Below are 115,169 nucleotides of genomic sequence, written 5' to 3' on the forward strand. Positions count from 1 at the left end.
TCGGCAGCTGGGAGAAACCATAAAGAAACTTCTGCTCTCACAAGGAGAAAAGGTAAGAAGAGGTGTTTTGGAGTTTGTTTTTTCTTTCTCACGCTCTGTGTGTTTAGAAAAATGAGATCAGAACACACCCTTTTCAATCCTTCCGGGAAGGTTTTGCTTGCTCACCCGTACCCTGTTTTGATTTCAGATAGCCCTTAACATTTCCACCCAGCTACAAGCCCCCCTTCCTTCTGCCATGCCTCCTCAGCTGCACACTGGCCTGAACTGCACTGCTGACGTCGTCCAGGGAAGCATGGATGGCTTGCCTCCATCAGTGAGGGACTTCGTTGAGAGCAGTGCTCAGCTGTGCCAACCTGACAAGATCCATATCTGTGATGGCTCCGAGGAAGAGAATGAGAAAATCCTTGACTGTATGCTGGAACAGGGCATGATCAAGAAACTCAAAAAATATGACAACTGGTAAGTGAAAAATCTAGTGCTGAGAAGACGTTTGAAGGTTTGGCAGCCTAACGAGCCATTTGCTTAATAATCACTGCTGCCTTTGGAGACTTAGAAAAATTTAAACCAAGAGTTTTTAATAATAAATGATATCTGTTTGATAGAGGCACTTTGAAAAAGAAATGATTAATGGTATTTTTTGATATAATTAGATATTTCATGCAGTATAGTGAATCTTAGGGCTCTTGCGTGGATGTTGTTCAGGAAATTACCTGCAATAATGAGCAACACACTTTCACACAGTGTGAAAGTGTACTCTGTAACTAACTATATATATATAGGACCCTGTGCATAAATATGTTTTTTATGTCTTCATCTTGTTTTGCAATATCATCTCATAAATTCTTGTATTTTACTAGCTGGTTGGCTCTCACTGATCCCAGAGACGTGGCCAGGATCGAAAGCAAAACCGTAATTATCACCCAGGAACAAAGAGACACAGTACCGATTCCCAAAGTAGGAATTAGCCAGCTGGGCTGCTGGATGTCTGAAGAAGATTTTGAGAAAGCTTTTAATGCTAGGTTTCCAGGATGTATGAAAGGTGAGTGAGAAAAGCAAACAGAAAAAAATTGGCATTCGTAGTTTCTCACACGTTAAGTAAACTTTTTGCTGAAGGTATAACTGTTTCAGAGCAATCAAGATGTCTTTAAACCAATAAATCCCAATTTTACTTAAAATGGAAACTGCAATTTGGATAGGTATATATAAACGCAATATGCGTAAAACCGAAGTACATTTTTATGATGGCTATTTAGTTTCATCTTAAAATGGAGTCATTGTAAAGCATTTTCCCACATCAGAAGGGGTTCTAAATAGTGGGAAAAGAAAGTCCTAAGAGGGAAAGTGACAAAGTGAGAAACATTGCTTCCCTAGCCATTTAATCCCGGCTCTTCCAAGGGAAGCTCCTAAGCCTGCTCTAGTGTCCCTGGATTTGGTCTCACCTTCTCTGCGTCATTTATCTCCTACAGGTAGAACGATGTACGTTATTCCCTTCAGCATGGGACCCATTGGCTCTCCTCTGTCTAAGATTGGCATCGAGCTATCCGATTCACCCTATGTGGTGGCCAGCATGCGGATCATGACCAGAATGGGAACTCCGGTCCTGGAAGCTCTGGGCAGCGGCGAGTTTGTAAAATGCCTTCACTCCGTTGGGTGTCCTTTACCCTTAAAAAGTAAGAGATCCTAAAGTCACTTGAACTCACCCTATGCTCATGCTAACACGAAACACAGGCATTTGTACTCAAGGGCTTTTGTTGTCGTTCCCCCCCAACTCTTTTTTTGGTAGAACCTCTGGTCAATAACTGGCCCTGTAATCCAGATATGACTCTCATCGCTCATATCCCTGATCGTAGAGAGATTATTTCATTCGGAAGTGGATATGGCGGGAACTCTCTCCTGGGAAAGAAGTGCTTTGCACTCAGGATAGCGAGTAGAATTGCCAAGGAAGAAGGCTGGCTTGCTGAGCACATGCTGGTAAGGAGAGATAAGATCCTGAATAAGTGTTTTAAAGACTATAGGAATCCTCTGTAACTCTTAGAAATTGGATACAGATTAAAATGTTGGAAACTACAAAATCAGGATGATTATTATGAGGTCTGAATGTGTCGACCCAGTGCTCATGTAAAGTTACAGAGAAGCAAAGACTTTTCTACTGAGCAATTTGATTCTTGTTAAAATAGCTACTGAGCATATTTTAAGGGTCCCAGCAATTATGTAGAGGACTCTTCTAACTGAATATTCTGACAAGTTTCTTCATGTTTAAGTATTTTTTAAAAAGTATATTCAGCTAGAGGTATGGCCATCACACCTAAATTTAAATACTAAACTTTGACTTGTAGAAATGCTGATGGGGAGAAGGGGTGCCTCCCATGGAAAGGCCCCATTTCAATCAAGGATTTGATTTTCCAACAGATTTTGGGTATCACAAACCCTGAGGGTCAGAAAAAGTACTTTGCAGCAGCTTTTCCCAGTGCTTGTGGAAAGACCAACTTGGCTATGATGAACCCAACCCTGCCAGGGTGGAAAATTGAGTGTGTTGGCGATGATATTGCCTGGATGAAATTTGATGAACATGGTAACTATTTTAGGATGCAAATGTTGATGTTTATGGGTCATGGTTGAAACAGGGAAGCAGGTTGGCTTAGTGGAAAGAACATGGGCCTGGGAGTCAGAGCTCCTGGGTTCTATTCCTGGCTCCACCGCTTATCAGTTGTGTGACCTTGGGCAAGTCACTTCTCTTCTGTGTGCCTCAGTTCCTTCATCTGCAAAAGGGGGATTCAATACCTATTCTCCCTCCTGCTTACTCTGGTCCCTATGTGGAACCTCATTATCCCGTATCTACCCCAGCACATAGTACAGTGCTCGGAGAATAGTAAGCGCTTAATAAATACTAATGTTAGTACTACTCTTAACATTTTAGCTTCAACACACTTTAAAAATGATTTTTTGCTGTAAGTACTTCCCTTACTTTATAAATCTAAATTGCAATCCATATGTTTCTGATTTATTAACACTTAGTTCTTCAAATGATTGTGATGTGGGAATTGTCTGAGAATAAAGTTTCATAGATTTGTCTAACGTTTCACCCCAGAGATTAAACAAACACAGATTCCAGACAGTTAGGGCCTGATATCAATTACAGAATCCACAAAACTCAAGATCCTCTCCCGTTTAACTTAGAGTATTGATTTAAAAATAGGAAGCCCACATAGTCGAATTGTTGATATTCACCTCTAGTCTGTTGCTTTCACATTTCAGGCAATTTAAGAGCTATCAATCCAGAAAATGGATTTTTTGGAGTTGCTCCTGGGACCTCAGTGAAAACAAATCCCAATGCAATTAAGACTATTCAGAAGAACACTGTCTTTACTAACGTAGCAGAAACGAGTGATGGAGGCATTTACTGGGAAGGCATCGATGAGCCTCTAGGACCTGGTGTTACTCTGACTTCCTGGAAAAACAAAGAGTGGACACCAGAGGATGGTAAATAAAGCTTTTTAGAGATGAAAATGATCTTTTCCTCTTGCAACAGAATTCAACATCTCACTCATGAACTAATTTTATTCACACAGGGGAACCTTGCGCTCATGCAAATTCTCGATTCTGCACACCAGCCAGCCAATGCCCAATTATTGACCCAGCCTGGGAGTCCCCAGAAGGAGTGGCCATTGAAGGTATCATCTTTGGAGGCCGCAGACCAACTGGTGAGAATCGAATTCCTCACCTTGAGAAATGGAAAGGATTGTTTTTATTTAGCCGTGAAACCCGCTGAGTCCTGAGGGGACTAATTTCCTAAATTCTAAAATTCCAGGATTATGTTACCAAGAGAGAAACAACTCTCTCCCTGAAGAGAACTACTCTCAGAAAGCCTGTTCTCCTAATCTCGATTGAAAGTAGATGTTCAAAACATTTCTTCAGGGTTCCACTTTCATGGTAGACTTTGCCAGCAACTCCCCAATAATCCCCCATGATAATAATCACAATTGCTAGTTTATTTTATACAGCTCAAGATTTTAGTAAGAAAAGAGCGAAAAACAGTAAGTGAAGTCACATAGGGTAATCAATCCGTGGAATTTATTTAGCACTTACTGTGTGCAGAGCACTGTCCCACGTGCATGGGTGAGTAAAAGACTGAAGAGAGTTGGTAGACTGGGCATATGGTCCCCGCACACAGTGAGCATTCTAGTCTAGAGCAATAGGGCAGTACTTGGTAGTTGCACTTAAGTCAAAGTTCCAAAGCCTTAACGTATGTTGGCATTTCCTTCTGAAGGTGTACCTCTGGTGTATGAATCTTTGAACTGGCAGCATGGAGTGTTTATTGGGGCAGCGATGAGATCTGAAGCCACAGCAGCAGCTGAGCACCAAGGTAAATTCAAATCTAACTTGAAAGGTTGGTTTACCGGAAATAATCATGGACAAGGCCCAATGACAACTTTTCCTACTGAAGAATAATAGTAAAAATACTGTGTTTACACACAGTGCAAAGCACTTTGGAATCAATGGTGGAATTACGCTACTTATGATCTCAGTTCCAAGCCCAGCTTCCCAATTAAGTTCATTAGCATTCCTTGTAAGCATGCCAAATTCACTCCAAAATATTGGAATTTGTCACGAATGCGAGGTGATGTTCAAGATGACAACGCCCAAGCTGGCCTATCCCCAACTGATGGAAGTTGTTAGAAGGTGCATTTCTAACCCTGTAGTTCTATGGCGTATTGGACTGGCTAGACTATTGATCTGACCCAGTATGGCACTTATGTTCTTAGTGCTGTTGTTATTGCAAAGTAATGTACTTTGCATATGAAATCTCTGTTTCTGTTTGTTCAACAGGCAAAATTATTATGCACGATCCTTTTGCCATGAGGCCTTTCTTTGGCTACAACTTTGGTAAATACCTTGCCCACTGGCTCAGCATGGCCCACCGCCCAGCAGCTAAGCTGCCTAAGATCTTCCATGTCAACTGGTTCCGGAAAGACAAGGAAGGGAAATTCCTGTGGCCTGGGTTTGGTGAGAACTCCCGTGTGCTGGAATGGATGTTCAATCGAATTAATGGGGAAAACTGTGCCAAAGTCACTGCCATTGGCTATATTCCTTCTGACAATGCTTTAAACCTGAAGGGCCTGAAGGACGTGAACATGACAGAACTCTTCAGCATCTCCAAGGAATTCTGGGAGAAGGAGGTGGAGGATATTCAGAAATATCTTGATGAGCAAGTCAATGCTGACCTCCCTTATGAAATTGAAAGAGAAATCCATGCATTGAAGCAAAGAATAAGCCAGTTGTAATCCAAAGATTTTAAGAAAATGATGAGTTTTCTATCCATGAGCAACATAAACGATCTAATGAAGAGGTGGATTTTATGGAATCGTCACTGCCAGTAGCACAGTAATGAATGCAGTGATAAGCAGATAGTAACGGAAACAAATGATTTAATTTTTCCGATAAGAGGCCTAGCGTTCAGAAAGTTAACTTGCTAGATTGGGAGAAGAAATCTAAAACAAATCTCCAGTATTTGATGTAAGACAAACTTATTATTTTATTGAACATAAAGACACTCAGACATTTGCCTTTTTTAAGCTGAGCTATATTAGAACAATAGCTACCGAATTCAGAGAGGAAAATACATGAGATGTATATTTATATGTTTATATATATTGTTACTTAAAATGTATTTAATGTCCATTGAAAATTCTCGGGAAAGATTACCTGTTAGTCTTTACTAGAAGGAATGTCACTCTTACTAATGTGTTTTTAAATTATTTTTATACACCATCTATTCCTCATTTGATATAATTTTCAATTGTTTTGCATGATGTCATGTTTGGTAAAACTATTCAATAAACTTTTGTAGAAAACATTTTTAATCTCCCCATTCTTATCCTCTGTATGATCAAAATAAAATTAATCATATTGACAGGTTGGAAAGGGATTACACTTAAATTCCACATTATCTGAAGCAAATTCCCAGTAAAGATAGAAGTATAGCTGGCACATCTTTCCAATCTAAGAATGAAGGGAAGAGAGGAAATGGATATTGGAGAGGGAAAGTGTTCAAGAATATGTCTAAAAGAAGCTCTGGGGAAAGTTTTTGGTTTTAAAAAAATAAATAGACCAGCAATAATGCCAATGATGGTGTTTATTAAGCACTCACTCTGTGTCCAGTGCTAGAGTAGAAACAAGATAATCAGATCAGAGACAGTTGCTAACCCACCACAGGTCTCACAGTCTAGGAGGGAAGAACAGCTATTTTATCCTCATTTTGTATATAAGGAAACAGATGCGGAGAGGGTAAGTGACTTGCTCAAGGTCAAAAAGAAGACAAATGACAGAGATGGGAATAGATACCAAGTCTCCTGCCATCCAGCCCCATGCTCTTTCCATTAGGCCACACTACTTCTGCAGCCCACAGAACTCAAAATATTAAAGTAGGCTTCATTTCTATCCATAGGACAGAGGAATTAGAACAGATAAAATTTCTTAGGGGTATAAATCTGTATGTAGATGGAGTTTTACACTTCCTTTCTGACACTCATGTTTATTAGAGGACCTTAGATCTAATTTAATAATGGCATTTTGTTAAGTGCTTATTGTGTGCCAAACACTAGTAAGTACTGAGGTAGATATAAGATCATCAGGTTGGACACGGTCCCTGCCCACATAGGCTCACTATCTAAGTAGAAGGAAGAAGGATTTAATTTCCATTTTAAAGATGAGGAAATCAAGGCATACAGAAGTTAAATGACTTGCCCAAGGTCACACAGCAGAAAAGCGGCTGAGCCTGAATTGGAACCCAGATCCTTTGGCTCCCAGGCCTGTGCTCTTTCCACTAGCCCAACCGGTTTCTGTTATAACATTCCTTTCAAGAACCAACATCTCTAATCACCAGATCTTTACCTTAGTGATTTACTTTCTATCATGAAAATTCACAGATGTTAAGGATAATTTGTATATGAATAGTTTTGTAACTACTGGGCAACTCTTGGGCAAAGAGGTCAAACGATTGTATTTATTGAGCACTTATTGTGGGCAGGAACACTGTACTAGGAGGTTGGGAAGATTTAGTAAAGTTGGTAGACACAGTCACTGACCACAAGGAGCTTCAACAGTAAGGGAGACTGATACTAAACTAGTTTACAGAGGAAGATGGAAAGTGGATAATTAGGTGAGTGAGTGTCTAATAAGGTATGTGATAATATCAAGTGCACTGAATACTTCAGCTGCATTCAAAAGGGACAAGTGTATTTGCTATTTGACATTTCTTGTAATGTCTGTATTTTGTTTACCATTCAGATTCTAAGATACAATGAAGTTTACCTCTAGGTATAGAAGTAGCTGAGAAAGCCTATGTGGGATCGACTCTCCTAACCAAACCATTGCACACACAATGTTTGTCCTCTTCTGTGCTGTCATGTTTGTTGTTTTCAGGGCCTACTGCTGATTTTGATTTGGCATCTTTGTCTCGGCTTCATCTTGAGACAAATTGCTCCTTTCTTTACTGCAGAGTTTCAAGCCATTCTGTCTCTCATAGGTATTTCCCAAATTTTCAGCTCTGTTGGTGTCTTATCAAAGAGATGAGATCTTGGTCTGGGAAGACTTCCTGGAGGAGGCATGATTTTGGTAGGGCTTTGAAGATGGGGGAGAGGGCTCTTCCCTCAGATACGAAAAGGGAGGGAGTTCCAGGCAATCAATCATATGGGTTGAGCTCTTAATGTGTCCAGAGAACTGTACAAAACACTTGGGAGAGTGCAATATGCAGAGTTAGTAGATATGCTCCCTACCCACAAGGAGTTTATAGTCTAGTTGGGGAAAAAGACATTAATATAAATTACAGATTTGCACATGAGTGTTGTGGGGCTGAGGTTTGGTCTAATAAAGAGAGGTCGGAGAATGTGAGCAAGGGATCTCATGGGCAGAGGATGTGTCTACCAACTTTCTTAAGTTGTACCCTCCCAAGCGCTTGAAAAAAGGGACAGTGGTGGGTGATGCAAGAGCTAGGGACAGTAAGTAGGTTGGCGTGGGTATTTTTAGTTGGGTCCTTTTGTGGCTCACATCATTGGCTCAGCATTTCTCTCTGTGTGACCCAAGAGAGAACGTGAAGTTGTCGGCTGGAATTGGCAGTGTCTTTGTTATGATCTTCATGGTCCAGGTGGTGTCCTGGCTCCTCTGGGTAAATGGAAAACGAGGAGCAGGTCCAAAGGACAGACTCCAGACGTAATGGGATATCTCAGAGCCTGGGTGGTGCGTCAGCCCCTAGATGATGTTGCATAAGGTGTCTGTGCATTAGACTGTGGCAGCAGGGGCTGTCCGTGGGGCCCTGCTGTTAATCTTTGAGCTCAGGAGGAATTGGTTTCGATGGGGGACCAGGTTTTTAAAATATTATGCTACTCTCTTGTCATAAATACCCATCCTGAGGCAACTGGTTGGTTCAGAATGCAGAGCTGATTTGCAGAGGAAGCATAGGAACATTCCAAACTAATCAGATCTATGCTGCTCTAATATACCATAGTTAAGAGGATGTTTCTCCATCTATGTGTTTCTACAGACAATATTGCAGCTGGGCCTCGAGCTCAGACCAAAAGGCCTGCCTCCAAGCAAGGGTGGTAGAATTTCAACTTGAGCTGGAGAGGCAAGAACACTCTATATCTCCACAAAGTGTGTTTTCATTACATAATTTGGATAGGACACTTTTAAAGAAATAGACTGTGAGCCCATCGTTGGGTAGGGGTTGTCTCTGTTACCCAATTGTACTTTCCAAGTGCTTAGTACAGTGCTCTGCACTCAGTAAGCACTCAAAAAATGTGATTGAATGAAAAAGGGAGCATTTTTCCTACAAGACACATCTATAATAATAATATTAATAATAATAATGTTGGTATTTGTTAAGCGCTTACTATGTACATGCTGCTTCTCTATCTGAATGGAATGTGGTAGAATCTAACAATGGCAATACTTATTAATTATTGACTGTGCTAAGCACTGGGTGAAGGACAAGGTCATGAGATCAGACATAGACCCTGACCCGCAGGGGGCTCACCATCTACCTTGTGGAAGCAGCATGGTTCAGGGGAAGCAGCATGGCTCAGTGGAAAGAGCCTGGGCTTCGGAGTCAGAGGTCATGGGTTCGACTCCCGGCTCTGCCACTGGTCAGCTGTGTGACTGTGGGCAAGTCACTTAACTTCTCTGTGCCTCAGTTACCTCATCTGTAAAATGGGGATTAACTGTGAGCCTCACGTGGGACAACCTGATTACCCTGTATCTATCCCAGTGCTTAGAACAGTGCTCTGCACATAGTAAGCGCTTAACAAATCCCAACATTATTATTATCTTGCCCCCATTTAATAGATGAGGAAAACAGAGGTCCAAAAAAGTGATTCATCCAAGGTCACACAGCAGACCAGTGGCAGAGTGAGAACTCAGATCTGGGTCTCCTGACTCCCCAGTCCTGTGATCTTACCACTAGGCTGAATGACATAAGAAATGGTTGTGCACATGTGTGCAGTGTCAGTCAGGGAGCAAACGTTATAATGTGAATATTCCTTAATGCAGACTTCATCAGACACATAATCTCTGAGTTATAGGAGAACATAGCAGAAGCCTGTGGGCAACATCTTCCATGGTATGTTCCCATATGCCTACAACAGCGTTCTCTGCAAAATAAGTGCTTGATGAGGATGAGGAAGAAGGAATTGGGGGTAAAAAATACCATTTCTCTCCTCCCCGACCCCCCACCGCCTCCTCTGCTAGCTGCAATTGCTCCAAGGCAGTTGATGCTGCAAGGTATTCAGCATGGCAGCAGAGAGTCAGTCATTCAGTCAATCATATTTATTAAGCACTTAGTCTGTGCAGGACACTGTACTAAGGGCTTGGGAGAGTACAATACAAGAGACACATTACAGCTTAGAGGGAGCAAACGGGCCTGGGAGTCAGGAGCTGGATTCTAATTCTGGTCCTGCCATTTGCCTCTCCTGTGTGACCTCAAGAGAATCACTTAACTTCTCTGTGCCTGAGTGTCCTCATCTGTAAAAATGGGGATTCAATACATGTTTTCAGTTGCAGCCCTTCCCCTGAAGTGATCGCCTCCACTGCTTATTGTTTGACACCAAACAATAAGGGGGGTGACTTATGGTATTTATACTGATAAACTATTTTAGATCTGTGATTCCTTTCTTTTTCTTTTAGTGATTTATTCCAAATTTGTGGAATTGCTGTTTAAATAGTTTTATAATTGTCTACGGGAATGTGTGTGTGTGTGTGTGTATGTATTTATGTATATACATATGCACACACATAAACACATATTTCCCTATTGATAGGAATTATTGGGTGTAACCTGCAGCAGGGAGGGCTGCAGAGTTAGATATTGCCTAACATTTAAAGGACTGAGATCTGGATAAACAATAAAATAATAAACACTGTTTTATCTACAGGCAAAAGATCAAACTTCTGAAATGGAAAAAACATCCTATTTACTGAAACTTGCAAATGCTCTTCTTCTTTGACTTTTATTCCCAATAGATTGTGAACATGCCACCTGGTAGTGTGGATCAGCCACTGTCTTCAGCTATTTAAACCAGACACCATTCTGTCTACAGCCCTTCTTGGTAATGGCTGTGTAAATTTACGAACATTCGACATGTTTTGGATGTTGGAGTCAATGGCGGATATCTTCTGCAGGCAAAGTAATTTGTGAAATATGTTGTAAATATTTGTTTAGCCAAAGGAAATTACTTAAATTACATAATTAAACCCTTTATAGACTCTGCTTCCTTGTAAAATGAGGGAGAAGAATCGGTCAACAGATGTCCTTCAGCTTTAGCTGAAACTGGGAACTATTTGAAAAGCCTTTTTACTCTCTTCTGGCAACTCCGTAGCTTTAGCCGCATTTCTGAAGCCAATGGAGAAAGCGAAATAACCCAAATGAGCCAACACTGGAAGTCAGAGGGAAACTGTGACTGGAGCCGGAGTGCAAATTTAAAAGCCAAGCTGAGGCAAAGCCACTAGCTCGCTTTGGAGTTGGAATTTAGTACACTGCTCTTTAGATGGATCTCTGGGCATGAAACAGCCCTAAGCCTGTTAGCAGAGTTGGCCTAGCGTTGTCAGCCAAGAGATAGCAACTGTGATGCAGCAGGCACATCTAGAGATACTGTGTCTTACCGAAGTTTGATGAGCGAGAGTCAGGGAGAAGGAGCCAATGGGCCTTTTTCCCCTTAAAAGAAGTCTAACAACTATCAACTACTGGGTTCCTGGCTGGCTCTAAGACTGGAGGCACAGGAGAGGGTGGGTTTGGAGAGATTCCTCAGTACTGCTGGTCTTCAGAAAAACTACTCAATCCATTGAAAAAGTCCTAGCCCAGGTGGTGGATTTCCTGCCCGCCTTCCTCTCTTGGCATTATCTGAAAAACTTCCTTGTGGTTAGCTCCTCTATCATTAATGGAGGTACCAGCGTGGCTCAGTGGAAAGAGCCCGGGCCTAGGAGTCAGAGGTCATGGGTTCTAATCCCGTCTCCGCCAAGTTACTTCACTTCTTGGTGCCTCAGTTACCTCAGCTGTAAAATGGGGATTAAGGCTGTGAATCTCACATGGGACAACCTGATTACCCTCTATCTACCCCTGTGCTTAGAGCTCAGTTCCAATCTGTTTCTTTGAACTTTTAGAGCTGATGACTGTGATGTTGGTGATAATTATATTTTCCCCAGGATCACTCAGGACAGAGAAAGTGGTCAGAGCCACGAAAACTGACCTGTGGTTCATTATTTCTTCTCCTCTCTGTTCCTGAAGAAGAGATGGAGAAGGCTCTAAAGCCTTATAGACAAAGAACGTTCTTTCATGCAGGCAAAGAGTACGGAGACCCGTTTCTCTTATGATGATAACCATGGTATCGTCCCATACTTACTTGATGTATGGACCACAGAAACTCAGTCATAACAGAGTGCAGCAAAAGAGTCCTCAAACTCCAAAGCTGATAGAGGCGAAAGACATCAGTGCCAAGCTCTTGCGTGACTCTAGTCAGTGTTATTCGGCGCAGTTCTACTCCTCGCAAGTTTGTACTCTTTGCCCCACCTAAGCTTCCCTTCTAACTGCACCTTGCTGTTAACTCAATATTTCTGGCTGTCTCCTCAGGCTGGAACTCCCTCTCCCCCCAAATCAGCAGGCCACAGCTCTCCCCGTCTTCAAAGCTCTCCAAAAATCTCACCTTTTCCAGGAATTCTTCCCCATTTTATCTGTGGCACTGTAAGTTGTATCCACCTACCTGAAAGGGAATGTGTCTACCAACTTTGTTGCACTTCACTCAAGCGCTCAGTGCAGCGCCTGCACCCAGGAAGCGTTCAATACTTACCGTTAACTGATATTTATGCTTCTCCCTAGCATTCATGCCTATATGCATATTCAAACTGTGTATTAAATTATTCAGCTATTTCATCTTTATGTAATGTCTCCCTTTTATATTCTTCTTCCCCCTACTTCCATTCTTTGTAAATACTTTTCATCTCTCTCCTGTGTTAGATTGTAAACTACTTGAGGGCAGGTAATGTGTCTTTTTCTTCTGTTGTACTTTCCCAAACAGTTAAGTGCTTCACACTTGAGAGGCACTCAATAAATACTATTGATTGATTGATTGATCACATGACCCGGGCCCCTCTTTCCAAAATAATGTGATTCCCTAGGTGAACAGGACACCAGTCACTCACAGTTTTCTAGCCCTGTTGTTATCCTTGCCAAGAAGGCAGGCAGTGTCTGATTAAGTAATGAGAACACTCCTAGCATCATTAAGGAAAGGAACAAGAAAATGTCATTTGTACATGGCTCATTCAGCAGTGTTTGTTATGTAAATATAGCACGTCCATTAGCCTCAGTGGGGAATGCAATTTACATTTTGAATGAACTTGAATGATCAAAATGTTCATTTCTGACACAAGAAAATTTAAAAATAAAGTTAAAGAAAGCTCTGGTTGGAAGTGTAGGCACTTAGCCAATCATGTCAGATGTGGATTTTACTTTCTTCTCTCCAACCAGCAACAAGGAAAGAAAAAGTTCATGAAGTCAGCTGAAAGAAATCCAACTGGACAATCCCTCAAGCTAAATTGGCATTTAGATAGTTCTAGGGAAAAAGTAAGAAGACAAGACAGGTCAATAAATCTAGATAAAGTAGTAACAAACTATGTGGTGTCATTAAGTTCCCTACTAAATTACAACATATTGAAACACCATATGTAGACATATTTTTCCATTTTCACTGAGGTCATTCAAGGTCAGTGCTCGGAAGGTCCTGTTTTATTTTTTGGCTCATTTGTTAGGGAGACGTTACCAATACTCTTTAAATAATAAAATATCCTGGCTCCCACCAGTCCACACTAGTTATGTTGTTTGTAATGGAATTCATTCACATTTCATCTTTTATTATATTAGGGTTGGTGATTATTCAGTGACTCATAACAGCAGGGTTTTTACAAACCTTCCGAGGTATACACTTTCCAACCCACCTCTTGGATAATACAGAGGTAAATCCTGAAGTGCTGTTCTCCAACCTGACTTCCTCCACTAGGACATTCTCTAGTATTTTTGGAATCAGCTGTGTCAAGGGGAATAATGAACTGAGGGAGAATTGTTTCACTTGGTGGCATCCAAACACTGGAAGATTGAGCTTGTTTTATCTTCGGTATAGTAGTAAATCCAGGGAAGGTATATTCCCCTCAGACTTCATGATTCGAGAGACAAATTCACAAATTAGATTTCTGGTGCCTGGGGGCACCAAGATTCCCCTGACCATATCTAAGATGACTGGAGTTTGGGGTGATGTCTTTTTAAGGAACCTAGCCTGGACAAACCTTAAGATTCGGATTGCATTGTGCAGGCAAGATGAATATTTTTGGAACCACTTGGTACTGAAGTTGTAAGCAAGGAGACCCAGAGCTCAGGCTTCTGAGAGAGATGTCGACAAAAGCGTGCTGCACCAACCATAGCACACAGCAGTCTAGGAGGCTCTGCGCTAGGACCTGCTCCCTTTAAAGGTCTCAGGGCTGAACTCTGGCAGGTCCTGGCACCAGCTAAGAAGTGAACCAGGAACCACCAGCTCCCTGCCGCAGAATTCCTGGTCAGCATACCTGCCAAATCCACACAGTGTACCAACCTTTCCCTTTCCCAGTCCTGTTTTCCCACCCTACACTCCGAAGTAGTTTGCAAGGTCAGCGGGGAGGGCTCCACCACCCTCAGGCCACAGCTGCCAACCAGACAGACTCCCAGGACACAATCTCCAGATATGAGCTCCATCTTTTCAATCTAACCATAATGAATTATGATGAAAAAAATAATTAGCAAATCTCTCTAGTAAAGTGGACACTTACTCCACCTGCCCCATGTAGCCAGAGCCACTCTGTGCCATGGTAATTGGACTTGATTTAGTTCTTTTTCTCATACAAAAGTGAATGAATGAATGAATGAATGAATGAAAAGTCTTGCAACAGACCGAATTGCTCTCATCCTTAATAATAATAATAATAATAATGTTGGTATTTGTTAAGCGCTTACTATGTGCCGAGCACTGTTCTAAGCGCTGGGGTAGATACAGGGTAATCAGGTTGTCCCACGTGAGGCTCACAGTTAATCCCCATTTTATAGATGAGGTAACTGAGGCACAGAGAAGTTAGGTGACTTGCCCACAGTCACACAGCTGACAAGTGGCAGAGCCAGGATTCAAACCCATGACCTCTGATTCCGAAGCCCGTGCCCTTTCTACTGAGCCGTGCTTCTTGAAAACTCAAAGTGAGATCTAAATTAAAATAGCATCCCCCAACCCAGAGAAAAGAGGAGCACCATTAGAAAAGTAGAACCTGGTTACAATCACATTCCAAATCCTAGAAATGCATGGTGCAATTGTTAAATATGGCTTTTTGGTATGTCTTAAACACTTACTTTGTGCCAGACAATGTAGTAAGCAATGGGTTAGATACAAGCTAAGCAGTATTTACACAGTCCCTGTCCCACATGGGGCTCACGGTCTCAATCCCCATTTTACAGATGAGGTAACTGAGGCAAGAGAAGTGAAGTGACTTACCCAAGCTCACACAGCAGACAAGTGGCGGAGATGGAATTAGAACACAAGTCCTTATGACTTTCAGGCTTGTGCTCTCCCCACTTGGCCATGCTGCTCTTCCACGCTGAACAGAGAGATGTTGCTGCTAACTTTTGGGGAATTCTTTCTCTAGCTCCAGGTAGTCTGAGCTGCTTTAACAAGATCAGCTATCCAAGGGGTTACATTATAGCCCGATTATGCTAAATTTTTTGAACCTCACCTTTTCCAAAAATGAAAACTTCTTTCCCTTTAAATTCAACTATTTTCTCTAAAGTAGAATTTTTAAAATAATTCCTTGATTTATTACTCATCTCCATTCTCCGAGGATTTATACAGAAAAATAATGCTCCCCTTGTCTTTTTTTATTGTTTGCCTAGTATTTGCATAGTTTCTCTGTCAACATCCTCAAACTGCCCAAGAAACACCTGCTGGACCATTCAGTTGCTTTTGCTTTTCTTCTGTTTTTCTCCCATGGGTTGCACTTGTTATTCTTTTGCCATTATCAGCTGAATCAATGGAAAGAGCACAGGCTTGGGGGTCAGAGGTCATGGGTTCTAATCCCCGCTCCACCACTTGTCAGCTGCATGATTTTAAGCAAGTCACTTAACTTGTCTGTGCCTCAGTTGCCTCATCTGTAAAAAGAGGATTAAGTCTGTGAGCCTCAGGTGGGACAACCTGATTACTTTTTATCTCCCCTAGAGTTTAGAACAGTGCTTGGCACATAGTAAGTGCTTAACAAAATCCATTATTATTATCATACGGTGGAAGGTTCCTCTGAAATGTGCTGCTGATATAGAAGAGGAGGTGAAGGAAGACTTGGTCCATCCTCCTACCAAAGTGTTTTATCATTTGGAGGAGAGAGTATTTATGACTCCCTGCATTTGGTTCTGCAGTTACCTTGGTATTAGATTGACTTTAAGTTTAAGCTCCTGGGTCCAAGCATTTTTCCTGAGTTTCAGTTATGCCCTTAGCCTGGTGAGTGTAGTTCAGCAGGAGTTGTGGGGACAGAGAACACATGTAAAGTGAGGAATCCTCAGCCAGTACAGACAACAACGAAGCATTTAGGTAACAAGCAGGTGAGCCCCATAGAGGGAAGAGATGCTAGACACAACGTGGGGACAGCTCAATCTACTGGGAACAGCATGGATTTGTGGATTAAGAATTCTGGGTTCTAGTAACAACTGTGCTACTGGCCAATTGTTTGACTTTGGACAAGTCATTTAATTTATCTGCCTTAATTTCCTCATACATAAAAAAATGGGGTTAAATAGCCATTTTCCATCCCACTTAGATTGAAGAGACCCAGGTGGAATAGGGATTGAATCTGATCTGATTATTTTATACCTACCCCAGAGCTTAACGGAGTGCGTGATACATACTAAATTCTTAATAAATGCCACTATTATTATTATTAGATAGCATTATTATTATAATTTGCCTCAGCATCTTTGTCTCTACACTGCCCAGTGCAGTAGCAATAGAGTTCAAAAATCACACCCGAAAGAGAAATAAATCTAATCCCCCAAAGGTGCTTGGGCAGAAGAGTTATTTTATCAGGATGAAATGAAAGGGTTTCATTTGCAGTAGCCTTGACCTGGGAAAACCTGATTATCTTTTGGAGGTGTCAATTCTTTCAGGACTTGAAACATTGGTTATCCAATAACTGACCTTTACTGATAACTTCTGCACCTTTCAGTGTACTACCTGCTGGATAGTCAGTGTGACCTTAGGGACACTGTATAGGTTAAATGCTTTGGGCCCCGTCAGATACGGTGGAAGAGGCCCAGAGAAGACGGGTGGGGACCTTTCCAGCATCCATGATCTGTTGAAGAAGGAGTTTTCTGCCAAGGAGGCCATCCCAGCAGCAAGCTGGGATTCTCAACACAGACATTCAGAGCAATTCTAGATAAATCCAAAGTGGGTCACGCTGCCAGAGAAACTGTTTGAGTCACCTGTTTCTATGCAAGCAGTAAGTATTGTTACTCTTCAAAGCCAGCTGCCAGGACTCAGTGATCAATTGCCAGAGCAAAGGCATAATTGATTCATTGTCATTGCTGAGTTTAGCTCTGAAAAGTGTTCCAGGAAGGAGGTAAAAGGAAGAAGATGAAAAAGTAACACTCAAAGAAACCATCATCATTACACGTTCCAAAGAGACAGACACATACACAGGCTAAGAGCAACTGGTTCTTTTCTCTGTGATTATTAGCATGGATATATGGATGCAAAAACCTTGTCAGTGCAGTTTTCCTCAAGTTGAATAAAGTATGTGGAAGAGGAGTGTAAGGAGGAAGAGGAAGATGCCTTTCAAATATTTGTTTCCTCCTTTGGAATGAGTTGGTAGGAGACTTGGGAGCTCTATTATCCCACCAGTGGAGCAATGAGCAAGTTGTGAAAACCTATACCTGATAGGGGCTATCTGGAACAAATGTTTTACAACTCCCGCTCTCCAGCTTCTGGGCCCGATCAGGGGGGCATGGCAGTATTGCTCAAGCTGTGGTCTTTGAGGATGATCCAGGGGTGCCCCCACTTCCTTTCACACCTTCGCTTCCTCATTTACTGTTTCTCTGAGACCTAAGGGAACCTGTACTCTGCCTCTTGTCTGCTGTGTAAGCTTGGGCAAATCACTTAACTTCTCTGTGCCTCAGTTAACTGATCTCTAATATGAGCTTTAAGTCAGAGAGCCCCATGTTGGACAGGGACTGTGTCCAACTTAAATTACTTGTACCTACTCCAGAGCTTAATATAGTGCCTGGCACATAGTAAGTACTTCACAAATACCAGAGAAAAATACAAAAAACAGAGTGGAAAGAGCACAGGCTTGGTAGTCAGAAGACCAGAGTTCTAATTCTGCCTCCACCACTGGTCTGCTCTGTGATCTGGGGCAAGTCACAACTTCTCTGTGCCTCAGTTTCCTCATCTGTAAAATGGGACTTAAATTCTACTGCCTCAACTGTGAGCCCCATGTGGGACAGGGACTGTGTCCAACCTTCTTATCTTGTATCTACCCCAGTGCTTAGTACAACGCTTGGCATTTAGTAGCACTTGATAAATATCATTAAAAATAGGATGGCTTGCTTTATAACAATAAATAGTGCTGAAGAAAAGGGCACCAAAGAGGGAACAAATAAATAAGCTCAAGAAAATGATAGTCTACTCTATCAATGTCTAAAACACAAACAGGTAGAATTTGCACACTTGGCAGCCAGAAAGGACCTTGATTTAATTACTTCTCTGAGATGTGGTGAAGTGATGAACAAAAAAGCATAAGAAATGCTGTTGTAGGTCCATGCACCAGAATATTCTGTTTTTGACCATCACAGTAAGGTCCTTAGAGGCATTATGGAGTGCTCATCTTCCCACACATCTTTCCCCATGATGAGGAATGGCTCATCTACCAACCCTTCCTTTTCCCTTAAGGAACTCACCATCAAACTCCCATCTATAAATTTGCCCACACTCCTCTTAAAACTACTGTTACTTTTTATCCTGGACGACTTCATGTGGTAGTAGCTTTAGTGCCATTGTTCTTGTCTGTCCGTCTCCCCCGATTAGACTGTAAGCCCGTCAAACGGCAGGGACTGTCTCTATCTGTTGCCGACTTGTTCATCCCAAGCGCTTAGTACAGTGCTCTGCACATAGTAAGCGCTCAATAAATACTATTGAATGAATGAATGAATTTGCTAACTCACTTGCTTACTTGGTAAGAGCTAGAGAAGGAGCCGATCACAGGCATATTAGCCCTGGATGAATGAGAGCTGGGGAGATTGGGCTGGGACTGGGTGAGAGTTGAAAGAGAACAGGAGGGCCATGGGATCCAGACAGAAAGCAGGAAACGCTCAAGGCCCAGGGCACAAGAGTAGAACAGGAGGGGAAAGGTCCATGAGGGGAGTGACTAAACAGGACTCTGAAAGGGGGCCTGAGGAAAGAAATCCAGGAGGAGAACTGCCAAAGAGAGGAAAGGTGAATTTACAGAGGAGAGGTCCAATGTGCTCTGATTTTGGCTTTTTCTGCCTCTATTTCAATCAATCAAACATATTTATTGAGTGCTTACTGTGTGCGGGGCACTGTACTCAGCTCTTGGGAGAGTACAACACAAAGCAGCGTGGCTCAGTGGAAAGATCCCGGGCTTGGGAGTCAGAGGTCATGGGTTCTAATCCCGGCTCCGCCGCTTGCCAGCTGTGTGACTTTGGGCAAGTCATTTCACTTCTCTGTGCCCCAGTTACCTCATCTGTAAAATGGGGATTGAAACTGTGAGCCCCACATGGGACAACCTGATCACCTTGTATCCTCCAGCGCTTAGAACAGTGCTTTGCACATAGTAAGCTCTTAACAAATACCAACATTATTAATAATATAACCGACACATTCCCTGCCCACAGAGAGCAAAGACGGTCTTCCTTTTTTGCTCTTTTCTCCCCAATCTCTATTTCTACCTGTGTTTGGACCACTGTCAGTCAGTCAATCATATTTACTGAGTGCTTACTGTGTGAAGAGCACTGAACTAAGTGCTAGGGAGAGTACTATAAAACAGACACGTTCCCTGCCCACAACGAGCTTACAATCTAGAGGGAGAGTTTAGGTGAGGTAGAGAGAGGAGTCCCTCTCTCCCAGAAGATCAAAGTCTGGAAGTGAAAGACAAATGTCTTCTTCCCTCAGGTCTCTCCCAGAGCCCACTGGGACACTACCTAAGAGGCAGCGGTGCTTTAAACAACCCAACCCTAACTCCTGTTTCCTCAAATCATATGATCAAGTCAGGGAACTCACTCTGCCACAAGAAGGATATGGAATCGAAATAGGGAAAGCTCCCTGCAATGGAGGGCCCTGCATCTCTTTCCCCAGAGGCCTATAAATTGGGATAGGTTGATTGGCTAAGGTGCATCTTCTTGGAGGTAGGGTCCTGGCCTGGATGACCTGTTAGGAATCCAGGAAGCCCAAGGATTAGCGTGAGCACATCCCAGCTACGCAGAAGACCGCTCACCTTTGCTGATCCCAGAGTTGATCATTCACTGCAGGGGTCAGAAATCTGAGCAAAGGGAGAAATGTTAAAAATGGATTTACAGTTTAAAGTCCAGAGGAAGCCAACCAATATGATCAATGCGTTATCCAAATTCTTTCAACCACAGTGCAAAAGGGGTGGAGAGAAGCAGCCCTATTTCCCTTGACTGCTTGTGGGGAAAAGAGTCTTTGCTGTGGCAAGCATAAGTGCTAGCCTGCTGTTTGGATAAAATTTCTCTCTCAGAAAACTTTCAGGCTAATTTCAGGGGGGAAAAATTAGATAAAAAGTGGCTTTTAAACACTGAGGAATCTTGTGCTTAAAAACTTAGTTACTATGGCAACATTTTCTTCTACACTTACTTGCTGCAATATCATAAATTTAGCTCTCTAACTGAAACATAATTAAGGTAATTGGAGACACTGCTATTGAAAAACTACAGCAATTCTGTTTAGGAGATCATTGGAATTCAGTTTACAGAACTCAGCTGTGGGATTTCTTGATCTAGGGTATGACTTCAAGGAATAACAATAATGGTGCTATTTGTCAAGCACTTCCTATTCGTCAAGCACTCTCCTAGTCTTAATCTAGCCCCGTCCTAATCTAGTGCTAGAATAGATACAAGGGAATCAGGTCAGACACAGTCCCTATGCCATATGGGGCTCACAGTCTAAGTAGGAGAAAGAACAGTTTGGAATCCCCATTTTCCAGATGAGGAAACTGAGGCATAGAGCAGTTAGGTGACTTGCCCAAGGTAACACAGGAGACACTAGCAGAGCAGGAATTAGAACCCAAGTCTTCTGAAAAGAGTATGCTTGGGGAGGGAAGATAAGGCAAGAAAATAACTCCAGAAAGGGAATCTGACAAAGCTGTTTTTCTCTATCAAGAGACCTGGGTCAACAGATGGGCTTGAAGAAGATTTGAGGGGCTTATGGAGGGAAGACTCTCAGATGTTTTCATAGCTGTTTGTAATGCCTGAAGGGAACTATGGGTTGTAGGAATAAGGTGATTTGGCTCCAGTTTTAGGACACTGCTCCAGGGCTCCTTTACTTCTTCCTTCCTCGCCTTCCTCCAGTTTTGAAGATCTGCTGAGAAACCGAGAGGGAGACAAGTTCTGAGTACTTTTTTTTTTCCTTTTAAAGGTGGAAGATAATAGAAAGTGGAGATTCAGTGACCAGAAACTTTTTCATCTTCGGAGGGTCAAGGCAGGGTCAAAAGCAAGTGGGGTCAGAGGGACCAGAGAGAGAGAGAGAGGACAGGAGCAGAGAATGGGGAGGGAAAAGGGAAAGGGAGGAGAAATGAAAGGCAGGATTAGGGAAAGTGGGGAAAGGAACTTAGGAGAGGGAAAGGACCAAAGAAGGGAGGAGGAGAAGTGGGGAGACAGGAGAAAGGAGTAATTCAGGTGCCTAAAGTCAGTGTCTTCCATGGGTGGTCCTTCCAAGGAGTCCTGCCTCCATATTTTGGGTGATGGAGAGGCCCCGTTCACAGCCACCAACCTGAGTGGCCAAACAGGCCCTAGTAGGGGAGACTCCTTTGCCTGCAGTGGTGAAGCAGTATCACCTAGTGGCTAGAGCTTGGGCCTAGGAGTCAGAAGGACCTGGGTTCTAATTTCTACTCTACTGTCTGCTGTGTGACCTTAGGCAAGTCACTTAACTTCTCTCTGCCTCAGTTATCTGTAAAATGGGTTTAAGACTGTGAGCCCGATGTGGGACATGGACCTGGTCCAACAAGACTAGCTTGTACCCCAGTGCTTAGTACAGTGTCTGGCACATAGTAAGTGCTTAAGAAATGCCATTAAAAAAAAAAGTCCTCACTGCCAGGACTCAACCCACAGTGAGGGGACTTTTCTTTAGGGCTGCTGCTCAAGGTAACTTCCTGAGCCCCAGATCTTAGTACAGTGCTCTGCACACAGTAAGCATTTAATAAATACTATTGAATGAATGAAACCCAAATTTGGGACCCAGTCGCCTCAGCTGGCTGTGTTCTTTTTTTGAGGATTAACAGGATGTGGTTGCTTTTTCTTAATGGTAAGGCACTGCACTGAGCAGTAGGGTAGATGCGAGCTAATCAGGTTGGACACAGTCCATGTCCCATATGGGGCTCACAGTTTTAAACCCCATTTTACAGATGTGGTAACTGAGGCACAGAGAAGTTAAGTAACTTGCCCAAGGTCATGCAGCAGACAAGTAGAAAAGCTGGCATTAGAACTCAGATCTTTCTGACTCCCAGTCCTATGCTCTTTACACTAGGCCATGCTGTCTCTGATTTTGCCCTGGAGGCCCTGATTTGAGAGGCAGAACAGGTGCTGAAACTTCAAGATAGTCTCTTTTAAATTGGGACACTCTAGAGGCTGTACCAACTGGGTCTGGTCAATCAATCTATTAATGAATGGTATTTATTGAACACTTACTGTGTGCAGAGCACTGTACTAAGCCCTTGGGAGTGTATATTACAATAGATTCAATATAATCTCTACACTCAAGGATCTTAAAGGGATTTACAATCTAGTGGTCATCCTAGATAGGGAGGAATGCAGACAGGGATACGAGACTCAGTGCCATTTAGGTTTCTCTGCCACTTTTAAGTGTTTTGTAGAAGAAAACATCACTTTCAGGCCGGGCCTTGCTTAAATGTTTCAAGTAAATATACTGTAATTGGAAGACAATTGAAATCCTAATTGGAATCCAGAAGTGGCTGTAGATTAGTGCTGCCTATAAAGTCTTTTTAAGCTGATCCATGAATAGGGTTGTAGGAGTCCACATTGAAAAACAGTTACTGAATCCCTCTGGGAAATGGCGTGATTATAGTGGAATTGCAAGGCTGTTGTTGTACATTAGTGTTCATTCATTCATTCAATAGTATTTATTGAGCGCTTACTATGTGCAGAGCACTGTACGAAGCGCTTGGGATGAACAAGTCAGCAACAGATAAAGACAGTCCCTGCCATTTGACGGGCTTACAGTCTAATCGGGGGAGACGGACAGACAAGAACAATGGCAATAAACAGCGTCAAGGGAGCTTGAGCTCAGATTTGAGGTCATACTTCATCCAAAGAGTTGCATAGATGCTGCAAGGTGATGTTGGTTAACTTTAAAAAACAAACTGCATATGACATAGTGAGAGAAAAGAGATATGGTTGCCTTTATCTGTTTGTCAAGCAGTCTTAAGAATGGTTGCAGAGAACACAGATATCTGACCTCCTATTTCCTTGTCTGTCCCTGTAGACTGTAAGCTCTCTGTGGGCTGGGATATATTGGAATTTCCCAAGTGCTTAGTACAGTGCTCTGCACACAGTAAAAACTCAATAAATACCATTGATTAATTGATTGTTTGACTACATGAGGGAAGTGGGGATTGAGGTGTCCAGAGGTAGTGCTAAATCCTGGGTTCACATCAATCATTCATTCATTCAATCGTATTTATTGAGCACTTACTGTGTGAAGAACACTGTACTAAGCGCTTGGGAGAATACAGTGCAACAATAAACAGACACATTCCCTGCCCACAATGAGCTTACAATTAGGAGCAGGTCAAGCCCAAATCTCTGAGGCCAAGGACACACGCACTGTGTGTGGACAAGTGAAGTTTAAGACATGACTGTAGGCTCTTAGAGGGGAGGGAACAGGTCTACCAACTCTGTTGCATTGTACTCTTCCAAGTGCTTAGCACAGTGCTCTTCACTCAGTAAACACTCAATAAATACCACTGATGATGGTGAGTGAACTGTGTTGCAACCTAGGGTCGCCCAACCTCAAGGACCTCTCCAAATATTCAATGACCACCCCAGCAATTTTCTTATCTCCCCCTAACTCATTCTTTCCTCCACCTCCACCAGATTATGGGCTAAAATAGTACTCCAGGAAAGAAGGGAAGAAGCAAACCTTAGTTTGGGGGGCTCCTGGACCCAGTGCCCCAGTCCACTGGAATGTTAAACTAACCCCTGGACGGCTATTGGAGGCAGCTAATCCAGGATCCATCAAGAATAAAAATTTGCTTCAAATGGGTTGGCTCGATCTCGAGTTGTTTGCTCTCCTCCCGTAGGGGTACAAGGTGGAGATCAACTGCACGTCCAGAGCCAAAGGCCCAAATAATAAACCATCAATATCAAGGGCCTGAGGGGTGGTAAGAGATATATCCGTCATCTACTACTTAGTCATTGACAATCCAGTTATTGACAAAATCAGCCCTTAATCACTATCCATCCCTAAGTCCCAGTGCCATCTAGTCCAGATATTGTAGTTGTTGATTGATTTTGATTTTTGGAAACATGTATGATTGGATTTTGTTGACTACTGGATTCTAGGCCTTTGGTTTTATATAATGTGCAGTTTCCATGGGCCAGAGTCCCCTTTTCTCAGTGTGCACACAAGGGCTTTCAGTTTCTTACTGTGGAGTAAATACTTCCAACGTGTTGGAGCTGAAGCCAAGGTTGAAAAGTCCACTGGTTGAAATTCTCACTGGTGGAGGATTTACTAGAGTTATTTGTTTGTTATTTTCCCTCCAGACCTCCAGGACTTTTACCTTTCCCCCACTGAAACTGATTGCAGGCGTTAGGATTCGGGAGACTGCCCTTTTTTTTTTCTCTTTCGAAAGTGTCCACTCCTTAGACTAACAAAGGAAGGTCAGAAAGGATAAGGCAACAGCAGAATTATTCTGCCTTCCCATTATCCCTCTCAGGCTGTCTTCACTCACCTCCCAGCATTCTCCATTCTTTAAACCCAAAAGACTTTCAGGTGGGGCTGGTGAGCCGAGAGGTACCATTATGTTTTTCCTGAATAATACCCCTTCTTCCTGGATGTTAAGGACATCTGGAATAGAGATCTAGATCAGTCCTGGTAGGAAGGGAAGAGATGGGGATGAGAAAACCAAGAAATGGGAACCTGAAAGATAAAAATAGTAAATAGAGTGCACAGTCTCTATAGTTTCATAAAGCAGAATGCAAATACATTTGTAACCCTCCTACTATTTCTCCCTGAGAAAATTTCAAGACTCCTAAACAAGAAAAACATCTGAATTCTGTGGAAAGTCTGCCCTTAAACAGTGTTCTTCTTGGAAAGCAGGATTCATGTTCCCTTCGATGAAATATTCTATGCATGAGGTTGTGTGTCCATGGGATTACCTTACTTTGTTTTTGAAGTTTTTCCATGAGTTTGTGTGTGCGTGGCCTTCTGGTGTTAATGGAGGTGTGTGTATTCCCTAAAATGATTTGCGAAATGCGAATGTAGCCAAAAATGAGCAGGGGAAAAGTTTTACTCTTTGCTCTCTATCCTTACCACTAAGGAGAAGTCGTAAACACTGACAGGTCAGAATCTTATCTGGGCTGTGTCAATAGAAAGGTTGTCCCCTTGGATTCTCCTAAAACAACAGGACCTTGAGGCCAGGCCCTCACTATCCACACCAAACACATTGCATTTCCCTGTGTGCCTCAAGGGCTGTAGTTGTTTGAAAACTTTCTTTTCCTTGTGAGTTCTGTGGGGAAAGGTTCTGGGAGTATTCAGAAAATCCTGAATCCAACACTGAACTTGACTTATCGGGTAGCCAAGGGCCTAAACAAAGACATGGGGACTCCAGGGGATTTGAGAAGCAGTGTGGCCTAGTGGAAGTCAGGAGACTGGAGGTCTAATTCCAGCTCTGTCTCTTGCCGACCATGGGACCTTGGGCAAGGTACTTAACTCCTCTGTGCCTCAGTTTCTTCATCTGTAAAATGGAGATTAAAAACTCACCATCCCTTCCTCTTTGAAGGCGCATGTGGGACAAGGACTGTGTGTGGCCTGGCTTAATTGTATCCACCTCTCGGCTTGCCATATAGTAAAACCCTTAACAAACACCATAATTATTATTACTATTTAGTTTCCAGTTCAGGTTCCTGGTTGATTCCCCAAGTGCTAATTCTTCATTATGTAAAAGTTTTCCCAGTGCTTCAGAACATAGGGCCATTCCAAGGAATATGAAACGGTGTTTGATCACTTTCAGAACCTGCATGAAAGATGAAATATCAGACTGTTGCATGTGTAGTTATTTCAAGGACAAAGGTAGGGTAACTAACCCCCTCAGAAATCCGCCACTTAAATTTCAGTACCTCACTGCATGTGCTAACTGGTGGTCCTGGATACCTGTCATTCTACACGTGATGATATTATTTTGAGGCTTGGATTTCTTTTCTTACAAATGCAGAGAGTGAACTGGTGTTCAGAGACCCCCACAGATAACTGGCCTGTGTGCTATGGACAAATTCTGCCAGAATAAAGGCTGAAAACAATGTCAGAAGTCAAGCATATCCGGTTCTTTCATTCAGTTTCAGCTAATGGATTAGTGCATTGTTTTGCAACCTACTATGTGAATAGGCCAGGAACAGAACAGAGCCAAGGGCCCTAAACAGAGCTCTAGTGTGATCCAGGTGTCCCAACAGGAGCCATGGGGAAAACAATAAAGCTCAGATGCCTGGAACAGCTTCCAGGCAACGTTCAGCTCTCCTCCTCCGACATCCAGCTGCTGGTTGATGGGTTGAGTTACACAGCGCCTCAATAACCTTGTTCTTCAGAGCCCATGATAACAGCTTGCTCAGCTCAAGCCTCTTTCCCTGTCAGCCAGAGATTCCTGGACAAGATTCCCTCGCTTTGGACTTTGTGCCGCCGTGGACCAGCAGAGAAATGGGAACCGATGCTTTGGGAATCGGCAGCCTGTGCCTGGCAAACGTAGAACTTGATTGTGACAGATAATAGGTCTGTAAATATGAATTGAGGGTGCTTAGATTATGAGCCCCTTGAGGGGCAGGGATCATGTCTAATTCCCACCTGTGGTTTCTCTCTCAGCGCTTAGTACAGTGCTCTGTACACAGTGAGCACTTAATAAGCACTATTATTACTACTGGGAGAATAGGCCCACCAAGAGAGAGCACGACCCAAGAGAGTCAATGGGGGCCTAAGGAATTTTGGTGGTCCCATTCCTGGAGAATCCCTCTAAAACCTCCTCTTTCCACAGACACTTTTACTAAGAAGCTATTCATATTCTAAAAAGAACAGAAAGGCAAGGGAAAAATCCACCTCCTTAATTCACAAATTACCAGCTGAAGCACAATCTCAGTCCAAGAGATGAATGATGGAATTACAGATTGATGGGGGATTCATAAAGCTGCCAGGACGAGTGGTAGGATAAATCAGATGAATATTAAAGATTTAGCTAGAGTGATGATCCTGACATCAATAATGAAATGAATGCATCAGGGCAGGCAGAGACACCAAGTTGTACCTTGGGCTCTCAACTGCTTTGAAATAGCTCTTCTTTGTCCTCTCTTCTCACTAACCACCCCTTACTACTGCATACTGCTAACAAAGAAAATTTGATTTGTTTCTGTATCCATGCCCAAAGCATATCTCTTTCTGACCCATTTTAAATCCTGCACTGATTAAAAATCCCCACCAGAAACAAGTCTCATGAATGGTGTTTTGGAAATATTCAGGTTATTCCTCCAAGTAGATTAGCAAACAAAGATGCTTGAAGCAGCGTGGCTTAGTGGAAAAGAGCACGGGCTTGGGAGTCAGAGGTCATAGGTTCTAATCCTGGCTCTGCCACTTGTCAGCTGTCTGACTCTGGGCAAGTCACAACTTTTCTGTCCCTCAGTTACCTCATCTGTAAAATGGGGATTAAGACTGTGAGCCCCATGTGGGACAACCTTATTACCTTGTATCTACACCAGTGTTTAGAATAGGGCTTGGCATATAGTAAGTGCTTAACAAATACCATCATTGTTGTTATTATTATTATTCCAGAGGCTTCTCAAGTGGCCAAAGAAATGGCTACACAAATGGTGAATTCTGGTGAATGGTGAATTGGTTCCCTTGCAAAGCAGAGTTGATTTTGAGCTCTGTAAATTGGGCTTCCCAATACAATTTGGGAAGACCTGAATGCAGGGCCATGCTCTCATTTCCCCACCCTATTTCCCTCCCAACTACATCATCTATGCACTTGCATTCTAATCCCCTCAGCACTTAGATATTCATCCAGCCCCCAAGCCCCAGTTACCTTCATACTCTGTTACTTTCCATAAATAATGTATTTTAATGTCTGTCTCTCCTGCTAGATTACAAGCCTCTTGAGAGCAGGAATCATGACTACTTAGTCTATTGTACTCTTCCAGAAGCTTGGTACAGTGCTCTACATAGAGTAAGGACTCAATAAACACCAATGATTGATTGACACTCACACACACTGTCCACAAGGAGCTTACAGTCTATAGGGGGAGACAGACATTAACAGAAACTAATAAATTAGGGATATGTACATAAGTGCTGTGGGGCTGATGGAGGGGTGAATAAAGGGTGCAAATCCAAGAGCAAGGGTGATGCAGAAGGAAGTGGGAGGAGACCAAATGAGGGTTTAGTGTCAATAATTAATTTGTATTCATGTCTGTCTCCTCCTCTAGACTGTAAACTCGTTGTGGGCAGGGAGCATGTCTGCTAACTCTGTTATACTGTTCTCTCCCAAGCTGCGCAACCAGTAATCACGCAGTGAAAATGACTGATTGATTATTATCCTCTCATCAAGTACTCTGTTTAGAGTAGGAACTCAATAAATACTACTGATTAACTGACTGATTAATTGCAGCATGGGAGAGTCCAGCTCATCAGGATTAAAGTGAGTTCATTAATTAATCAATCAATCATATTTATCAATACATATCAACGTAGACAGTACGCTCACTGTGGGCAGGGAATGTGTCTGTTATATTGTTATATTGTACTCTCCCAAGTATGATTTATTTATTTATTGAGCACTTATTGTGTGCAGAGCACTGTACTAAACATGTGGGAGAGTTCAACATAAACAGCTCGTAGAGGAGATGTGCTTTTAAAAAGGTTTTGAAGGTGGGGTAAGTGATCATCTGTCGGATATGAAGAGGGAGAGTTTCCTAGGCCAGTGGCAGGATGTGGGTGAGAGGTTGGTGGTGAGATGAATAATAATAATAATAATGATATTTGTTAAGCACTTACTATGTGTCAAGTATGGTTCTAAGCAGTGGGATAGATACTAGGTAATCAGGTTGTCCCATGTGGTGCTCACAGTCGTAATCTGAGAAATGGCTTGGCTCAGTGGAAAGAGCACGGGCTTGGGAGTCAGAGATCATGGGTTCTAATGCCGGCTCCACTGCTTGTCAGCAGTGTGACTTTGGGCAAGTCACTTAACATAACTTTTCTGTGCCTCAGTTACCTCATCTGTAAAATGGGGATTAAGACGTGAGCCCCACGTGGGGCAACCTGATCACCTTGCATTTTCCCCCCAGGGCTTAGAACCGTACTTTGCACATAGTAAGCGCTTAACAAATACCATCATTATTAATCTCCATTTTACAGATGAGGTAAATGAGGCACAGAGAAGTTAAGTGACTGGCCTAAAGTCACACAGCTGATAAATGGTGGAGCTGGGATTAGAACACATGACCTCTGACTCCCAAGCCCATGCTCCTTTCACTAAGCCACACTGCTTCTCATGAGTTTGGGGTACATTGAGTAGGCTGGCATTAGAGGAGCCTGGTTGTAGTAGGAAATCAAGGAGATAAAGTGGGAGGGGGCAAGGTGATTGAGTGCTTTAAAGCCAATGGTAAGGAATTTCTGTTTGATGAGGAGGTGGATGGGCAACCACTGGAGTGTCCTGAGGAGTGTGGAAACATGACCTGAACAGATTTTTAGAAAAAAGATCTGGACAGCTGAGTGAAAAATGCACCAGAGCAGGGAGGGACAAGAGGCAGGGAGGTTAACAAGGAGGCTGATGCAATAATCTAGGCTTGATAGGATAAGTGTTTGGATTAATTAACATGGTAGCAGTTTGGATGGAGAGGACAGGGCTTATTTCAGCGATGTTGTAAAGTCTGAGCTGACAGGATGTGATGACAGACTAAGTATGCAGATTGAATGAGAGAGATGAGCTGAGGATAACACCAAGATATAAGTTTATGAGACAGGAAGATGGTGGTGTTGTCTACAATGATGGGAAAGTCATGGGGAAGATGGAGCTTGGGTGTGAGGGTAAGGAACTCAGTTTTGGGCATGTTAGGTTTGAGGTGTCAGTGGGACATCCAAATAGAGGTGTCTTGAAGGCAGAAGGAAATCCGAGATTGCAGAGACGAGAGAGATCAGGGTTGGAGACGTAGACTTGGGAATCATCTGTATAGAGACGGTAGTTGAAACCATGGGAGCGAAAGAGTTCTCCGAGGGAGTGTGTGTAGATGGGGGACAGAAGCGGAGTCAGAACTGAGGTTGAGGGATTCCACACTTAAGGGGGGAGAGGCAGAGAAAGAGCCCGTGAAAGAGATTGAGAAGGAGCCTCCAGAGAGATAGGAGGAGATCCAGGAGAGGACAGCATCAGTGAAGCTGAGATTGGATAATGCTTTCAGGAGAAGGGGGTGGTCCACAGTGTCGAAGGCAGCTGAGAAGTCAAGGAGGATTAGGATGGAATAAAGGGCATTAGAAGCACTCTTGGACTTGGACTGCTCCATTAGTACGGTCATAAGACCTTGAATTTGTATTTTTCCACAGGGCTTTTCCTTATCTCATTTTGTCCTGACAACATCCCTGTGAGATAGGAAGAAGCATGTACTATTTGATCCCTTTCACATATAAGTAACCTGAGGCACGGAGGCATAAAGGGACTTGCCTGCGATCACACAGAAAGTCATCAGTAGACATTCAGTACTCCTGAATGGATACTCCTACTCCTTATTTAAGATCACACTGTCCAGGATTCCACAGCCACCTCCAATCTGTGGACCTGGTTTCTGCTATGAAAGTGAGGTCTACAATGGGCGGCTGAAAATCATACAATATCCATAATCTCACTCGAGTGATTCATTTCTATTCCTCCCCTGCCTAACCTTGACCAGAATGACTAATGAGTGGCAAAATTGACTTTCCATTCCATTTCCCCTACTTCCCCTAAGTTACCGTTTGAGATGAATACTAATGTCTTTAGGACGAGGCAACCAGAGAGTTAAAAAAATAGGCCTGGATAATCCACAAAATCATATTCTTATTGTTCAGATGCAGGACACTGTTCATTCAGAGTCAGACTGTGTTCCCATAGATCTTTTTAGGGGGCCATACTTATTGTCAGTTCTTTCCCTTTCTCCTATTTTTAAAATTTGTTTCTTACCCTTTAGTAGTTGCATTTTCTCTTCATCCTATGTGTGGAGGACTATTTATCTAATATGTCAAAATCATTTGAATTGAATTTGAAAAGTAAATTCAATTCTATTACAAAATGTTAGCTACCCAGCCCAACTTAATTTCACCTGCAGTGTTAATGAGTATATTTTCAATTCCATTATCCAGGTAATTGATAAATATATCAAATAACATATGACTCCTTGGGACATCACTCCATCTTTCTGTCCCTCCGTGCTGATTCTGATCCATGATAGCTCTGTTAGGGGGTGACCTTCCAGTCATCCTGTGATCCTTTCTTTCCTTTCTAGGCATTTGTAGAGCTTGTGTCCTGAGCTCACAGGACTGTTTATAGCATCTATCATTGCTCCTTCATCATTTTAGGGCATATGATAGGAAAGAAAATCCATTCTCTTCAAGTTCATTTTTCCCTCCCTCCCCACTTCCATCCCTCCCTCCATTCTTCACTCCTTCCTCCACTCCCTCCCTCCCTCCTATCTCTCATCACCCAACACCTAGACTTTTCCCTTACCTCCTCCTCCTCCTCCCTGCTGGTTAAAAGCTTACTATTCAGTTCCTGCATGGAAAGGAACACTCTACCACTGAAACCTCCTACTGTGTTCAAAAGTTCTTCATATTCCAACTCAGATTCAGGAATCAAGCTGCACTCAGGCCTGGACTTTGGGGCTTGTTAGGACTGGGATAAACTTTGCTCCCGGAATTGACACATATTCCTGTCCTGGGGAGGTTGTTGTTCTGGTTGCTGTTTACAGAGTTCATGAAATGCTACATACACACACGCACACACATACTGACCCCTGAAATGACCTCTGAAATTCTTCCTGTGAAAACTCAGAGAACTGAACAGTGGTGTCCATCAAAACCCTTCTGAGCTACCCACAAATGGTATCAGGTTGGAACTCTGCCTAGGGCTTGAGTCTCTTGCCAGTGTCCAGTGGGGTTTGTCTCAAACAGATTTAAATCGGTCAATCGCAGGGAATAAAGAACATTATCTATGAGAGAAGGGCATTCTGGGAACTGCTGTTGGCCAAGGTTCTAGAATTAGCGGATCAGCAAGGCACAAGGTAGAATGAGTATGTTTGTACATAATGGAAGCATAAGAGAAGTTTTAGCAAGAACCTGTGATGCTTGCCCTTCAAGGTAGCAATTTTCCAAGGCTATCTCTGCTCATTAGGACAATGGTGGAATCACAAAGATAAAAGAAACACCAAGAGATAATCTAGACCAAGGAAAACAGCTCAGTGACTATGACTTCCTTTCCACCAAGGGTACTAAGCAGTTTTACAGATTAATATCAGTCAATCAATCAATGGTATTTATTGAGCACTTACTCTGTGCAGAGCACTATACTAAATGCTTGAGAGGGTACAAAGGAATTAGTGGACCTAATCCTTGGCATTAATATCTTACAAATTCATTCATTCATTCATTCATTCAATAGTATTTATTGAGCGCTTACTATGTGCAGAGCACTGTACTAAGCGCTTGGGATGAACAAGTCGGCAACAGATAGAGACAGTCCCTGCCGTTTGACGGGCTTACAGTCTAATCGGGGGAGACGGACAGACAAGAACAATGGCACTAAACAGCGTCAAGGGGAAGAACATCTCGTAAAAACAATGGCAACTAAATAGAATCAAGGCGATGTACAATTCATTAACAAAATAAATAGGGTAACGAAAATATATACAGTTGAGCGGACGAGTACAGTGCTGTGGGGATGGGAAGGGAGAGGTGGAGGAGCAGAGGGAAAAGGGGAAAAGGAGGCTTTAGCTGCGGAGAGGTAAAGGGGGGATGGCAGAGGGAGTAGAGGGGGAAGAGGAGCTCAGTCTGGGAACGCCTCTTGGAGGAGGTGAGTTTTAAGTAGGGTTTTGAAGAGGGGAAGAGAATCAGTTTGGCGGAGGTGAGGAGGGAGGGCGTTCCAGGACCGCGGGAGGACGTGACCCAGGGGTCGACGGCGGGATAGGCGAGACCGAGGGACGGCGAGGAGGTGGGCGGCAGAGGAGCGGAGCGTGCGGGGTGGGCGGTAGAAAGAGAGAAGGGAGGAGAGGTAGGAAGGGGCAAGGTGATGGAGAGCCTTGAAGCCTAGAGTGAGGAGTTTTTGTTTGGAGCGGAGGTCGATAGGCAACCACTGGAGTTGTTTAAGAAGGGGAGTGACATGCCCAGATCGTTTCTGCAGGAAGATGAGCCGGGCAGCGGAGTGAAGAATAGACCGGAGCGGGGCGAGAGAGGAGGAAGGGAGGTCAGAGAGAAGGCTGACACAGTAGTCTAGCCGGGATATAACGAGAGCCCGTAATAGTAAGGTAGCCGTTTGGGTGGAGAGGAAAGGGCGGATCTTGGCGATATTGTAGAGGTGAAACCGGCAGGTCTTGGTAACGGATAGGATGTGTGGGGTGAACGAGAGGGACGAGTCAAGGATGACACCGAGATTGCGGGCCTGCGGGACGGGAAGGATGGTCGTGCCATCCACGGTGATGGAGAAGTCTGGGAGCGGACCGGGCTTGGGAGGGAAGATGAGGAGCTCAGTCTTGCTCATGTTGAGTTTTAGGTGGCGGGCCGACATCCAGGTGGAGACGTCCCGGAGGCAGGAGGAGATGCGAGCCTGAAGGGAGGGGGAGAGGACAGGGGCGGAGAGGTAGATCTGCGTGTCATCTGCGTAGAGATGGTAGTCAAAGCCGTGAGAGCGGATGAGTTCACCGAGGGAGTGAGTGTAAATGGAGAACAGAAGAGGGCCAAGAACTGACCCTTGAGGAACTCCAACAGTTAAAGGATGGGAGGGGGAGGAGGCTCCAGCGTAGGAGACCGAGAATGATCGGCCAGAGAGGTAAGAGGAGAACCAGGAGAGGACAGAGTCCGTGAAGCCAAGGTGAGATAAGATATGGAGGAGGAGGGGATGGTCGACAGTGTCAAAGGCAGCAGAGAGGTCAAGGAGGATCAGAATGGAGTAGGAGCCATTGGATCTGGCAAGAAGGAGGTCACGGGTGACCTTAGAGAGAGCAGTCTCGGTAGAGTGGAGGGGACGGAAGCCAGATTGGAGGGGGTCTAGGAGAGAATGGGAGTTAAGGAATTCTAGGCATCGATTGTAGACGACTCGTTCTAAGATTTTGGAAAGGAAGGGTAGTAGGGAGATAGGACGATAACTGGAGGGGGAAGTGGGGTCAAGAGCGGGTTTTTTTTTGTAGGGGATTTGTATTCAAATTTGTAGGGGAGACAGATACTAAAATAAATTAGAGGTAGGGGAAGCTCTCCCATGTGAAGATAGGTACATAGTGCTGTGGGGATAATATATAATCTCATTTACCCATTTCATGTTTTTCTTTGTTCAGGAGATTGCAGTCCTACTCTCCAAGTGAAAATATCTATCTTTTTCAGTTTGGGAAGAAGAAATGAATTTAATTTATTCTATAGCCTCTGTCCTCTTATGAAAAACACCGAATTTCTTCAATTCATCGATGCAAAGTCAAAAACTATTGATAAAGGGCTTCCCAAGAGAAAGAATTACCCTTTATCTTGGGCCACCCTGTATCAAAAGGGTAAATTCACACTCCTGGGGTAGCAACAGTTGTGAATAATGTTTGGGGGCTGGGCAAAAATATTTGCCTTAGTTGATCAGGGCTAAGTTAATTCAGCCAGATTGGAAAGGTCCTGGTTCAAAGGTGGATTTACAATCTGATGAACAAACATGTTTCGCCATTGGAGACTAGCTGGCAGTGCATTCCTGGGTGTTTTTGCCAAACTGCGAGGTCCAATTGGGAGAGGAAAGAGTGAGCCACAAACTGGGAATGCAGATGTGGGGAACAAACCTAGAAGTGGGACGGGAGTTGACTTCAGGACTTTGCCTTGCCCTTTCACTCATTTTATATTTGAAGGGGAAGGTGGATGTGGGAGGGGACAGGAATGTGCTGGGCTGCTGGTGAGCCACAATCTTATCACAAAATGGTAGCTCTTGAGCATAAATCTGACTCTGACCAATCTGGTCAACCAGATTCCAGTGACCATAAGGGATTAAGGAATCAAGGCTGGCACTGGGGGCCAGAGGCCAGCTGAAAGAGTTAGGCTCCCTTCAGTTTACGAGTGTGATGAGAAGCTTAAAGAAAAGCATTTCTTGAGAAGCAGCGTGACCTAGCAGAAAGAGTACTGACGCAGCTCTGCCACTTGTCTGCTGTATGACCTTGGGCAAGCCACTTAACTTCTCTGTGTCTCAGTTTCCTCATCTGCCAAACAGGTATTCATTACCTATGCTTCCTCCTTATTTCAACTGTGAGCCCTGTGTTGGGCAGGGACTGTGTCCAACCTGATTATCTTGTAACCACCTCAGCACTTAGTACAGTATTTAGCCCACTAATTCATTCATTCATTTAATCGTATTTATTGAGCACTTACTATGTGCAAAGCACTGTACTAAGCACTTGGGAGAGTACAATACAACAACAGACCCATTTAAATATTATTACTGTTTTATTATTATTATTTATCCCACCAGTTGGACCATCCTTCACTTGCAGGAGTAATCAGGGCAAACATGCATTGGAAATTCTTAATGTGGGCACTTCTCATGAGATCCCAAAAGTCAGTTTGGCACTCTTGGCCTGAGGTAGGCTGAGATAGAAAAGTCCCAACAGCCTTCAGAGAAGCTCGCCTGAAGAATTTTAACTTAACCTTTCATTTCTATGTATGTGCCTGACAAGGATACATTCTTAACTCTTTCCTAGCTCTATCCATGCTCCAGGGCAGACTGCAAGCCTAACCCAATGGCTAAGTCAAGGTGTCAAAGCTGGGCCCCAGGCTAGGTAGGTCCTCAGTGACCCCAGACCAATCTGGGTTAACGTGCAGAGAAGCTCTGTTGCTAAATTACCCAGCTGGTGGTTTACTTTTTGTAATAATTTATCTTTGCAGCCACTTGTCACCTCTTCTAGGGTGTGTGTGTGTGTGTGTGTGTGTGTGTGTGTGTGCATGTGCACATGTCTACTATTCAACTTTTCTTCCTCAGAGTCCACAAATGCTAGTTATCAGGGAAGATGATCTTTCCACAGGTGAGACAAAAAACCTTTGAAAAGTGAGGCTTCTCTCTGATGAATTATTTTGGGAGACAAGCACTGTAAGTGGAGAGACTTTCAGCTCCCCCTTTCCCCCTTTCTGTCTTCATCATCCTCAAGGAGCAAGTGGCTAGACACAGGGGAGGACGGTGGGGAAGTGGGGAGAAGCAGGTCAGGAGGGACTAAGAATCCAGGAATGGACCTATCTCTGTGACCCAAGAGAAAGATTAAAGTAAAATGTTTGGGGTGACATAGATCTAAATCTGTTTCCAATGAAGCCAGGGTTGCTAAGGAATCTCTTCAAAGGTGACTCGTGGAACTTGGTTCTTTCACACCACTTTGCCTTGGCCGGCCTTGTGGTGGGGCCCAAGGCACTTATTTGCCATTTGACTTTGCGGTAAGCCTGTCTTTTGAGGAGGTGATTGGATTTTACAGATCTAGTGAAGGAAGAACACAGCCCAGAACACAGGGAACGCTGTGCTTTGAAACCAGCCCCCTAGGGAACGTCTGCAGGGAGGCAGCTTGTCTTGTTGGTTCATAATAATAATACTGGTACTTATTAAGCCCTTACTATGTGCCAAGCACTGTTCTAAGCACTGGGGTAGATACAAGGTAATTAGGTTGTCCCACACAGGGTTCACAGTCTTCATCCCCATTTTATAGATGAGGTAACTGAAGCACAGAGAAGTTAAGTGACTTGCCCAAAGTCATAAAGCTGACAAGCAGCTGAGCCTGGATTTGAACCCATGACCTCTGACTCCCAAGCCCATGCTCTTTCCCCTGAGCCACACTGCTTCTCTGGTTCATGAGTTCAACTTGGTGTTGGAGCGTGGGTAAGAGACAGAGGACTGTATTTTTAGCAAGCATCATGGAGGAAAAAGAATATGCTAAGGTCCTTGGCTGTTTTGGCCAGACTTTTTATCACTCTCTGAACAGTGGGCTGTCTCTTCCTGTTTTGAATGCATCATTAGGATCTTAGGTGCTGAAGGCCTATTGGATTCAACCCACCTCCTGATTCAACCCGACTAGCCAAACCTTTCTATTTCATTCATTCATTCAATAGTATTTACTGAGCACTTACTATGTGCAGAGCACTGTACTAAGCGCTTGAGATGAACAAGTCGGCAACAGATAGAGACGGTCCCTGCCGTTTGACGGGCTTACAGTCTAATTGATGTCCCCCGCCTCTGGGTGTCCTTGCTGCTCTTTTCATTTGCTCTGGCTCTACCATTACTTATCACCAGTGAAGCATCTTCTCTTCCTGGCCTAAGGTCTTTGGTCCAAGGGTTTCCTTAAATCTGCAAGAGTTAAGCTTCCGTCCTATGGCCTCCTCTCCTCCCGCCCATCCGGTCATTGATTGATTAAGTGATTCATTATGGTACTTGTTAAGCATTTACCATGTGCAAACACTGTTCTAAACACTGGAATAGGTACCAGTTAATTAGGTCAGACACAGTCCCTGTCCCACCTGGGGCTCACAGGCTAAGAGGGAGAACAGCTTTCCCCATTTTACAGTTGAGGAAACTGAGGTAGAGAGATGTTAAGTGACTGGCCCAAGGTCACATAGAAAACAATTGGCAGATCTGGGATTAGAACTCAGGTCCTTCTGACTCCCAGGCCCGTGCTCTATCCACTAGGCCATGCTGCTTGGGTTAAATCCTCTGCTTTTTTAGAAGAGAACAATTGATACCCTTTATATCTGGCTTCCTTGGACTTGCCTTCTTTCTCGATCACTATTAGTTACGGTAACATCACTAATACTTTCTTTTGTTTTTTAGGAGCTTGGAGAGGCACGTTCAAATGAAGTCTTATTCTAGAGATCCCTAATACCAACCTATGTACTATGCCTTGACCTTGTTTCTCTCACCGTTGACCCCTTGTTTTCAATCTCTCCTCTGCTTGGACCTGCCCAAGGTCACACAGCCGAGTGGTGGAGCTGGGATTAGAATCCTGGCCCTCTGACTCCCAGACCCGTTCTCTTTCCACTAGGCCACGCTGCTTCACTGTTATTGGCAGCTCACTGGGGTGCAGAGGACAAGTTATATTCTAAAAGCGAGCTCAGCCCTTCTCAACTCTCAGGACGGTCCAGGGGCAGGGGAAGCCCAGGACAAGTCAACCGGCCGGAGCAGGGCTGTCACAACCGGACTTGGGCTGGGGAGGTGAGGCTGGGAGAGGGATTAGAAGCCTGGACTGAGAAGTAGAACTACCTCCAGGCGCAATACCTCCTTCCCTCCACCCCGCTGGACCAAGGCTGGGAGATCTGGCTTCCACAGGCCCAGCTGGTCCCACACAGCTAGTTCCCCGAAACTAGCAAGGGGAGGGAGGTGGGACCTCCTGCGGATCGGAGTCCGGGACAATGACCCCAATTTGAGGTAGGACCTTATCTGTCTACTGGAGATTAGCATTAATTTCCCAGGGCTGACAGGTTGTTCCTGGAAGGATTTGTGGCCCAGTGTGGGAACAGTTAGTAGCACTGGAATAATAATAATGATAATAACAATGGTACTTGTTAAGTGCTTAATATATGCTAAGCACTGTTCTAAGCACCGGGATAGATTCGGGTTAATGAGGTTGGACACGGTTCCTGTTTTACACGGGACTCACAGTCTAATCCTCATTTGACAGATGAGGTAACTGAAGACCAGAGAAGTGACTTGCCCAAAGTCACACAGCAGACATACGGCGGAGCTGGAATTAGAGCCCAGGTCCTTCTGACTCACGAGTCATGTTGCCGCTCTATAAGCAGCATAAATAAGCATCCATAGTTTAGGAAGGGACGACAGCAGGCTGCCTAGGTGGAGGCAGTGTCAATACACAGAGGGCAGTCAGGACTTGAGTTCAGAACCTAACACCTTCTGCTCCTTTCCCTGCTCTGGGTTGGCCTCAGTGGTCAAACTGGACTAGGTGTGTGTCTGGGGGAGTGATGAAAAGCACTGTTGTCTCCCAGGGCCCTGATCTCCATGGGAAAGGGAGTCCTTTACAAAAATATGGTGTCTTCCATTAATCCATCAATGGTATTTATTGAGCATTTACTCTGTGCAGAGCACAGGACTAAGACTTGGAAAAGTACCATACCACAGAGTTGGTAGACATGTTACCTGCCCATCAGAAATCTATGCCCTTCACTAAGGACTTGGGAAAGCACAATAGAGAAAGATGGCACATTTACTGCCTTTGAGGAGTTTACAGTTTAGCCCGGAGATTAGGTCTTTTTGAGAGGGATTTCTCAGCTTGGATGTGATTTGTGACTTACCCCCCCACGCTGTGCTTTCCAGAGACTTTTCTGCCTCTCTCTTTTCATGAGTTAATTTAATAAATTTAATCGAATTTATACAGCATTTTCATTTTTCCATTGCTTTCACATCTTTTCTTTGTCCTTGCAATGCGCCTGTGAGATAGGGAGAGGCTGGTAACATCATCTCCATTTTATGGATGAGGAAACTCAGCTACAGAGAGGGTAAGTGACTTGCCCAAGGTGTCTCGACAGTCCAGTGGCAAAGTTAGGAGTAGAACTCAAATCTCCCAACTCCCAGACCTGTTCTCTTGCCAGTCAACCGCACTCGGTGCTGATCATGGAAAGCGAACCCAGGAACTGGGCTGCCTCGAGACCTGGGACCTGTGATTCTTGGAGAAGAAAATACTTGAGAAGGTCAGTCAAATAACAGCTCACTACCCCTCCCTTTTTGTGACCGTTTTTGGCCTCTAGTACCGATTGCCCCCTTCCACTGTTAACTCAAATCTTTCAGCCTGTATGGTGGGGATCCAGTACAGTAGGCAAAGACACGAAAATGGCACCCCGTTTCACTTTATTTCCCAATAGATATGTATCAGCTGTGGGCAGGTTCCAAGTGTCCTGGTTTTCAGTCTATCACTCTACTCACTGAATCCGAACTACCCAATTGGCCACAGTATCCCAAGTCTCTCCTCTTTGGAAGTTAAATTCGATCACAATCACTGAATGATTGATTGATCGACTGATTTAAGCTCCCTACAAAGGTGTAACAACGGTCAAATGAGACCCTATGTCTTCTTTAAAATCCTACGGACCTTTTGTTGGGTTTGGAATAGTATTCAGGGCTATGAGATAATGTGATGGGAAATGAGAGAGAGAGAGAGAGAGAGAGAGAGATATGAATGGAACACACTATCTACCCAGAGTTGGCTGCCCCGCACTACGCATTGCTGCTCAATTTGTTCCTGACTCTCTCTCCAACACTTACATACTTATATATTTATATCTCCTCTCAGCACTTCTGTCCCTTTGTATGACCAATTTTATCATAAATGTATTTATTTGGATTGCCCAGTTGTAAATATTTTTATGCCAGTCTCCTGTGTTAGAGGGCAAGCTCCTTGTGGGAAGGAGTTATGTGTTACACTTCTACTGTGCTCTCTAAAGCACATAGTACAGTGACTGCACCCAGTGAGTGCTCAATATATTCCCTTACTACTTCTACTTACTACTACTGTTATTTAGATATAAATTCCACCTGAGGATTTGCTCCCAGCACTAGTACAGGGCTCTGCACACAGTAAGAACTTAATGAATACTATTACAACTGCTGCTCCTATTACTTCCACTACTTGTCTTGTCTTAGGCTGTTGAGTCATTTCTGATCCATAGTGACTCCATGGACACGTCTGTCCCAGGATACCCCACCTAAACCTGCAGTTCTGGTAGTGGACCCATAGAACTACTAGTATTACAAGATGGGATTTTTCAATTCACATTCAGACCGTTTGGACAGTTTGGCCAGGTTCTGGATCTGGCTGGTGGAAGAATGAATAGAGACAAATAAGTTAAAAGAGAAAAAAAAAAAACCACCTCTCCCTGCTGGGCTCCGACCACTCTCTGGACAGTTTTCCCCAACCCCATTGTCCAGGAGGAGAGATTATATCTTGATGAGGAATGGTGAGTTTTCTCCTAACACTGACCTTCATAGTCATCTGGCTTTGTTGTCTGAGGCCTGATTTGATTTGGGAGTAAATAGAACAAGTTATATGCTCTGCCTACCCCGATTCCCCCATGGGGCTTATCTTCACCTTCTCAAAGGGAGAATCAGGCACTCTTGCAAAATGAATGTGAGCTGTATGTTGTTTGTTTTTTTTTTGTTTGGTTTTCTTTAAATGGGGCATTGAAAGGCCAACACAGCATTTTCCAAGTACATCCTGTACTCTTCCAACAAATGGCCCACCAGAGCTTTATCCTCTTCTATTTATTCCTCCAGGCTAGCCTTCCATCCTCCCCTCCCCCAGCACATTCTGCATTTTCATTCTAAGAAATGTGAGAAGAAATAAGCTATCAGAAGCAGAGTCTATTGTGGAGATAACATTGGCCAAGACAAGGCCCCCAGAAGTCAATATCCTTTGGCTGAGAAAGACCATCAGGTGACAGAGAGAAGGAAGAGCTCAGGCTAACAGAGGAGAAACAGCCTAGAGGGTCTGAAGCCTGAAGGCAAGGCATGGAGCAGAGCCCTGGTCCTAGGACCTGGCCCTCCAAAGGGCCTGCTGCTAAGGGGTACCCTCTGGGCAAATGGTGGGGCCTGGGTTTTGCCTGATGACAGGGTTCTCCATCATAGAGGTTTTTTGGGGTAGGGAGGCCGGGGACCCTGAAGAGCCAGGGACAGGAAACACCCAGTCCTCTCACGCCGGCACTTGGCATGTCCCTGGAATTGGCCCTGTTTCTCTCCAGAGAGGAGAGTGCTGATCCAGCACAATCCATTTAATACAAATCAATGTTTAACTCACTGACTTCATGCAAGTGTTTTCAGGCCACAACAGAGTCAGAGCCAGAGCCAGAGCCAGGCATTAGTAAATACTTAAACCTTGGGTCTAGTTAAACAGTGGAGAGGAGGTAGGTCCAGCCAGTAGTTTGAAGCAGTCAGGGTATAACTGTTGGTTTGAATTTGCACCCATGGTGGTGCAGACCCACTTTGGTCTGTGAGGCCCACATGCTCTCTGTACCCACATACTACACCTTGTCCTGAGTAATGCCCACGAGGTCAGGCTTAGCCCAAGACAGGTAGTCGACCGAGGGCCTACAAAGAGTTGACTTTGCCTTTGGGCAGGGCCTTAAGCAGCTTTGGCATAGGCCGTGGGCATCCTGGATCCTCCCATCAACAATCCGCCGGGAGCAGGTGGAGGTGGTTGATCTTTCTGTCCTGCCGAGAACAAAGCTTATTTTTAATGGGACGTAACAAGTAAGAATAACATCCTGTGGCAAAGGCAAGAAATCATTAGTGACTTGCATAATTTCTGAGCTAGGGTCCCCACATTGTCTTTGAGCCTGTTGGCTAGAAACAGTGGTTGGCCTTAGGGAAATATCATTTAGGGAAAACGTCCCTGAGGTGGTAAGAGCCTACCTCAAAATGCTGTTAGAGTTGTCGATTCAAGATAAATGCTTAAATTCAGCCCACCTTTTGAATGATGATGGGATGAAGACTGACCACAAACAAGAATCAAAGAATATAAGGAATTCCATCACCCTGAGGAATTATTAAATACCCCAATCCCCACCATTTTATTATTACCACTAATAATTAATTAATTACTACTAATTATTATCAATAATAATAATAATTAAAGACTTACTATGTGTTATGCATCCTTCTAAGCACTGGGGAAGATACAGGTTAGACACAGTCCCTGTCCCACATGGGGTTCACAATTTAAGTAGGAGGGAGAACGGGCATTAAATCTCCATTTTACAGATGAGGAAACCGAGGCTCAGAGAAAGTAAGTGACTTACCCAAGGTCACACAGCATGTAAGGTGGTGGAGCTGGATACACTGAGCAGCTTTCTTGCTTGTTCCAGAAAGGTCTGGAGGTGCCTTCTGAAGTGAATCTCCAACAGTCTAGAAGTATGATATAATTTAGGCATTTATTAAGCACTTCCTATGTGCCAAGCACTGAGGTAGGCACAACACAATCAGATAATAATAATGATAATGGTATTTGTTAAGCTCCTACTACGTGCCAGGCACGGTACTAAGTGCTGGGGGGGATACAAACAAAAAAGGTTGGCCGCACTCCTGTCCCACATCAGACATACTCTGGGCCCCATATGGGGCTCCCAGTCCAAAGGGGAGAGAGAACAGGTATTTAATCTTCATTTTACAAGTGAGGAAACTAGAACATAGAGAATTCAAGCAAACTTGTCCAAGGTTACACAACAGAAAAATGGCAGAGTCAAGATTAGAACTGATCTAACTGCCTGGCCTGTGCTCTTTCCACTTGGCAACACTCTTTGGATCAGACTTTAGATTTCATAAGTAATCATTCAAGCAGTCAGTTGTATTTATTGAACACATACTGTGTGCAAAGCGCTGTACTAAGTGCTTGGGAGAGTACAATATAACAGAGTTGGTAGACGCATTCCCTTCCCACAAGAAGCTTACAAGTCAAGAGACTTGAAATGTGAAGTCAACCCAGGCAGCTGGAGAATGAGGCATAAGACTAGGAAATCCTTCACAGACCTTCTTGGTAAGGGAAGGGGGTGGTACCCAGCTTGAGGTCATTAAGAAGGACCACTTTCCAGCTGGTCTTATAGAACCCAGGTGCACGGAGCAGCTTCCTTGTTTGTTCCAGTAAGGTCTGGAGGTGCCTTCTGAAGTGAATCTTCAACAGCAGATGTTTCCCTCAGCTTTCTGAACTCAACCTCAAATCCCCTCCACTTGGCCTAGGGCCCTCTAAATGCTGGACCCAAAAGGAAGTGGTCTCCTCTGGGTCCTTTCTGAATGACTGGTTCCTGTCCTGCTCTGTGAGGTCACTTCTCAGGAGATTGAAAGAGCTGAAAAAGAAGTGAGAAGGGGAAAATGAAGAGAAATGTAGAAGTAAGTGAAGGCTTGTGTTGATACCATTTGACAGACGAATAATGCCAAACTAATTGATGTTGTAGGCCTTTTGTGGTCTTTTTGTGTAGCTATATACTTGCTGTGGCTTGATGTCCCTCACCTGGAGCTCCTGGGAGGCAGGTCTTGTGTGTATGTTTTCTGAACAGCATCTAGTACGATGTTTGTGCTCAATTAATATTCAGCAGTAACATGTGGGAGTGGTGTGGGTCCCTCCCCAGATTTCAGCCATGAGATGAACCAAGTTAAAGGGACTGGGTGAAATGGATCACTCTGGAAATTCCAGCTTATACTTCCACTTTAGGCTTTTCATTTTTACCCCAAACTCAACTCTACTTAATGGTTTACTCCCATCCCTCCTTTGATTCTGAGCCAGAGACTGCCTTCCCAGCCTGGGATTTTAGAGTTTTGGTCTTTTTATCCAGGAAGCTAGTGTCTCCTGGAGGAGTAGAGAAGGGTTTACCTTCAGGGTTTAGCAAGGAGAAACCATTGTCAATGAGGGGAACTGATTGTTTTCTTCTGAGTAGGACCTGAGGGAAACTGCAGTGCAGACTGTAGGTCTCTGTGTCAAGAAGGCTGGATTATCTTCTGTGGGTTTGTTTTTCCTCTGGACTCCACACAGATGGCTATTTCCTTCCAAATTTCTCTTCTCCCCTAAGCTTTGATTCCGAAGAACATGCTAATTTCTGTGCGTCTTAGAACAGGATGAGATTGACTTGGCTCACACTATTTATGGCCAAATACTAAAAAAAGAGATACTGTGGCCATATGCCCACAGGGTACATGGAAAAATCTGAGTAATTCATCTGTTGATGACAGATTTCTTATTTTGGGCAAAAAATGAAGAGTGAAACGTGCAAATCACCCAAGAAAAATCCACCTTTGTGTTTTCCTTTGGTGATGGTGGGTTGCCAAAACCTTGCCCTTGTAGAGAAGCTGTTCCAAACATTGCCTTTCCCTCCTTCTGGTCAGGCAACCTCAGTCAGCCTGCAAATATTTTTGGCGGAGTGTGCAATCAGGCAAGGCACAATTATTTCACTTCAAATCCAGAATCTTCATATCTCATAATGGTGCACATAGGGTGAGCTTAAACCATCAGGGGTATGACTACCCCACTCGTTTGGCCACCATAGTTCAATCTGGCTAAAAGATGTATTTGAGCTTGTTTTAGCACCGGATTTCTGGCTGTGAGATTGCAGTCCGTTGGGCCCCCTGATTTGTGTGAGACAACCAGATTGACAGTCGGGGCCTGGGAACTGCCTGTCTGCAGGCTGTTTGACTTCCAGGACTCTGGACACTTCTTTCATTAATTTAGACTTGATTGTGCAAGTCAAGAACTGATGTGTTTGGGGTACAGTAAACTGAATATATGGTGGATAAATGCGGTTTCTTGCTTAACTCACCCAGCTAGCCAGAGGATCTATCAGGTAGAGCCAGCTAGAGGAAGGGCTCTAGTGACTACAGGTGCAGTATGTGTGCTGGAAGGGAGGGGAGAAGGGAGAACTGGTAAAAAAAAAAAAAAAAGGGGAGGGAGAGGCAGCTGAAAGTGAGAGAGTCCAGAGGTTGAGGGAGACCAGACCTAATCTCCCCTGCCTGGCTTTATTTCAAAAATGAATATCAATGTGAAATCTTGTCTTATGTTGTCGAATTGTCTCTGAACCATAGCGATACCATAGACACATCTCTCCCAGAATCTCCCCTCCGCCCCCCCCGCCCCCAACCATCTGCAATTGTTCTGGTAGTGTATCCATAGAGTTTTCTTGGTTTAAATGATACAGAAGTGGTTTTCCATTGCCTCCTTCCAAGCAGCAAACCCGAGTCTCTGCCCTTGGCTCTCTCTCAAGGCGCTGCTGCCCAGCACTGGTGAGTTTTGACTTGGAACAGATTGCCTTCCACTTGTTATCCACTACCCAACTTAGGAATGGAATGAATATGTCTCTGCTTGACTCTCCCTCTCAGGTTGAGGCTGGTAAAGTACTGGAAACTCTCCAGGTACGACCCTGAGAGGGGCAATGTAAAATATTGTCCTATGATTTCAATCTAAGGAAAATCTGACCTGCCTCTATAAAACCAAGAAAGATTGTATGTTGAGGATAGTGATCACTTCCCCTTCATTTCTGCTGTGCAAAGAACAAGAAATAAAATGTAATCACAGCAAGAGGAACTGAGGTCAGATATGAGGAAGGACTTCCTAAGGGTGAAGGTTAATGGACATTAGAATAGGCTCTTGGAAGGTCATTAAACTAGAAACCTGTGTAGCTGGGCCACAGAATAGTAGGGACGGGTCAGCAGCCTGCCACACTTTTTTTTTGAGGTGGGGGACTTCCTCTGGCTGGGTGTGATGTCAGCTTTCCGAAAGCTCTGAGGAGGCCAAGCGAGAAACTCGCCTATTTGGGAAGGGCATGTGCTCTTTCTGAAAGTCCCTTTTGCCTGCAGAAAAGCTGCATAGTCTACTCACACTCAACCCTGCCTCCACCTAGATGGGAAGCTACTGCAGCCTTTGGTCTAATGGGGCTATTGGCCCACACTTCTGGACTTTATGGGGTCTGGGCCTCTTTTTAAAACGCAGTTTAGATGCTAGTTTTTCCGGGAGAGTTTTGCGCAGAGGCAAGGGGATGGGGCAAGGGGATGGTCCCTCTCAAGCCCCCTTCTGAAGCGTCTTAATCTACAAATTTAGTTCCTTCTCTTGCCAAAAGGATTGTAGAGCAGATCGCCATCTTGTGGACAACTGAATCCCCTCCAACTGTGGAGAATTTTAGTTGGGAAGGAATAGGTTTTCCTTCCGACCCATAAAAATATATAGTTCATTTAAATATGTTTAGAAAATTTCATTTAAATACATAGTCACTTAAAATACAACCTTTCCCCAATGAAAGCTGGGCTTCAGGAGGGTTCTCCTCCTTGGTGGAAAAGGTGATTTGAGAAGCATTCCCAATTGTAACCATAATGTTCAAATGACATTGGGAGAATGAAGGTTCTTCAGGCTATGGACAAGGACACACATTAAAACAAGGGAGAATTTTTAAAAATGGTTTGAGACAACCCAAATCATGGTTTTTAAACCTAGAGACAATCCTCCATTTTGAGACCCTCCAGACCAAGGCATGAATTAGAGATGGGCCATCTTCAATCAACCGACCGATAGTATTTGAGTGCCAGCTCTGTGCAGACTACTGTACTGTCTGTCTCCAATCCCTTCTCCCTACTTAAAATCTTAGATGGTGAACCCCCAGGGGGTAAGGACCATGTCTAATTCTCCTGTGTATTCTATCCCAGTGCTTAGTACATTGCTTTGCCCACAGTAAGCACTGTCAGTCAACAGTGCTTATTGAGCACTTACCAAGAGTACATTATAGAAGACACATTCTCTGCCCACAGCGAGCTTACAGTTTAGAAGGATGAGAAGGAAAGTGTGTGGGATTGGGGCAGGAAGGCTTGTGTTTGGTCTAGCAAAGGTCTCCTCTGTCTTAAAGCTCAGGGACTTTAAGAATTGGACCAGTCCAATTCTGGTAAGGGCTAAACTAGGTTAGGGGAATAGAAGTCATAACTCAGTTAGGTTTTCTGTTTAACTGACAATTACATTAATGCTGCATCCCTGGCCTTGGGAGAGGGGAAAATAGCCTTCTGATCATGAGACTCAATCCCGGCAGGAACCACCAAAGAATTGGGAATGATGCAGTGCAATTTGAAGTTGATGCCCCAGGTTCATTCTTCTATAGTTACTTACTGAATACTAGTACCATATTTGAATTCATAGACATGATCCCTGGCCTCCAGAAGCTTATAATCTAGGAGAGGAGATCGTCACTAACATAAATTTCAGGTAGGAGAAGATAAGAGACTTTAAAGATAGGGACATAAGTGTCATGGGGGGGGGGGGGTGTGAGCAACCAAATGCTTAGGGAGAGAGTCTCCAAGCATCTCAACCTTGCCTAACTCCCACACAAATTCAGCGGAAATCTGGTTGCATTTATTTGTAAAAATGCTCGGCCCTGAGACCACCATTAATCATTCATTTATTGAGCACTTACTATATGCAGAGCACTATACTAAGCACTTGGAAGTGTACTGTATAACAGAGTTAGCAGGCACGTTCCCTACTCACAACAAACTTACGGTCTAGAGCGAGTCTGGGTGGTATTGTCACGGCTTAGCCTGGCCGTTGCTGGTTCCTGGAAGACCACATCTCCATCTTTCAGAGGTTGAGTCAGTAAGCCATCGATGAAAAAATTGTCAGAAAATAATTACTGGAGTTTTAGGCCAAGTATATCTTGTTGTTAGGTGCTTGGGATTCCTGTTCAAGGCCAGATGTGATCCTTGCCTTCAAACAGTTTGCAGTTAGAGGGGAAACAAAGGAGATCTGTAATCAACATAAATATGCACAGAGATCTAATAAGTAGCAGAGCAGAGTAGCATGGAGAGAAATCTAGATTCCTTCCAAAAAGTATGCTCCCTCTCCCTTTGTCCTGGCGAATTTAGGGTCCTCATTTTGATCTAGAAATTCTGTTAGATACGGAGGGCTTTGCTCTCAGCTTGTTTTTCTAATGTCGAAAGAGCAGCTCACTGAGGGGGCAAGTGGCTTTTTTAAAAAAAGTTTTCTTTCCCCTGTCTGGCAGGTCTGTGTTTGTTATTAAAACTCTTGAGATTATGGCTGTCTGAGACTCTAAGGATGACAGCAAAGGACCAGATGCTGCAGACTGATAAGTGACAAAGGCATTCTGCAATGCCAGCTGTGCCATAGAAAAGCTCTGTTTTTATACTGCACCATGATTTTCCAAGTGGCATTGTGTGTTTCCAGCATCTGGATGCTGCTGTCAATGACTCCCATATATTTTGCTGAGCACTGGCATTATGATAATGAAGAAACTGCTGTAGAAATTTGTTGTAGTTCATCCCAGTGTGTGTCGGGGCGGGGAGGCAGGGGGGCAGGGAGGCTAGCTGGTAGTCTGTGCAGCTGGAGCCCAAGGGTCTCTGAGGTCTATGTCAAGGATAAGAGAGCCGGTTTGTTACTTCGTAATAACAATAACTACTAATACCTAGGATTTGTACCTAACAACTCAAAGGTCTTTCACATCTATTATCTACCAATCCAGTAGAATAATTGGGCATTTAGTCTGGGCAGAGTACTGTTCTAAGTACTTAGCAGAGTAAAGTAGTGAGAAGACTATCCTTTTCCTCAGAGATCTTATGTTCTAGCAAGGGAGAGAGAGAGACATTAAATTACCAGTAAGAAGAAGCATCTGAGTTGTCTTCCCTGTGACTCTGCTTCTTAATCTCCAGTGTTCCTTAGTGGGTGGGAAGGAGATGGGGTGAATACTTTGTGCTCAGGACCATGGGGACTCAAGTGCATAAGAGAAGCAGCGTGGCTCAGTGGAAAGAGCCCAGGCTTGGGAGTCAGAGGTCATGGGTTCGAATCCTGCTCTGCCACTTGTCAGCTGTGTGACTGTGGGCAAGTCACTTAACTTCTCTGTGCCTCAGTTACCTCATCTGTAACATGGGGATTAACTGTGAGCCTCATGTGGGACAACCTGATTAACCTGTATTTACCCCAGCGCTTAGAACAGTGCTCTGCACATAGTAAGTGCTTAACAAATCTCTTCCCCACCCATGCCCCATCCCAGTCCTCTTGTCCCACCGCCACCCCTCATCCCCCTCTCCTCGTCCAGGGCCCCGCCACCTCCTTCCCATCCAAACCCTCCCCTCCCCCCGCCCTTCCCCCCCTCCTCCCCTTGCACCCACAGCTACTTTCAAGTGTGGCCTCTGGAACCCCCGCTCTGTTACAGGCAAGCTACCTTTCATCCATGACCTTTTCCTCTCCCGCTCTCTCCTCCTCCTCGCCCTTTCGGAAACGTGGCTCTCTCCCGAAGACACGGTCTCCGCCGCCGCTCTCTCCAGCGGAGGCCTCTCCTTCTCCCACTCCCCCAGACTCACCGGTAAGGGAGGAGGCGTCGGCTTCCTCCTCTCGCCCCGATGCCGCTTCCGCACTATCCCTCCTCCCCCTCCCTCTCCTTCCCCTCCTTCGAAGCCCATATCATTCGCCTCTACCACCCACTCCAGTTACTTGTCGCCGTCATCTACCGCCCTCCCGGTCCCACCTCCGACTTCTTCAACCACCTTGACCCCTTTCTCACCTTCCTCCTCTCCTTCTCTCTGCCCACTCTGATCCTTGGAGACTTCAACATCCATACGGATGTACCCGACGACTCCTCTGCCGCCCGCCTGCTATCCCTCCTCGACTCTGCCGACCTCCTCCTCCACCATACCGCGCCCACTCACCGACTCGGTCACACCCTCGATCTCGTCATCTCCTACCGCTGCACTATCTCCTCACTCACCAACTCTGAAATCCCTCTCTCTGACCATAACCTTCTCACCTGCCTCATCTCTCACACTCCCTCCCCCTGCAAATCTTCGCTACTGCCCCACAGAGACCTCCGCTCTCTCGATCCCATCCGTCTTTCCAATAGCATCTCTCCTCACCTTGCCTCCCTGTCCTCTCTTCCCACTCTCGACGATCAGGTCTCCGCTCTCAACTCCACCCTCTCTACTCATCTCGTCTCTCTCGCCCCCCTTTCCCTCCGCCGCTCTCGCTCCACTAACCCACAGCCCTGGATCACCTCCTCCGTCCGCCTTCTACGCTCCTATGCCCGAGCTGCTGAGCGCTGCTGGCGAAAGTCCAAGCACCAAGCCGACCTCACACACTTCAAATTTATCCTTTCCTGCCTTAACTCTGCCCTCTCCTCCGCCAGGCAAAGCTTCTTCTCCTCCCTCATCGACACCCATGCCCGTCACCCCCGCCGATTGTTCCGGACCTTTAACTCTCTCCTTAGGCCCCCTGTTCCTCCCCCTCCCCCATCTCTCACCCCTAATGATCTGGCCACCTACTTCCTCACGAAAATCAACACGATCAGGTCTGAGCTCCCCAAAGTCACCCCTCCGCCTCTCCCCTCCCCCCCAACAACCCCCTCCCCTACTTTCCCATCCTTCCCTGCAGTATCCTCAGAGGAGATCTCCTCCCTCCTCGCAAGTGCCACCCCCTCCACCTGCGCCTCGGACCCCATTCCCTCTCACCTTCTTAAAACCATCGCCCCTGCCCTCCTCCCTTCCTTAACTTCTATTTTTAACCACTCAATCTCCAAGGGCTCCTTCCCCTCTGCCTTCAAACATGCCCACGTCTCCCCCATCCTAAAAAACCCGCTCTTGACCCCACTTCCCCCTCCAGTTATCGTCCTATCTCCCTACTACCCTTCCTTTCCAAAATCTTAGAACGAGTCGTCTACAATCGATGCCTAGAATTCCTTAACTCCCATTCTCTCCTAGACCCCCTCCAATCTGGCTTCCGTCCCCTCCACTCTACCGAGACTGCTCTCTCTAAGGTCACCCATGACCTCCTTCTTGCCAAATCCAATGGCTCCTACTCCATTCTGATCCTCCTTGACCTCTCTGCTGCCTTTGACACTGTCGACCATCCCCTCCTCCTCCATACCTTATCTCACCTTGGCTTCACGGACTCTGTCCTCTCCTGGTTCTCCTCTTACCTCTCTGGCCGATCATTCTCGGTCTCCTACGCTGGAGCCTCCTCCCCCTCCCATCCTTTAACTGTTGGAGTTCCTCAAGGGTCAGTTCTTGGCCCTCTTCTGTTCTCCATTTACACTCACTCCCTCGGTGAACTCATCCGCTCTCACGGCTTTGACTACCATCTCTACGCAGATGACACGCAGATCTACCATCTCCGCCCCTGTCCTCTCCCCCTCCCTTCAGGCTCACATCTCCTCCTGCCTCCGGGACGTCTCCACCTGGATGTCGGCCCGCCACCTAAAACTCAACATGAGCAAGACTGAGCTCCTCATCTTCCCTCCCAAGCCCGGTCCGCTCCCAGACTTCTCCATCACCGTGGATGGCACGACCATCCTTCCCGTCCCGCAGGCCCGCAATCTCGGTGTCATCCTTGACTCGTCCCTCTCGTTCACCCCACACATCCTATCCGTTACCAAGACCTGCCGGTTTCACCTCTACAATATCGCCAAGATCCGCCCTTTCCTCTCCACCCAAATGGCTACCTTACTATTACGGGCTCTCGTTATATCCCGGCTAGACTACTGTGTCAGCCTTCTCTCTGACCTCCCTTCCTCCTCTCTCGCCCCGCTCCGGTCTATTCTTCACTCCGCTGCCCGGCTCATCTTCCTGCAGAAACGATCTGGGCATTTCACTCCCCTTCTTAAACAACTCCAGTGGTTGCCTATCGACCTCCGCTCCAAACAAAAACTCCTCACTCTAGGCTTCAAGGCTCTCCATCACCTTGCCCCTTCCTACCTCTCCTCCCTTCTCTCTTTCTACCGCCCACCCCGCACGCTCCGCTCCTCTGCCGCCCACCTCCTCGCCGTCCCTCGGTCTCGCCTATCCCGCCGTCGACCCCTGGGTCACGTCCTCCCGCGGTCCTGGAACGCCCTCCCTCCTCACCTCCGCCAAACTGATTCTCTTTCCCTCTTCGAAACCTTACTTAAAAATCACCTCCTCCAAGAGGCGTTCCCAGACTGAGCTCCTCTTCCCCCTCTACTCCCTCTGCCATCCCCCCTTTACCTCTCCGCAGCTAAAGCCTCCTTTTCCCCTTTTCCCTCTGCTCCTCCACCTCTCCCTTCCCATCCCCACAGCACTGTACTCGTCCGCTCAACTGTATATATTTTCGTTACCCTATTTATTTTGTTAATGAATTGTACATCGCCTTGATTCTATTTAGTTGCCATTGTTTTTACGAGATGTTCTTCCCCTTGACGCTGTTTAGTGCCATTGTTCTTGTCTGTCCGTCTCCCCCGATTAGACTGTAAGCCCGTCAAACGGCAGGGACTGTCTCTATCTGTTGCCGACTTGTTCATCCCAAGCGCTTAGTACAGTGCTCTGCACATAGTAAGCGCTCAATAAATACTATTGAATGAATGAACAAATACCAACATTATTATAAGTGATACAGTGGGGAGAAGGGGTATGGGGTAGGGAGCTGAGATTAGTCCTGGAAGACTTCCTGCAAGATATATGATTTTAGTAGGGCTTTGAAAATGGGGAGAGAAATAATCTGCCAGATATGAAGGGGGAGGGAGTTCAAGGCCAGAGGGAGGATGTGGATAAGAGATCTATGGCAAGACAGATGATACTGAGGCACAGTAGGTAGGGTGGCTTTAGAGGAGTGAAGCTTGCAGGTTGGATTGTCCTGGGAGATGAGTGAGGATAACTAGTTGGGAGAGAGCTGATTGAATGCCTTTGTCTTTGTAAGGAAGATGAAAGGCTGTTATTCCTTTTTTCAAAGGGAGAAACCGGGGTCACTAATTGTGCTGCTTAGATTCAGGTGAAATAAAGAATGTCACTTTCTGCTTCCTGAGAGTAGGTGGGAGGGAGCACTAAGGAACACTGGAGATTAAGAAGCAGAGTCACAGGGAAGGCAGGAGAAGCCAGAAATCATCTCGAGTCTGAGTTTGTTTGTTTGTTTTCTAAATGAAATAGAAAATCATCTGCCCTGACTGGTTGAGAAACTTGCTGCCTGATGGCAAGAAGCTGGACCAGATGACCTTTTGAGATGGCGCCCACCTCTCATTTCACAAAGTACTCCCATGTTTCTGCCTAACCAAATGAAGAAGTCAGCCGCTCTCCACTCTGTTTATTTGGCAGGTGTTACATTAACAAGCTGAATTTTACTTCAGAAAAGAATGGGAAAAGTTAAGCTATTCATCAAATCCCTGTCTGCCTTCCTCAGAAATGAGAGAAGCAAAAGCCATTTAATGAAAATATCCCTTCATTGGTGCCGGCTAATCATATAGTTCAGTAGGAGTTGGTACCCAGGAATTTTTTTCCAACCACCAAGGGTAAACCGGGGTTGCCATTGGAAACCAGTGCTAGGCTTTGAGAAAGCTGTTCAGACAGGAATCATCAGGGAATACTTGTAGATCCAGGCCAAGATAGTCCAGGCCTGCTGACCCCTGATCATTCCTCTGAGGGGTTGGTCTGTAACCCTGGACTCTAAAGCATGTAGCAACACTGTCACCGACCCATCTTTCCTCCATCAGATAGTCATTCCCATGCTTTTCCAAGCCTGTTTCCCTGCTTCCCTGCCCTCAACTGCTGGGATCAGAGAAAGGAAATTTGATGATCATTGGAAGGAGCCCAAAGCAGTTTCAGAATAATGTCTCCGAACAGGCAAGGCTCCATGATTCCAGACCCTGGCCGAGCTTCCTGGAAGCAGAGAGGAAGAGAATGGTGTAGGGAGGAGGTAGGTCTATAGATGAAAGACTTCTGGTAGTTTTGGGAGCTTGATGATTCCCTGAGTGACATCTCCAGAGAGAAGGTCAAAGGTGAATTTGGTTGTTACGCACTGTCCTTTTCCTTTTCTCCCCTCTGGAAAGGTGTGGGTGACCTAGCCTCCCTAAGCAATGAACGGACACTCTCTGGGGAAGTTTGGCTTCCAGTCAGAGGTGAATTCTATTTAAGACGTTTGAGCTGTGCAAACTTTAAAACACTCTAGACCAATCTGAATGCAAAGAACAAAAAACTCTGGGTGCATCAGAAAGGCCGAGAAAACATACTCAATTTAACCTCTCCAGTGGCCTCCTTCTTGCCAAATTCAATGGCCTCTACTCCATCCTGAGATTTCTCAACCTCTCATCTGTGGACCACCCCTTTCTCCTGGAAACATTATCTAACCTTGGCTTGACTGACATTCTCCTCTCCTGGTTCTCCTCCTATCTTTCTGGCTGCTCATTCTGTCTCTTTTGTGGGCTCCTCCTCTGCCTCTTACCCTCTAGCAGTGAGAGTTCCATACGGATCAGTTCTGGGTCCCCTTTTGTTCTCTATCCACACCAACCTCTTGGAGAATTCATTCACTCCAGGGGTTTCAACTACCATCTCCACAAGGATGATTGCCAAATCTATGTATTTGGATCTGTACCCTTGAAGCATTTGATATTCACTCCACCCTCAGTCCCACAATACTTATCTACGTATCCATAATTTAATGTCTGTCTCCGCCTTCTAGACTGTAAATTCCTTGTGGGCGGGGAATGTGTGTACCAACTCTACCTTCTGAGTGCTTGGACTATGTTCTGCCCACAGCAAGTTCTTAATAAATGCTGTTGATTAATTAAACCACAAGATTTGGGAGTGGACTCAATTCACCCAAAGCCGGGCATAGGGCATGGTCTGTGGCTGGTGCAAGCAACACAAAGAGCTCCCCGGAGACACTTATTGGCAAGTACTCCCTCTCTCCGATTACTCTCACCTCTGTCTAGCTGTAATATCCAGTTGTATGAGTACTACAGTGGGAATTTTCTAAGTCGTGAGGTTTTATGGGAACACAAACCTCTGGATTATAAGATAACTGACTGGATAAGAAAATGAGGGTAGGAAAATTGTTGGCTCACCTCTGGTCTGTGCACACAAGATAGATATGATCTCAGTGTGGTTGGTTAATATTGGAACCTGGTGAGATTACTTAGAAAAGTTTCCATGGAGGAGGTGGAATTTTAGGAAGTATTTGAAAGTGAAGAGGAGCAGGAGAAACGTTCAGGAAGGCAGGGAATTAGCATGTAAAATAACTGCAAAGAGGGAGAATTGTGTGTGGAAGGTAGGATGCTTTAGTTGATAATATGATAATGATGATACTATTTGGTAAGTGCTAACTTTGCTAAATACTGTATTAAAGTCTGGAAAATACAGTGCTAACTTTGCCAAATACTGTATTAAAGGCTGGAGAACACAGAATTCAGTCATATCAGACACAATCTGTGGCTCATGTCGGGTTTGAAACCCAAGGAAGAGAGAGAACAGAAATTTAGCCTCCACTCTACATATGAGGAAACTGAAGCAAAAGAGAGTGACTTGCTTAAGATCACATAAAGTAGGAAAGTGACAGTGCCAAGATTAGTACACAGGTTTCCAGACTCCAAGGTCTGTGCTCTTTTCACTAGGCACTGTTGCTTCTCTGGAGTAGAGAGAATGAGCTGAAGTGAGTGGTAGATGAGAATTAGGTATGAAATGGGAGAAGTTAATAGAAGTTCTAGCTAGGAGACAGGCTGCTTACCTCTAGGGTCAATCACTGGCTCAGTCCAATACCATTCTGTCTAACCCAATTTGCTTGTATCCACTCCAGCACTTAGCACAGTGCCTGGCACATAGTAATTATTACCATTATTATTATTATTATTATTACCCAGAATAGAGATTCATCCTTGGAGAATAACTTTTGCCTTTTGTGGCTGTGTTGGTTGCCCATTGAAACCCACTGCTGCCTGGCATCTGTGGTGGAGGGCTGAGGTCCAAACAAGTTGTGAGTGGGCATCTTGCCAGCCTAACAGATGGGCAGGAGGGTGGGCAGCTAGAAGGCTGTACTCCGACTGCAACTCAAGGCGTTGATGATCGAGGCCATGTTTCCCAGCTGAGAGTGTCAAAACAGCTGCCCGCCTGGAACTGACACACCTATAATTATGGGCTCTGCAATTTCTAATCTTGCTCCGGCTGAGCTGGATTCATTGTTGAACCCAAAATAGCAGCTGTGCCATATAAGGGAAATTTTGTGTCTCTGTGCTTAAAAGTGGCACTGAGCTTGTCAGAAGAGGGATGGTGGGTGTGAAAGGGTTTATCGTGCAGCCCCTTTGGTTCTCTGTTGATTTCTCTGTTCTTTTCCAGCTGGGGTGGGAGCACTGACTGTTTTGCATTTGGAAGGAAGTTGAAGGTTTCTGGGTCACTGGGTGGAGAGAGGTGTCTGGACAATGCCCCTGTATGGCAATAGCAACTTGTCTTCTTTAAAAAAATCATGCCAGAGTTAGACTGAACCCCCAGAGGTCATTTAAGCCAACCCTTTGACTCCAGGTAGGCCAACAAAGGTATGGTTTACAAACTAGTTCTTAGTTTTAAAGGTCTCTAGGACTGGATGTTCCATATTTCTTTTCATTTTGCCTCATTATTCTTCATCTTTAACCTAGAAAGTAGCTCTTCAGGTATAACCTAAATCTCTCTAGCTACAATTCAAGTCCCTTAGCTGAGCAGCCTTCCTCTGTGGGGTTGGAAACAGGGACCAGCTCTTGCCTTAAACTCGCTCCTCTAATTTTATTAAAGTCATCCCTCAGACTTCCGTTCATCATAAAGAACCCCCAATCCTTTGAGGATGGTGGGCAGAGCTCAGTAGAGGCAGCCAAAGTGATCCTAGCAATAAGGGACCAAAGTTGTATTCGTAACACCTCTAATGTGTGTTCTGACCTCGTGTGACACTCTGCATCAATTATCTTGTCTGTCTGACAGAAATGATAATCTGCATCTTCTCTGACCTCTTGGGGTGACTGGAGATGAATCAGAGGCTGGGACTGGGGGAGACCAACACTCATTAGGAAAAATTAAATCCCCAAATCACATGCTTCCTAATGGAGCAAACGTTTTTGGACTAATTTTCACTCCAGCATGAATTCAACGTGGGCCCCGGGGCTGATTCCAAACATTGCCCAATCTGCATGACAATCCCCTCCAAAGTGTCGGTTTAGCATGAAAAGTAACAGTGCTAATGATGGTACAGTGTTTGACGTGTAGTAAATGCTTAACAAATGTCATTTAATAGGGGCTTATTACATGCAAAGCATTAAGCTACAGACTGGAGTAGATGCAAGATAAACAGATTGGAACCAATACCTGTCCCAGATGGGACTCACAAACTGAAGAAGAAAGGAGAGAAGGTACCTTTTTTTCCCCATTTTGCAGTTGAGTAAACTGAGGCCTAGAGAGGTGAAGTGACTTGTCCAAAGTCCCACAGAAGGCAAGTGGCAGAGAGGAAGACTAGACACCAGGTCTCCTGACTCCCAGGCCCAGGTTTTTTCCATTAAAACAAGCTGTCTTCTGAAATGCAGATGTGCCCCAGGCGTATTCAGGTCTGTTGCCTATGGGAACAGGATAAATTCATCAGGAGAGCTCATTCTGGGCAAGAAACATGACTGCTAATTCTGTTGTACTCTCCCAAGCACTTAGTACAGTGCTCTGTACATAGTTAAGTGCTTAATAAATACCACTGATAGCTTGATTGATAGGAGACCAGGAGTCGCTTGTAGTCATACCAGAATTGACAATTCCTGACAAAGTATGAGGTTGTTAAGGACCCTCCCACTGTCCTAATATAAAAATGAATGGTATTTGTTGTTAATAATTATGACGTTTGTTAAGCACTTACCATGTGCCAGGCACTGTACTTCGCACTGGGATGGATACAGGCAAATCGGGTTGGACAGAGTTACTTGTTCCACGTAGGGCTCATAATCTCAATCCCCATTTTACAGATGAAGTAACTGAGTCACAGAGAAGTTGGACAAGTCACACCTGACTCCCAGGCCCGTGCTCTACCCACTACACAAATGCTGCTCTGCTGCTTCTGTTAAATGCTTACTATATGTCAAGCACCATACTAAACCCTGGGTGGTTTTTTTTTAATGGTATTTTTTAAATATTTACCATGTGCAGACTCTGTACTAAGTGCTAGGGTAGATACACGCTAATCAGGTTGGACACAATGGGCTCACAGTTCTAATCCCCATTTTACAGATGAGATAACTGAGGAAGAGAGAAGTTAAGTGACTTGCCCAAGATCATCCAGCAGATAAGTGGCAGAGTCTGGATTAGAATCCAGACTTCCAACTTCATTCATTCAATTGTACTTATTGAGTGCTGCTACTGTGTGCAGATCACTCCAGGCTCCAACCTCTAGGTAGGTAACCAGTCCCTGTCCTACATGGGGTTCACAGTCCAAGTAGTAGAGAGAATGGGTGCCGAATCCCCATTTTACAGATGAGGACACTGAGGGATGGAGAAGTTAAATGATTTGCTGAAGGTCACACACTAGGCAGGAGGCAGAGCTGGGATTAGAACCCCGGTCTTCGGCTTGTGTTCTCTCCATTAGGTCATGCTGCTTCCCTAGACTGGATCAAAGTTGACTTTCCCCTCATCTGTGAGTCAATGAGTTAGGACCCCAAGTAAAATAAGAACCAGATTCAAATTCAACCACTCAAGATCTAGTTTGGATTCGGGAGTTTACCCTGCTTTATCATCTTGGTTTAATATTCGACATCAGCATGAAGAGCTAATAGCATTGATTTGGCATAAAGGGTGGGTTTCAAATAGCCATGTGCATTTAAAAGATGAAACTGTTTTAACAAGGCTAATGAGCAAAATAATTATTGTACTATGGTGTGATTTATTTTTTGGGGGAGGTGGTGGCGAGAGGAGAAAGTTTTGATTGGGATTTTCCCATTCTAGGCCCACATTTGAAGGTGCCAGCCATGTCTTCTGTGTCGGTGGAAGGAGAATGACTGTGTTTCTTTCCTTTTAGTTAGTTCTGGACACTCCTTGAATGAGTGGGAATGAGAACAGCCTTGCAGGTTGAATTAATGAATCTCTTATTCTGGAAATTTTGTCACTGCCTTAAATGACCCTTCCCAAGAGTACAGAAGTGATGTGGTATTGTAATCAAAGCTCTATGTCTTATATTTTCAAATTTCATTAAAAACCTCTCTTTCCTCACTGTACAAGGGAGTTTCTACTGTAGTCACTGTAGTGTGGGTGTGTAATTATCAAGTAGGCACTACTGTTCTTGCCCAGCAGAGGGAACATTAATAATGAGAAAACCCTCTCTTAGGCAGCCCGGTGAAAATTTATTTCTTGCTTCCCAGGTATAATAATAACTGAGGTATACTTTAAGCGCTTACAATGAGAGGCAATACTATTTGCACCCTTTATTCACCCCTCCCCCAGCACTTACGTACATATTCATGATTTACACTGATGTCGGTCTCCCCTCTAGACTGTAAGCTCACTGTGGGCGGGGAATGCATCTACCAACTCTCTTACATGGTACTCTCCCAAGCTCTTAGTACAGTACTCTGCCCCTAGTTAGCGCTCCAATACAATCGATCAATTGCCAAACACTATATTAAGCACTGGGGTAGATAGAATATAAACAGATCACTATGTCCCATCTGGAGCTCATAGTGGAAGGCGGAGGGAGAACAGGCATTTATTCCCCATTTTATGGATGAGGAAACTGAAGCACGAAAAACCTAAAAGACTCAACTAAGGTCACACAGAAGGCAAGTAGCGGAGCTAGGATTATAACCCAGGTCTCTAGACTCACAGACTTATGTTCTTTCCACTAGGCCATGGTGTCAATCAGAGACTGGGATTAAAGCAACCTTGCAGTTTGGGCTAATGAATCCAACTGATCGACTCACAGATGAGAGGAAAGTCAACTTGAGCCAGCCTAGGGAAGCAGGATGGCCTAGTGGGAAGAGCACGAGCCTGGGAGTCAGAGGACCGGGGTTCTAATACCAGATCTGCCACTTGCCTACTGTGTGCCCGTCAGCAAATCATTTAACTTCTCCATGCCTCAGTTTCCTCATCTGTAAATTTCCTCATCTATATAATTCCAACCTGGAAATATGCCACCAGTCCATCTCACCATCACCGAGGTTTTAGTCATCATAAAACAGCCATCAATCTCCAAAGCTACACCATATTAGATACTTTTGTCAAAATTCTTTTGCCTGCAAGCCTGTTTTTCTTCAAGGTCTGGCCTAGAGGCCTGGACTAATTTCTGAAGGTGTAGTAATACTCATCTTAATTTCTTCTTAAACTTCTTGCTTCTCCTCTCTGGGTCTTCTCACTATCATCTCCTTCCAAGGTAACATCATGGGGTTATTTATTCTTGGTCCTGGAGCAGAAAGGGAAGACCAAGGAAGAAGACATCTCAATATCAGGCTCTAGAAAAATGAAAACAGGGGCAGGCAGCTTTGGCCAAATGGAAAATGGCAAATAACTCCAGGAAATCTAGACCCCAGATTCCAGCAGGAAAGTGTGACCTCTAGGGTTTGTCCCTTCACTGAATTAACATGAATCTTCTTCTTGAAGTACATTACCTAGCTGCTTGGTGCCTCGATTTCCTTCTCTGCTTTATTGATCCTTAGGATTTGAGCCCTTAGAGTTGATTAAGCATCAGGCGTTCCTTCTCTTTATCATCCCTGGAAGAATTTATCACAATCTGGGAGACCAAGCCCAAGTGTCTCTGGAAGTGTGCTGAACCCAGGAAATAAGGCAGCTTTCTTCTGGAGGATGTTACCTTGCAGAACCACTGGTCAAATCAATCAATGGACTTAATCAATTTGTTGAGTGATTACTGTGTGCAGAGCACTGTCCCAAGTATTTGAGGGAATACAGAAGAAGCAGTATGAGACAAAGCCACTGGGGAGTTATGATTTCTTCCCCCTTCCCCTAGCTAACAACTAACCAATCCCACCTTCCCTGGGGATAACTGAGTTCAGGTCAGCGTTTCCCATGGGATCAATGGTCAGCCCTCTTTTTCTGACATTTGGATATGATCTCTTCAGAACCAAGTATTTAAATAGTTATGGTCTCTGTGAAGCACTCACTATGTACCAAGCATTTTACTAAGCACTGAAGTAGATACAAGATCATCAGATTGTCTCTGTCTCACATGGGCCTTACCATATAAATAGGAGGGACAAATGCAGCTTGAATCCCTATTTTTTAGATGAGGAAACTAGGCACAGAGAAGTTTAAGTGACTAGCTAAAGGTCACCCAGCAGGTAAATGGCAAAGCAAAGATTTAGAACCTAAGCCCTCTGACTCTCAGGCCCGGGCTCTCTCCACTAGGCCATGCTGCTTTCCACTGTTCTTCTGTCATCTTGGAATTCCTCGCCAAGCCACCCCGATACACTTGCTTTTTGTTGTCTGGTTGTTCTCCAGCAAGTAAGTGTGTGTGTATGTGTGTGTGTGTGTGTGAGAGAGAGAGAGGGTGTGTGAACACATTTCAGGTGCAAATGGAGGACAGTTTCGGCTTCCAGCCTCCAGGCCCGCAGGAGAACCCCTGTCTGGATAAGGTGTGGGCAGCTCCACAGAGTGAGCTGAGTGAGGAGGCAGCCTGTGAAATTCTGACATCACCGTGAGAGGCAGCTTTGTTCGTGATTCATAGGCCTCTGCTCTCCCCCAACCAGAAGGGCCATTCTCTTTTGCTGGGTGACAGATCAGCTGTGTCCCACCTTGCTATTTTCGTCCCGTTTCTGCCACCGCCGCCAAATGAACTTGACGTGTGACAGGCCCACGCCATTCTTAGCCGGAGCAGATGCCCATCTTGTCGGGATGACATTTGTCTGGTGATTTCCTGTGCAGGCGGAACAGCTTCAGAGTCCCAGACGGGCGATGATTCATCCTTTTTAATAGGGCTACACAATACCTCTTAACTCCACTTTGCCCGGGGGAGTTTCCAAGCGTGGTGCCTCTTCTTTTCACGCAGATCCCCTTCCTTCACCTGTTCCCTCCTGTCTCCCTCTCTCCATGAGCGGGTATGAGACACAGCTGACAGCATGTTAATTCATAAATTACCCATTATTAGTGGTGAGTCTAAGGCGGAGGTTGGGAGCTTTCCCCAGAGGCAACAATGATAAGACTATCTCTGGGCGCTGTGCGGGACCGGAAAAACCCTCTAACATCAACTCCAGTGTCACACTAAAGCTCTCTTTTGAAACTAGGGTAGGAAGTTAAATTCTTTATTTTCCTCCCATATTCCGTATTCCATTTGGCACTAAAGTGGCCCTTTTCGTTTGGGGTGTAGGGGGGAGAGTGAGGATTAGGTGGTTAGAGAACTTCAAATTCTGAATCCTTTAATAAAAGGAAAGTAAAATGTTTTCCTCTCTTTGTAGGTTTTTTGCTCTCAAACTCAGGCCAGCAGTAGGTAGCCTCTTGGGAGTGGGATCCCGAAGCTTCCTTTTGAGAACTGTATTAAGATGAAAAGGCCTGTCGTTCCACAGTTGTGGAATGAAAAGGAAAAGTGACGAGAGGACCTTTATGTGTCTTCTCACACCTCCTTAGGAAACAGTGAACATTTCTGTTCATTTGAAGCTATTGGCTTAAATCCCACCAGGAGAACATTTGACAAGTAATGAGACTTAGGTAGAAGCCACTATAAGTCATTTTTCCCTGAAAAGTCATAAATGAAACCCACGTGTGTCCCTAAATACCCCAGGAAGCCACCTCCAACCTTGAAAAAGCCCGGGACAGCACACGTAGCATGGGAATCTCAATCAGACTCCTGCATCCTTTCAATTGAGCATATGTCATTTTTCCAAAAATCGATTGGTATTTTTCCTTCCAGCTCCCTCAGGGTCAATTTTTGTTGGGGTGGGGGTAGGTGGAGGGGATGGGAAGTATGCTCCCTCTCATAGTTGGTAATCTAATACGTGCCTCTCCAAAGACACCAATAGACTCAAGCTTTCCGAAGTTTAATACCTCCCTGGGACCAAGGCAGCTGTTCACGGCCTGGGCTTCCAGAACGCTGAAAATCCCTTCTGAGCATTCCACAGTGCTGTCTGAGGGTTTCCTTACCCCTGGAGAGAGCAGTGGTGTTCTCCTAGTGTCCCCCTTCTGTCCTTCTCCTCCCAACACCAGGGCCGGCGGAAGGGTACTGGGGGCTGTAAATCACGTGCCTCACTGTATTGGAACATTCAATTCTGGAACTCCTTAGTTTCAGGAATCCCATCAACCTCAGCCACCCTACCCTGCCCCACCCTGCCAGGACTTACCCTAAAGGCTTTTGATTCACCCAAGTCTTGCTGGGATTTGCCTCACCCACCCTGTTAGCCACTTTCCCTCCATCACTCATGTGGATTCTTCATTGGCTTCAGTTTCCTAGTTTCAGAAAGTGCTGAGCTCGTTGTTTCCCTTGGAGTTGAGATGAAAAACGATCAATGAGGCACCTTTGATTGGAGCAACTTCTGTGGCTTTCAGCTGGGGCCAGATGTTGCCTAATTACCTCTTCACCGGGGAGCTTTTCAAAGGCCAAGACATTCCCTCTGAGTGAGAAATCATGTCAGCTTCTTGCCCGTCTCCCAGGGTGGAACGGGACAGAGTGCGTTTCCACACTTGAGTGATACTTTCTGCTCCAGGAGGCTACCTAATGCCCCGAGCCTGATCTTTCTGTTCTTGGGCCAACATAGTCTTGGCCAGCTCTAACGAGGCCTGAAGGGCACATCACAACCTGCCTTTTCCAACCGGAAATCTTTCTCCTCAGCTTGGCTTCGGGCAATAACCTCATTGCCTGACATGACACTTGGAGGAGATGCTAGAGTAGTGGGTAGGATTCATGAGGGATTTAGAAATGAAAGAAAACATGAGTGCCTTAAAAGACACCCAACAATTAAGTCGATGCTTTGGGTTTTTTATTGAGGCAGGGTTTCTCTTCTGGGGAATCAGAAGGGAATGAATTGTCCTCAATTCTTTGAAAGGCTACCAATCGGCCTGGCAATCGACCTCAGTCAGAATCAACTGATCAACTAATGGTATTGATTGAACATTTGCTAGGGGTGGAGGAACGTACTAAGTGCTTGGCTGAGCCACTGCAGTTGGTAGACACGATCCCTGCCTGCAAAGAGCTTTCAGCCTAGTGTGGGGGACAGGCAATAAATTAAATTATAAATAGGGGAGGCAACAGAGAATAAAGGTATATATACAGAAGCTCACTGGGGATGGGGGTGGGGTGCTCTGCATATAGTAAGTGCTCAGGAAATATCACTGATTGAATATCTAAGGGCTTGGGTGATGCAGATGGGAGTAGAGGGTGGGGAGGAGAGATCTTAGTCAAGGAAGGCTTCCTGGGGGAAACGACTTTAGTAGGGATTTGAACTAGCTACCCCAATCCAACGGGTGTTCCCTTTTCCACACTTCCTACCTCCTCTCTCAGATTTGGTCAAGGGCAGCAATGGGGCTCCTGCCATTATAATCCCAGAAACCTAGGACGATAGAGATGGGCTAGATGAGGTGTAATGTAGACCCGATAATGGCTGGAGGGTAAAAGGTCATGTTCTGCTTCCAGATATGAGGAATAGAAACAAGGGCTAATTGAGAAGAGAAAGGCTCAAAAAGCTAGTAATACCACAAGGAAATGATTATTAGAATGGAAACAGAAGATGGATCGGTCAAAAAAATCTCAGGATTCCTGTTTGGAGGCCAAACTGGGGAAAGAAACTAGAAGAGATGGAAAGAATAGCAAAGCCATGGAACTTATGAAGTTGGAGAAAAAGAAATATCCCTCCAAACTGAAAACTCCTTATGGGCAGGGAACGTCTATCAGCTCTTTATGTTGTACTTTCCCAAGCACTTAGTATAATGCTCTGCTCAATAAATACAATTGATTAATTGAAAAGATGGAAGAGGTAGAGTTGTTGAGTGAAGAACGTCGGGATGGAGGAGAAAAAGGGAAGATTGGTTAAAGTGGAGAAAGGGGAAATGGGAAAGAGACTGGGTTAATGGGTGGGAGAGGGGTTAGACTTCTCTGAATCTTAAAATCCTCCATCTATTTGTATTTTCATCTAATGGATGAAGCCTCACACAATGTCTCAGCTCAATATGAATTATGGAACTATTTCCCCCTCAATAGGAGAACTGACAGGAGCCTTCTACTATTCTCAACTCCTAGACTATTCAGCTCATTTTAGAAGTTTGGCATTAACTTGACATTAGATTTTGCAGACAGAAAACTTCTAAAGCTTCAAAAGATTTTGACTTAATTCATGGACCAAAGTTTAGGGATGTTTGGAGTCAACGGAGGCAGCGCGGTCTCGTGGAAAGAGCCCGGGGCCTGAAAGTGGAGAGTCCTGGTTCTAGTCCCTGCTCTGCCTTTGGCCTGCTGTATGACCTTGGAGAAATCACTCATATTCTCTGTACCTGTTTCCTCATATGTAAAATAGGCTTCCTCTTTAATTGTCAGCCCTGTGTGGGCCAGAGACTGTGTTTCGATCTGATTATCTTGCATCTTCCTCAGCACTTAGCACAGTGTCCTGTCCCACATAAAAAATACAGTAATTGCAAACGTTGCACTGTTCCTCTGAGCATCCTTTCATGCTACAATCAGAGACAGAATGCTGGGCCACATGGACCACTGTTCTCTCTGGTGTTGATACATTTTCACAACTGAAAATCGTTAATTTTCTTAACCCAAACAAACATGCACAAAGCATCACATCTTCTTTTGCAGAGGGATGTTATGGCCTGTTCATCTTAATTCTACTATCTCCTTGTGGGCTTGCAGTGGGTAAGGTACTTGATGTGTGTCTTAGCAAAAAATCGGAAATAGCCAAGACAGTCAGAATCTGGAGCTTGAGGCTGTGTTTTGAAAAGGACCGAGAAACAACTTGGTTTCAGTTCCTTTCAGTTCCTGTTCTACTTAAGGTTACTGGTAATAATTTGAACAATCAAATGTTCTGTCCCATAGGCAAATTCCCTTTCCTACCCTAATCCCTCCCCTACAATGGTTAAGAATCATAATAATAATGGCATTTACTAAGCACTCGCTATATTCCAAGCACTAGACTAAATTCAGGGATAGATGCAAGATTATCAGACTGGACACAGTCCTCATCCTACTCGGGACTCATGGTCTAAGATGGAGGGAGAACAGATACTTTACAGGTGAGGAAATTGAGGCACAGAAAAGTAAAATGACTTGCCAAAATCACATAGCATCTAAAAATTCAGGTCACCTGACTCATGGTCCCTTGATGTTTCCACTTCGCCCTGCTGCCTGACAAGATTTTGAAATGCTAATTGTAGGACTCAGGACTTCAGGGTTCTGTGCTTTTTGACTATGGAACTTAGATCAAAATGGCAGGAATGCACTACCTTACTTACAGAATGATCTATGGAAAATAGATCTTGCTAGTTTCAATGGATCCTAATTGAACTGGACTTCCCTCAGTTTTCTGAGATAGCATTCTCCATCCAGGCAACAGAGGGTGGCAGCTATTTTGAGTGACGTGAATACACTCCTGTGCTCCTGGCAATGGCCTAAGTTCAAAATGAGGATGAGAAGCAGAGAGGAGTTGCCCCTACACATGATGGTGTTGATAATTGCTTTAGCTCCTCTCTTCTCACTTGTCTCCTACCCCTTCCCACCTCCCCGCTGAGCATGCCATCCCACTGGACTCTAAATACCAGCTCTGGGGAGGGGAGGCCTGCCCCAAGTTGGAGGAGGGAAGTGGTAAAATTGGTTTTCCTCCTCTCTCCTCCCTCCCTCCCTACCCCTCTGCCACCAGGCCTTTCTGAGGAATATACATCCATGGCGATGTTTCTGAAAACACCTGGCTTGAATCTAAGCTTTTGAACAATGCAAAGGCTCTCTGCTTTGATCCTTATTTGGTTCAGTGTTCATGTGCAGCTGCCCTAATGAACTTCCACCCTGCATTCCTTTAAAAAAAATCTCCTTTGTGATCATGCAGAGGTAGGTTTTACTGAATTAATCATACTTATCGAGTACTTACTGTGTGAAGAACGCTGTACTCAACATTTGGGAGAGTACAATATAACAGAGTTGGTAGACACATTCCCTGCCCACAAGGAGCTTACACTCAGAGAGGGGTTTGGCATGCAAGGTTTTGGGTTGGAATGGGGCAGGAGTTCTACTGTTTAAAAAAAAAAATCCGTTTTCATTCTTTTACTACTCAAAAGATGGGTCAAACACCTCCTAAGTCAAACTCCATCCCTACAACTCCTCTCCTGCAGCATTTGCTCTTATGTTGTTTTAGTGTTCTGATTGCCACCAGTTCCCTCTCCCCCATTTTATACTTAAACACAGTTCCTGTCCCTGAGGGGATTCACGATTCAATTCCCACCTGTGTACCATTTCCCAGTGTTTAAGGCAGTATGCAGCACACACACTTAAAAAATATTATTTACTCTTACTTCATTAGGTCACTTAAAGCAATACCCAGAATCTAGAACATTCTGCAGCTTTCTGACATTTTCCAGAACAAGGTGAACCCTGCCTTAAAAGAGGTAACTAAGAAACAAATAATCCATCAGGTCCATTCAGCATGTCCTGGGGTCCTAACCTCAGCACAACTCTGGTGCAGACCAGGAAGCTTCAGTACTGCAGCTTTTCCTGGTCTTTATATGCTGGGCCAATGACCGTGAAAAGCTTCCTGTTTCTCAGTGTCTAACACTCTGAGTTCAATGATCTCAGAAGATGTTAATGGCCTATTCCCTTCTACGCACTGGGGAGGGCTGGAACTGCCCAAATCCAGCTCTGATTCGGGTCTATTTTCCCAGGGAAATCGGATCCTTGGAAGCTCTGCCCACCAGGATCCTGGCATCTTGAAAATTTTGCCCAACCTGCTAGACATAGTCCACCCTTATCCCAGACTCCAAAGTCCACACCCATATAGTCTCTCACCTCCTTGCCTGCTAATCTCAACTGCACTCTTCCCGAATGAGACACAGATTCGTCTTCGAAAGCCCTTTCTGAATTTCAGAAATCTGGATAGAAACCATGGGGTAGCCCGAAGCTCTTTTATGCCCTTTAACCCTCCAGACTGCCAGAATCTGTGTCCGGTCATTCAGGTAATCAATTGATTGTTTTTATTAAGCGCTTACTGTGGGCAGAACACTATACTAAGCGCTTAGGAGAGTGCAACGTGACAATATAACAGACACATTCCCTGCCCACAGCAAGCTTACGGTCACTTTTTGCTCACCCCAGAAAGTGGGCTCCCAGTTGACAAGGACTTCTCTCCCATTTCCTGGTTCTCTATGCCCCCACTCACTGTTGAAAATGGAGATGGACACGTTGCAAAGCTGCATGAGATCACAGTTGAAATGTCAGAGGCACAATGGACGAGGCTGACAGGGGCAGCTGTTGAGCACACTATTGCAGACATGGAGGAAAGGAATACTTAGTTGGTACTTGGAGCTGCTGGATTGAAGCTGGCTAATTTTTTCAGAATAAGTTAACCTTCACCTCTAAGCTTTCATTAAATGTCAGAAATGTTTCACCAGTGTGTTTTTGACAAATTAATTATAGAGAGAGAAAATCTCACTTGAAATGAATATTCAATTTCACTGCAAATGTTGACTTTGGAGAATGCATGCCAATTTCTAGACCCACATGTTTCCCTCATTAGCTTTGCTCACCACCTCCACCACCACCACCTCCATCCCCATGGAAACTTTGAGACAAGCAAGTCGCTTTCAGGCCATTTTCAGACGACGGTAAATGAGGACGACCCACAAAAGGCAGAATCTTTTCTGAGCCCCCATTCAAAAAGGCTACATACTGGTTGATTGATTTGAACAATTATGTAGCCAGAAACTCCCCTGGGAATGAATTAGGCACAATGGAAGACTTCACACACGCTCTTTCACCCCACTAGGGTGCCATTTCGAGAACTGGAGAAGCAGTGTAGAGCTTTTCCAAGTTGGAAATTGAAGGCCTGGCCTGGGCCCTGCTGGCCTAGCCCCCTCAGGGCTCCCTGCCTGGCCTGATTAGGCCTGAAACCAGTCAGGCCTGAGTCTCCACAGAAGTGGGAGTTGCTCAAAATTCATTCTCAGTGGTGCTGCTGGGTAGATGTAGTTGTTCAATAGCCCAGTGGATGATTGCAGTGAACAGTAGTGCCCCGTGGTGTTTCCTACAAAACCAACACCCTCATCTGCTTCTCCATTTAAACTCCTATCACCTCGGTCCAAGTTCTTGTTGAGTTGCAGCTAGCTTCCTTGCTGGTGTCTCACATGACCTCTCTTCTCAAAAGCCTCTAATGGCTTCCCTTTTCTCTACATATTGAGCAAAGACTTCTTATGATCATCTTCATTTTGCATATTAGCCATTTTACACATTAGCCCTCTTCACTGGCTTCTCCTCAGCTCACTCCCTTTGTTCCTCCCAAGCCAGTGCTCTAAATGGACATCACTCTAGACTTTCCTGCCTCCATTCCCTCATTCAAGTTCCTTGTCCCCTCCAGGTAACTTCCTCTTACCTAATCTGACAGACCAGCACCCTCCCCTCATTCAAAGTCCTCCTAAATCCTAATTCCTCTTGGGAAGCAGCATGGCCTAGAGGAGAGAGAACAGGACTGGGAGTCAAAAGGACTTGGGTTTTAATCCTGGCTTGGCCTCTTATCACCTTATCACTTTACATCTCTGTGCTTCAGTTACCTCATCTGAAAAATGGGGATTAATACTGGATCTCCATGTGGGACGTGGACTGTGTCCAACCTGCTTAACCTGTGGCTACTCAGCGCTTAGTAAAGTGCCTGGCACATAGTAAATACTCAACAAATACTATTTAAAAAAACACAAAACAAGCATGGTCTTGGGAGTCAGAGGACCTCGGTTGTAATCCTAGCTCCATCACATCTGCTGTATGACCTTGGGCAAGTCACTTAATGTCATATCAACCACCTCTGGTATTTGCATATATATGTATATTTTTTCTCAGTCCTTAAGCATAGGTGTCCACACCCCCTTACATAAATTAGTAAGTTTAGTAAATTAGTAAATTACTAATCCTTAAATTATTATCCTTTCTGACTCCCCTGCTAGGGTGTAAGTTCTATGAGGCTGAAACAGCAATGTCTATCAGTTCTATTGTATTTTCCCCAGTGTTCAGTGCAGTGTTCTGCAATGAAACTGAAATAGCATAATAATAATGGTTCTTGTTAAGTGCCGTTAAATGCCAACCACTGTTCTAAGCACTGGGGTAGATACTAGTTAATCAGGTTGGACAGAGTTTCTGTCCTACATGGGGCTTGCAGTCTCAACCCACATTTTACAGCTGAGGTAACCAAGGCACAGAGAAGTGAAGTGATTAGCCCAAGGTCATACAGCAGGCAAGCAATGGAGCCAGGATTTAGAACCCATGACTTTCTGACTCCCAGGCCCGTGTTCTATCCATTACATCATGCTGCTCTTGAGCCATGAAGCACTCCACGCAGCATCCAGGTTGCAGGCACTTGGGATTCTTTTTCTCACCGTGACTGTTAGCGTTAAAAGTTATGAGACGCAGCATGGTCTAGTGGATAGAGCATGGGTCTGGGAAGCAGTAGGACCTGGGTTCTAATCCTGACTCTGCTACTTGTCTGCTGTGTGACTCTGGGGAAGTCACTTCACTTCTCTGTGCTTCAGTTACCTTATCTGTAAAATGGGGATTAGGACTATGAGCCCCATAAGGGGTATGGACTGTTTTCAACCTGTTTACTTTGTATCTACCCTAGCGTTCAGTACAGTGCTGGAACATAGTAAGCACTTCAATACTATAAAAAAAAAAATTGGGATTGCAACTTTTGCAGAGCCACTGTTTGAGAATGTCCAATCATCCTTCCCACCTAGGGTAAGTAACACTATAAACAGTCTGGATTTCAGTGGGAGAAGGGGAGTTGTGATTTATCCCAGTATATACCCCCTGGACTTTTTTTTAAAAAAAAACACAACATATAGGTTTGTTTAAAATCTGCTGAGTCCTTTTTGGCAGTGAAAATATTAAGAAAAATTTAAGGTGATTTTTAAAAATTGTAATTTTGCCACAGTTAACTTAGCATATCTATGTGAGAAGTCTCAGTATCTTCACAATCAATAGGATAAACATGTATGTAGAATGAGACACTTGAAAGGTTTGGTCATTTTAAAAAATGCATTAACAAACTCTTTTTGTGGGGGAATTTCCCTTCTCCACACTCTGTAGGGAGAGAGGACCTCTGATCCTGGTGGAACACTCACTTACCCCTCAGTGCAAAACTAAGGTTTGGATATAAAGTTTTAGATTCATGCTGGAGTCCACTATCCTAAACTGAGTAGGGTTACCTTAACATTTCATCAGGTAACTGGAATGCTGAGTGCTGGCTTAGCAATTTTGACATTTGCAAAACCTGTAAAAGAGAAATATTACCCTAAGAAACACTTGAAATGCAGATGTTGCTTTAGGTGAAGCATAGAAATAAAAGCTAAAAGAGGACTTCCTTTTAAAAAATTACTTTTTAAATTAATTTTTTACTCCAATGAAAAAAATCTGATAGTTGCCTTCCAAATTTTAACCCCCAAATCGTGTACTAATATAATCCAGAAAAGTGGAATTTAATTCACTCTGTTGTTGTCAACAGATGTAAACCTTTCAGGGAGTAGCGTTGATGTGTCTCTTAGTGATATTGTATGTTCCCAACAATCAAGTATAGGGCATCATTGGCAGTGGGAGATCAGAAAATGCTGTGATAATAATGTTGGTATTTGTTAAGCGCTTACTATGTGCCAAGCACTGTTCTACGCACTGGGGAACCAGGTTGTCCCACGTGGGGGTCACAGTTTTCATTCCCATCACTTGATGGTCAAGTGGAAGGAAGACTGGGGGGAAAAATATGGAATGACTTTCTCAAGTTTTTGCTGCTAATAATTTGGGGAACAAGAAAGAGAGAAACACTCATATCCTTTGACCTTCCCTCAAGGCTGCCCGACTGTCACTCCAAAAATTCCCCACTGAAGGATGTATTTGACATGGATTTGGTTTGAATATAGTTTCCTTTCACAGAGGGTCAAAAAAGACACTTCAGGTCAAAAAAGGCACTTTTCTCCAGGCTTCATACTATTGCCATTTCCTGCTTCAATCAATCAATAGTATTTATTGAGCACTTACTGTGTGCAGAACACCATATTAAGCCCTCGGGAGAGTTCACTACAGTAGAGTAGACAAGATCCCTGCCCACAAGGCTCTTAGAGACTAGAGTTCAGCCTCAGTGTCACCGATTTCGTCTCCCCAAAGGTAGTTTTCACTTCTGACAGATGCAGACTGTATCCAAGAACGATCGGCAGTAGGCAATTCCAGCTGGAAATTTTGGCCACTGGCCTCATGGAGAGGACTCTGGTGTTATCTCGGAATCACACCTAGGGAAATGAGGAATGAAGTGGAAGGTGAGGCAGGATATGTTCCATAGATGTGACCCGATCAACGACATTTATGGGGATTTACTGTTTGTGCAGCGCACTGTAAGTGCTTGGAAAAGTACAGTACAGTGGAGTTGATAAACAAGATTCCTACCCTTGAGGAGCTTGCAATCCATATCCAATCCAATTTTACAAACAATGAGGGAGATGGACCTTAATTTACAGGTAGGGTATGGGTATGTACATAAGTGTGTTGGTGAGGTAAACTAAAGTCCCTTTTGCTGACAGCAATTCACTGTCATTTCCTCCCAGTCATAAGCTTTAACACAGGCAGGTGAAAAACATCCCATCAAAGCACTTGAGCAATTTCAGAAGATGTTGCACTTCACTGATATTTTAAAATAAAATATGACTTCTCCTTGGCACAGGCTCCCAGCTCCCAAGAGAAGAGCCTAGAAGAGCTGTTCTCACTACCACTGAGTGCTGATTATCAGAGAGTTACCCGCTTTGCGAATTAACTATGGCAGACTTTGAAGCTCTCACTAACCGTGAGCCTGTCTTCCTTCTGATCTTGTGCCGGGCTGCAAAGGCTTTGTCTCATGGCTCTGGTGACCCGGGATGGCCTTCCTTCTCAGACAGACAAGTCCTGGGGCTGCCTCCCCCTCCTGCCTAGGCAGAGCACAACTCTCCTCCAGTGTCTTGTAGCTGTCGCCCCACCGTCCCCGCCCCGAAACTGACTGGCTCATTCCCAAGGAGCTTCCATGAAAAGTAGCATTACTTGAGTGCAAGTCGGCTTTCTCATGGAAGGTCGGTGATGTTGAGTCAGATTCTTCCAGGGCCCTGGTAATAAATTAATCAGCTTTGGGAGTTCAATTAGCAGAACCTTAACTTCTTAGTAATTTAATAATGATAATAATATTACTAATGATAATTGGGACACTTTATTAAGTGCTTAATTTTGTGCCAAGTACTGGGGTGGATTCAAGATAAATAGGCTGGACACAGTCCCAGTCCCAGGTGAGGCACACCATCTGGGGGGGAGGGAGAACAGGTATTTAATCCCCATTTTACCGATGAGGAAACCGAGGCACAGAGACACGAAGTGACTTGCCCAAGGTCACAGAGCAGGCAAGTAGCAGACCTGGGATGACTCAGATACTCTGACTCCTATGGCTGGGCCCTTTGTGCTGTTTCCATTAAACCTGCTTCTCTAATTTCTTCAGCACCCTCAAATGGGAATCTACCCTGGTCTAAAGGTGTCAAACTCACTCCTGCAGAAGCCTAAGCAGCAGGGCCTAGTGGACAGAACATGGGCCTGGGAGTCAGAAGCTGGGTTCTAATCCTGGCTCTGCCACTTGTCTGTTTTGTGACCTTGGGGCTTGTCACTTAACTTGTCTGCCTCAGTTACCTCCTCTGTAAAATGGGGATTAACAAATGGGGATTAACACTGTGAGTCCCATGTGAGACATGGACTGTGTCCAACCTGATCAGTTTGAATCTATCCTAGTGCTGAGTATAGTGTCTGGCACATAGTAAATGCTAGACTGTAAGCTTGTGGGCAGGGATTGTCTATTGCTGAATTGTACTTTCCAAACGCTTAGTGAAGCAGCGTGGCTCAGTGGAAAGAGCCTGGGCTTCGGAGTCAGAGGTCATGAGTTCGACTCCCGGCTCTGCCACTTGTCAGCTTTGTGACTGTGGGCAAGTCACTTCACTTCTCTGTGCCTCAGTTACTTCATCTGTAAAATGGGGATTAACTGTGAGCCTCACATCGGACAACCCGATTACCCTGTATCTACCCCAGCACTTAGAACAGTGCTCTGCACATAGTAAGCGCTTAACAAATACCAACATTATTAGTAGTAGTAGTACACTGCTCTGCATACAGTAAGCGCTCAATAGATATGATTGAAGGAATGAATGAATGCTGAATAAACACCATTTTAAAAAAAACCTCAGCCACTGGCATCTTTCCCCCACCTGCTCCTTCCCCATCCCAACCATGGCTGGCTGAGGAAAGCCTACCTTCCTCAGCCATCAAACCCCGGGAGAGGTGTGACTTTTTAGAATAGGGTGGCCCTGACCAGTGATGAAGGGCCCAAGGACAACAGCTCTTTTCTCCAGTAGAGGCATACTGAAGCTTTTCCTGTAGTCCCTATTAATGCATTGTTTGTTACTGTTTTTTGTCATTTTATTTTTCCTGCAGTTTGCCCCCGTTTTGCCCAGAGTGTCTGATTCTTCTCCCTTATGGACTGTGAGCCAGGACTGTGTGTGGATTATTATTATTCTTGTACCTTTCCCCTGTCTTTAGTAGGCAGTGCTGTTCACAAATCAAGCTCTCAACAAATGCATCGAATAAAATAAACATTAATGGGGAAGCTGGTTAATTTTGGTCTTTCACAAGTGATTCTTTTTTAAACCGTGAACTCCTTGAGGGCAGGGAGAATGTCTGGCTTTGGTTGTACTCTCATAAACACTTAAAGTGTTTTGTTTACCTAAGTGCTATGCTATATTGAGTGAAAATTGTTTTTCAATGTCAATCAGCTGTATTTACTGAGCACTTACTATGTGGAAGCACTGAACTGCGCCTTTGGGAGAGTACAAGATAACAATACAACAGACACATTCCTTGCCCACAATGAGTTTGCAGCCTAGAAAGGGAGACAGACAATATAAATAAAATTACAGATATGTGCATAAGTGCTGTGGGGCTGGGAGTGGAGGTTGAATAAAAGAGAAAATCAAGGTGAGGTAGGAGAAGAGGAAAGGAGGGGTTAGTCAGGGACGGCAACTTGGAGATATGCCTTCAATAAGTCCTTGAAGGACGGGAGAGTAATTGTCGGATATGAAGAGGGAGAGCAATCCAGGCCAGAGGCAGGATGTCTGCAGATGTTGGCAGCGAGATAGATGAGATCGAGCTACAGTGAGAAGGTTGGCATTAATAGTGAGGTGAGGTAGGAGAGGGCAAGGTGATTGAGTGCTTTCAATGAGCTTCTAAAACCCACTAAAGTGTCACCAACCCAAAAAGAAGTGATGGGGCTTGCTCTGGCTTTCTGAGTTCTGGGCATTATCCCTCCCCTCATACTCGAGGTATCATAGATATGTGCCCTCTAGAACAGGAAAGTTGTCTGGGGAACAAACTCCTCTTAGAATCCCCTCTACTTATGGAATTCAACTCTATATCCGCATCTCACCTGAGCTTGTCGAAAGGGCAATTCCAGGCTCCACCGGCCATGCCCTTTTCACCCACTTTCAGGTCCATTTTGTTCCCAGTGCCAATGGTGACATTCTTCAGCTGTGACTTCTGAATGTGGATGTTTTGAGCTGGGGTTTCTCCTCCAGGAAGACCACGCAGGGTTGTATGGATGATGTCTATTGAGGCATTTGAGCCCTTGGCAGAGAGTGTGGCCCCTTCGCCTACAGCGATGAAACAGCAGGAGATTTCAAAGCAAAAGGAAAGACAGAAATCTTTGTAGAATAAGGAATTTAAGAAATTTTTCTGAGGAAAAATTGTTCCCTGGGAAGTAATGATCATAGTAATAGGGAGTAGTAATGGGAACCAGACTGGTCTAGTTGTGGGGGAGGGAGGAATGTGGGCCTGGGAGTCAGAGGAACTGGGTTCTAATTCTAGTTCTGCCGCTTTCCTACTGTGGGACCTTGGGCAATTCACTTAACTTCTCTGGGCCTGAATTTCCTCAACTGTAAAAGTGGGATTCAATATCTGTTCTCCCTGCTACTTTGACTGTGAGCTCCATACGGGACAGGGATTGTGTCTGACCTGATCAACCTTATTAACTGATTTTGGTAGATATCCCAGTGCTTGATACATAAAAAGCACTTAACAAATACTATAATATAATAATAACAACAATATTAGTAGTAATGTAGTAATAGTAGTGGTGGTATTTACTGAACACACAGGAAATGCAATATGTTGTGCTAAGATCTTGGGAAGTACAATAGAAACATTAAGACATATATGCTTACACTAATATAAACTTAATAATAGAAGAGTGAGTCAGAAATACCAAAGGTAATGTAATTAGAATAAATAAATTGGATGTTCAACTGAATATATGTAGATACAGAAGTGCTGAGGTTGGGCATAAATTAAAAAAAAAAAGCATAAGTGCAAGAACTGGTCAAAGGTTTGATGTTATTTGGGGTACTGATAGTTACTTGGGGAAGGCTTGTTTTGGTTTTTTTGGGTTTTTTTTTTTTGCTTTTTAATGGTATTTGTTAAGTGCTTACTATGTGCCAGGCACTGTCCAACAGCTGGGTAGTTACAAGCTAATCAGGTTGGACACAGTCCCTGTCCCACATGGGGCTCACAGTCTTAATCCCCATTTTACAGATGAGGTAACTCAGGCACAGAGAAATGAAGTGATTTGCCCAAGGTCACAGAGCAGACAAGCGACAGAGTTGGGATTAGAACCCAGGCCCTTCTGACTCCCAGGTCTGTACTCTATCCACTAGGCCATGCTGGCTCCCCATGCTGCTTGTTGAGGAAGTGGGATTTAGGAGGGCTTTGAAGTCAGGGGGTGGAGAGGCTGGGAGCTGGCAAATCCCTTTTTACAAGCACTGGGAGAAATACTGAAGATTTTGACTAGAAAGGATGAACCAGGCCAACTCTCCTAAATGGCATCCAATGGGCTCTGGGATGGGTGGTCTCACCCCCACAGGAGCTGCTGCCAGTAGGGCAGGTGCAGCAGAAGGGGTCTTCTTGGCCAGAAAGAAGAATGGGGCCTGGGGGATTGAGAGTGAGAGGAAAGAAGCACAAACTCTGGGGAAGAGGGAGGGGAGGAAATTAGGTATAAAAAGGAGGGAATCTATGAAATGGAGTGACAGGTTCTGCTGAGGCTCTGGACCTGCCCTTGCTCTCGATCTAAGCTTGTTGTAGGCCAGGAACACATCTATCAACTGTTGTATATTATAATTTTCCAAGCACTTAAGTATAGTGCGCTGCACACAGTATATGTTCGATAAACACCATTGAATGATTCCCTGACCCTGGAGGAGGAAGGAATAAGCAAAGAAAATCGCATTGGACTTTACCAGACTCGCTCATCTCTGGCACTCTTTGTCTTCCCATGTCTTCAGTGAAGCTGGCAAATGCACCATGGCTCCTAATATCCATTTTGTTCTCATTTCCAATTTGCACATTTTGAAGCTCTGCTTCTAAGATTGTGATGTTCTGGGCCAACAGTGCACTGGAAATCCCCAGTCCTCCAGAAGGGCATGATGCCTGAGAGTCAGACTGTACAGTAGGTAAAGTAAATCCAGAATCATAACCTAATGGGGAAGAAAAGAGAAAAGATAACCTATCAAGTTCTTCCAACTGCTAAAATCCCCTCAGCCAATAAGACATTAACGGCAAGTCCAGAGTAAGTCAGTAGTGGTCTTAGGGACATGTTTCTCCCAAGGCCTCTGGAGATGGTGAAGAAGCAGGAATCAGGAGGAAGAATGGGAAAAAAGTCTTCACATCCATGTTGGATTGTGTTAAACAGGAGGGGGGAAAAAAGGACTGTGATGAAGTTACCTTTCCTTACTTGAGTTTCAGAGAGGATAGACTTATTTTTTCTCAAGGCAAAATAAAAGGAAAAATGAACAAAGAATAACTCATTGGGAAGACAACTAAAACCATGTGCAGCGTTTTGGGGTTTGAAGTACCTACCCTTACTACCATCAGGAAGCTGATTCATTGAGTTGACACTTCCAATTTGAGTAACTTTGGAATCACCAATAGAAACTGTGTTCTTCTCTCCACCTTGGTAGATAACATTTGTTGGGCTGTTCTGAATAATAATGGCAGGAATCGGATCATGTTTTCCAAGTTGACCTGTGGCAAAATAACATCCCATGGGACCAGATACTATGTCCATCTCTGCTGACCAACCTAGAGTTGAACACAGGAAGCTGAGGCTCTTGGATGGATCCATTTCAGCTTCCTGTTACACACCCTGCAATCAATCAATCGTATTTATTCAGCGCTATGTGCAGAGCACTGTACTAAGCACTTGGGAGAGCCCAATACAACAGAATTAGTCGACACTTCCCTGCCCACAACAAGCTTACGGTCTAGACGGGGTGACACACATTAATATGAATAAATAAGTGACTAGCCCAGGTTCCCTCAAATTCTTAGGATTCAAGTCAGAGCTCATCCTTCTCAGGACCCTGGCAGATAGGCTGTGGCTAGGCCAGTTTCAGACTTTTGGACAGGTGAGGCCGAGAAGATGAACTGCTGCCTCTCATTCTCCATAATGTCATCGTGTTACACTCTGCATGCACACGACATTCTGTATGATATTAGGCAGAGTTCTGGAATAGTCTTTATGTGGGAGACATTGGAAACCCTGAACCTAGAGTGCTTCTCCAAGTGGACAGAGATGATATAATAATAACTAACTGTCAAATTTAAGTGCTCACCGTGTGCCAGGCACTGGTCTAAGCACGGGAGTGGATATAAGCAAATCGGGTTGGACACAGCCTCACACAGGCTCACAATCATAATCCCCATTTTACATATAACTGAGGCAAAAAGAAGTTAAGTGACTTGCCCAAGGTCAAATAGACATGTGGAAGAGGCAAAATTAGAACCCATATCCTTCTGATTACCAGGCCCATGCTCTATTCATTAGGCCATGCTACTTCTCAATTATGTCTGATCTGAATAACAGTGTTTGGCACATTATAAGCACTTCAATACCAAAATTATTTTTATTATTGTCACTGGCCAACACTCCTTCTAACTCTTGGAGGATAAAAAATGGAAAAAAAGGAACATAAGGAATTTAACCCTTTCTCCCACTAATGATTTACATGAGACAGAGCTCATAACCAGCAGTGTGACATATGAGATGACAGTTTAAATCAAAGCGTAAACCTGACGTAGCCTAGTTCAAAGCTGACCCAGTTCCCTAGAAGTTTTCTTCTAAATGGTATTTGTTAAGTGCTTACTATGTGACAGGCAATTTACTAAGCACTGGAGTAGATACAAGATAATCAGGTTGGATGGCAGGCTTTAAACCAAATGTCTACTGGAAAAAAGATCCTTTTAGGCACAAGGCCCCAGTGGTTTTGAGGGATGAAAAACAAAAAAAAAAAACTAGAGGAGTTGAGTTAAATCCAGGTGGACTGCCCTCATATGAATGGATTAATCAATGGTATTGATTGAGTGCTTTCTGTGGGCACAGCACTGTACTAAGCACTTGGGAAAGTACAATATAACAGAGTTGGTAGACCCATCCCTGACCCCAAGGAGCTTACATTTTAGAATTCTCTAAATAACTTAAATCAAGCCAAAACCTGTGCTGATAAAAACTATGTGAATTCCACTTGACCGTAAGCTCCTTGGGAACAGAGATGATGTCTACTAGTTCTACTGTACTCTCTCAAGCACTTAGTATATGCTCTGCACACAGGCTCTCAAATATCACTGACTGATTATTCCATTTATATGAGGGCAGTCCACCTGGATTTAACTCAAATCCTCTAATTTTCTTTTTGCTTCTAAAGAAATTCTCTTGTTGGTTCATTAAAAAGCTTCAAATAAAATGACCTTGAGACTCACACTGAAACATTTAAAAGATCCTAGTAATTGGTCATTTTCCCAACCATAGGCTCAGGGCAGTTAACATGGAATGCATACTAATGACTGCTGCCAAAATGTATCACTGGAGATTATTTCTGGTGTTGTAGCTTTGTGAAATTAGCCAGGATGCGTTCATGTACTTAAAATACAACCCAAAGCTCTTACAAATTTCAGGAAGCCGACGGATGTCAATCGCAGAAACAAGAGGCATTTCCTTCTGCGGTACCGTGGAATCAGCTGGAAAAGAGCAAAGTAATTTGAGACGAAAGCAGTGCCTGAGGTAAAGCTGGATCATCTGGAGAGTGGGGGCCTTATGCATAGATTTGGAGAAAGAGATGCTCATTTTCTAGTAGAACTACTAATACTATTTATTGAGCTCCATTTGGTGAGGGGCACTAGAGTAGCCACTATTGGAAGTACAGAATAAGGATGTGAAGTGTCGCCTGCTCCCAAGGAGCTTACACTCTAATGGAAAAGACAAATATTAAAATATTTGCCACTAGAGTGGTCAAAATAGAGTACACACGCACTCTAGTTTGACCACTGAGCGTGACACACTGTGTGTGTGTATGTGTACACTTTGTGATTTTGTTTAGTTCAGTTACTTAGGACGCTTAGTTTCAAGAAACCCAGATTACTTTTACTGCTTTAAAATGTTGTGCCTGCCTGAGCCAAAATAATGGAGATATTCATTAAGCACTATTTGCAAAGCACCGTGCTGAACGCTGTGGTGGGGTAGATACCGGATGATCAGATTGGATCCCGAAGAAGCTCAGAGTCTGGGAGGAAAGATATGTATTTTATCCCCACTTCATATCTTTTCCCTGTTTTTAAGTTACTCCCGTGTGGAAGCTTGAGGAACTCTTAAATATCACCAAGGTCTAACTGATTGATTGATTGATTGATAGACTGAGGTCCTGTTGCACGCACTGAAGCCACAGCTTCCTAGTGGAAGACTATGTTGGCACAAGGAGCCACTAGAAGGGGATAAAAACTAAGTTTTTATCCTTAAACTCATAACGTTGCCGAGCCAATGACCGAATCTTGTCAGTTACCATTTCTTTGCAGTGATACGTTGGTGCGGTCTTTATCCACAGTACCTTCCCTGTGCAGGCACCAGCACCCACTTTCCAAGAGGGTGACCTTTCCTCTGTTCTTTAACGCATGCAGCACCCTGTTGACATCTGCTCTCGGCACCCGGCAGTCCTGGCCGACGGAGCATTCCTCGGCGATCTTGTAGGCCTTCTTCGAGGATGTGGAGCTTTGTAAAACCTGCAGGACTTTCTGTTCCAGGGCCCCTGGAGAAGGAACAAAAGAGAGAGTGGCAAACGGTTAGAATAGCCCCTTGCTTTCCAACGGGGCTGCTGCCCTTATCCAGTGGGAGAAAGAGGGGCAGAGGATGGGATGGAGGCAAGGCTCTCTCTGGGATGCAGGATCAGGATTAGGGAATGGCTGGGGGGCCTAGAGGGATGACTCCCACTTTTCAAAGGAGGTCCCTCCTGAGTGGTAAAAGTTCAAAGTCAGCCAGGCCAAGGTGGCCCATCCAAGACCAGAAGAGCATCTGACTCCTCATCGACTTCCTCGCTTCTCTGCCTGTAGCCAGCAGCACCAGCCGCTCTCTGCTGCTTTACCTTATTGTGATAGGAGAGGTTTGGATATCTGAATGTGCATCACCGATGCTGCTGCTCTACAGACCGTATAGCATGGGTATCCTAGACTCGACCATTCATTCATTCATCCTTAACTCCCATTCTCTCCTAGACCCCCTCCAATCTGGCTTCCGTCCCCTCCAGTCTACCGAGACTGCTCTCTCTAAGGTCACCCATGACCTCCTTCTTGCCAAATCCAATGGCTCCTACTCCATTCTGATCCCCCTTGACCTCTCTGCTGCCTTTGACACTGTCGACCATCCCCTCCTCCTCCATACCTTATCTCACCTTGGCTTCACGGACTCTGTCCTCTCCTGGTTCTCCTCTTACCTCTCTGGCCGATCATTCTCGGTCTCCTACGCTGGAGCCTCCTCCCCCTCCCATCCTTTAACTGTTGGAGTTCCTCAAGGGTCAGTTCTTGGCCCTCTTCTGTTCTCCATTTACACTCACTCCCTCGGTGAACTCATCCGCTCTCACGGCTTTGACTACCATCTCTACGCAGATGACACGCAGATCTACATCTCCGCCCCTGTCCTCTCCCCCTCCCTTCAGGCTCGCATCTCCTCCTGCCTCCGGGACGTCTCCACCTGGATGTCGGCCCGCCACCTAAAACTCAACATGAGCAAGACTGAGCTCCTCATCTTCCCTCCCAAACCCGGTCCTCTCCCAGACTTCTCTATCACCGTGGATGGCACGACCATCCTTCCCGTCCCGCAGGCCCGCAATCTCGGTGTCATCCTTGACTCGTCCCTCTCGTTCACCCCACACATCCTATCCGTTACCAAGACCTGCCAGTTTCACCTCTACAATATCGCCAAGATCCACCCTTTCCTCTCCACCCAAACGGCTACCTTACTATTACGGGCTCTCGTTATATCCCGGCTAGACTACCGTGTCAGCCTTCTCTCTGACCTCCCTTCCTCCTCTCTCGCCCCGCTCCGGTCTATTCTTCACTCCGCTGCCCAGCTCATCTTCCTGCAGAAACGATCTGGGCATGTCACTCCCCTTCTTAAACAACTCCAGTGGTTGCCTATCGACCTCCGCTCCAAACAAAAATTCCTCACTCTAGGCTTCAAGGCTCTCCATCACCTTGCCCCTTCCTACCTCTCCTCCCTTCTCTCTTTCTACCGCCCACCCCGCACGCTCCGCTCCTCTGCCGCCCACCTCCTCACCGTCCCTCGGTCTCGCCTATCCCGCCGTCGACCCCTGGGTCACGTCCTCCCGCGGTCCTGGAACGCCCTCCCTCCTCACCTCTGCCAAACTGATTCTCTTTCCCTCTTCAAAACCCTACTTAAAAATCACCTCCTCCAAGAGGCGTTCCCAGACTGAGCTCCTCTTCCCCCTCTACTCCCTCTGCCATCCCCCCTTTACCTCTCCGCAGCTAAAGCCTCCTTTTCCCCTTTTCCCTCTGCTCCTCCACCTCTCCCTTCCCATCCCCACAGCACTGTACTCGTCCGCTCAACTGTACATATTTTCGTTACCCTATTTATTTTGTTAATGAATTGTACATCGCCTTGATTCTATTTATTTGCCATTGTTTTTACGAGATGTTCTTCCCCTTGATGCTGTTTAGTGCCATTGTTCTTGTCTGTCCGTCTCCCCCGATTAGACTGTAAGCCTGTCAAACGGCAGGGACTGTCTCTATCTGTTGCCGACTTGTTCATCCCAAGCGCTTAGTACAGTGCTCTGCACATAGTAAGCGCTCAATAAATACTATTGAATGAATGAATTCATTCAGTTGTATTTATTGAGCGCTTATTGTGTGTGGAGCACTGTACTAAGCACTTGGAAAGTAGAGTCTAGACTGTGAGCCCGTTGTTGGGTAGGGATTGTCTCTATTTGTTGCCGAATTGTACTTTCCAAGTGCTTAGTACAGTGCTCTGCACACAGTAAGCACTCAATAAATACGATTTAATGAATGAATACAATCTAAGTGAGAGCCTATGCAAGGCACTTATATTGAATTATATTTAAAGTTACATTTATCTCAACTTGATGATCCCTTCAGAGCACACCTCATGTATGTTTTATTTTTAAATTCAATTGGCCATAATAGTTTGTTCTCTTTTTATTCAATGCTGAACATTCATATGAAGGCTGGGTGAGCATGAAGAATGATCATTTTTATGAAGATTAAATGTACGAGTTTAGCTAGCATATATAGTAATGCCCTAACAGGAATACACTGACACTCTTACTTAATATTCTACTTTCTGGGAAACAATTAAAAGAATGCTAAATGGATGTTTAATTTCCCATAAGAAATGATGGAAAATGCAATAGTCCATTCTCAAGATCCAAATACTTGTTTAAAATAATATAAATGTATTTTTAAGCAATAAAAAACAAAATAACTATAGTTACACAATCAGATCACAATGTAAATATACTCAGTTCTCCCATTACCATGTATTTTCACTTTGTATTTTGGCTAGAACACTGTCAGGGAATTAAAGATAGTCAACTGACTAGTGAGCCTGCTTGGATACAGAGAGGTGGGGTGACAGAAGAAATGTTCTGTGCAAATATGTGTTTGTGTGGGCACAGGGTATTGGTCATGTATTTTTACAACACAGGTTTTCCTTTTTTTAAGAAAGTGACCCCTACATTTTAGGAAGATTGGGAGTATGTACAAATAATAGAATATAACGGACTGGATTTTTTTTAACACGTGCATATGTAAATATTTAATTTTTCAAAGTTTTATCTTATTCACATTCTATTCAGCAAAAAGACACTTTGTGCCAACACACTAGAGATCTATCATTAGCATTAGACAGAGAACAAGTTGCGATGGACTTTAATCTCTCCAAGACGGCATACTTCAAACATGATAGGGAAGGAGAAGAGACAGAGAGTGAGCTGTTAAAGTCAAGGTAAACTTGGCACTGACTGCAAAATTAGAACGTTACCACAAAATGAGAAAGTGCTTTGAGAAATACTGACATTAAAATTCAATTGCACTGTTGCATAAAAGCAGTAAGAGTATTATATAGGTGATTGCTGTATCCTCGTAGGAGTATGTCTAATACACAGATAGTCATACCCTAAGAGGACTCCGCGTTCTTTATCTGGATGATATAGACAATGTTTTCATCCTCTCCCCCAGCTCCTTTCTCCCATCATGCTCAGTCAAGGGGGGGTACCCAAACCCACGCACACTCCTCCACACACATATATAGACATTCATTCATTCTTTCATTCAATCGTATTTACTGAGTCCTTACTGTGTGCAGAGGACTGTACTAAGCACTTGGGAAAGTACAATACAGCAATAAAGAGAACCCCTGCCCACAACAAGCTCACAGTCTAGAGGCGGGGGGAGACAGACATCAGTACAAGTAAACAGACATCAAAATAAATAAAATTACAGATAATACATAAGTGCTGTGGGGCAGAGACGGGGGGAAGAGAAAAGGGAGCGAGTCAGGGAGACGTGGACTCAGAAGTGGTCACTTAGATGTTCTCACACCTGTGCCTACACACTTTGCTGTCAGGTGATTGGGGGAGGAAGGGATGGCCATTTTCGCCTTTCCTTCCACTCTGGCCATGGAGCCGGTGTGCTGTGAGGCTACGCAGTGGAGGTGCAAGACAGAGGTGTGATTAGTATAGAGGCATTTGACTGGATTATGGAGTTGCCTGGACAACCCTTTCTGACCTACTTTCACCTGGTTTATAATGAAAGTTGCCACTTCTGCCTTCAGATTTAGCTGCTAATTTGACTTTTCTAGGGACTCTCTGTATTCCCCTGCCTATGCAGTCTATGCATACTCTAAGGGGGAAGGGGGAGAGGAAGAGAAAGAGAGACAGAAAAGAGAAAAAAAGAAAGATTTTTAAACAAACCAATGCAACTAAAGGAAAGGAAACAAAAAAATTGGATTTTGCATCAATTTTTTTTCAAAACAGAAAGGATGAAAGGGGCTTATGGAGAGGGCAGAAGGTTTCCATAGTGCTGGGATATAGCTGAAGCTGACATAGAGGAGAAAAACTCTTTGAACAGGAGATCAGTTGGCAATGCTTAAATCAAGCCACTTTGTTTCCACTGAAATACTGCAGTTGGGAAGTGACATTAGCAGCGGGGCAGCAGAGTGATGTTATGGAGGAAGCAGAAATTTGAGGCAGTCAAGCTTGGTTGCTGGGTCACTTAAAAAATGCAGAAATTTTTTTCCTGATGATATTTAATGGGAACTCCACTCATCCATTAGCTTTGGCATTAATCAGGCCAGACACATTCTATTCCATAGCATTTAAACAGTCTTGTTTTCCAAAGACCACATTAAAAGCAGGTTACTACAACCTCCTCAGAAATCTTAATGATTCTCCTTTCTCTTAAAGTTAGTTGACAGTTCAGGGATTGGGGTTGACTCCAAAAGGGTCTTGATCCCAACAACAACAACATAATAACAGTAATTGTATTTAAGCGCTTACTATGTGCCAGGTACTGTGCTAAGTACTGGGGTAGATATAAGCAAGTCGGGTTGGACACAGTGACTGTCCCACCTGGGGCTCACAGTCCTAATCCCCATTTTACAGATGGGGTAACCGGGGCACAGAGTAGTGAAGTGACTTGCTTAAGATCACAGAGAAGACAAGTGGTGGAGTCAGTATTAGAACCCAGGTCCTTCTGTCTCCCATGCCCATGCCCTATCCACTAGGAAATGCTGCTTCTCTATAAACTATCAAGAGCCCACGATACCCAGAGGTGGCAAAATTGCTCTAACTTGATCCCCATGTTGGTTAGAGAGTAGCCATCTGGCCTGTCCAACTGAATACTTTAAAGCTCTCAGCTGACAATAGACTGGTAAAATTAAGCCTGGAAGCTTCTGGTTCCAAGGTTTGTCTTTGAAAAGAAAATGCTTCCCTGACAAAATCACCTTGAAGTCCTTCAAAAGCATCGGACATGGATGTCTCTCTATTAAAGGCTTAGAGTAAGTCATTAGGAGTTGGAGGGAGCCTCTAGGTTTTATGTGTACCATAGAAGCTGGCAGCTGGATCGGACGTTAAGACACTTTGGTAGAGCTTGTAGGCTCAGGACTCTCATCTGGGATCACAACTTGGGCGGTCCCAGGCATCTGGTTCAGGGGGTAGATTCAGGGAGTAAAAAGCCAGAAGGATGCTTGCAGAGTTAGGTAGTCTGCTATCTAGTCTGGGGGATAAATGATGGTGGGCATCCCCTAAATAAAAATGAGCTAAGGATGGCATTAGACATCCCGGGGATTAAATGGAACAGGATGGAAGTAACTAGGTGGTGAGGGGCGGGAAAGGTGGAAATGTTGTGGGCTGAGGTGGGGAGGAGGGGGGTCCTGAACCTGTTTTTGGCCACAGTAGTCACTCGGCTAAGATGACCAGACTTTAGGGACTGGGATGAGGGCAGGGGAAGGTCTCCAGGGGATGGGGCTGCAAAGACAAGACTGAATGATGGAGAGCCACAGATGTATAAAGACAGAAGGAAAGAAAGATTAAAAAAGGAAAGACAGAAGGAGAGAGGAAAGGAGGACGGAGAGGCAGCGATAGGAGGGGACAAAGAAGGGGACAGGGTAGTAAAGAGAGGGAGAGTGTGGGGAATAAAGGAGAATAAGAAAAATGGGGAGAGTGACAAAAGATGGGGTGGAGAACAAAGAGGATGGGGGAGAAGAGTGACACACATTCATATGGTAAAGACACATGACCACCAGTGACTCCCTGCCCCTTTCTCACCTTCCTCCTCTCCTTCTCTCTGCCCACTCTGATCCTTGGAGACTTCAACATCCATACGGATGTACCCGACGACTCCTCTGCCGCCCGCCTGCTATCCCTCCTCGACTCTGCCGACCTCCTCCTCCACCATACCGCGCCCACTCACCAACTTGGTCACACCCTTGATCTCGTCATCTCCTACCGCTGCACTATCTCCTCCCTCACCAACTCTGAAATCCCTCTCTCTGACCATAACCTTCTCACCTGCCTCATCTCTCACACTCCCTCCCCCTGCAAATCTTCGCTACTGCCCCACAGAGACCTCCGCTCTCTCGATCCCATCCGTCTTTCCAATAGCATCTCGCCTCACCTTGCCTCCCTGTCCTCTCTTCCCACTCTCGACGAGCGGGTCTCCGCTCTCAACTCCACCCTCTCTACTCATCTCGACTCTCTCGCCCCCCTTTCCCTCCGCCGCTCTCGCTCCACTAACCCACAGCCCTGGATCACCTCCTCCGTCCACCTCCTACGCTCCTATGCTCGAGCTGCTGAGCGCTGCTGGCGAAAGTCCAAGCACCAAGCCGACCTCACACACTTCAAATTTATCCTTTCCTCCCTTAACTCTGCCCTCTCCTCCGCCAGGCAAAGCTTCTTCTCCTCCCTCATCGACACCCATGCCCGTCACCCCCGCCAATGGTTCCGGACCTTTAACTCTCTCCTTAGGCCCCCTGTTCCTCCCCCTCCCCCATCTCTCACCCCCAATGATCTGGCCACCTATTTCCTCACGAAAATCAACACGATCAGGTCTGAGCTCCCCAAAGTCACCCCTCCGCCTCTCCCCTCCCCCCCAACAACCCCCTCCCCTACTTTCCCATCCTTCCCTGCAGTATCCTCAGAGGAGATCTCCTCCCTCCTTGCAAGTGCCACCCCCTCCACCTGCGCCTCGGACCCCATTCCCTCTCACCTTCTTAAAACCATCGCCCCTGCCCTCCTCCCTTCCTTAACTTCTATTTTTAACCACTCAATCTCCAAGGGCTCCTTCCCCTCTGCCTTCAAACATGCCCACGTCTCCCCCATCCTAAAAAAACCCGCTCTTGACCCCACTTCCCCCTCCAGTTATCATCCTATCTCCCTACTACCCTTCCTTTCCAAAATCCTAGAACGAGTCATCTACAATCGATGCCTAGAATTCCTTAACTCCCATTCTCTCCTAGACCCCCTCCAATCTGGCTTCCGTCCCCTCCACTCTACCGAGACTGCTCTCTCTAAGGTCACCCATGACCTCCTTCTTGCCAAATCCAATGGCTCCTACTCCATTCTGATCCCCCTTGACCTCTCTGCTGCCTTTGACACTGTCGACCATCCCCTCCTCCTCCATACCTTATCTCACCTTGGCTTCACGGACTCTGTCCTCTCCTGGTTCTCCTCTTACCTCTCTGGCCGATCATTCTCGGTCTCCTACGCTGGAGCCTCCTCCCCCTCCCATCCTTTAACTGTTGGAGTTCCTCAAGGGTCAGTTCTTGGCCCTCTTCTGTTCTCCATTTACACTCACTCCCTCGGTGAACTCATCCGCTCTCATGGCTTTGACTACCATCTCTACGCAGATGACACGCAGATCTACATCTCCGCCCCTGTCCTCTCCCCCTCCCTTCAGGCTCGCATCTCCTCCTGCCTCCGGGACGTCTCCACCTGGATGTCGGCCCGCCACCTAAAACTCAACATGAGCAAGACTGAGCTCCTCATCTTCCCTCCCAAGCCCGGTCCACTCCCAGACTTCTCTATCACCGTGGATGGCACGACCGTCCTTCCCGTCCCGCAGGCCCGCAATCTCGGTGTCATCCTTGACTCGTCCCTCTCGTTCACCCCACACATCCTATCCGTTACCGAGACCTGCCGGTTTCACCTCTACAATATCGCCAAGATCCGCCCTTTCCTCTCCACCCAAACGGCTACCTTACTATTACGGGCTCTCGTTATATCCCGGCTAGACTACTGTGTCAGCCTTCTCTCTGACCTCCCTTCCTCCTCTCTCGCCCCGCTCCGGTCTATTCTTCACTCCGCTGCCCGGCTCATCTTCCTGCAGAAACGATCTGGGCATGTCACTCCCCTTCTTAAACAACTCCAGTGGTTGCCTATCGACCTCCGCTCCAAACAAAAACTCCTCACTCTAGGCTTCAAGGCTCTCCATCACCTTGCCCCTTCCTACCTCTCCTCCCTTCTCTCTTTCTACCGCCCACCCCGCACGCTCCGCTCCTCTGCCGCCCACCTCCTCACCGTCCCTCGGTCTCGCCTATCCCGCCGTCGACCCCTGGGTCACGTCCTCCCGCGGTCCTGGAACGCCCTCCCTCCTCACCTCCGCCAAACTGATTCTCTTTCCCTCTTCAAAACCTTACTTAAAAATCACCACCTCCAAGAGACGTTCCCAGACTGAGCTCCTCTTCCCCCTCTACTCCCTCTGCCATCCCCCCTTTACCTCTCCGCAGCTAAAGCCTCCTTTTCCCCTTTTCCCTCTGCTCCTCCACCTCTCCCTTCCCATCCCCACAGCACTGTACTCGTCCGCTCAACTGTACATATTTTCGTTACCCTATTTATTTTGTTAATGAATTGTACATTGCCTTGATTCTATTTAGTTGCCATTGTTTTTACGAGATGTTCTTCCCCTTGACGCTGTTTAGTGCCATTGTTCTTGTCTGTCCTTCTCCCCCGATTAGACTGTAAGCCCGTCAAACGGCAGGGACTGTCTCTATCTGTTGCCGACTTGTTCATCCCAAGCGCTTAGTACAGTGCTCTGCACATAGTAAGCGCTCAATAAATACTATTGAATGAATGAATGAATCGTTACCCAAGGGGCCCAGGCAGCGGTGGTGACTGTGGTGGTGGTCCCAGATCTCCTACCTAGCTTGTGCTGGGTGAGATCGCCAAGGATGCTCACTTGCTTCCGCCCAGATACTGGAGACAGATGTTAAGCTGTCCCATCTGTCAGCCTGGCACTCATGGATTGAGGAATCACTCTGGAACCCAGGTTAATGGGGACTGGAGTTCAGATGTCCGGGGTCTGGGGTTCAAATATCCACAGCTAGATATTCTTCCTTTCCCCATGCCCCCCATGGACAACCCCCGGTTTGAGCTGGTTTTCTTTAGGTTTGGGAAAGGGCAGGGGGGTGGTGGTTAAAAGGGTTCTAAAATTCTAAAACAGGCAGCAGGGCAGATTCAGAACTATGATAAGTGCCTTGCTAAGAATCAGAATTTCCTACTGGATCCAGCATGGGCCTGGGAGGCAGAAGGACCTGGGTTTTAAACTAGGCTCAGCCAATTGTTTTCTGTGAGATCTTGGGCAAGTTGCTTAACTTATCTCTGCGTCAGTTTCCTCATCTGTAAAATAGGGATTAAATCCTACTCCATCCTAGCTAGACTGTGAGGTTTGGGAGAGACAGGACTGTGTCCAAGCTTATAATCTTCTATCTACCCCAGGACTTAGACTAGTGCTCTGGACATAGGAAATGCTTAACAATTATAACAAAAATAATGATGTCTAGACACCTTAGCTCTCCTATGAATCCGTGTCTTACCATGGCCGGAGAGTTTGTGTACGCTAATGAAGCTTATAACTATACCATTGAGAGAGATTGTTTTGTCAGGGTTACCACAATGGAGAGGTCTAAGCCGAAGAGTCAGACAAAGTTGATTCACCTGTGCTGGGCAGCAACAGCACGGAAAAGAGTTAAAGACAGATGATCAAGTGATCAAAATGTTAATCAAAGACAACAGTAGAGAAGCAGCGTGGCTCAGTGGAAAGAGCTTGGGCTTGGGAGTCAGAGGTCATGGGTTGTAATCCCAGCTCTGCCACTTGTCAGCTGTGTGACTTCGGGCAAGTCACTTAACTTCTCTGTGCCTCAGTTACCTCATCTGTAAAATGGGGATGAAGACTGTGAGCCCCATGAGGGACAACCTGATCACCTTCTATCCCCCCTCACAGCGCTTAGAACAGTGCTTTGCACATAGTAAGCACTTAAATACCATTATTATTATTATTATTAAGTTTTTGCTGCACAGAAGAAGGCCATGGTAAACAACTTCTGTTTTTTACCAAGAAAACTATATGGAAAAAGAACCATAGAGTCGCTATGAATCGGAAACAACTCAACAACATCTAAGAAGTTCGCTTAGGCTATGCAGCCCTGGCCCAACTGGAGTTGAGACTGAGACTGCCCAGTGAGCTATAGTATAGTAAAGCTGCTATTTTAAATGCTTCCAATGAGCCAAAGCACTGTGCTAAGTGCTGGGATAGAGATATAAATAATCAATTTAGAACTAGTCCCTGACCCATAAAGGCAATCAAGCACTGTGCTAAGTGCTGGGATAGAGATATAAATAATCAATTTAGAACTAGTCCCTGACCCATAAAGGCAATCTAAGAGGTGGGAGAACAGTTAACTGTAAACAGCAGCTAAAGAGTGCCACCCAAATACAGACTGACCCCATTTCTGGGCCTGAAAACCATTTGCCAAGAAGCAAAAATCTCCGGCTTTCAAAGGAAATATTTTCTGGGACCCGGGAAATGCCGGTCTCCTTGACCGATTCTCATTGGGTAGGTATATAGTGATACTGGAAAATCAATTAGCAAGAGTCATTTGCTTCTTCACACACTTGTGAGAGAGAAACATTAGTTCGGAAACATTAATTTCTGGACAAATGTTTACAATTAAAATGTCATTTTGATTCTGCTCGAGCCCTCCAATGCCATATCGCTTCACTCGTGACTCTGAGATTGAGTCACTGTTCAGCATAATGGCTTTGGCCCCTATTTGGTTTTTTCACTTACTTGGTTTTGAAATAGGGCATCCGACTCAAAAAAGGAAAAGCACATGAAACCCTGACTTTTCCTGATTTCATTTGGAAGCTGACAAAGACTTGGGTTCATAAATGTCACCCAGTGAGGGTCAGTGAGTGACCTCAAATATCTTCACGATCAATTAAAGAGCTCTCCTTGCCCACAAACAGTACAAAGAGCTGGTCCATACATGGGGCTGGGAGGCCAAGGGAATAGGAAGAAAGCAGATTGATTGTGTTACTTTGCAACTGTCCAGTCAACTGTGAGAATATTCTGGGGGTGGGTTTATTGAGGAAAAAGGGCTGGAAGGTTATGAGGCTTGCCTCAGCTCTTTAGTAGGAAGGAAGATATTTTTAAAGTTTATTTCTGTAGATTATTGGGTGTGATTCCAGAAGAATACATTTAACCTCTTTAAACATCACTTTTCCCACCTGTAAAATGGGGAAAATAGTGGACACTTAGCTGGGAAGTTAACAGGATAAACAAGGATTTTTTTTTTAAGGGGGCTATTGAAGTCCCCAGTTTGTTCTTCGTAGGAAGGAAACAGTGTACTTAAGTACACCCTATACTGAAAAAAACAGAATATTTGCACAGAGGAACAGAAATTACTAAAATATAGTGATGAGTAGGAGGAGGGAAGATGAAGATTAAGAATCAGAGCCCAGAGAATTTATTTTGAAAGGGAGAAAGTGTTAGTCCTGAGGTGGTAGTATTGCAGAGTCAGTGACCTAAGCTTGCCAGTTACCATTTCTTTGAAATGATGCATCGGGTAAGACTTTGTCTGTAGTGTCTTCCCTGCTCAGGCACCAGCACCCACTCTCCAAGAGGGTGACTTTTCCTCTATTCTTTAACGCATGCAGCACCCTGTTGACGTCTGCTCTGGGCACCCGACAGTCCTGGCCAACGGAGCATTCCTCGGCGATCTTGTAGGCCTTCTTGGAGGACGTGGAGCTTTGTAAAATCTGAAGGACTTTCTGTTCCAAGGTCACTAGTCAGGGGATAAAGGAGAGATTGGCAACAGTTAGAAATGCCCCCTGCTTTCCAATGAGGCTGCTGCCCTCATTCAGTGGAAGAAGGAGGGGCAGAGGATGGCATGGAGGCAAGGCTCTCTCTGGGAGGTAGGCAGGATGCAGGATTAGGGGAATGGCTGGGGGTCTGGGAGAGACGACTGCCACTTTTCAGAAGAAAGGAGGCCTCTCTTGCGTGGTAAAAGTTCAAAGTCAGCCGGGTCAGAGAGACCCATCCAAGACCTGGAGAGTGTCTGATTCCTCAATGACTTCCTCACTTTGCCTGTAAGCCAGCAGCACCAGTCGTTCTCTGCTACCTCACTGTATTGTGATCGAAGAGGTCTGGATATCTGAATTTGCATCATCGAGTCAATAGTCTAGACTCGACAGTCTAAGTGAGAGTCTATGAGAGGTCCGAGCAAAAATAATCATTTAGGGTTAGGGTGTTATATTTTTTAAATCCAATGTTCAAATCAGGTTTGTTTTAAAATGTCATGAAATTTGATTTGTCTCTCAGCTCTCTTGTCATCCCGATAGCCAAAGACAGCTCAGACTGAGGAGGGATGTATTTGGGGGTCCAGGGAAGCAGACGGATCTTTGCCGGCACAGCTCACAGATGGGAAACACCTTTATAGCTAAAGACCTTGGAACTTAGGACAATATACCCCGTGGGCCTTGTCCACCTTGAAATGTTAATGGGGGCTGAGCTGGGCACATTTGCTCAATGAAATTGTCTCTGATCAGGGCAAAGACACCTTGACAGCCTTAAGGCAGGCAGTGAACACACAGAGGGCAGAAAGAGACATAATTGTAAACTGTAACCTCCTCGTGGGCAGGGATCGCATCTACCCACTCTGTTATATGCACTGTTAAATGCACTTTCCCAAGAGCTTAGTACAGTGCTCTGCACACCGTAAACACTCACTACATACCATTGACTGATTAATTGATGAATAAGACATTAAATTGCAAAAATATTTCATAGGAGGTATCGGCTACACAGACGTCTGGCACTTGGAGAAAATATACTATTGTTGCAATGGTTATAAGCTCATTCTCTTTATTAAGTTGGTTATAGGCAGGGAATGAGTCTGCTAATTCTGTTGTATTTATTGTACTCTCCCAAGTTCTTAGTATGTAATGTAGCCTGCAGGTAGTAAGCGCTCAATAAATACAATTGATTGACTGATAAAAGCATTTTGCATTTACAAAAGGAATACAAGACCTAAAAAGAAGCAGCTTTTCCATTTAATTTCAAATGACAGCAGTCTACTCAAGGAATTTGAGGAGGTGTCCAGGAAAGTAGAGGAAGATTAATAAAGATGGAAAGGAAAGAAGGATAAAAAACAGAGGAAGAAATAGTTCAGATTGGAGTATAAAGTATTTGGGAGATTACAACCTCCACCAAAAGTCAAGAATATGTGAGAGAAGAAAAATCAACTAATCATTTGTAAAGTTCAATATATTAGTCCTTAGGAAATTACTGTCCCTTTATTTCTTACCTTCTTTACTTGGGGTAGCACCTGCCATTCAGCTAAATCTTGAAGGAGACTGAGAAGAAATTTCTTGAGAAATGCTGTGGCCCCAGATGATGTTTAGGTATGTTTTCACTGGAGATTACAGTGAACAGAGAGCAAACCAAATGCTGAGGCTGAAATCTGGGGGCTTGCCATTTGGATGTTTAGAAAGTGAAGAAAGGATCTAATTTTAGATTAATTTTCCTGGGTGCCAATTGTTCTTTCTCCACTGAAGCCTCCAAGAAACTCTGTCTCCAAAGGAACGTGTCCTGAGTGTCGTTCACGTAATTCAGTGAGTCAGCAATAATCATCTCCTAACCAGGAAAGGACAGACACCGAGGAATAGAAACTGAAACTTAACTTTCTTGAAAAAAAAAACAGAAAAACGAACCCTTAACCCAGATGAGGAAGTAGAGGTCCCTCCCATTAAGTTTTGCAGTTGCGATTCACTGCTGTCCTACAGGACCTCTAGGTTTCTCTGTTGTTGGCTGAGTAACTCATTAGGGAGAGAATAGGAGGTAGGGATGAGTAAATGAACAGCTAATTGTTGAATCCATAAGGAAAGCTACAATACTGGGCTTAACTCTGAAAGATGGTAAAAGATTGGTACAGAAATTATGGGAGAGACAGTTGTCAATAGAGAACACAACTTAATAAAATTGAACATTTTTCCTATGGCTGGGGCAAAGGGGAAAGGCAAAAGGAGAGGAGGTACAAACTTAAGGAGAATCTGAAAGGAGTAGCTAATGACTAGATGCTTGGAAGCTGTGAAAAAACATCATTTTAGCGGCTTGGATCCAATATTTGGTATTGACAGAAAATCCAGATGACCAAACAGTAACTCGGTCACAAGAGGGGAGGAGTCATTCTTTAAAATAGGGAGTGCTCACCTGAGTGAGAACCAGGAAGTCATAAACAGGAGCAGTACAGGTGCCAAAGGGAAATGGGCAGTGCTAAAAGAAATGCAAAAGCATTTTCCAAGGAATGCTTATAATCTTCCGGAAAATGATTCTTGAAATAAATCAAAATCCAGAAGCCAAACTCTGAGCCCTTTGTTAGGTAGGGATTGTCTCTATCTGTTGCCGAATTGTACTTTCCAAGCACTTAGTACGGTGCTCTGTACACAGTAAGCACTCACATATGATTGAATGAATGAATGAATGAGATGAGTGGGAGCACGTGATACACATGTGGTAAAAAGCACTCGGGGATGAAAAGGAAATAGCTGAGATGTTCAATGAATTCTTCAGTTCCATCTTTACTGAGGAAGATGTTAGTAAAATCAGAACTAAGTTTGTTATTGGTAACAGACAGGTCAGAGGAACTGAGCTAAATTAAGAAGAACAATGACAAACTAAAGAAAAATAAGTTCCAAATCCAGATGGGATGGAAAGCTTTGGAGGAACTTGAGAGGGAAGCTACGAAATTTATGGTGAGACTGTGTAGCCTATCATTTACAAATAACCACTGAATTGGATTGCCAATTTAGACTTCATGACCTTTCCTCTAAACAGTCACCCTAACTTTGGTAGCTGCCTGTGAAAATCATATGAGTCATCTGGGAATTTCCTTATATTCTTCCAGTGATAAACTCCTAGGAATGATTCAATTTGTCAAGAAGCATATATTGAGTGTTCCCACCTCTGAGGATTTGATCAAGCTGTCTGTGCCCAGAGTCCACCATACCACATCATTCTGCTCCTTTAAATCTTCAATTGAGAGCCACCTCCTCCAGAAAGCCATCCCTGATTAACCCCATCCACTGTTCAAGCGGCCAGCATAGTATATGACACACTTGTTTCTTTAAATCTATTTTTGTAATTTTTGTTTATATTTATAGACATTTATGTTGACTCAGGGCTTGTTCATCTTGTCTCCCCTATTTGATTGTGAGCTCTGAGCTCCCTAAAGGAAGGTGCTGTGCCAATTCTTTAGTTTGCCAAGTGTATTTTGGCACCTGATAGAGTAGTTGGAAATTTAAAGGGATTAAATGTACAACATTTGTTGTATTGTGACTATTATATTAATATTAATAATAGTATTTGTTAAGTGCTTATTATGTGCCTATCTCTGAGGTAGATACAATCAGATCAGACACAGTCCCCTGTCCCACATGGGGTTCACAGCCTAGGGGGAAAAGAGAATAGGAATTTAATCCTCGTTTCATAGATGAGGAAACTGAAGCACAAGAAGTGAAGTGACTTGGCCAAGGTCACATAGCAGGCAAGTGCCAGAGTCAGGATTAGAGTTTAGGCTTCCTGACTTCCATTCCAGTACTATAATAACAATTACGGTATTTGTTAAGCGCTTACTACGTACCAAGCACTGTTCTAAGCACTGGGTTGAATACAAGGTAATCCGGTCATTCCACGTGGGGCTCACAGTGTTAATCCCCATTTTACAGATGAGGTAACTGAGGCACAGAGAAGTTAAGTGACTTGCCCAAGGTTACACAGCAGACAGCTGGCGAAGCAGGGATTAGAACCCACGACCTCTGACTCCCAAGCCCGTGCTCTTTCCAATAGGCCATGCTGCTTCTCACACTGATGAATAAAATCATAGTATCGTAAAGTTGAAAGCATCTCAAATGTGAGGATCAGATCTCTCCGTTCGTCCAAGATAAAAGATGTTTATTCTATCCTTCAACATCTCCAAGGGCGGAATCCCACAAACACCCTTTTTATCTCATTCCCTATTTTATCAGTCGGTCCGTCAAATCGTTCTTTATTTACCTCTTCTACTTTTCATATTTCCTCTTGCTTTCAGGATATCAATCAATCATTTCTATTGAGTACTTACTGTGTGCCGAGCCCTATATTAAGAGCTTGGAAGAGTACAATGTAACATCTGATAGACACGTTCCCTATCTCTACTTGGATATCTCACTGATATCTCAAACTTGTCCAAAACAGAACTCATCTCCCCACCCAAACCCTGTCCTCCCCATGTCCTCTCCATTATGTAGACCATACCACTATCCTCCCCACTTCACAAGCCCATAACCTTGGCGTTGTCCTCAACTCATCTCTCTCATTCAACACATATATTCAAACTGTCACTAAATCTTGTCAGTTCTATCTCCACCACGTCTCTAAATTCCTTCCTTTCCTCTCCAAATTGCTACTATGCTAATCTAAGCATTTATACCCCTCCTTGACTACTGCATCAGCCTTCTCAATGACCTCCTGCCTTTCCCTACCCCAGACCTCACTTCTTTTTGTTGTCTGGATCATTTTTCTAAAACAAAAATAATAATTAAAAAATAAAGATTAGTTCACATTTCCCTACTCTTTAAAAACCTTCAGTGGTTGCCCATCCGCCTCCATGTCAAACAGAAACTTCTTACCAATGACTTTAAAACACTCAATCAGCTCTCCCACTTCTACCTTACCTTACTGATTTCCTTCTACAACCCAGCCCAAATGCGTCACTCCACCAGTACCATGCTCACTGTACCTCGATCTCATATATCTTGCCATGAACCCCCGGCCCACATCCTCCCACTGGCCTAAAGCTCCCATACCCTTCATATATGACCGACCACCATTCTCCCCCCATTCAAAGCCTTATTAAAATCATATTTTCTCCAAGAGGATTTCCTCCGCTACGACTTCTCCCTTCTGCATCACCTATTCACTTGGATCTGTACCCTTTAAGCACTTGATAGCCACCCCTCTCTAAGATCCACAGCGCTTACATTTATATCTGTAATTTATTCTGTCTCCCCTGTAGACGGTAAACTCCTGTGGACAGGAAATGTGTCTACCAACTCTGCTGTATTGTACAGTGCTCTACACACAGTAAGTGCTCAATAAATACCATTGATTCATTTTTTCTTGTTTAGTCTATATTGGATGTAGTAGCCAGCTGCTCAATATCTTCCCCACAGTTCCCCTTCATCTACTTCACTTTTTAAATACATTTTTCTAGGTTGAATTTCCAGTTCCTTTTACTTTTCGTTGTAGGACCTATTTTTCCTTCACTTTTGCTTAATAATATTGCCTAGCATTTATCAGGCAGTTGGGGAACATAATAAGAATTACAAATCCTTCCCTTCAGGAAGATTGTACTTTAGAAGGGGAGATGGAACAGATAATATGCAATGGAAAATGCCTGAAAATTAAAAGAAGTGGCATTGCCAAGTGGAAAGAACATGGGCCCAGGAGTCAGAGGGCCTGGGTTCTAATCCTATCTTTGCCTCATCTGTCTTGTGACCTTGGACAAGTCATTAAATTCTCTTTGTTTCAGTTACCCCATCTGCAAAATAATGATTAATTCTGTGAGCCCATGTGGAACATGGACTGTCTCCAACCTGATTATCTTGTATCTACCCCAGAGCTCGTACACTACTATAATTTTTTAAAATGCATTGATTAGGAGAGAGTGATTGGAGGGTGGGGGTAAAGTTGGTTGGAGAATGAATGAGGCTTTTAGGGAAAATTTTCCGGGGATGAAATTTGGGTCCCTTCAACCCCCTCCAACTTTGTTTGGGTTAATCTGCAGAGGAGACACAGTGAGCCAGCAGGGACCATTTTTGATGGGGTTCTGGGTTCATGATTTGTTGATTTTTCTAGTACTCAATTTGGAGTTACTGTATACGTTCACATATCAAGCTTGGTCTGCAGGAAATGAGGAAATAGGGATCCCTCACAGAGTGGAAACAGCTGTGGGTATTGAGTAAACTAAAACATTGATGGAAGAGTCACCATTGGCACATAATTAATCTTTATTGATAACCGATGAAGCCAATCAGATTCAGACTCTGATTTTGATTTCTCTTATTGTGTATGAGCCATGAAGGCTCTTACCAATTGTAAACTCCTAAAAGGTATTAATTCTATTACCTCAATAGCATCCACATCCTGAAACTGAAATTTATGTACATTTTAAAATGTTCTGTAGCAAAAAAACCCTTTTCATCAAATTGTTCTGCAATCTACCTTTTGAAAAACCCTTTAATCTGAGGAGGTCATTAGTTGGGGAATTGTCAGAATTTCAGTTTTATCCCAGTGACCATAAACTTGTAGGAACTAATATGAGGACTAGAATTCTTGCTAATTTCAAGATGCCAGGTGTCTACAGAATGATTCTTCCGGGATAATAACCCTTGTTAGCAAGTTGCTACTAAGTATTAATGAGGCATTTTGTCTAGCTTTACTGTTGTTTTAATGGGGTCGTTTCATCACCACCCAAAGTAGGAGAAATAGCTTAGTGTAGTGGATAGAGCGCGGGCCTGGGAGTCAGAAGATGGTCAGTTCTAATCCCAGCTCCATCACTTGTCCGCTATGTGACCCTGAGCAAGTCATTTCACTTTTCTGGGTCTCAGTTCCCTCATCTGCAAAATGGGGATTCCATTCCCATTCTCCTTCCCATTTAAGCTGTGAGGCCCATGTGGAACCTGATGAGCTTGTATGTACCCCAAAGCTTAGTTCAGTGCTTGGCATAAAGTAAGCGGCAGTTAACAAATACTATTATTATAAGAGCCCGGACTTGGGAGTCAGAAGTCATGGGTTCTAATTCCGGCTCCTCCGCTTGCCAGCTGTGTGACTTTGGGCAAGTCACTTCTCTTCTCTGTGCCTCAGTTACCTCATCTGTAAAATGGGGATGAAAACTGTGAGCCCCACGTGGGACAACCTGATCACCTTGTATCCCCCAGAGCTTAGAACGGTGCTTGGTAAACAAATACCACCATTTATTTTTTATTTATTTACTATTATTGGGGCAAAACAATTAATGGGGCCAGGTGGTAGCAGATAGGCGCCTCCACAACATTCGGCCACTAGATGGCGCATCTTCTCTAAATCACGGGTCATTAGTGGCGTCGTTACCACTTCACACCATAAACCATTTGGGGAAATTTCTTTCAGCTACTAGTGAGATTTCACTCCTGACTCCCAGTCCTCCTGGATCAGGTTCTTTTTCTGACTTCTTCAAAGATTCCTTTTCCCTGCCTCCCCTCCATCTCTCCCGCCTGCCAGCGAGCACCCTCGAGATTGAATTTTTTGAAGGATTTAGGGCGGCATCTTGTCCCAGTCCGTGAAATACTTTTAAGTTGCCGGAGAGGGTAACGGATCCTGAAGCCTCCCTTTGGGAGCAGAATGCATTTTGAAGTCCCTTTCTATCATCTGCAAGGATCTAGTCTTTGGAGATAGAAGGTGTGTTTGGACTGAGTGTTTGGGAGTGTCGTGTGGGTTTGTGTGTAGAACTTATTCCTAGAACCTAAGTGGAAACTTTTTGTGCTGCTGAATGAGGTGGCAGTAAACTTCCCCTCCACATCTTCCTTCCCTGTTCCCTCAGTGTTTCAATCAATGAATCCAATCAATGGCCCATCCCCTCCCCTCAGCACCGTGCTCATTTGTATATATTTTTATTGCCCTATTTATTTTGTTATTGAGGTGTCCATCCCCTTGTTTCTATTTATCGTGATTATGTTGTCTTGTTTCTGTCCGTCTGTCTCCCCCGATTAGACTGTGAGCCCGTCACTGGGCAGGGATTGTCTCTATCTGTTGCCGAATTGTACATTCCAAGCGCTTAGCACAGTGCTCTGCACATAGTAAGCGCTCAATAAATACTATTGAATGAATGCATGAATCGAGTTCTTGCTTCTAGACTTCTAGACTGAGAGCCGGTTGTTGGGTAGGGATTGACTCTATCTGTTGCCGAACTGTACTTTCCAAGCGCTTAGTACAGTGCTCTGCACACAGTAAACGCTCAATAAATACGACTGAATGAATGAATTTGCAGAGTACCGTACTAAGCACTTGGGAGCGTACCGTCAATGCTGTCCGCTGAGAACTCTGCTGAGCACTTGAAAGAGTATAGTACAAATGTTATGGATGATATCACCTCATAAGGAGCTTGCAGTCTAGTGAGCGCCTTCAGGCTCAAAATGAAAAGATGGTTCCCTGGTGGTAGGTGGATATGAATGTGAGGGACCTACGCCTCACCCTATGCACAACAGTCGGGTGCTCTGGGCTGGAGGTTAGCTGTGGGGTTGGTGATGAGGCGTTGACAGTAGGCCGCAGACCAGAGAACTGTGGAAGCACGCCTCAGCTGCAGGTACAGGGAAGCTGGAGTTAACACAGTGGCTCCTCTCCTGCTGCCCCCAGGTTTTGCAACCGCCTCTTCTATCATTTTTGCCACAGATGGTTTCTAAAGTCCTTGCCTTGGAACGTCCGGAGAGCATCCTGTGGTCCCAGCAGAAGCCAAAATGGTAGCGAGCAGCCAACACGGCAGCGGGAGGCTGTGCCGAATTTGCCGTGGTTTCCTCTTATCTGCCCCCGCCCTGTGCTGCTGGCCGACATCGGTCATTCATGTCAAACAAACAAATGCAGAATGTCTTGTTTTGGTTTAATGTTGTCTTGTTTTTGTTTAATGTTGCCTTGTTTTTGTTTTGTTCTGTTTTGCTTTGCTGTCTGTCTCCCCGATTAGACTGTGAGCCCATCATTGGGCAGGGATGGTCTCTGTCTGTTGCCGAATTGTACATTCCAAGTGCTTAGTACAGTGCTCTGCACATAGTAAGCGCTTAATAAATACTATTGAACGAATGAATGAATTCATTAATGTCAGATCCCCGGCCCCAGCCACTACCGCTAACCCTGCCACCACTGAGGATGTTCTGCTGAGCAAAGGCGTGTTTGTATTTGTGTTTGTGCATGAGAGAGAGAGAGAACTTTAATGTTATTTTCCCACTTCCTCCTCCCTTTCTCCTCCTCCTCCTTTTCTTCCCCTGTATTCCAAAGACCGTGATCCCCTAACTGAAGCAGAAATTCTCATTTATCAGGAAAATCCTCACTGGGGTATTTTGCTCTCCATGAAATCAACTATTTTTCTCCTAAGCATTCCTGGGAAATTCACTTGGCACCACCAGCTGTTTTGCAATCTCCTTGCAGCAAGGGAGTGTTTCTCCAAACTTTAGCTTGCAGTGAAAATTTTATTTTCCCCTCTTCCTCTAATCACGGATGAAGTTAGTGTGAGCATATGTGTGAGTCACACCAACACAATGTATGTTTATAGCATCAGTGCCTTGATTTCTCCCAGGCATTGCAGATTTCATTAGCAAGTTCAGGTCATTTCTACTCCCTCTAGAAAGAAACCCAACGTCTTAGACAACCCCCTTGGCCAAGAATAAATCTCCTGGGACACAAATTATGACTCCTTGCATGATGCAGCTTTTTCCTCTTAATTAGTCTCTAATGTTTTTCTTCACTTTACCTTTTGACCACCATAGCACCTCAGAAGGAGGTTGACACCATGACCTATCTCTGCAGCAGGACTTTTGATTGTTCCCCTCAGGTTAAACTGTGCCTTTTTCTGCAAGATCCCTTGTTCAATTGATCACCCATTGGAGCTCTGTGGAATCATCTGCTCCACAGCACCAAAAACAGACCCATCCTCCCCGTGGCCCAAATTAGAAAAAATCCGGGGGGTCCTCCATTCCTGCCACACTGTCCCAATGATAAACCTTTCTTCCCTCAAGATTTCCTTACTTACCAAAGGGTTAGGTCCTTTAAAACTGTTATAAATTTTAAAATGAATAAAATGAAATAAAATTTCATGGGATGAATACACTGTGTTGCCTAGCGGAAAGGGATCAGGGCTGGGAGTCAGGAGATCTGGGTTCTACTCCTAGCTGTACCACTTGTCTACTGTGTGACCTTGGGCAAATAATTTAATGTCTCTGTGTCTCAGCTTTCTCATCTATAAAATAGGGATTTAATACCTGTTATTCCTCTCCCACAGACTTTGAGTCCCAGATGGGACAGGGACTATGTCAGATCTGCTTATATTGTGTCTACCCCAGTGCTTCATGTAGTTCTTGACAGACAGTAAGGACTTAACATCCCTGACCACAAGGAACTAGTGTGCGAGAGAGCATAAGTGCATACTGACCAAACAGCCAACACGAAGGCAGGAATGGCCAGCTGAGATTGGTTTGATGAAAATGTCTCAGAGACTTTAAAAACTATGAAAGCAAGAAAGGCAAGGATTATGTCAATTCTATTTTACTCTCCTAAATGCTTAGTACAGTGCTCTGCACAGAAAGTCCTCAGTAAACACTATTGATTGAAATACATCACCAGTTCCTCACTATTATGAAAAATAGGAAGCCTGCAGGACCTTGTGGGCTGACATGCGTGGTTATTGGTGCAATGTTAAAGTCTAGGAGTTCCAGGTGCATTTTTTTAATGGTATTTGTTAAGCACTGACTATGTGTCAAGGGCTGACCTGAGTGCTGGGGTAGATACAAGCTCATCAAGTGGACACAGTCCCTGTCCCAGATGAGGCTCCCAATCAAGTAGGAGGGAGAACAGGTATCGCATGCACATTTTACAGTTGAAGAAACTGAGGCACAAAGAAGTTAAGTGACTTGTCCAAGGTCACACAACAGGTAAGTGGCAGAGCTGGGATTAGAAACCAGGCCCCCTGTCTTCCAGGCCCTTGCTTTTATCCACTAGGTCACGATGCTTCCCTGTTACGGAAGAAGCATGGCCTGGTAAAAAAAAGCATAGGGTCTGAAGTCAGGACATTGGATTTCTAATCCCAGCTCCACCACTGTCCTTCATTTTCCTCATCTGTAAAATGGGGATTAAATTCCTACTCTCCCTCCTACTTAGACTGCGAGCTCCATGCAGGACAAGGACTGTGTCTGACCTGACAATCGTGAAACTATTATTATAACGTGCCATCGAGTCATTTCCAATTCATAGCAACTCTATGGATTTATTCTTTCCATAACATACTATCTTCTGCCATAATCTGTAACCTTGCTGACAGTTCTTCCGTTATCATTATGGTTTCTATCCATCTAGCTGCTGGTCTGCCTCTTCCATGTTTTCCCTAGACTTTTCCTCACATTAGTATCTACCTAAGCATTTAGTACAGAGCTTGGCACATGGTAAAAATTACCACTGTTGTTCTTCAATTCTCAGCTATGGCACTGGCCTCCTATGTGACTTGCGCAACTCACATAATATCTCTGGGCCTCATGTGTAAAATGGGCAAAAGATAGATTGCGAACTCTCAATGAGAGAGGGACCGTGTCCGATCTCATAACCTTGTGTCTCCTCCTGCACTGAATACGTAGTAAGCACTTAATGAATGATATAACAATAATTATTATAGTATTATAAAATAATACTGTGCATTGAAATGAAGTTTACATTTTAGGTACCATTTTCCTCAGTTTAATTAATTTTCCTCACTCTTCTCCTGAACTGGAGCTGAGGGTTCGTCCTTCCTGCCCAGTGGAGGCCTTTTGAGATGAAACATCCCTATGGGTTTTAAGAAGCAGTGTTAGTGAGTCTGACAGTCCTCTTTTGATCAACTCTGGGAAGCAGAGATACGGCACACTCAGGACCGTATAAAATAAGAATACTAAATCATCTTTCTCCATTTAAGTGCATTCAGTTCCACCAGAACATGTGTTATCTCTTTGCATTTTGGCTAGAATGACACGGCAGAATTAGGAAACTTTCTTCTGACAATGCACGTCTGTCTAGGTGGGATGAGACACCATGTTGAGAGAAACAGCTGTGTGCATTTATGCAGCATTGAACATGGGGTGAATATTACAAAGCAAGTTAGCTTTAATGCAGCATCTGCAAAAATGTGACTCGTGTTCGGGAATGGCTTCAGACATTCGGCTGCCCAGAGGCATGGCAAATGAGGCCTGCCACCTTTCACATAATGCCATTATTCCATGCCGGGTGTGTGCATACAACATCTTGTGGAATATCATTTCTTTGCTGCTGTTCTCATAACCGACCTCCACTCAGCTCCAAGAAATCAACAACTGCCTTGCTAACAGATCACTTCCACACAACCATCTATGAGAGAAGCTACACGGAAGCTATCTTTGAGAAGGTCCTTTTCATTCATTCAAATGCACTTACTGCACATTTACTGTGTGCAGAGCACTGTACTAAGCACTTGGGAGAATTCTATGTAACAATAGACACATTCCCTGCCCACAGTGAGGCTATAGTCTAGAGGGGGAGACACATTAACAGAAATGAATAACAGATATGTACATAAGTGCATATGTACCGGCATAGTGTGAGGCTGCCTCCCCTGTGGGTTGCCCCAAGGCAAGGTTTGCTTCCTTTATCACCTGAAGTGGGTCCTGCTTGCACTCCTGGTAATCTGATAACCCAGATTAGATCTGGGTTCTAATCCCAGCTCTGCCATATGCCATATGCTAGAGCAAGTCACTTAACTGCTCTGTCCCTCAGTTTCCTAATCTGTAAAATGGGGATTTAATACTTATTCTCCCTCTTCCTTAGGCTGTGAGCCCCATGGGGGAAGGGACAGTGTCTCATATAATTGTCTACCCTTGTGCTTAGTACATAATAAGTGCTTATCAAATACTATTATTACTATTATTACTGGGGTACAATATTTTGTTCTCCCTAACCAACATCAAGAGAGGGGGACCCTCCCTGAGAGAAGCAGAAATTCCTAAGCAGCTGAATGCTTGAAAGACATCCTGAAAAGATGCTGTCTAACCCACTTTTTAAAGGATCTTCAGGAATGACTGATTGGAGATTCCACAAACATATGTAGAAACCTGGCAAGAACTTCCCAAACTGACCATTGGAAAACTCTCTCTCCTTTTTGCCTGGAGGTTACCTCGCGACTAGCAGGAACATTACTTTCGCTTTGACCTAGAGTGTCGATTTGCAATCTATCTTCAACACTCTGCTGATTCCCTCCCACTGTCTCCCTAGAGTTTCATTTCTGGTGATAAAGACTAGATCGAGTTTCTGTGGCAGAGTCCATATCTGAAAATCAACCACAGGTGCTCCTACTTCTTTCTCTCAATAGCCAACTTGCTGCCTTCCTTTCTTCTCCCTCCTTCCACTTCCATCTATCTCCCATAACCATCCCATCCCTCCCACAGCCAGAATAGCTGCGATCTCCCCAGTTGTCCTGGACTGTTCACAGTATGTTGGAGCTGTTTTTTTCTATATTTCCCACTTTCTTCTCTTTCTCTCTCCCCCCTCATTCTCTCCCTCTCCTTCTTCAACACCTTTTTCCTCTCCCTCTTCCTTTCCCGAGAAGAGTAACTCTTAGTTCCAGCTGGCTGAGGAGGAGCAGTGTGGAGCTGTGTCCGTATCTGTACCAGCAGTTTAAGCAATCCCTAATTAGTACTGGGGGAGGGACTGGGGGTTAAACCAACCCCTGAACTTCTCTGTTTCTGTCCCCAAAGAATAATCTGTCAGCTGTAAGGCTGGAGGTGGGGGAGGAAGAGGGTGGTGGAGGAAAATCGGAGGAACAGAGCAGCAGAGGGGTCCAGGCCCAGTACTGTTCTCTCAGCACCAGTAAATCTCAGTAGTGTAAGAAGTGAGGTAAGTTTCTTTCCATGACTACCTGAGCTGAAAGTTTGTGTCCAGTTGCTCCCTTTGGGTGGAAATTGAGTCCTTAGAGGTTCCAGTTCTGCACCAGCCATGACCCCAGTAAAGCAATGGGCAATCCTGGATTCGTTCCCAAGACTGAATCCAAGAAGCAGCATGACCTAGGGAAAAAAAGTATGGGACTGGGAGTATGGGCCAGGCTCTGCTGATTGCTTGCTGTGTGACCTTGGGCAAGTCACTTAACTTCTCTGTACCTCAGTTTCCTCAACTGTTAAAAGGGAATTAAATACTTGTTCTCCTTCCTACTTAGACTGTGAGCTCCCTATAGGACAGGGACTGTGTCTGACCTTACTAACTTGTACCTACCCCAGCTTTTAGAACAGTGTTTGACATATAGTAAGCACTTAACAAATGCCATAAAAAACCTTCCTTTCACCCTGGCCGGTCTATATTTTATTGTTGTTGAGGTGGTGAGAAGAAGAGGGGCGGAGCAAGGATAGTGAAGACAGCAGAGAGGAACAAGGACCCAGGTTCAGATAAAAAAAAGAAAGAGGCCTTTGCAAACACTTGGGTTTAGATTTCTCCCTTTCTACCAGAACTGCTGTTTTCAGGAAGGATATGAAGACACTAAATCAGCTTCCTCTACTTCAGTTGCCAGAATAGGGTGAGCAGCCCACTAGTGTAACCGTGCAACAATGTGGAGCTCAGAGTTCCGGGTCATGGGTCAGTTTGGCATCAACCACCCCCAGAATTGAGCCATCTGCTCTGTTTCTTGCACTCCTTCTAATCGGACCCCTCCGTTACAGGCCGAGTGTCTCTGAGCATTTAGTTGTAAGTCACTGGGCTTTGGTGAACTCTCCCTCTTTCTTTTTCTTTCTCTCGCTCTCTCTCCCTCTCTCTCGCTCCCCCTCCCTCCCTTCACCTTGGTAGAAAGAGACCTTGTGGCCCCAAACAGCTCTGGGTGATTTTAGCCTCATTTTTCTCAGGTTATCACAGCCTGGAGCTCTGACCTAGTTTCCCAACATAATGATTCAGGGTAATTTGTCTTCCTCCTGGTAATTTCAAACTATGTATCATATCCCTGACAGGGTGGGTTCCTTCCAAGGTATTTTGCAAATCAGATTTGTCCTGGGTTCAGTGGCTACAGACTTCCACGGGCTATGAAATAGGAATCTCTCTCTGGAAGATGTCTTCTGCCAAAGGCATTCTGAAGAGGGTGAGGCAGTCTAATTGAGGATGTGGAAAGAGGTCAGAAGATTTAGCCTGACATCAGGTAATATGAATGAAAATCATCACCAAATAGACCAAACCCTCCTTTCTTGAAAATAAGTTTCCAGATGGACCTGAATGGCTTTTGAGAGAAAGTCAAACACCCAATACAGCCAAATCTCATTTTTTTAGGAGCTGATGATCCACTGTACAGAATATTCAGGCTGCTTGCTTCTCCTCCTCTTCCTCTTCCTTTCACTTGCCTGCTTTCAGGCCAGTTCCCAGCTTGGGAGTGTTTCTTGTCGAGGGACAGATTCGGGGCAGAGCTTTGAGCCACTTTGGGAAGAGAAGGTAGCCACCAAAGGCTAAAATAAAGTTTTGGGATCACTGGGGGGTTTCAATGATCCTTTGTCTTGTCTTACGCTGTCGAGTCATTTCCCACCTATTTCCAAAAGTCATCTCTCCCTGAATGCCCCACCTCTCCATCTACAATTGTTCTAGTAGTATATCCATAGAGTTTTCTTGGTGAAACTACTGAAGTGGTTTACCGTTGCCTTCTTCCACACCGTAAACTTGAATCTCTGCCCCTTGATTCTCTCCCATGCCGCTGCTGCCCAGCACAGGGGAGTTTTGACTTGTAGCAGATTGCCTTCCACTCACTAGCCACTGCCCAACCTAGGAATGGAGTGGATATGCCTCCGCTTGACTCTCCCCTCCGTAGCCAGGTGCAATCCTGAGAGGGGAATGATCCATTGCCCCATGGTTCATTCAGGGTTGCCAGCTGTTATTGATAAATTATTCATTATTTCCTAGAGGTCATTCCTCACAGTATATCAACTAGTAGCCCAAGAGTGTAAATGATAGAGGACTGAATCAGACCAATGGCCCATTCAGCCCTAGATTCTGCCTCCGATCATGGCTGTCACCTTACAACCTTCCTCAATCACAAATCCCCAAACTTCTCCCTCTAATACCAGCAGCTCCTTTTCTCATAAATTTATGAAACCCTTCTTGGATCCCTGAATATCCTTAACTTTTCCTTCAAACATCCCTAATAATCAATTATGAACTTTTCATCACTGATTGAATCCAACCCTTATTAGTTAACCCGCTTTCTATCGTCTTCATTAGTTAACAAATTCCATGTAGTTATCATTCACTGGTTGTCTTGTTTCACCTCAAGTTTAGTGGGTGTCCCCAAGTTTGGGGGGTATGGAATTTGTTAAACTATACATTAGTAATAATAATGATGGTGATATTCTTTTAAGTGCTTGCTGCGTGCTCCTCCCTTCACAGTTTTATAGCCTCTCCGGCAATCAGACACAGAGTGTTCTAGGTCTCTTTTTATAAAGACAGAAGTGGGACAGATAGGCCCTTGAAGTATTAAACTTCTGGTACGACTGTAGCTTTATATAAATCGGAGCCATGAAGAATATGGCAATGGAACATTTATTGAGGACCAAAGCCGGTCCTGGGTTCACGCCAGCATCACTAGTCTGCTTCCTTTCACATTTCACCTTCCCTGTATGGTTGCTTCCTATGCCCAAGGGAGGCCGGTGGCTTCGTGACCCGGACTGCAATGTCACCACCTGTAGGAGTTTGCAAAGTAAAGAGAAATCCCTTGAGGGCCACTTAAAGGGTCTATAGTTTTTAAAGTTCCATGCTTTTTGAAGGCTTCAAAGTTTTGAGAAGGGGGTGAAGTAATTTTTAGAGGAAATTTTGTCCAAGGGAATGTAGCCAGCAAGCTCTCCTTTGAGCTGAGACCAGGCTCTCGGGAGATTAAGCTTCGACCTGGGGCTCAGGATGGTAGGCCTGGAGTCTGAAGGATCTGCCACGGGTCAGACTTGACACTGACGTCATTTTCCCCTTCCCGCCTTTGGGGAGGAGTGGGTGGTCTTCCATTTTTAAACAGGGTTCCTGGATGGGGTCCAGGAATGTCTCAAGGCTCAGTATGGAAACAGAAATGTCAACAGCACATTCGAACAGGTGTCTGAGGGAAGCCTCTCTTGGTAAGAGAAACTTGGCAACCACGGTCTTGGAAAGGGTAAAGAAGGTGGACTAGGTGACTTCTGACATAGGAGTAGGTAGGGATTTATTCTGAAAGAAATGTTTGGAGCCAAGGTGTTTCCTTTCTTGGGAAGAGTCTTCTTTCACCCAATTCATATAAAGTAAAAGGAATGGCAACTCCCTGGAACCTGGATTTTCGATTATTATTTGAATGTGATTACTGCCGTTGGACTCTAGCCTCAGTCAAGAAAAATCGCCTGCGTGATTAGAGTTTCTGACTGAGGTCACATGATTAAACAGCTTTGCAAGGCATTTCCATTGGCCGATGGAATTCAAGGCACAAATTCCCACTTGATGATGGGGTCATGGAGCCAATTTAACCCAGGCAGTCGGGCAAGCAGGTTGTGCTTTCTTAAACCTAAAGACACTGTAAGGAAAAGAGCAACTAATTGTTCAAATAATAGTAATGATGGTACTTGTTTAGGTTTTACTAGGTGTCAAGCACTCTACCAAGAGCTGGGGTAGACACAAATTAATCAGGTTGGACACAGTTCATGTCCCAAATATGGTTCACGGTTTAACTCGGGGGGTGTGGATTAATCCCCAATTTACAGATGCGGTAACTGAGGCACAGAGAAGTTAAGTGGCTTGATAAAGGTCACAAAGCAGGACCTGTGGCAGAGTGGGATTAGAACCCAGATCCTCTGACTCCTAGACCCACGCTCCTTTCATTAGGCCACACTGCTTTTCCAAAGAAATTGAGTCTACACATTCAACTAGAATGGGATCCCGAAGAAAGGCCACTGTAAACTGCAACGACATGAAAGGGTAGACTTTAGTTTGAGAACACCAGGAAATGGAAGTAAAAGCCTTCTTCTGGAGAATGTGAAAAGACTTCCAAAACAGTCATTTGGTACACATCTAGGAAACTCAGTTCCACTCAGAAGAGTTTGTCCATCTCTGTGTCCCCCTTAACTTGACTCTGTTAAACTGAGGAGAAATTAACACAGTTAAATGACTTGCTACAGTCCCTCCTTGAATTTGTGGCAGAATGAAAATATAGGTTTCCTGTTCCCCTGCCCCAGTATCAAGTATAAAAATGTTTGTGTCTGTCTCCTCCCATTAGCTTGTAAGCTCTTTGTGGGCACGGAATGTACCTGAGAAGGCTTCCGTTGTACTTTCCCAAGGGCTTAGTATGGGGCGTTGTACTTTATAGGCCCTCAGTAACACCACCGCCATGACTCCTCCTCCACCTCTTCTTACTTTTACGCTGGTGAATTCTGAATTCGGGTAAAAAAGGAAAAGCGAAGGCATTTTTCCAAAGAATTGTAAAATTTATTGTATAAGTATTGCAGCTTTTTAGAATGTCGTCATTGCCACTATTGGTTACCGTTACACAATAAGCGTTTACAACAGATTTTTGTAAATTGGCATCAGAGTACGTATTCATACTAAAACAGCAAAATATAGAGTAGGTACTGCATTGAATGTGTTGTCAATAGTTACATAAGTTTAACTTGAACAGAACTCAGGATACAGGACTGCCTATAACAAACTCCAAAGCCAAAGCAACACAATTGGAAGTTGAAGAAAAGATTAATACAATGAAATGTGGCTATAAGGCAGGCAAATTAGGACTGTAATGTTGTCCTTCATGAGCTCTATAGTACAGCAAAATTTGAAGCGCAATTTTTGGAAAACATTTTCTTTTTCTGGAGCTTTGTGTTGCACATATAAAATCTCCGAAATATACAATTCACAGAGACAATAGGGAATAAAAATGAATTCTGTTCTCGTCTAGCATTGTTTACGCTACACATCTGGATTCGGTCATTAGCATCCTTTGCAAAAATGTTGGGCTTCCTTTGAATATGGCATTTAGTGCAATTTCATGTCCATACACCAACAGAAAGGGGCCTTCTGAGAGAGTTGGTGCTTTTGCTTTTCTTTCCACCAGGATGATTAACACTTAAAGAACTGCTACTCTAGATCGGGAGAGCTGGATCTCCCATCATTCGAACCCAAGAGTCCAGAAAGAAACGTTTTGTTGTTATTGGCGCCCAAACCCAAGAAGCCGACTGAACCCCATCTGCATGCTGGCCTTGTAAAAAAAAAAAAAAAAAAAATCCACATTCGCCTTCCTCGGTCACTAGATTTTGTTGGCATTTCCTCCCCAAGTGCTCTCTGTCCAACTACTGGGTGACACTCCGAAGCTGAAAACTGGGGCAACTTGCTCTCTACCTAAAAGGCCCACTGGAATGAGAGCCTGCTAGGTGTTCACCACGACTTAGAAGAGGCACAGGTTTTGGAATGGGATCATCAGAAAGCTCCGGTAAGGGCCGGGGAAATAAATGTGGGGAGAAATCCAGAAGAATACATCAGTGTTTATGGGCCAGGTCATCACCAAAATCTCCTTGTGATTTTGGACATCAGCAGCTAACATTTCAAGTACCCACTGGGCCTCATCAACCTTCCAACCCAAAGCCAAGAGCAAGTATCAGTGGCCACTGCATGAGGCTGGGTTTGGTTGGGGGCGGGGGGAGAGAAAGAGCCTTTTTGGCAGTGAGGGAGGGGAGGATTTGGTAGAGTCATTCAATTTCAAGCCTCTCCTGCTCCCAAATTGGGCCTGCAAAATTGAAACCATGTGAAAATTATGAATTTGGGAAGATATACCCAGGGAAAGGATTTTTCTTTTTTTTTACTTTGCTTTCTCAGAAAACACTGACTTGGGATGACCAAGGACCTTGGTATTTTCCTTTTGTGAGTGCTGTTTCTACGGATCCATTTGCTCCTTGTTTGCAAAGTTTCCTCCGTTGGGTAGCACAATCTGGTTGCTTAGCAACTTCAAGTTGCAACACGCTTGCATATGGACGCTCTGGTTTTAGACAGCGATGCAGTCTCTGGCCCCAAAACTGTTGAAGTGACCCCCGTCCCCACCCCGGCCCGCTTTTGTTGCATCTTGTTGCTTTCCTAACATGTACACCAGTTAGACCACGGAACGAAACAATACGACTCAAGCATTTTGGCTCAAGAGGGCAGTAGATAAATTCAGTCTGTCTTTTGGTTGGTAACTTGTTTACAACATCCACCACAGTTTTCTACCTCCCGGAGAGGAGACGTGTATAAACGTATTCAAGTTATACACAGCACCTAACAAACAGCCCAAGAACATGAATGACAAAAAGGGAGCACCTTACAGGCCTAGGCACATTGAACTGGGACTAGTGGGTGAAGGGGATGTTTTAAAGAGACAGTACCCCTAATGAACTGGGCGAACAGATGCCAGCTTTCCCAGGTGTGACCTCCCTCCAGGTTCCCTTTTGCGATGGAGGGTTACTGTTTCTTTAAATAAGGCACTAAATAGACATGTCACATAAAGGAAAGATACATTTATTTAAAAACTTCTATAAATGTGTCTGTGTACCCTTCACGACAAACTGGGTTGGTTTCTCCTCAAGATCTTTTTAAGGAGAAGTGAAATTTAGGTGATGTTACTTGTAAAGCTATTGAAGGTTTGAAGAAGCTGTAGAGAAGCGGGTTCAGATATCACAAGGGTACAGAACTATTGCCAGGCAAACGAGCCAAATGGTCAAACTTCAAGTTCATCTATTATTCATCTTCTTAAAATATGTATATAAATATTGTTCAAATGGTCAGAACTTCAAAACTGTTCTAGGTCTTTCAAGTAATAGAAAAGTTGCTTAAAAACAATAGTTATTGCCTTTATATCTTTCATTTATGTTACTCTACTAGATAGCATCTTGCAGTAAAATGAAAATCACCTCCATGGAAAAACCCTCAGTCTTGTGGGTCACTCTCTGACCCCTCCTTGCCTTGGAAGAGTTTCTCTACACTGCAGACAGGAAGGTCACACAGCTAAGTAACATTTGCATGCAAGATAACAAGAACAGTTTCCTCCTTCCCCCCATTTTCCCTTCTCTCTCTGGCTCTCTCGCTCGCTCTCTCACGTACAAATACACCGCAAGGGTATCACATCAGAAATCTACATAATATAAAAATGTAAACAATAGCATAGTAAGACAAAATGCTTATGAAACATAGATAAATAAAACACATTGAAATGATTGTTTCTGTGGGGGATAGAGTCATGGGAAGGGGGTGCTGTTGAGTGAAGAAATAACAGAAGAGGTAAAGAGTTTTGCTTCTAAAGCATTAATTGTGATATTTTTAGCCTTCAAAATATCACAGGGGGAAACATGGGTTCATTATTTCCTCTGTGGTCTATTTTGTTGGTTTCTCAAGACTCCATCGATGAAAATCCAAGATCGAGATCACATCCCAAAGAACTTCGGCTAGCTTACGGCAGTATAGCATTGCACTAATTATTTTCCATTAAAAGTTTGAGAATTTGTTGAATTTGACTGAAAACACTTTGCAGAGGACACACTGCTGGGTCTTCCACAAAAGGCAGATTTTATATATTGCAATGAACTCACAAGAACCTCCTCAATCACTTAAAACAGGGACC

The 115,169-nt window shown here is 44.6% G+C and overlaps 2 protein-coding genes and 1 long non-coding RNA gene across 8 annotated transcripts in view; 1 reads left to right on the forward strand and 2 right to left on the reverse strand.

Moving 5' to 3' along the window:
• PCK1 (phosphoenolpyruvate carboxykinase 1) overlaps nucleotides 1-5,854 on the forward strand; it is a 5,905-nt gene extending 51 nt beyond the window's left edge. Inside the window, exons 1-10 of the mRNA XM_001510236.4 lie at nucleotides 1-52; nucleotides 188-459; nucleotides 858-1,039; nucleotides 1,467-1,670; nucleotides 1,784-1,971; nucleotides 2,410-2,572; nucleotides 3,256-3,480; nucleotides 3,570-3,701; nucleotides 4,268-4,363; nucleotides 4,828-5,854. The exon at nucleotides 1-52 is cut by the window's left edge and continues 51 nt beyond it. Of these exons, the coding sequence (XP_001510286.1) occupies nucleotides 236-459; nucleotides 858-1,039; nucleotides 1,467-1,670; nucleotides 1,784-1,971; nucleotides 2,410-2,572; nucleotides 3,256-3,480; nucleotides 3,570-3,701; nucleotides 4,268-4,363; nucleotides 4,828-5,282 (1,869 nt within the window). The 5' untranslated portion in view covers nucleotides 1-52; nucleotides 188-235 and the 3' untranslated portion in view covers nucleotides 5,283-5,854. The remainder of the gene's footprint in view (nucleotides 53-187; nucleotides 460-857; nucleotides 1,040-1,466; nucleotides 1,671-1,783; nucleotides 1,972-2,409; nucleotides 2,573-3,255; nucleotides 3,481-3,569; nucleotides 3,702-4,267; nucleotides 4,364-4,827) is intronic.
• A 33,711-nt stretch (nucleotides 5,855-39,565) lies between these two features.
• LOC103171057 lies at nucleotides 39,566-58,357 on the reverse strand. 2 transcript variants are annotated; one of them, XR_486578.3, is made up of 5 exons: nucleotides 58,316-58,357; nucleotides 57,832-58,028; nucleotides 48,238-48,442; nucleotides 43,020-43,125; nucleotides 39,566-42,432 (listed from the first exon to the last, which is right to left on the reverse strand). It is a non-coding gene; the product is annotated as an uncharacterized LOC103171057 (long non-coding RNA). The 2 variants fall into 2 exon arrangements; XR_003761650.1 differs by lacking the exon at nucleotides 58,316-58,357 and having other exon boundaries at nucleotides 48,238-48,481; nucleotides 57,832-57,868.
• A 2,125-nt stretch (nucleotides 58,358-60,482) lies between these two features.
• ZBP1 (Z-DNA binding protein 1) lies at nucleotides 60,483-95,422 on the reverse strand. 5 transcript variants are annotated; one of them, XM_029071372.2, is made up of 11 exons: nucleotides 95,094-95,420; nucleotides 93,330-93,572; nucleotides 81,532-81,729; nucleotides 80,597-80,668; nucleotides 78,512-78,676; nucleotides 77,893-78,129; nucleotides 76,032-76,254; nucleotides 72,593-72,840; nucleotides 71,770-71,834; nucleotides 68,673-68,842; nucleotides 60,483-60,844 (listed from the first exon to the last, which is right to left on the reverse strand). In XM_029071372.2, exons 1-8 carry the CDS (start codon nucleotides 95,119-95,121, stop codon nucleotides 72,804-72,806), a joined length of 1,203 nt encoding a protein of 400 aa, XP_028927205.1. In that variant the 5' UTR covers nucleotides 95,122-95,420; the 3' UTR covers nucleotides 60,483-60,844; nucleotides 68,673-68,842; nucleotides 71,770-71,834; nucleotides 72,593-72,803. The 5 variants fall into 5 exon arrangements, with proteins under 5 accessions (XP_028927205.1, XP_028927202.1, XP_028927201.1 ...); XM_029071369.2 differs by having other exon boundaries at nucleotides 68,673-68,772; nucleotides 81,487-81,729; XM_029071368.2 differs by having other exon boundaries at nucleotides 81,487-81,729.
• Nucleotides 95,423-115,169: the final 19,747 nt, after the last annotated feature.

Source organism: Ornithorhynchus anatinus, chromosome 8 (genome assembly GCF_004115215.2).
Source record: "Ornithorhynchus anatinus isolate Pmale09 chromosome 8, mOrnAna1.pri.v4, whole genome shotgun sequence".
In the NCBI taxonomy this organism is placed as follows: domain Eukaryota; kingdom Metazoa; phylum Chordata; class Mammalia; order Monotremata; family Ornithorhynchidae; genus Ornithorhynchus; species Ornithorhynchus anatinus.

Excerpts from the sequence above, each read along its gene's own strand:
- ZBP1 (XM_007671421.3), bottom strand. The coding sequence starts at position 95,121 with ATGGCAGGTGCTACCCCAAGTAAAGAAG. Across the intron at positions 81,730-93,329 it reads TGCATCATTTCAAAGAAATG|GGGCCCTGGAACAGAAAGTC; the intron begins GTAACTGGCAAG and ends TTCCTTCTCCAG. Across the intron at positions 76,255-77,892 it reads GCCAGAGATGAGCGAGTCTG|GCGAAGGGGCCACACTCTCT; the intron begins GTAAAGTCCAAT and ends TCATCGCTGTAG.